This window comes from Crinia signifera, chromosome 4 (assembly GCF_055691185.1).
Source record: "Crinia signifera chromosome 4, ASM5569118v1, whole genome shotgun sequence".
NCBI lineage: Eukaryota > Metazoa > Chordata > Amphibia > Anura > Myobatrachidae > Crinia > Crinia signifera.
Window position 1 is genome coordinate 57,778,879 of NC_139220.1, and position 144,179 is coordinate 57,923,057.

The window sequence follows — 144,179 nt, forward strand, 5'->3', positions numbered from 1 at the left end:
ACCATGTATTTCATGTCCAAATAAGCATTGTTCCAGGTAAAACACACTTGGTTCATATGTGACTCCCCTCTGTTCATTTCAGGTGTCAAATCCGTGGTCCAAGATTCATCAACCCTTGCAAAAGTGAATGTTCTAAATAAGAAGTTGTAGGTTGAATAAAAAGCTAAAATCAGCCTCGTTATCTGCCTGGTACTATAGCACCGCCTGTCCTATGTGCTACTGTACTGGTGTGCACTGTGTGCAGCCTAGAAGTTCCCGGTGCCGGGTCACGCTGGTGTCAGCAGCAGACGCCGCGTCAGTACAGGAAGTGCCACGTGTACGGAGCACGCATGCGCAGGGCCGCCCCGGGGATGGGACTCTGCGCTTCCTGCTGCTGCCGCCTGAGATCCCGGGACTCCGTTTTCTCACTACTATCACTAGGATTCTCGGCCCTCGGTCAGGCGGACTCCGGCAGTCTCCGGCCAGAACAAGCCACGATGAGCGGCTGAATCCAGGGCATACAGCGGCCGCCCTAGCAGTATCTCTGGGTTCCCCGCTACTCCCTCTACCGTCTTACCACCATGTCCAGCGCCGGGTACAACTCCCAAAATGGGGGATCCGGGCCCCCGTATTCCAATGGTAAGTGTGTATGTGTGATCCTAGGCGTCTGGTGCGAGGTACACGTATTCTGTGTGTGTGGTGCTGGGGAAGGGGGTGGGTGCACCTGGTGACGGCTGTGTATAGACGTTATGTGCTAAGGAGGAATAGGGGGGGGGGGGGGGGGGGTCTGGGATCATATATACACTTGCTAGGGTCATATAGGGAGAAGGTCACAGGAGACCCCGAGGATCAGTGGGGGTAGATTAGGGGTTAGAACACAACCAGTCCTCCTGTTACACTGACCAAAGGTCACTGCTCCCTCTACTTGGTGCTGCTACTGTCACCTTTGAGCCTTCACTGGTGGAATCAGCTGTGACTGGAAATATAGTGACAGATTAATGAGTATTTATTTTCTCTTTCCGAGGTGTAAGGAAATAAACATCAGTGACATTTGGATTTTTCCTGGTTCCTTTTAGAACTCACTGATTTCATGGCATAAGCACCCATCTGATGTTGATACATTATACAGTTAAAAGTTGTGTAAAGTGTTCATTGTGAAATTTATTTATTTTTTATTTATTTATTAACAGTTTATCATATAGTGTATACATATTCCGCAGCGCTTTACAGAGCATGGGCTGTTTCCCGGGCGGCAAAACCCCTGCACGGCCAGGAAGCCCTGCCGCACACAGAAGTTTAGAATGGTGGGGATGGCCACAGCCTGGCAGCCGTCCCTTCCAGTGGTGACAGCTGGCTGCAACCGGGCGGCCAGGCCGTGGCCGTCCTGTGTGAATGGACACAATCATGTCCATTATTCACTTCTGTGTGCGGCACGGCTTCTTGGCTGTGCGGGGTATCGCCGCCCGGAACGTGTAAAACAGCCCTATAGTTGAACATTCACATCAGTCCCTGCCTCAGTGGAGCTTACAATCTATATTCCCTACCACATGTGTATACACACACACACACACACACACACACACACACACACACACACACACACACACACACACACACACACACACACACACACACACACACACACACATATATTCTAGGGATAATTTAGCTGGAAGCCAATTGACCTACCAGTATATTTTTGAATTGTGGGAGTAAACTCACGCTAACACAGGAAGAATATCCAAACTCTGCACATTTAGGGCCATGGTGGGTAGTGGGGTGTCAGATGTTGAGGCTTTACTGGAATGCCTTTGTTTAGTTGGTATATTCTATTGTGTTTTGGAGTTTATACACTTTTTAATATAACTTATTATGGTTATTTCATAACCTTATAATCACAATGTAGTGTTGACTAAACATATTAAATGTTTAGATACTTATTCCATGTAATGGCTGCTGCTAAACCTTGGGACATTGACAGTGGTGCTGTATCATTGGTCTATGGTTCAGGGATTTTCAGAAATCAATATATGGTCAAAAGGGTTAGTAGGATTGTGCCCTACATAATGACTAATTTGACTGCTATGTAAAACTTCACCATTTGTCTTGGGAAAGCATTAAGGTTTACTTGGGACTTCATTAACAAGAAGTTGCTAAACTATAAGGTCACAAATCTGATGTAAATGACAGAACTATTTATTAGTTTTAGTGTGACTAATGTGCTCCTGAATCCACGTGAACCAATAAATTATGTCTCTGACTACATTGTCTCTGTAACGTACCTGTTTTTTTCTTTTTCCCACCTACATTGATTTATTTTATCACTAAAACCAAATATATTCCCACTTTTTGCTTATACTTATGCTTATCATGGTACTTGTAAAAGGATGTGTTTTCTCTCATGGTGCTTTGTGTAGCATAGTCATTATGCGCTGCTGAGAAAGTCTAGTATTATAGATTAATGAATTGTCACCTGCTTTTATGTGATTTTAATATACAGGGTGATTTCAAAAGTCATAATATACCCTTTCGTTTTAAAACTGTGCAGAATGGGTTGGGATCATTTGGTCTACAGCATGATGGTCGACAATCATTAGGTCGACATGGGTCTAGGTCGACATGGTTATAGTTCGACAGGTCATTAGTTCGACAATGTCTAGGTCGATAGTTAAAAGGTCGACATGGGGGTTTTCACTGTTTTTTTTACCTGATTGTCAACACAGTCGACATATACACAGTTTAAATTGCACCGCATTGCTCACTATTTTATTCTCCCACCACTCCCTAGTGGATGGTAGGGCATGAAATTCCACCTGTTGGCACATGTCGGCTCAAAAATCAGTGAAAAACCCCATGTCGACCTTTTGACTGTCGAACTAATGAACTTTCGACCTAGAATCATGTTGACCTTTTCCCATGTCGACCTAATGACTGTCGACCATCATGCTGTAGACCAAATGACTGCATCCCATGCAGGATATGGGTAACTGAATACTCCACAAAGGTATGTTTGGTATATACCCCAAAAGATAGCCCACCTCACCCATACCTTACTGAAGTATTCAGATTTTTCTTTTTATGCACAGTTTGTGAAACCAAAAGATGTGCTACGACTTTTGAATCACCCTGTAGGTATTGGTCCTGGTATTTTAGTCTACGTGTTCTCTTTTTTTTTTTTTTTTTTTTTTTTTAAATAATACATTTTTTATTACGCATACATAAAAGTGTATGCTTTGCAAATCGTTACATGTTCTTTCAAAGTTTTAACATAGCGAAAGAGTACACAACAGTCATGGTACACAATATGAATCTGTGAAAACAGACCCCAAACCTGTATAAACTGGGATATATAGAAGATGAGGGCATAGACAACAGAAACAAAAAGATGGGGACACATCAGACCAACAAATATACCTCTAGAACAGACAAAGATTTTTAACCTGTATATACCACTAATGCAAAAAAGGACTATATATTTCAGGAGAAAATTGCTAATCAGTAAACAAACTAGGTGAGTTAAGTAACATGACGTTGAATAGTTTGTGAGTGAGAACCTTGTCTCTCTCGGTACTCGGTCCATTTAGCCTACCTTATATGGATGGAGGAGGCACAAGAAGAATATTTTACAATTAGTAGTTTCATGTAAGAAATGTTTGTGCACTTCATCAAGTATGGGATGAAGACACGGAATTGCGCCCGACTTCCACATTTGACCAATAGCAGCTTTGGTGGCATTTAGAATATGACCAAGAATGTATCTATCTCCATAATGGATACTTGTGGTATGATGAAATAACTCAACTAAAGGTTCAACACGGATCTAAACTCCCAACACCTCCCTAATAAGAGAGAATATCTCAGACCAAAGCGGCTGAAAAAGAGGGCACTCCCAGAATATATGGGAAATAGTGCCACACTTCCTCTAGCAAAATTGGTAAGCCAAAGGCTAAGTGCCTTGCTGCAGCTTGAGGGTGAAATATGCCCTCTGACACGATATATAGAACATCTTTGAATGGATTAGACCTGGGGTAGCCAACCCTAGTCCTCGAGAGCTACCCACAGTGCATGTTTTGCAGGTCTCCTTACAGAATCACGTGAGCTAATTAGCTCCATCTGTGGATCTTTTAAAATGTGTTCTGTGATTGAGTGCAGCAGCTAGGTTGTCTGGAAAATGTGAACTGTTGGTAGCTCTTGAGGGCTAGGGTTGGCTACCACTGGGTTAGACATTTTGAAGCTGGAGAGAGATTTGGAATCCCATACATCTTCAGAGAGTGTCACAGACCTATCACTTTCCCACTTAACATGGGCCGATAGTTTCCCTTTTTTAGATTTCCCTTTTTTAGATTTGGTAATGTCATACCGGTACCATTTAGAAATCCCACCTATGATACGGGGAAGATAGCCAGGAATATAATATTCTGGGGAAGGCCATAGTACTTTTTAAATATCCATGGAGCCAGTGACGTAATAGGAGGAATTTGTATAAATCCTACTTAGGGATACCATGTTTAGACTACAAAGCTGTAAAAGATGGTAAACTACCTAAAAAAAAAAAAGAAAAAGTCAGACCTCGGGAATGGCAGAAGTCCAATTTTAAGAGTGGTGTAAGGGAAGCGATGGAAGAAAGAGACAGATCTGGGCCAGGGAGTAATATGTCTGCATTATCCGAAATTTTCTGGCATATAGTCAATGTGGCCTTAATAGCATCTCCTGGGCCTGACCCTGTTGGCATTGCCTGATGAGGAAGCCAGAGCAAGTCGGTGAGGGGATAATCAACAATAAAGGAGCATTGAATGAGGAGCAAACCAGTCTCTGGCCTGACAAATCAAACATGCAGAATTGTACTTTTCATGGTCAGGGTAAGCCCCCCCCACATTGTTTAGGTAAGACAAGGGATTTTCTGGCATTTTGAGGTCTACCTCCTTTCCAGATATAATGAGAAAACTATTTTATTAACTTTAGCACTAAGTATTTTGGACAGGATTCTGGGAATAGCACGGAAGAGGTACATAAGTTTTGGTAGCAATATCATTTTGGAAGCTGCAATGTGCCCTAACCATGAAATCTCGTGTAGTAGCCAGTCATCTATTAGTTTATCAAAAGAACACAATAATGGTTTGAAATTACAGTCAAATACATCCGTCCCTAGATGCATGTACCTTGTAAGAGACTACTCATTAGTGAGAGTAGTCTAAATAGAGGATGACTAACTAAACAATTGAGAAATGGTGAAGCTTTTAACGACTTAAAATATTTCGGGAACCTGATGCAGTCTAGAAGGACTTCTTCGACGTCGACCTGTTCTGCTGAAGTTGACAGTCTAGAGATGACACAGAAGTGTCACTAGACAGGTTCCATTTAGTAAACCGCTTCAAACCGTCCTCAACGTTATTAATGGAAATAAACTTGTGAGGGTTAAAAGTGAAAGCGGTCGCTATCGCTAATAAATATCAGTTATATATCACTCATGTTGTCAGGGCCCCTCAGACAGGGAAGCACAAGAGCATATGCATCAAGGGCTAAGGTGGCCCCTCCACCTCCTAGCCCTTGGTGCATATGGTCTTGTGCTTTCCTGGAACCTTATGTTATAAACTGTTATCCTGTATCTTGGTAATCCACATTGGGAACATTACAGTTATGTGGTTTATAATCTGACACCTATATATATGTGTTTGTGTATATGTGTGTGTGTGTGTGTGTGTGTGTGTATATATATGTGCCTATACACACTAGGCTGCGGTTGCAAGGGAGTGCTTGTTGGTGCGGGTACCGTGGAGCAACAGCATAGTAAGGGCGGCAGAGAGGCCGAGCAAGCTAGGAATTAGTGCAGGCAGACAGCAATGTAGATGCAGGATAAGCTGAATCCAAAATGGTCGCTGCTGCTGGAGATGGAGGAGAGGACACTTGGAGCTCCCCTCTCAATCCTGGGCTCTGGGTCCACCTGGGCAGGAGCATTGAAAGAGGTAGATGCACACACCTCTTACTTCGGATTTCAAGTTATGAGCAATAGGCCGTCCTGGGGCTTCGCAATCTGCCGTGATCCGGTCTGCGGAGCTCGGCCGCTGGGTGCTAAGTAGAAAAGAAATTGAGGCCATGGATTTAGATGAGGTGAGGGCCGCAACTGACAAGGTGGGATTTCTCACCTAGACCCCCCGCCTCGCAGCACTGTCAACCTGTCAAAGTCCAGAGAGTGTCTATGGGGTTTTGAGCCATTGTGGAGGGAGTGATGGGGCCTATGAAGTTTGTTGAAATAATGGGATTGGTTGGGATGAAATCCCAACAAGGGGGGGACGTGGATCGCCCCCCCTTGTGGGCTGTCTGAGCTCGGCACACTAATTTATTCTCCCTCTATAGGTGTCATGGACACCCACGGAGGGATAAAGTGTCGGGATTTTGAACGCCGGAATTCTGACCACCGGGATTTCAACTGCATCCCAAAATAATGCGTCCTGCATTACGAGGAGAAGCGGGCACCTGTATCACCCTGATATATGATGCAGGGGGCAGCGAAAAGGAGAGTCCTTTATGTCCTGAGCCCATGGCTCTCCTTATCGGTGGCCTCCTCAGCACTGCGCATGCATTAAAAAAAAACAAAAAACCTTCTCCTCCTCTCCCCCCCCCCCCCCCCCATTCTGGTTTTCTGACTCCTAATTTAAGGTATAATACCATTTCTTTATTAAGGTTCCTATTGAACCCAGTGGCTTTACCAAATTCCTTGAATTTTTGCAATGGTACTTTCACCGAAGATTTACGATCTGATATGTATAACATTAAATTATCGGCAAAGGCACACACTCCTTGATGCCTTTAAAAACTTCCCAATCCTGTAGGTACTGAAGCGCTGGGTCACGTACCATGTTAAGTAAGAGAGGGGAGAGAGGACAACCCTGTCTAGCACCCCTTTTCATTACCATGCTATCACTCCTATCCCCATTAATTAAGTGATGTACAAGGGTTATCATACAGGAGGCGATCAAACCGAATGAATTGGTCACCAAAACCCCTCACCTCTAGTACCCTATACATACAGTCCCATGAAATTGAATCGACGCCTTGTTGGCGTCAAGGCTAAGGAGAATTCCTGGGTTAACACTGTCTCTCTGCAGAAGATTGCTGCTACAGCTATTCTTACCCCTTCAACCAAGTGTCGCCCTGTCATGAAGCTCACTGAACTCTAGTACCCCATAATTTTAGCCATTAATTTACAAGCTATGTTTCAAAGAGTAATTGGATGATAGGGAGACTCCTCCTGGGGGTCTTTTTCAGCTATCAAGATCAGAGTGGTATATGCCGAGTTACATTGAGGGTATGTTATATTATTCGTTTGTAGAAACTTAAACAATGTAGTTAATGGATCAGTAACTTCTTTTTGCAAGAATTTATAGTATTCTACCGAAAGCCATGTCGGGCCGTGGTGATTTTTTTTCACTTTTGAAGATGACATAACTATTTCCTCCTTTGATCTCTGATTCTAAAGGTGGCCATACATCAGAAATATATTGTACCTAATCATACAATCTCAATTGATTGTAAGATGGATTGTGTGCACATCTTGTGTACACAATCATACAATCAATCAGCAGATGGATTGTATGATGGATTGTATGTAGATTGTGTGCATATCTTGTGTACACAATCATGCAGAAAATGGATCGTATGACTGATTGTATGATGGATTGTGAGTAGATTGTGTGTCCAAAAACAACCGAGGACTGCCGGGGATTTCAAAGGAAATTGTACACAATCATGAGTGCATTCGATCTTAAAATCGATCTTTCTGATGTATGGCCGGTTTAAGTAGCCTTTGTGGGCTTGAGATATTCTGGGGAGATTAATTTGCTAGAGGAGGTGGTGTATCAAATTGGGCTCCTTTTCCTCAGCTGAATATAATCTAGAGAAAAAATGCTATCATATTCTCTTCCTGCACGTCCAGCAGCTGGACTGTATGACTGACTGACTGTATGACTGACTGACTGTATGACTGACTGTATGACTGACTGTATGACTGACTGTATGACTGACTGTACATTGTGTGTATTTGACCTCTAGCGTCTGACAAGGAGATCAACACTGCAGTATTTTACATAGTTACATAGTAGGTAAGGCTGAAAAAAGACTTGCGTCCATCTAGTTCAACCTTGTATAGATTATCCATTGCTGATTTGGTAGGTTCTGATATTTTACAGACAGATTATATTTCTTATTTGTACCCATGGATGTTTTTATCCAGTAAATGCTTGTCCAACTTTGCCTTGAACGCATTTAATGAGCCAGCCGTTACCACCTCTCTGGGAAGAGAGTTCCAGAGTTTGACTGTTCTGACCGTAAATAAATTCTTTGTACTAGCTGAATGAAATCTTTTTTTCTTCTAATCTATACTCATGCCCTCGTGCCCTAGATTCCTTTCTAGTAGAAAAGAGGGTGTGTGACAGTTCCTTATATTGGCCCTTGATATACTTGTACATGTTGAGCATGTCCCCCCTTAAATGTCTCTTTTCCAAAGTAAATAGTCCCAAATTGCTTAATCTCTCCCCTTAGCTTAAATTCTCCATTCCCCTAATAAGCTTTGTTGCTCGCCTTTTGGATTTTTTCCAATTCTATGATATCCTTTTTATAGTGTGGGGCCCAGAACTGCACTCCGTACTCGAGGTGATGTCTCACCAATGCTTTATACAGTGGCATAATTACCCTTGAGTCCCTAGTTTCCATTCCCCTCTTAATACATGCCAGAATTTTGTTGGCCTTTTTCTTAGCTACATTACAATGGGCACTACATCCCAGTTTGCTGTCTATTTGGACTCCTAGATCCTTTTCAAGAATGGAATTACCCAGTTCCTCTCCGTTAAGGTTGTAACTTGCACACTGGTTGTGTCTCCCAAGGTGCATAACCTTACATTTATCTACATTGAACCTCATCTTCCATTTTTTTGCCAACTCATCTAGAATTGCAAGATCATTTTGAAGCATGGTGACATCTTCTGATGATTTGATGACTTTGCTAAGTTTTGTATCGTCCGCAAAGATGGATACATTGCTGAGTAACCCTATCCCAATATCGTTAATAAAAATAATAAACAGAATGGGCCCCAAAACCGAACCCTGGGGCACTCCACTTAGTACCGGTATCGTATCTGATACGGCACCATTCACAACCACTCTTTGTTCTCTATTACATAGCCAATTCCCTACCCATCTGCAGATATTTTCACCCAATCCTAGGTTCTCCATTTTATTAATCAATCTCTTGTGTGGGACCGTATCAAATGCTTTAGCGAAATCTAGGAAAATCACATCTACAGCATTTCCATTATCGAGGTGTTTGCTAACCTCTTCATAGAACCCTAGTAGATTAGTTTGGCATGAACGATTTTTCACGAACCCATGTTGGTTAGTACTGAGTAGACGGTGATGGTCTAAATATTCCTGGATACCATCCCTTAAAAATCCTTCAAATACTTTACCCACAATTGATGTTAAACTAACGGGTCTGTAATTAGCGGGATCTTCCTTTTTTGAATATTGGCACTACCTCTGCTATTCTCCAATCTTTTGGTACTATACCTGATGATAGTGACTTGCTAAAGATATAATGTAGGGGGGTAGCTAGTTTATCCCTTAATTCCATTAATACCCTCGGATGAATCCCATCTGGTCCTGGTGATTTATTTGTTTTGAGTTTGCTTAGCCTCAGTACTATTTCCTTTGGCGTGAAATCCACAATGAGATCTGGCTTATTTGTCCCGTTTGTGGTAAATGTCCGTTCCACAGTCTGCACTCCCTTAGTAAATACTGATGAGAAGAACTCATTTAACAGTTTTGCTTTTCCCTTGTCCTCAGTAACACTTTTTCCACTAGTATCAGTTAGTGGGCCTACGTTTTTCTTAATTAAACGTTTACTATTTATGTATTTAAAAAACTTCTTTGGGTTGGTTTTGCTTTCAGTGGCTTCATATAATCTTTTAGCTGCTTTGATTACCCCTTTACAAGTTTTGTTTGATTCTTTGAATTTTGCGAACGCCTCCTCATTCAAGTTATTTTTATAGAATTGAAATGCTCTTGTTTTATTGTTGATACCTGACCTTACTTTTTGTCCAACCATGGTGGCTTTTTTTTATTGAATTTACCTTTATTTACTTTAGGAATGTATTCAATAGTTAGTGAATCGAGCACCTTTTTTAGAGTATCCCACATTTCCTCTGCATTTTTTCCTTCCATAACCGTTTCCCACCCAATTCCTGTTAGGGCTTCCCTGAATAATTCAAAGTTCGCTTTTCTGAAGTTTAGTATTTTTGCAGATCCTTTTTGATGTAATTTACTGAAGTTGATTTCCAGTGAAACCATATTGTGATCACTGTTCCCTATGTTCCGCAAGTACTGGGAGCTCATGGCGATGTGCTCCCAGTCAGACACTAGAGGTCAAATATGATCTCTAGCATCTGTCTCTAAGGTGGTGGAAGGCAACAGGTGGCAGACCCATTGGGCCGTATTCAATGAGCCTAATTCGCCATGTTTTCTGGCGAATCTGTGTTTTTTTTTTCGTGTGTAGGCGATTTTTGGAGGTCCAAAAGCGAATCACCCTATTCAATGAGCAATATTCGCCGATTGCGACCTGCGAATGACGGACAATTCGCCATCTGTTATTCGCAGGAAATCGCCGGGCTTTGTCAATAGGATTTTTCATTGAGAATCCCGGCGATTCTCAATGAGTATTCAGAGTATTCAATGAGAAGATGGCGAATCTTTTTCTTTGTTTTTATCGCCGTTCTTCACCGGGTTTCCCTTGTCATCTTTTTAAGGTGAACTTTTATCTGAACTTCGGAAATAATTGGTTTTAAATGTTTAATTTAACTCTGCAAGTGTAATCTAATATTATTTGCTGCCCCTGTGTGATCTTATGGTTGTAGAAGTGCCATATAAATATATATTTAATTTTTTCTGGTATTTCTTTTTCTCCGACAATGCATTGTTATTACCCATGATTCACCTCAACTATCCATGAATCTCCTCCCCACCTCACTCCTTCGTTTGGCCTTTGAGGAGATAACACAGCTTTTGCAGTCTGCTGTTTTGGAATCGTTTTTTCACTGCAATTTCTTAAACACTGACTACAGTAATGGAGCTGTTAAGGGATACGCCGGATTGGATGAGATTCGCCGTTAGGGGCGTCGAATCTCAGCCACCTTGAATAGGGTGACTCGTCGAGTCCCGGCGAATCACCATACATGGCAAATCGCCGCAAAAAAGCCGGCGAATTGAGGGCGAGTGTAAAAACGGAATCGCCGTGGCCGGCTATAAAAGTCATTGAATACGGCCCATTGAATGACTGATTGCATATGCATTCTGGTCCCAATCAGGACTGGTCAGACATGCAACATGTCTGATCAGAGGATCAACCATTCGACCTGCGGGACTGTGCATTGCAAGATGTGCACACAATCTGCATACAATCCATTTTACAGCCACTCGAGATTGTATGCTTGGGTACAATATCCTTCTGAGGTATGGAGGCCTTTCAATTGGGCTGTCATTTGTTCTGCACTGTATTTCAGATTGGAAGGCTATTACAAATCACGGTACTTGTGTAGTTTCACGGCGCCACTTACGTAGTCAGCGTAGTGTCCCTGCCAGCATCAGCGTTTTCCCGTAGCCAGCTTTTGTCTGCGACTGTGTGTGTGTTCGTTCACACCTAGCTGGAGCTTACGCAGTTAGCATAGTCAGTCAGCGTTGTGTCACCGCTTATTACTTTGTGTGGGAACCATTGATGATTTTTAACATGCCTGACACGACAGGTGTGGATGTGTTCCTGAAACACCCCCACTATCCACGTCAGCCCGAAGCATGGCGAGCAGACGCGGTACGCACCCTCCCGACCTAAGCGGCTCATTACATATGTGCATATGCACTGCGCTCTCATAGCTACTGCCTGAGTCCTATATACCGTTTAAGAGCCTTTCCCACTGGCAAAAAAACGTCTCTTTGTTAAAGGGGTAAAGCAACCTGGAGCTTTCCCACTGCAGCTCTACCCGTTTAAAAAGGCTAAAAAAACGGCAATTTACTGTTTAAGAGCTGCAGTTGGAAAGGGGTATTAGACGCACTTGTGTATGAGATGCTCATGTGTCCCATGCAAATGGAGCTCCTCTCTGCCGGCGCCTGCATGATCACTTCTCCGCAAGGGTCCGCCAGCACAAGGGATCTGGCGGTTACTGGAGATGTGTGACTTTAAAATGATCAGTCAGGTTTGTGAATTAACTTGTTTCACACGCACACTACTTTGCATACTATGAATGTGCCTAAAATGATAGAATCATACACAAAGCAAGTTCTCCCATGCCCTGTAATGGAACATAAAATGCAAATGCCATGTCTCAGCTTTATTTTCATACTTGCGTCTACTTTACAGCTCTCCTAAATACAGTACTGCAGTAGGAAGGTGCCCAGTAGTGGGCATGACTCTGTGGTAGGCCTATAGCACGTACACACTTATCAATTGACCCGCAATATGTTTCTGCAATCACCAAAGGATAGGTGGTTTTTAGGCCCCTATACCTGGACAGAACTTGATAGTTAGCATTGTATTTGTTCAAAACATACCATGATATGTTCTAAAGCAGGGATCCACAAATACCGGGGGCCAGGTCACCACGGCAACCAGATTCTGCTTCCTGGCGACCAGAAGTTTTGCAGGGAGGGAGGAAACACCTCATGGTGTGTGGTATGTGTAATGGGCATTTATGGCATGTGGAAAAATATGTAATGGGTGTGTGATGTATATAATAGGTATTATGGTGTAAATTTGTCACACTGCCCCTATTTTTGGTATGTCTGGCTCCTTCACTTTCATCCTGGCTCCTAGATTTAACAAAAAAAAATTGAGCCCTGCTCTAAAGTACATCTTATTCTATTAAGCTGAGAAGAGGCTTAACACATTGTCATTCAGTGAAAATACTAAACTATTTTTAAGTATTGTATGTAAAGGATTAATATTCCCAAGCAACACCAGATTTCTTTAAGTCAGGGGTCTTCAACCTTTAAGACAGTGTGGGCCACATTAAAAAATTCAACGAAGCCCGAGGACCACTAAGCTCTACTGTGGTATTTAGCACAGCTCTTAATAGATAGCCAGCACAGCCCCCACATAGATAGTTGGCACAGCTGCCCATGCACATAAAACCTGCCCCCAATATATAGTCTGCACCAGGGCTATTTCTAAACAATTAGGGCCCCAGTGCGGACAGAATAAAAATGCAGCCCTCCATACATATTTTGGTATTTAAGAAATTGTGCACGCCACAGGCACGCTCCCAAAAGGGGTGTGACCTAATATAAGGGGCGTGGTCTAATGATAAGAGTGTGAACTAGCAGGAAAAAAATTACCTGACATCTCACTTTTGCAACCTGCATGACCAGACATTGGTTACCGCAGGAATGGCTGTTGTCCTTCCACGCTTAAGTTGGCTGTCTAAAGGCCGCACAGTGACATATAAACATGAAGGCCCATTACACCATGATGCCCATTACACATTATGCCACACACCATGATACCCATTGCACATTATGCCACACACCGTGATGCCCATTGCACATTATGCCATACACCGGGATGCCCATTGCACATTATGCCACACACCGGGATGCCCATTGCACATTATGTCTCACACCATGATGCCCATTACACCTTGCACTATAAGGCCCCCAATACTCCTGCTTATGCATATGATGCCCCCAGCAGTGTCCCTCATAAAATGCCATCAATGGTGTCCCTCATAAAATGCCACCATTAGTGTCCCTCATAAAATGCCACCAGTAGTGTCCCTCACAAAATGCCCTAGTATTTCCCTCCATAGTCAGCACTGCATTGAGCAGCATGCCAGCCCTCCCTTAGTCAGCACCACATTGCACTGCCAGCCCCCCTCCCCCATAGTCAGCACTCTCCCCATACACAGGGCCACATTGCACTGCCAGACCCCCTCCCCCATAGTCAGCAACCTACCCATACACAGGGCCACATTGCACTGCCAGCCCCCCCCCCTCCCCCATAGTCAGCACCCTCCCTTTATACAGGGCCACATTGCACTGCCAGCCCCCCTCCCCCATGGTCAGCACCCTCCCCATACACAGGGCCACATTGCACTGCCAGCCCCCTCCCCCCTAGTCAGCACCACGGTAGCTAGCCGGCATCACCCTCTCCTGAGACACTTGCCTTAGTGTCCCTTACAGAGGTCTCTTACAGAGGGCTGCTGCTGGCGGCGTCGGCTGTCTTAACAGCCAAGGAGCAGGCAGGGACAGGTGCACGGCTGCCGGTGGTTGTCGCACTCACTCCAGTCTCCCGGCTGTCTGAAAGGACATGGGCGGGACGGGTGCGCGGCGTCAGGAAGTACACATTGCACATGTTCGCCCACAGTCCCACCCGCCCCAGCCAGCACAACCACCTCCGCCGCGTCCCACTGCTAATGGGACAGCGTGCGGAAGGATTTTAAAGGGACAGCGCTCGGAAGGATTTTTATTTTTTTTAATCAGCACGGCATTTAATTAAAAAAAAACGCAATTCACTGGCGGGCCACCTAAAACTATTCGGCGGGCCACGGGTTGAAGACCCCTGCTTTAAGTCATCTTTAGTTCTGAAATGCTCCTAAAACTCTTGCATGTATAGTAGCAAAAATTAAGAGAGGTGTAGAAGGCACTTTGTTTGTCATAGAATGCTAACCCTGTTTAATACAATTTTATAACTCTGTGTGTGATCATATGAAGTAGGTGGTTTGAAAGGGAATCTTTATTCCTTACTTGGCATAGCTTCCATCTGTTTCCATTATTGCCTGCCTTGTTGTATAGCCACTGAACTGGACATAGCTAGCAAGGAAAGCTCCATAGGGAGTCACATCTAGTGCCATGGCTAACGTGCTCACATTGCACCACATTGCGCCACATTGCGCCAGATGTATCAAGCTTCAAAAGTAATAAAGTGGAGAGTGATAACAACCACCCAATCATCTCCTACCTGCCATTTTTTTTAAAACCCAGCCTGTAACATGCCATTAGGAGCTGATTGGCTGGCTCTTTATCACTCTCCATTTTATCACTTTTTGGAGCTTGATGCATCTGGTCCATTAAGTGATCAAGAACACACAAACTAAGTAATTTAGCCCCCGCTATGGCCTGACGTTGGCTTTTGTGGCTATCGTTTTCACAGGTATACTGCAGGCTGCAATAAACAGACCTGAATCTGTCAAAAGCCCCCTTCCATGTCTGTAGGATAGGTTTACATGTGTCCTGCAACATCATCATATCCCATTAAAATGTAAATACTGATAATGATATACTCGTCATTGGATAAACATTCTCCTTAAAAATGTTCATAGGAGTAGATATTTTAAACATAACCATTAAAATGTAAGGGACAGTTTGTGTTTTCCAAAGAGACAGGTTGAAAGTAACAATACAATAGTAAAATTAAAAACCGCTTCATTCATTTGGTACCCTACGTATTGTTGTTTGCACGTGCAGTGCATTACATTGGTTTATGTGAATGAATTACTGTTCATATGTTTTTATAACAGAGTAGTCAAAATGGTTGCAAATGTGTGCAGGAAAGAACTATTCGTATTACTAGTTCTAGATTACTTAATGCATGCATTATACAGCCAACAAAAAATGCTTTGATCCTGATGAGGAAAATAAATTTATGGGGCCTACACACATAACCGTTTGTGCCAGTGTGATTCACACTGAGCATCTAGATCGCTCAGAAAGTGGCAGCGATGTGCACCAGCGATTCAGCTTAGTGACTTAGCGTGGGAGATTTAAGTTAAGCACATTAATGCTGATTGCTGTCGCCTGCTACACAAAACACGGACGATAAGCAGTGTCTTGCTAAGCGATCTGACTATATTTATGGTACATGCTCATTCTTCATATACCGGTGATAGAGACACGCGTGGCTGTTTATCGCTATTGCTATGGGCTCTATACACACAGCGAAATATGCTTTAATTTTTAAGCGATCTAGTGAAATTACATCAGATCGCTTAGAAAATGACTTACCGCTATGTGTGTGTTGGCCCCATAAAGCTAGATACACACCATAAGATTATTTTCAATCTGACTGGGGGGATGAAAATCTGATCATTTCTGGGAGAAAATGACAATGACTGTGTGCTCCCAAACATGGAAATCAGACAAATTGGTTAAATCAATTTATGCAAATGAAATTTTTTTTGGTTCGGATTCCAGCTTTTGGGAGCAAATGGTTGATTGTGATTTGTTCCCAGACATTACCAGATTATCGTTCCAACAAAACAGGTTTGAAAGATAATCTTGTAGTGTGTATCCAGTTCTACGTGACATTTTAGATACTGATAAGGCCCATACACACTGGGTGATTTTAACCCATGGGGGTCAAGGAACTGAGGAGTACTGATCGCTTAGCACACATCGCTGGTACATAACGTGTGTATCAGCGAGGTGTTTATGGGGCTAAAGTATTGCTTAACTGTTAAAATTGCACCTAAGGGTTCAAGGAAGGGGACTACAATTACAGTTTTAATTATCACAGTATTTTAATGATAATAAAAATTATATTTCCTCTCCCCATACTGTTGCACTGTCCTCTTGCACTGTATTCTGATCATGTAAAAGAAAACAGACAAATCCTTTCTTTGCATGCCTTGTTCATTAGGCTCGGTCTCAATTTATTGTGTACGGTATCTGTCCCTATCTAAGAGGAATGGTGGTACTCTTCTAGTTGAATCTGTTTTGTTGGAAATGGCCACGGATTGTTGAATTTTATGCTATGGTTCAACAATCTTTGGACTTTCCGACAGTCGGAACATTGAATTCCGACTGTCGAGTTTCTATTGAGAGAAACAAAATTGGCATGTGATTCCGACTGTTGGGATGTTCCGACAGTCGGAATCCAAGATTGAATACCCCACTAAGTGGGAAATCTTTTTCTTGGTAATTATTGCCCTAAAAAATGGCATGAGCTCAGAAAGGAAATTTTGCTTGATCAGAATGTCTACGGTATCTGGTTTGATAATTCTGCCTACAATTTGGAATGACGTGCTCGATTGTTTAAACAACTGTCCTTGTTGTTTAGTCTTTCTGGATTGCCTATAGGTCGATGACCCTCAGATGTGGACAAATGCAGAAAGCAAAACAGTTTTTTAACAAAGTTTGCACCTAATATTTCAATTAATAATAAGTTGAGCACCATTCCATAGTTTCGCCATTCCATAGTTTGTTTGATTTGTGACACAATGTCTACCTTTCTGTAGATCGATTTAGTATATGTAAGAGTAGCCTTTGTTTTGCTACATATTAAGTAGTATTTAAATAGAAATAACTATGTTGTTTTTTCTCTCCATAAGGTCCACTTCAGAACCCTTTGATGTATTCACCACAGTCGCAAGTGGGACATGGTTATAGCCAAGCTCCTCCTGGCTCACACCTGCAGCATGTTCCAGCTAAGACTCCTCCACAAGTAGGCCCTGGAGTATACAGCTATGGTGGGCCTCAAATTGCTCAGCAACCAGGCAATCATCAGGGATCTGGACAGGTTTTTAATAGACCACCTATGGGACCTTCACCAATGGCATCGCCTCAAGCCACAAACTCTGCATCCAGAATGCCACTTCCCCCTCAGAACTCAATTGGAGCACCAGCAACTCATGGTGGCCATCTTCCTCCTGGAATCCAGCCTCCCCAATCAAACTGGCAGTATTTTCCAACACCCTTAAATCATGGACAGCCCCAGCATATGTCAGATCATGTTTCGTCCACAGCAGGAATTGTCCCAGCAACAACATCAACCTTTGGGAACTCAAAGCCGCCAACTACTCAGCAGTATGAAGCTTCTTTTGGAGGTCCTCCTCTTCAGAACAGTTTTAGGAGTCCAGGTACAGCATGAACACTGCCAGATTTATTCAGCCTAAATGTATATTATTTGATGCAAACTAATTTTTAAGTGCACAGCCTCTAACTTTAATTCTACCGTTACATCCCTAACTACTTTATCTCTCTTATGATATGATTAGATAGTTGTGGGCTGAGCTGCAGTGCCAGATATCTTGTGACTGTTCACATATTTGCAGTATTTTGGTACTTCTGAATTGCATGAAGTAAAGTACCAATGGCAACAAATACTGATGTGATCAAGAGCTTCCTCATGATAGACAGGCCTCGGTTCTTGTACGATATTGCTGAATGGGCTATGCTATGAAAGATGTTAATTATAGGACTAGGTGCTGTTGTAGGGATTATGGAGTAGAAAATGGTTTAATAGAGGGAAAGCACATGAGCAGAGGGCCCTGCTCAGGACACAGATGGGGTAGAAATGAGGATTTAACAGGGGGTTAGGATGAGAGATCAGATAGAAGTGTGCATGTAACAGTGGGTAAGCATGATATATGGTTAGGTGTGATGGTGGGTCTTGAGAGCCCATTTAAAGTGCTGTGGAGAGTCTGACAGAAAGAGGTAGGGAATATCAGAGTGTACTGTGGATAAAATCAGTTGGTATTAGAGGTGGCATGTATAATAAATATACTAGGTCCAGGTTGACATTAGTGTAATATTAAATACTAGCTTAGTTATTGTTTGTATTGGATCTGCTATCCAGTGCTTTTTTCCAGGAATTGAGCTCTGCCGTGGACATATAAAAAAGATCCAATATCGGGACTCTGTGCACCGCTGGGAACTAATAACTTCTAGTAATTACCGAAGGGTACATGATTCCCTCAAAAATGTCACAGCAATAACACGTGGTAATAGCCAAGCGCTGCTTTCCTCCTTTAAATTCAGTAATTTATATTGTAATTTTATAAAGTACAAAAACAAAGATAAACAGAATATAAAAAGGCACACTAATAGGAAAAGTAAGACAAACTGAAAAGGCATCTGAAATTTCTATGTGGTTTGAAAAACTAGTATATACAATTGGTGATACAATTTAGCGCTCTACTTATGTTCTTCTGGGTGTGGTGTGGAAGTTGAGGAACAAATGAGAAGAAGAATTGCAAATGTGATAAAAGCAGATAGTTTTTATTCTAAATGAAAATCTTGTCCTGGATTTGTCACAGGAATAGGCCAGCGGGTGATCACTCGAACGCACCCCTCTAAAAGGGGCTTAAGGGTCTTTTAGGGATCCCTTTAAGCATAGGTCCCTAACCTGGGACCTATGTTGCAGTAGGTGTCTGCAGCGGTCCCAATTGGGCATGGTTTGGCGGTTGGGATGCGTGCCTGGTTTGAAAAACTAGTCTGGCCATTTCTTGAGGCCTTGAAAGGACAGAGGTGCAATAAATAGCTTGTTTCCAGACCGTTGTAGATGCTCTGAAATAAATCCAGGATATTCCTATAACAATGTCCAGAATTGTAAAGCAGCCGTCAGGAACAATATATAAATTTTTGGGTGGATCTCCTCAGCATCTGGACATAGGCCATCAAGGAGTACTCATCCAGAGAACAATCAATTGTAGGATCTGTATGGGCTGAAAGTCCACGGCCATGAAGAATAACTTTCCCATCACCCACACCATTTTTATCATGAATACAGGAGATAAAGAAACTTGCTGGAACGGCATAGTAAATACCCCCAAATTGGTATAAGGCCATCAGGGAGAACTCATCCACAGAATAGTCAATTACAGGATCTGTGTGGGCTGTAGGTCTACAGCTTTGAGTTCTAAGTTCCTTGTCACACGCTACATATTTAACGGGAATACATGAGGTAAAGAGGTCATCCCCCTGCACAGTAGCGAGCCTGGCAAGGAGCCTGTAAGCAGATGCATAGATAGCCTGCAGTATGTGTTTTAAAGAAGCCACCATACTAAATGATATATTAAATTAAGCTGTAATTCCAAGTGTGCAGGTTGGCTAGTGTAGAGAATCACAAAAGAAAACTCTGGTGGCTAGCACACCACCAGGCTTGCAGGGGCAGTCAGCTGCAACAATCTTGGCTGCAGGAACGTACGACCCGCTCACGAGCTGACAGCTGACGACCAGCACTGAAAAAGCCCCTGATGTGATTGCGATCCGACCGCAACCCGCACCCACTACAGTGGTCGGTTCGGAGATCCCAACTGCAGCAGGTAGGATCTCTGAAAAGACGAACGACCCGCGGGGCCGCGCATTGGATCAAGATCGCATCAAAAGGGCAGCGAAATGGCCCAAAGAATGGCCGACTTACATACAATCGGTCGAGATTGTATCTAAATTGGCTCGTTTTGGGCCCTATCATCCTGGTGTATACCCCACATAACGCTGCTAAAGAACAGGATAATAAGCAGGATTAAGGAGGGAAGGCTGGTGAAAACATCCTGCTACTAGTTACTCCAGGCCACGCCTCTGCTGTTTCCCTTGTTAATGACCCAGATAATAGGTAAAAAAAAAGCAAGTGAAGGATTTATAATAGTCCACAGACTACACTAACTGTACTTCAGCCACTGCTAAATGAACCTTTATGGGAACAGTAGAAATATGTTGGAATTCAATTAGCTGTGATAACTGATATAGCAGGGTTATTCAATTAGCCCCAAAGGCAGTCCACAGGCTTGCAGTTAATAAGGATTTTTTTTTTCAAGTCTGAGTAGGTTTAAAAAGAAATTTCCCTATAGATAACCTATTTCTGAATGCAGTGACCATGCTCACTCACAATACTTAACAATGACCAGTTGATTAACCAGGTGAGGAACAGGGGATCTAATTGAGTAGATTGAGTAGTTCTGGGCATTAAATCCCGAGGTTATCACTTATTTTTTTTTTTTTTTTTCACACCTGGTAAAATTACTGTGGCTAATTGAATTCTGCTCTTAATGCCAGTTCTATAGATTTGATTTGTTATGGCTGAACAGGTATTTATTACTACTTTATAGATGTGGTGAACACAGATATCTTAATGGACACATTTGTTTTTTCTCATAAGTCTCAATTGTCTGATTACCCCTTTGTTGCAAACTGTTGCAAATTGGCTACATACCCATATACGTAAGGTATATAGATATACCATAACATGGTGCAGTGTTGCAAGTAAGGGGGTACGACGTGGTACGGAGTACCTGTAAGAAATATGTTGCAGGTACGCAGTACCACTTACCCCCTGACCCACTGTCAATTCTATTTTTATTTTAAGTCTAAATATGATGCATCCGCAGCCCGCCCACCCAGCGTTATGATTGGTGCTGTATGCAGCTACCAGCAACTGCTGATTTAGCCTGTCACACTGACAGGCATCAGCGGCGCTGACAGCATGAAGAGCAGGCTCCACAATTGTAAGCACAATTTGCCCGGCTCTCACCCAAGCAAGAGCCAACCCACCCCCAATCATTCTCTGTTTCTCATTCCCTGTCTCCTGATGCCACGCCACTATTGTCATTTAGTCACTCCTCTAGCTTTGTGTAACCACGCCCCCTCATGACAAATGGCCACGCCCATTTTTGGTGGAGGCTATCAGTACCACCAAGAAAAAAATTCTACTTGCACCACTGATGGTGTATCACATTTGCTTCAGAGCGTTTTTTCAAACTCCTTATTTTTTTACTGATTTTTTTTCATTATTTTTCCTGGTCAGTACAATACACAAGAAGCATGAAAAGAATGAAAAATAAAATAAAACCATGCAACGCGCGCGCGCGTGTGTAATTGCCACTGGTTACCGAGTTATTTGGCCTCCGCTGTCTGAAAGCGGTATGAAAGAGGTTTTCACTTTTTGAATGTTGTGATTTTTTGCACGGGTTATTAGCCATTCTTCTGTACATTTTCCATAGGTCTGACATTTAAACGCACCAAAATGGAATACACAATGTGCAGCAATATGGGCTCTTTATTTACAGCCAAAAGCAGTCTCCACCCTACCCTAATCTCATTTGAAAGCACTTGAAATAAATGGACCATGCCTGCTTGGTAAGCGGGGAGTAGTGTGGTCAAGCTAGGCGAAAGGGAAAACTACATGGAACTAAACATCCATTTGAAATGGTAAATTTATTAACCGAAGGGTTGCAAAAGAACAATTGCTTTAAATATGCATCCAAAATAAAACCCTGCCGGCACCCTCCTGCAAGTGTGCAAAGTTTGAAGACAATAAGTTAGTGTTCGAGAGTTATCATGGAACATCCCCACACACACACACACACACACACACACACACACACGCACATGCACGCTTTCAATTAAACTTATGTAGATATTCCGGTACTTGTTTCCTATCTGGGCGCCCAGGTTTTCTACGTACGGCACCGTAATGAAATCGGATCGCATCGCATCGTACACATACACGATATTGAACGATGCGATCCGATTCGATTTCCCATAGGAAACAATGTGAAATGGCTCAATTTAGCCAAATTCTCATAGGAACAATAGTAAATGGCCCAAAAACACCCCTGAACATTGAAATGTCCCCCCAAAAGTAGTTTACGCCACCCCGCCATCAACGTGAACCCGAAGCGTGGCGAGGGGCGGCGGTACGCGTCCTCCGACCTTTTTTAATGCCCTACTATCCACGTCGGCGTGGAGTGAGAATAGAATAGTGTGGCGAGCGCAGCGAGCCACCGAGCCCGAAGCGTGGCGAGGGGACGCGGATACCTTCACAGTTATACGCGTCCCCTCGCGGGCGACGCGGACACCTGGGAAGCCCGCGAAGGGACGCGTTTACCTGTGAAGGTATCCGCGTCCCCTCGCGGGGCTCGCTGCGCTCGCCACGCTTCGGGCTCGGTGGCTCGCTGCGCTCGCCACACTATTCTATTCTCACTCCACGCCGACGTGGATAGTAGGGCATGAAAAGGTCGGAGGACGCGTACCGCCGCCCCTCGCGGGCTCGCTGCGCTCGCCACGCTTCGGGTTCACGTTGATGGCGGGGTGGCGTCAACTACTTTTGGGGGGACATTTCAATGTTCAGGGGTGTTTTTGGCCCATTTACTATTGTTCCTATGATAATTTGGCTAAATTGAGCCATTTAACATTGTTTCCTATGGGAAATCGGATCGCATCGCATATCGTGTATGTGTACGATGCGATGCGATCCGATTTCTCTACGGAGAATAGCATGGTGCGCAATTAACTTAGTGGGCGCCCAGATAGGAAACAAGTACCGATATTCCTTATTCTCATATTGGTGCAGTGAGGTAATAAGCTAATGTTATGGTCACTTACCCATATGTATAAATGAAATGAAGCCATTGGTGTGACTGCAAATATGTAAAACCTCACTAAAATACTTATATTGCTTTTATCAAACCTGACCATGCTATTTATGCAATTCACTATGAAAATATGGATTTGCATTCTATAAACCTAATTTGCATTGTAAATATTCTAAGCTTCTGATATTCTAAAACCTGCTTTTTGCAGGTCCTTCTCTGCCTCCTATGAGCCATTCTCAGCAAGGCCGACAGCCTTTGGGGCCTCCTCCCACTTCGATAGCAAGACCCCCAGCACCTCCTTCTGGTCCACCAGTCAACACTGAGCAGCATAGTGCACCACCCAGGCAAGATGGTAAGTATCCAGGTTTTAGCAAGACACAGTACTGGTCGGTTGTTTTCTCTGCTTTTTACCCATTTTTTTTTTTCAGTGCTGTGAATTTCAAGAATTGCCCGACGACCATATCCTATTAATAATTTGTCATCCACCTCCCAATGCTTAGAGTACTGCTGATTTTTTTTTTTTTGTATTATTATTTTGCAGTTCTAATGTTTTACTAATCTCACCACTATAGGAATTTAAGGATATAGATCAGGCATTCCCAACCACGGTCCTCAAGGCACACCAACAGTGCAGGTTTTAGTGATATCCAGGCTTCAGCACAGATGGATTAATCCGAATCACTCGAGTACTAATTAAGTCACCTGTGCTCAAGCCTGGATATCACTAAAACCTGTACGGTTGGTGTGCCTTGAGGACCATGGTTGGGAATGTCTGATATAGATTCTAACTGTAGGTATTCAATGTTCCCCCCCCCCCCCGTACTCAGTCACCAACAACATATGTACTGAACCAGCATCTAATGCTGGTGTTGGAAACACACAATAATTATCTAGGAGGCACATACCTTTAGTTTAACATGACAATTTGTTTGCACTTACTATTTAATAGAAGGGATGCAAACAGTTAAAGCGCTACAGACACATTCTGCTCCGTGGCCGTGCAGCAGCAGCAGTATGACGATAGGAGGGCTCGTGACCCGAGTGCACTGCAGTGCAGGGAGAATAGTAGAAAGTAAAGTAGGTAACCGTTTTTGACAACTTGTGTGGACGCTGGGTTCCGGAACTTCATGCTGTCAGGGAGGGAGCAGGGCAGGCATACTGCCTGTATGCTCTCCTCAGATGGAGGGAGGGCCGGTCAGGGACTATAGCTTCAGGCTGCAGTGCCGGTGCTGCTACCCAGAATGGGATAGGTACAGCGGCTGCCGAGCACACAGACGCAGCTGTGGGGATGGAGAAGCTAGAGAGCTCCTCCCTGCACTGAGGAGCGACGGCGAGCTGCCACTCTGTAAAAGAGTCAATGTCAGACTGACAAACTGGGTGACAGCAGGTGCCTTACGGTTGCCGCCCATAGTAGGTGCCACCCCTAGGCCCGTGCCTAGTGACAAATCTGGCCCTGCTGTTTTGTCAGAAATCCACGACTGTTTCTGACACATCAGATTCTCCTCCATCGGGAGGCGGATCTGTAGCAGGCGAGTCCTGGCCAGGGTGGCGAGTCCTGGCAAGGATTGAATACTAAACTGTCAATATTTACACTGTTGGAAATAACGACACGCCCCCCCCCCCCATAGTAGGATAAAATATGTGCTCTGTGCGAAGTTTGGTGTGATATATGGGGAAAAGTAAAGTGTAATAAAAAATATTGTAGTATGCCGATACACTAAATAAAAAATTTACAATTAATGTTCTAAAAAATGCTAATACCCCTTTCACACCAGAAATGCAGAAACCAACCCGGGAATTAAATTCCAGGGATGTGCAGGGACATTCCCAGGCTGGGCCCAGTTTACACATGCTTTTGAGTCAGGGACATCCCGGGTCGGCACCTTTCATATTGAATTCGGGATGACCCTGCATTTCTATGAGAATGTCATAGAGGGAGGACGGGCCTTTGCGGATATCGCAGGCTTTCAGGCTTGCATGGTTTAAATAGCACTGCTGGGGTCTGTTGTGCCACAGAGCTGGCACAGTGCCTTCCTGCACGCTGTGTGATTGCCAATGCAGACATTGCAGGCTTTCAGGGGTTAAATAGCACTGCTGGGGTCTGTTGTACCACAGAGCTTGCACAGTGTCATGCTGTGCACGCTGTTTGGTGCCTCTGCGTGTCTCTGCAAATCCACAACAACAAAAAGTTGCCCTGCATATCCCATCAGCAGAGGCAACATGGGGAAGGAGGGATATGTCCCTGCACATTTCATACTGGCCAGAACCCAAGAATGTCCCAGGAGCAACCCTAGTAGCTAGCAAGGTTGAAATCCTGGGGCATTGGTCCCGTGATTTTGGCCAGGGACCCTTTCACACCAGCACTGGTCCCCGGTTGTTCCCAGAGCCAACCAGGGAATTTTGGCTGCTGTGAAAGGGGTATTCAAGCACATAAGTGCTTAGAAACACAGAAATGTTTACAGCTCTTTTGTTAGAATAAAAGTGCATGCAGACTGGGTGTTTTTGCCCAACGTGTATGCACAGTGATGATGGCTATCATTGCTGGCCTGAAAATCGCTCAGTGTGTATGCATTTTTCGTGGGGGTGGATTACTTTCCATAGCAGGACGCTACGAAAAGTGTGCCTCCACTGCAGGAGAAATCATTCCATGGTCTCTGACTAACTTTTATTTGGGGAGGCCAGACAAAGACAGGGCAGGCGCCCCACCCGCGTACCCATGGAAATGGCCAGTGATTTAATGGGGAAAATTATTAAACGCTGGGTGTTCCCATGGCCCAGCGCTGCCATCATACCCGTCCCTCCCTCCCCACTACGAACAGCCCAGCAAGTGAGTAACTCGCAGCAGGTGTTCTCAGTCAGGGTTTGCACATGCGCAGAAATGCGCATACGCAAACCTGACCATCGGGGCACTACGAGTGATCCAGAATCGGCACCTTAGTCCCATCAAGGGGCTCCAAAATCTTTTTTTCACTAACAAAAGAATTCAGCTGAGGCCCTCCCTGGTTATTACATAAGTTGCATGCTTTCATTCTCAGGCATTTTTTTTTTTTAGTTTGTCCAAAACTTCTGCAATGTTGTTTTGTTATCCCCATTTTATGAACCATGTGTAGTTTACAGTTCAAGGTTTTGGTTAACAACTCCCTCCTACTCTGCTCTACTGCACACTGGGAACAGAGCACAGGACTGGGGTTGCCTAGGGAAGTGTGTTTTGGCTAAGAGCCTCTAAATAACACACCCTTCTAATGCAGTTACGAGAGACCTTGATTTACAATTTTAGAAAAGGTCAGAGTGTATATGTGGTAAAGAAGGTGTTCTAAGGCCACACCACACACACACCACACACACACCACACACACACACCACACACACACACACACACCACACACACACACCACACACACACCACACACACACACCACACACACACACACCACACACACACACCACACACACCCCACACACACACCCCACACACACACCCCACACACACACCACACACACACCACACCACACACACATGACCTGTTGATTCAAGCAGTTTCGTAGTTTGAAGCCGTAGTTCACAAACTCACAAGGATTCCCAAGAGTTCATGTTTTCCATGTCAACCAGCAGGTGCACAGGTGTACTCATTACCCACTGACACTTTTTACAATATCTACAGGTGAAGCTAATTCTTTTACTTGTGATTGTATGAGGAGACCAGTAAACCGTGCACTGTTGTGGGTCCTCCAGAACAGTGTTTGGCAACCACTGCTCTAAAGTTACCCACAAATTCATTTTTTGCACATTTCTCCCAGTGTGGCAAAAAGCAATCAAAATAACATTTGATGGGACATGTCTGTAAGTGAAGAAAATCTTGCCTATCAATGACTGTATCAGCCGGGGTCATAGGGCATGATTCAGACCTGATCACCCATTTGTCACCCAGACAGTTCACTCACCATCAAATGATTTTTCCAGTCTGTGTAAATGTGAGTCACACTATTCCACAACCCTGCAACAGATACAAGCTAATCAAGGCCAACGCTGATGTCACACACCCTCCCATAAAACACCTGGCATGCCTGCATTTTTTCTGGCACTACCTGAAAATGGACGGTTACCACCCTCAAACTCCTACTTCCGGTCTGTCAATTTGCAAGGGGATTGCAATTAGATATTTTCGCTATTTATGTTGCTATTTTGTGCTCCCTCATGCATGCTATAATCTGTTTGCACGCACAGTTATGTGATAATTGGACAAATTGCTATTTTGTATAACAGCAATGAACTCTGAATCAGGCCCATAGTCTGCAATGCTCATTCGGCCTCACCAGTGAAGGACTATTGTGTAATAAAACGGTTTCTACAAGTCACTTGTCTTAAGAGGCAAAATAGTGCTAGAATGTTTCTCTCTTGCATACTTTTTTTTTTTTTTTTTTTGTAAAACCCTTGAATATGAGTGTTCTTTTTCCACCACATACCATGTCGCAACATGGGCTCTGAAAAGAGCCAATCCTCGCAAAGGTTAAAGGGTAAAGATTGTGTTGGCTAACAGGACCAACTTCCCAATGCTGGCCATACATTTGGACTACTAGCATCAGATTCATTTCATAATTACCCCTGCTGCCCCCTGGCAGTTTCGGACCCACAATTTCATGCATTTTGATACCTGATGTCCTAACGATGTACTTTCAATTTGCACACACTCAACAGATCATCTGTGCAGCATGTAAAATCATAGGATCCATCTAACTCCCCGTGGCCATACGCATCCGATCATAATCCTACAAAAACACACACAATGCTTCGCATGAGCCGTACAAATCGTGCATTCGACCCTGAAATGACTCTTATGTATGGCGAGCATTAAAGCTAAGATTTTCTGTATGTATGTTTTTTAACTTTTTATGCTGGGCAACGATTCAAATTGCAATTAATCGCATGATTTTTCCATAAATGCCACTTACTTACACATTCTAGTTGCCAGGGGTTCCATGCTTGTTTCCAAGGGGGATTACATGCTCGTTGCCCGGGGGAGTTAAATGTTTTTATTGTGGTGGGATTGACGCAGACGAGTCTCTGATAGCATTAGAGACCCCGCAACCCTCCAAAGATGGCCAAATGAGACAGTTGCTAGAGGTGCAGGAGTACTTCTAGCATGTCTTCTCTGTAGTGTGGCCATTTTTGGAGGAGCGCAAGGTCTGTAATGTTCTCAGAGACTCTGTGCTTCCGATGCCCCTCTTCCCCCACCGCCTTGTTAAAAAAAAAAATATATATATATTTATTAATTGGCGTTATAGTGCTACGGCATTAATGTGATAACACGTGCCAAGCACTTTTATAATAAACTACTTTTTTTTTTTTTCTCTCATACAATTAATCACTGTGGGTGACATTCTATGCTCTGCGATTTTCTGTTTTTGGCGTTATTTAGACCACAAAATGGCGATATCGCATTTTTCAGTGAAATCGCCAATTTAACGTGATGCGTTAAGGGACAGAAATCGCATATTTTGTGCGTAAAGGTATGCGGAACAAAAGTGCGAGATTAATTCGCACTTTTATCGCATCCAGATGTTTTCCAATGCAAAACTATACAAACCGCTTATTTAATGCTATGCGCATTTGCAAATCGCACTTTTGCGGTGTCTATTTATCGCACTTTTTTCAGACCTGGTTCTGTTTGGCGCATTTGCACACACCTCATTTTGGTCAAGTGCGCACATTATTAATTTCAACACAGGTGCCTTCATTATCAATCCCAAACCCCCCTACCTTAACCCCAACATTAGTAAGGACACCTGTGAGGGTTTAATTCATGTAGATTTGCATGACTATTTTAAACTTGCTTATCTGTGATGTGTCCCAATTGGAGGGCCAACGCAGGAGGGAGGAAGGTGGGCAAAAGATGCTGGTTGCCCCCCCCACTACTGGGTACCCCACGTATGTATGGTGCTTACCTGTACCTGGACTACCTGTCGGACCAACAGGTTGTGGGGATGGTTACGCTGAACCCCATTACCCTGTCGGAGTTATATGAGCAGGTGAGAGATGCTTGGGCCCATTTTGTGGGTGCCAACTATGTAGTGTCTGGCCAGCACTAATTAATGTGTGCCCTCTACTATTTGTCCACAGCCTCCACTCAGTCTGTGACCTCATGGGCCTTGGTGCTATCACAGGCCACTTTGTCTAAGAATTTTACTGTACTGTTACTTGCTATAAAGAAGTTGTTGCAGACATACATCAGCAGGCGTAGCTTTTCTGGTAAGCACATGTGGCCTGTACTCCAAAATGTACCAGTGTTGGAAGTGTACTCATTACCAAATTGACCAGTACCATCGCTTTCCACCCATATTTAACCTAACACCAGTCCACAACAGATGCACATGGTGGTGCTGACCTATCCCTTGCTGATATCTACCTTCTAAGTACTCTTGGTACATGTAAGAATTAAGTTTGCTGTGAAACATGGCTCACTGGTGTTGTTGAACTACATGTTCCAGCATGCCCAGACACACTACAACCATTACAGTCCAAACCATGAGTGTCAGAGCCTGCTGGAAAATGTACATCCACAACCTTTGCCAGCCAAGGAGTTATACCACACTACTTTACTGCAATCCCATAGTCATATACCATTACAATATGTTATAAATCACACATTAATTTATATAGAGAAAAAGACACAAACACAATGGAATGCGGTTTGCAAATTTTACTTGTTTTGCTGTAAACCATTCTGCAATGTAACATGTGCAAAATACAAACTGTGGGGCCATGTAGACAGATATTTGGGCTTTTTGAATGTAGAAACACTGATGTAGCAGCTACCTTCGGCCAGCATCAGGCAGCCCTACACCACTTTTAGAGGCGGACCTAAGCCCACCACGGGTCCTCACACTACGACGGGGTGGGGAAGTGGGGGAGACACTTATTGGGGTGCTGGAGACACTGCTGAGGGTTGAGGTAGTGCCACCTCCCACATTGCCTTCCTGCTGCTGCTGTATTTGTGCCTGCATAGCTAGGAGGGCATTGGTCTGCGCTGTGCATGTGTGGGCTAGGGCTGTAAGAGTTTGGGCCAGGCTCCCAATATGGCTATTCTGCTCACGTATTGCAGCAGTTAGTTCTGCAAAACGGCTGTCAAGACTGTTGGCAATGCGCACTTGAGTGCCTACAGCTACCCTTACACTACGTGCCATTTTGCGCAACTGCAGGAAGGTGTCACGCATGTACCCCTGTATATTTCCGATTTGGAGGCTTTGGGAGGCCATGAATTCAAGCTGCTTGTCCTTGAAATTCACCAAGGAGTTAGCTACTTGGGAAGCAGTAGCTGGTGTATGGGGTTGCTGGGTGGTTGGGGGTGGGTTGGGAGGCACCCCACTTGGGGGAAGATCACTTTGGGACGAGCCCGGCATTTCTTCCTCTGCCGCAAAGGTGTCGACCGGATCAAGAATGATGTCCATTTCGTCTAGCACCAGTCTTGAAGAATCTGTTTGGTTTGACCCTAGTTGTATAGCACCTGTGGATACAGATGAAGAGGTAAGTATTGATGCATATATAGGCCTCACTGTCCTCTATACTGTTTAGACGGCCATACCTAGGGGTGTTATGCACTTACACATGTACCCCGATACTGCATGCAACAATGACATTATTAATATGTCACATGCCTAGCTCAGATTACACTCATTTCCGTTGCAATGTAGCAGCAGGAGCAGAATGTAGTGTGAGATATTGTTGATGTGACATGGGTGTGTGTACTGTATGTGTAATGGTGTGTTGTTTAGTCATTTACCTGCTTCCGCAAATTCTGCAGCAACGGGCCTTCTTCTCTTAGATGCTGCAGCACTTCGGGATGGACAATCTGTACAAGGAAAGATGGCCAGGCATTATGGACCTTGCAATGGATATGCATTTTCAGAAAACATGCAGTGAATTCACAATAATGGACAATACCCCATAGAAAAGGGCAGCATTATATCTGGACCACCCTTTGTTTAGTTTTCAGTCAAATCTTTCATTTCAGACTTAGTAGTAAACTAGTGTACACATGACAACTATAGGATATTCGGTGGTATGTAGGCATGCCAGCTAAACCTCCAGTACACCACAGGGTTTTTGTACAGATAGATGGTAGTCTGCTGCAAAGAATGGTACACTCATAATCAATCAGATTAGTTGTGGAACTACAAGGCCCAGCATTATCAGCAATTTCAAAGCAGGAGCAGCCTTTTTCTTCTGCATGACCTTGCTGGGCTATGTAGTTCCACAGCAGCACTTTACAAAGCATTACAATACAAGTGCACATTACACATATAATACATTGGCATGTATGTTAGTTTGCATGGGGTCACACTTACCAGCTCGCGGTGGCGTTTGTGGCCTATCGGAATCCGCCACATGCAGGCCAGGCAGGACCTCGGGGGATGATGCGCTTCAGCTTCACCTCATACGCATTGTAGCTGACAGTGGTGGGGCTTCCTCCTCCAGTCCTGGTGGCCTCCTCCATCTCCAGGGCCATTTTATGCTTCAACTGGCGTTTGATATCGTTGAAGCGCTTCTTCACATTGCGCACCAGGCGCTTGTGATTACTCACTGCGTTCACCGCATGGGTGATGTCCTTCCATATAGCGCGCTTGCGCTGGGCAGTGGTCTTGTAGTTGGTTTTGCCAAGCAGCCTCTCGTACACTGGCATGATAGCCCTCACAAGTGCCACATTTTCCTCATAGGAAAACCTGACCATGCGGCCACTTTTGGTGTGACCAGCTACCACCTCCTCCTCCTCATTTTCTGCACCAGCCATGTCACCCTCCTCCTCCTCCATGGCAGTGTCTTCCTCCTCCTCACCAGCATCTTCCTCCACCTCTGACATGTGGCCCTCCTGCAGCTGGTGTGGGGTATGGTCTAGGGCTTGGCTGTAGGATGGGGATGCCAGCGGATCCTCCACCTCCTCCTGCTGGGGCTGGACGGCCAGGGTCTGAGCTGAGGCTGGCCTTGCTGTGGCCATGCTGCCTGCCACACTGCTGCCTCTCCCACTTGTCTGGCTGCTGCCAGTGCTCCCTCTGCCAGTGCTCCCTCTGCCAGTGCTCCCTCTGCCAGTGCTCCCTCTGCCAGTGCTCCCTCTGCCACTGGTTCCTCTGCCACTCCTCACGCTGCCACCAACACCTCTTCCTGCACAAACGCCTCCACTGCTCCTCTCCATGCTCCTTACTTCCTATCAAAGAGTGAAATGGCGCCAATGGCCCTTTATATAGGGGGTGTGATGCATAATGGAGGGGACATAGGTGGGCCAATAGGTTTGGGGGTTCTTAGTCATGCGGAGACAGGTTTGTAAATCGCACTCCGGTTGGTCCAAAACTCGCACATGACCAGCGGAAGAAATGGCGCGTTTTTCTGGCTAAAAATCGCACTTTTTTAGGACTAAAATTCGCAATTTTTTGTGAGTAAAAATCGCCGCAAATCGCAACTCTTCGCACTTTTCAGCCTCAAATGCGCATCACATTAATCGAATTTGGACTGAAAAATGCGAGTTAGAAAAATGCGATTTGCGGCGATATAGTGTGCGAATTAAACATGCGCATTTAGCGCAGAGCATAGAATGTCACCCTGTGTATTTGTATCTTCCCTTTTCACCATAGGATGGCTCTGTCATCTTATATGCCTGGAATAACTATGCAAACTGGATATTAAATTAAGTTCTCCATTATACGCGTCTGGCAGATGATTTGCTACCAATCAGCCATACAATGCCTGACATGTCAAATCCCCAGGTCCCTTCCTTAGAAGTTCGCCTCTGTATGTTCCCTGAAGATTGCATAAGCCCCCAGAGATTGCAGCATACTGCTTTTATACCTCCTGCTTTCGGCTTTCTTTGCCATAGCGTATACGGCTGCTCGTATTGTGGACAAATGTGGGGATTCTGTATAGAGTAGATAAAGGTAGCATACTTCTGAAGTTCTGTGCTTCTGTAGGCATCCTACAGTAATAGGTAAGATCAGTTTTCCTTTTTTAAACTGCCAAATATATTATAGCCACATATAAAATCTGGGTGTAGTACAATGATGTTTATCTTTCTAATGTAGCAGTCCTCTGTGTGATAGCTAAAAACCTCGGATAATCCTCTATTGTTTACATTGCTTGTTGCATTGAAATTAACATTTTCATATTTGTAACTTTTCTTTATATAAGGGAATTCTTTTTCATTTGTTTAAAAAATCAGATATACATTAGCAATGTATCCCATCCTCTGTGCAGTACAGGTGCATTTTACCATTACACATTTGCACAGCCCCCCTCAATGCTAAATCTTTTGCAACCTATTTCTTTTTTGTTTGAATGATAACCATTTAATGTATAAATATATTATACTTGGCCTGAACTTCAATTCACATAACTCATTAATAAATACCATTGATTTATATTTGAACTACAGCTATACCTCTTTCATTTTAATATATTTCACAATTGTGAAAAGTGTATGCTTAAATAAGGAAAAATATGTATATATATTTATTTTTATTTATTTTTTTCCCCCTCATTAGGTTATGATTCATTGGGGGGATAATCTCATCACTTACATGTCTTAGAACCTGTCAGTGAATAGTTTATCATGTCATTTCTGTATATGGAAATTTGTGTTGTCCTTTAAGTAAATCTTGTTCTTAATCTTTGAAATCCTTGTGCTCTTGTCTCTCACCTTTATTTCCTGGGATACGGCAATTTTCCTTTAGCAATTAGGGCCTTATTCTAGTTCGCTCTTTCTGACAAATTCCTTCTTAGATGTACAGAACCATGTGCACTGCAGGCGGGCAGATTTTACTTGTGAAGAGAGAGTTATATTTGGGTGGGGTCTTACTTCAAAGTGAGATCTATATTGCAGTGTAAAAATAAAGCAGCCAGTATTTACCCTGCACAGAAACAAAATATCTCACCCAAATCTAATTCTCTCTGCATATTTTACATCTGCCCCCCCCTGCAGTGCACATGGTTTTGTCCATCTAAGAAGGATTTTGTCAGAAAGAGTGAACTAGTATAAGGCCCCTGGTGATAAAGGGTTTGAGTGTCAATCAGTGGAGTGCATATTTCATGCTGCGCTGTGCTTTGTGTTCCTGATTAATGTTTAGTACGCCTCTTTATGTAATGCATATGGGAATTGCTGTGCACAGAACATCAGTATTATTTGATAACTCTGTGCCTGTGCAAGATTAAATTGTTGTTGAGTAATGCATTTACACCGTGGCACAAGGGACACTCACAGAATAGCAGCTCTGAAACCAGAAGTTTCTAGAACTGCAGAGCTGATTTACAAATGATAAATATATGTAACCTATTAGTATCGCACTATCAGTGTGTGATCCTGCTGAGACATGATGGGACTCTTTGGAAAAAGATATTGTGGTACTTGTTTCCTAGCATCTTATACAATCGCATGCAATATAGCGGCATGCGATGCGATTCGATTTTTAATTGTACAAGCACCCTGATGGGTGCTTACAATGTTAAATGCACCCCCATTGTCAACGCCACCCCACTATCAACGCCAACCCGAAGCCTAGCAGTACGCGTCCTCCGACCTTTTCATACCCCCACTATCCACGTCGGCGTGGAGTTGATTTTAGATAGTGTGGCGAGGCCGAAGCGTGGCGAGCGGACACGGATAACTTTACATTTATTTTGTGTCCCCTCGCGGGGCTCGCTACGCTCGCCATGCTTCGGGCTCGTATTACGCGTCCCCTCGCGGGGCTCGCCATGCTTCTGGCTGGGTGGCTCGCTTCTCCACCATACTATCTGCAATCAACTCCACGTTGACGTGGATAGTGGGGGTATGAAAAGGTCTGAAGACGTGTACCGCCGCCCCGCGCGGGCTCGTTGTGCTTGCCACGCTTCGGGGTGGCATTGACAATGGGGATGCATTTAACATTGTAAGCACCCATCAGGGTGCTTGTACAATTACAAATTGCATGCCATTTGCTGGCATGCAATGCTATGCGATATTTCATTGTACAAGCACTCCTGTTAATTTAACGGGAATATCTAATCGCTTGGCACACCATGGCGATGGGCGCCGTGCTAGGAAATGAGTACCGCTATTGTTCGGGTATTTCTCAACCGGGGTCAAGTTCAGGACTGACCAGGGTAGACTACAGTAACCTGGTTTACTTTGCCTGGGTAACTTGAGCCTAGCTTGACCCTATTCACACATACACACAGCCCAGGTTGCCTAGGTAATATCAGATATAAGTTCCTGTCCTTCTCGTGGTGTGATAGCACCTGAAACTGCTTGAAATGGTGTTGGTGGTCCTGAATTTGACCTAAGAGTTAGATTTATTATTATTGGTTACTAGTATTCCCTTCAATTTAATACAGCCTATATAATATATGGCTAATGCCGCTCTTTACCGCTATGGGGTGAATTAAAGTGTTTTGCTAGCCAACGGCCACTAGATGGCCACTGACATTATGTTGATGATGTTTTGTCATTTTGACAGCTGGTAACCAGTCCAGCATATATTGGGTGAAAGGTTTTCTTCATTTAATTACTATATCGTTTGTGACCACACCAGGCTGTGCATTATTTGACCATGGTCAGTGAGAATCTTCCTGCTGCTGCTAATCCGAGGGCCATCACAACCCCGCTGCATTCTTGCACCCTCCCCCAATGTCTGCTGTACTGCTGATTGGTTAGTACAGCAGGACCCCCACCCTGCAGCTACAGACATTATCATGTAAATTAGTCCCCTATCTCGGCCTCCTAGTGTAGGAAAAAGTTGCAATATTTCCAGTGTTCCAATGTCTGAAAAACTGATAATTTACACATGTCAAAAAATATAAATTATTTTTTAATAAATGTACTTTACCTTTTCTGAGCATTTTCTAAAAACTTTTTCTTTGCCTGTGTGATGAGTTTTAATGCAACTTTACCACATTAGGAAGTGCTTAAGTTAATTGTTTAAACTTAATATTTTGATAAGATGCCAACTGTTCCACGTTATAATGACTGTGCATCATGTTTTATTTTTATTTTTTTTATAAAAAAAAATTGCTTTCCATGATTACAATCAGCAGGATTCTACTTGTAGGTTCTTAATAATATATATTTTTTTATAAGTCTTACCATCTCTGTTTTTAAATGTTTATATTGTGTAGGATTAATATGATAGCCGCACAATTTTTTTATTTTTTTTTGCAACTAACATGATATTTGAAAAATCAATAAACTCTTGGACGGTACCAAGGGACTGGCGCATAGCTAATATAGTACCAATATGGAAGAAAGGCAGCAAAACTAACCCTGAAAATTATAGATTGGTCAGCATTGCATCCATTGTGGGGAAAATATTAGAAGGAATAATAAGAGAGAGAATAGTATCCACATTTTTTTTAGAACAGACCAAGGGGATAAGTAAGGCTCAGCATGGGTTTGTCAAAAATAGATCATGTCAGACTAATTTAATTAGCTTCTATGAGGAAGTCAGTAGGGGGAAATATGATGATGTAACACTGCTTGATTTAGGTAAAGCTTTTGACACGATTTATCATAAAAGGTTATTAATGACACTAGGTATATTAGGGTAAGAAGATAAAATTTGTAATTATGCAACCAGTTTTTACTCCAATCGGGGACAGAGAGTGGTGGTAAATGGCTTACATTCCAGCTGTGGTAAGCTCCAAAGTGGAGTCCCGCAAGGTTCAATATTGGACCACCTTGTTAAATATGTTCATTAATGATATAGGAAGTGACATAGTGAGTAAAATTGCATTATTCGCAGATGATACTAAATTGAGTAAGGCAATTAGCTCAGGTCTCAGGATGTAGATACAAAGTGACTTAATTAAACTGGAAAGGTGGAAAATGCAATTTACCATTGATAAATTTAAAGTAATTCATATGGGAACAAAAATGAACAAGCTACTTATAGGCTAAATGGAGCTATTATAGGGAATTCTGCTGTAGATAAGGAATTGTGGGTCATCCTAGATGTAAAATTGGGTAATAGTGCACACTGTTCAAGTTCAGCTGCAAAAGCAAACTGGACACTGGCATGCATTAAAAGGGGAATGGATTCAAGGGATGCCAATGTGATAGTGCCTCTTTACAAGGCATTAGTGAGACCACACTTGGAATACTGTGTTCAGTAAGGGGCACCGCACCTTAAAAAGGACATCATTGAATTGGAACAGGTACAGAGAAGGGCGACTTATCTAGTAAAAGGTCTTAAATCACTAGAATACAAAGATAGGTTAACCAGGCTTAAAATGTTTTCACTAAAGAAACAGAGGTTAAGAGGTAATATGATTAGTATGTTCAAATACAGGATTGGGAATCATATGGAACTGGGAGATGATTTGTTCACTAACAGGCCTATACTTAGGACACGCGGGCATGTACTGAGGCTCAAGGAAAATAAATTCCTTACTGATTTAAGAAGATGATTCTTCACCATTACAGCAGTAAAATTCTGGAACTCATTTCCGGTGGGGGTGGTTACAGCAACTTCTGTTAATGAATTTAAATCCAAACTGGATACATTTTTGTCCACTAATGGAATCCTATAGATATGACTTACTCAAGTCAGTAGTTACAAGTCAAATAGGTTGAACTTGATGGACTAACGTTTTTTTTTACAGCCTTAATGACTGTTACTCTAGGCGTAGCCAATTTTTATTTAGCAAGGAGGGAGTCCGACGTTCCATATGTGGATTTCGTTGAGGGTTAATTTCACTTAAGCAGTATCTGCTCGAAGTCATTGGGTGGTATTCAATGCTCTTTGATGAGCTGTGATGGCGAGCAGTGCCGATAGCTCACCATCACAGATCGCCGGCCAGTATTTCAACTGGCCCTCCTGCACTCGCCAGTGGGCTCGCTGCTTGCCGTTCAGGGGAATCCAAGAAGTCTCCTGGAATGTTGAATAGGGCGAGCAGCCAGTTGGGAGGTTTAACAGCGAGGGTGGCTTGTTTTTGGCGATCCTCGCCGAAAACATACCACCCTTGCCGCAGATACCCATTGGATACCTCCAATTGTTCGATATGCCAGGCTAATCATACCAGGCAAGTCACCACTAGACCACCAGAGGCTTTTTGATGACATTCTAATCATGTTGACATTTCATCCATTTTGGCATGCTGCATGAGTATTTCAACTTAACCCTTTGAGTGCCAGTGAATTTGTTAAAATAGGTGCAAAATTTGGCAAGCAAACATCTGTATTCAAAATAATGACCTGTGATGTTTACCTTCCATAGGTAACATAATCTTTTTTTATACAACTTTTTTTAATTTTAATTCATATAACAAATGTGAGCATGAAGCTGACATTTTTAGAGGATATTTTGCACATCTCAGATATTTGCACTGAAAGGGTTAAGAGTAATTGGGGCAGATGTATTAAGCCTTAACAAGAGATAAATGCAAGGGTGATAAAGAGATAAACATTCAGCCAATCAGCTCCTTACTGACTTTTTTCATACACAGCCTGTAACATGGCAGTTAGAGAGATAAACGTCCAGCCAATCACATCCTATCACCCTTGTATTTATCTCTTGTTAAGGCTTAATACATCTGCCCCATTATGACTTGCTGTACGCGTTATTGTGAGGTATTGGAAAAAGTAAGCTAGGTCTTTCTATGTGAAGTAGGGGTCATATTTACGTAAATGGTTTATAGGAGTGGAGATTATGCCCATAGCAACCAGTTAGATTCTAGCCATTATGGTCTAGATCAGGCATGTCCAAATTGTGGCCCTCCAGCTGTTTTGAAACTACACATACCAGCATTTCTTGCCATAGTTTTAGCATTCCCTATTAGCAAAACTGTGGCAAGGCATGATGGGACTTGTAGTTTCACAACAGCCATAGTTTGGACAAGCTTGGTCTAGAACCTTGATGGCTAACCTTGACACTTCAGATGTTGTTGAACTACACATCCCAGCATGTTCTGCTACAGTTTTGCTATCTGGCCATGCTCCAAACTGATGCGAGGCATGCTGGGATGTGTAGTTCAACAACAGCCGGAGTGTCAAGGTTAGCCATCACTGGTCTAGAAGCTGCTAGATAAATAAGTAAAATCTGATTACTTGCTGTGGGCAACATTTCCACTTCTATAAAGCCTCACTGTAGTGAACATGCCCCTGCGCTGTTGTTGTGTTATTGTCTGTGAGAATGCACATTTGCAAATTGCTCACTCATTAATTTATTGTCAGAAGATTTTTATATTATGCACCAAAACCTAAACCACTGAGACATTCTACTATTACACCTTGATTTAGAATTAGATTGCATATTTCATAAATGTTAAAGCTCCTTATTTCTAAAATGTCAGATCTTTGTTTACTAGCAGAATGTTGCATTGAAAGAAGTAGTAGTGGGATTTATTTGCCAGATTCAAACCGAACCCTATGAAGTACAACAGTTATTGGGGGGGGAAAACAATCTTCTTATGTGACTTGTTTCAGAAATACTGTATTTTATTTACAAGCTTTTATATAAATAGGTTCAGTTTAAGCTGTTCTGATATTTACTCCTTACCCTTGACAATGGTATATCTCAGGAGAACTGAAATATATCTCTGAAACTCTATGCAGGAGCTATAATTAGACTCAAGCAGACTAGGTGCTTGTAATTATATGTATTCTTCCTGAGCACTTGAAAGTTTACCTTGCGCTGCTTACATTGGCTCTTATATGCGGTTGCTCCATTGCTTCCCCTTAAATCCGCTTGATGTTTGGTTCTTTGCTAATTTTTGAGGTTTATACATACCGTAGTAGGGACTGCGGGATGCCCCTATTTGGATGTTATTTTTTTGTTTTGTTTTATAGCTGTGTGTGTTTGTGGTGTTGTGTATATGTATGTTACCAAACTTGCAACACCTTTCAGGCTTTTGTGAATTTTCAATTAATCCGATACTCTAATACCCCTTTCACACTGCAGCTCTTAACCGGTATATTGCCTATTTTTTTAGCCTTTTAAAGCGGTTAGAGCTGTAAAGCACCAGTCTGCATTTACCGGTTACAGATAACCGGTATTTGTGCTACACAGTTCAGAGACGGTTTTCATGCAGTGTGAACGTCTCTGAACCGGTATATAGAACTCAGGCAGTAGCTATGAGAGTGCAGTGCATGTTTAATGAGCCACTCATTACATATGCGCATATGTAATTAGCTGCTCAGTACATAAGCACTACACTGTCTTATAGCTACTGTCTGTCCTACTTTCACACTGCAAACCTGCTTGAGACCCAGTATTCATGTGCAGTGTGTAAGGGGTTTAAAACTAATATACCGTTTTTAAATACCGTTTCAAAATACTGGGTCTCAAACGTTTAGGCAATGTGAAAGCAGCAAAGACATAACTATATCTAAATATGGTTTATGTGAGATTTTTGCAATGCACAGGTACAAATTACTTCTAATTACCATAATTTAATCTGCCTAAAATGTAGTGTTTATTCTAGCACCCGCCAATCTTTGAAAACCCATGCAGTTCCTGTTCCCTACCTGGGCTGTCGCTGTCTGCTGTGATGTTTATAGCACAGGTTTGGTTTACATATCAGTGCTGATATACAGACCATACTGTGCTAGAAGCACTACAGCAGGCAGCGACACCCCAGGCAGGGAAGAGGAAGTGCATGGATTTTCAAAAATAGTGGGTGCTAGAATGAACACTAAAATGTGTTGAACAGCTGTGAGCAATGAAACTTGGAGCATCACATTTCTGACTGAGTTTTTTTTTTTGTAATCACATTTGTCAACAATATGAATGAACTGATTGTATATTAGCCCCCATGTAACCCTTTTGTCATTGTGACCTGCCAAGGAATACTTATGCAAAGTTAACTTGACCACTACACCATGTTACAGTTTACCATACACCGGGCCAGATTCTCTAAGCTTCAAAAGTGATAAAATAGAGTGATAAACAGCCAGCCAATCAGCTCCTGCCTGACATTTTTTAAACAGTCTGTGACATGGCAGGTAGGAGCTGATTGGCTTGCTGTTTATCACCCTCCATTTTATAACTTTTGAAGCTTAGAGAATCTGGCCCTGTGTATGGTACTCAAAAAGGAATATGGCGACTTGCTACTAAAGTGTCAATGGTTTTATGACCTGTTAATCTGCTCCCCAAATGTGTAAATCTCCACATTATGTAAAATATATTATCAACCTATGGAGAATGTATAGCCTATGGAGCAACAGTTGAATGTTGCTTTTGATCTTTCATCATATCAAAGGCTCAAGAAACTATTCTATGTAACTATTCTGATCCTTCTTGAGTTATTTCATTTGTTAATCATTTGGGCAGATATAGAGGGAGTATTAATTTCTTACTGATTTTTCACACTTTTTTGCTTTTTAGAGCAAATTTGATTTCACCCAATTCTATTAAAGTGCTGATTTTTCACCTAGGCAAAAATGTCACTGGCGAAAAACATGCGGACCATTCAATTAGCTGCCGATCCATGTGTTTTCGGGTGAAATTGCAGGCGTTTTTGACAGTTTTTTTTGTTTGTTTACATTAATCACCCATGCCTTTAGCCCCCTGAAAATCATGGGTGAAAACGTTACTAAAAAACAGCTAAAAACACAGCAGTTGAATACAATAGGGTTGAAATTCATGGGGCTCTGGTACCAACTAAAATCCAAGCTGATTTTACTAATTCATGTAAGATAAAAACATTTGACCTATTATTGAGCAATCTTATTGATAGGTGATATCAGCTTTTGAGTAACCAAAGGATACTAACAGTATGGCCTGATTATGGTCAAATAACTGAAACGTGTGGAATCACTTTGGACTTCCAGCAGTGTAACTCAAGTAGCTGTGATTGCATTGTATGGCAAATTTTAGGTCTGAGTTTATTAGAAATACATTGTTATGAATACCTGCCATATTCATTACCCCCCTCCTCCTCCTTTTGTAAAACTAAATATAGACTTTTTATGTTCTGGATGGTAATAAACTTTTAAGGGCTTTATTTATGGTGAACAGGATAAATAAACAATAAAGCAAATGATCCCTATGTCGAGTGTTTTGCGCTCCTTTGTTACTAATAAGTTTTCTCACAAAGGCCTCCAATATAAATGTCAAATGGTAATAGCCTTTACAGATTAGAATATTGAAACAGGAACAGCTGCATGCATTCGCATCTTCCATGCATCAAGCTGTTAATAGGGTGTGGTAATAGGATGCATGTTGAATGGTTCATCAAAAGAAAAAAGGTCTGTATTGCAAATATTTGTTTAACATACAGTGGACCAGATTCTTTTAAGCTTCAAAAGTGATAAAATGGAGAGTGATAAAAAGCCAGTCAATCAGCTCCTACCTGACATGTCACAGACTGTGTTTGAAAAATGTCAGGCAGGAGCTGATTGGCTGGCTGTTTATCACTCTATTTATCTCTTTTGAAGCTTAGAGTATAGTATAGTAGAGTGGCCCAGTATCCTTATTGTATTCATGTTCTGTGAAGGAATACTATATGGAAAAACAAAATAACCTGCTAATATTATGGCACCAAAGAGACTCCTATAAATTAACTTTACTTATTCTACAACCTCTACAGAATAAAATGCATGGAATTTTTTTATTTATACCAATAATTTTAATGTTTTTGCCAGGTTTCCCTCAGCCCCCAACAAGTGACAATACTTCAGTTCAGAATAGCTTTGATACGATAGAAGGCGGTGGATTCATGGGTAAGTGTCCATTTATCATTTTTGTGCCCACATATTTATTCTGTTTTCTTTGTATAAAGATTATCTGACAACTTGGGAGGTTGTATTGGAGACAAAAATTAGGGGCCGTTAGAAAAATTGGTACTTGGTTCCTAGCACAGCGCCCATCGCATACTATACTTTGTGGTATGCGATATTCATGTTAAAATAACAGTAGTGCTTGTACAATAAAATCTTGCATAGCATTGCATGCCAGCAAATGGCATGCGATTTTTAGATTTTTAATTGTACTGATGGGTGCTTACAATGTTAAATGCACAGAGCACGGGCACTTTACACCAGGAGCAGGGAGAAGCAGCTATCACCCGGGAGATTCTGCAGATCATATGCTCTACTTGAACTGTGTTTGTATACCGGTTCACACCCCCTCTGGTAATTTCACTAGAAAGCCATTCTAACCACTGTCATATTTGATGTGATGAATTTTTTTATTTGTATCGATGTTTTTAATAGATGTTTTTAGATGTTGTGATTAAATACTTCACTATATATCTTCTTCTCCATTTTTCATTCCGGAGACACATATACCTCTGGATTGATGTATGCTTGAATCAGCGCAAGCTAAGTGATACCTTTGAAATTTCTTTTTTGAATGTTAAATGCACCCCCATTCTCAACGCCACCTCCACTATCAACGCGAACCCGAGGGGCGGCGGTACGCGTCCTCCGACCTTTTCATACTCCCACTATCCACGTCGGCATGGAGTTGATTTTACATAGTGTGGCGAGCCTGAAGTATGGCGTGCGTAGCGTGCCCCGCGAGGTGACGTGGAATAGGAGCCCGAAGCGTGGCAAGCCCCTCGAGGGGACGCGGAATACATGTAAAGTAATCCGTGTCCCGTCGCGGGGCTCGCTGCGCTCACCACACAATCTAAAATCAACTCCACGCCGACGTGGATAGTGGGGGTATGAAAAGGTTGGAAGACGCGTACCGCTGCGCTCGCCACGCTTCGGGTTGGCGTTGATAGTGGGAGTGGCGTTGCCAATGGGTGTGCATTTAACATTGAAAGCACCCATCAGGGTGCTTGTACAATAAAAAAAAATCGCATCGCATGCCACTATATGGCATTCGATGTGATTGTAGAAGATGTACTACGATCAAAATCGGGGGCGCCGTGCTAGGGAACAAGTACCGAAAAATTGTTTATAAAAATAAGAAGGTTTGTTTATGAAACCGGCCAAAATGATACAGTATGTTATAAAATAGAAAGGACATCATGATATTGTCTATTACAAAGTACCTCCCCCACTCCTCTCTTACGTACCTTTATCTCCTTTTACACTCAGCTAATGCACGCCACATACCCTCCCAAATGTTTACTTCCACATTTGCCTCCAAGATCTTCAGATACTGCTCTATATCTCTGTAATTCTCTACCTCTCCCTATAAACAGGCTCTCAAGATCCACTTATTTACTAAACCCAGCTAACACTCATCCTAAGCCACTGTTACATGCTCACCCCACCACTTGTGTCACTCATGTCTGTCTGGTGGATGATAGACCGACAGTTGGGATTCTGACGGTCATTTCTCTGACATCGGAATCCTGACTTACATGGGCAGTTTGCCCTTGTGGGGGTCCACGACCCCCATAGAGGGAGAATAGATCATCTGGCAAGCCTACAAGGGGCATATGAATGCACTCGTTCCACTGTCTGGCTCCTGACAGTCGGGATTCCGATGTCTGAGAAATGACTGTCAGAATCCCAACTGTTTGCCTTTGCCATTCGTGAGCAGGGCGCTCCTTCCTCATGTGCACTTCCTTCTTTTACTTAAACCATCTCCATACTTTCTTTAAAGGCAAATTTCTTATGCTTTTGTAGTTCTACTTCCTTTTAATTAATCACATTGTGCTAAAAATGGAGTGACATTCAAATGCGTTTATCAGTTTAATAATGCTGGTAGCAAATCCAGTCACTCAGGCTGTTGCGAGGAGAGCTTGGATAGGCTGTAAAGGTGCCCATACATGCACCGATCCCGGCGTGCGTTCTGGGCTAAAATAGCATTGCATGCCTTGTGCATGCGATGCAATGTGATGAAAAGCAAGTACAAAAAGTATGTGCAGCACATACTTTTTGTACTGTCCGATGAGGTGCCGTGGGAGCGCGCACCTCAAAGCACAGATCGCACCCCCTGGATTGGTGCGTGTATGGGCACCTTTTAAAAGGGATTCCTTCAGTGAGAGATTAGGTTGGGAGTGGGGGCAGCTGTTGGGATGCTATGCTGTATGTATCTGGCAAATTGGATAATATGGCCTAGTGCTTGAACCAAGGGTGCCAGATGAAATTACATAAGCCAACTGAAACCATTTGTGTTGTAAGTAGAGTATATTCATTAACGATTTAGGGATGTGGTAATTTTTTTTTAATCTTCTGTGCATTCATTTTCACAAACCCAATTGGCATGTGCGCCAACAAACTTTACTCTTTTTTCTTTTAAAGCGTTTTAAAATTTACACTACAATTCCATTTATTGGGACACTGCACTGGTTGAAGGTGTGCTTTTATCTGTATGTTGATATGTGAGTTGATACTTAATTGTAACATATTAAAGTGTTACCTTTGAATATAACATTCTATTTTTGCCATAGGGATGGTCCATCCTGCTCCGCCTCCACCACCCCCTCAGAATCCTAAAATACCCCGGAATGTTGGAAGTGCATACCCAACTTTACCTCCCGGTTATCAGAATGTTTTTCCAGCGGGTGGCCCAGGTTTAACACCAACAACCCAGCCATATCCCAACAGACCGCAACCCATGTCCCAGGTAGAACATTTGCTCTGTGGTTATTTTTCCAGCCTGGTTGCAGTTACTATTCTTTTGTAATACATGTAAAATAAGCCATTGATTTTTGCCAGGGTAAATGATGCACTGTTCATTATGGATGCATGCCATGGTTTTGAAAAGCATTTATTTCAAGGTGTATGTGTTTTGAAAATCAAAGTACAAAATTCCTTTGGGGCTAAATGGATGCAATTTCAATGAAATATGATCTTCATTTGTTACAGCTGCTGCTTTGGATTACTACATTAATCGTTAAAGTAAAAAAGAAATATGAATATTGATAGAGTACTTGCTGAATAACGTGGAAAAATTAGTTTAGTAAATATAGGGAATACACATAAAAACAGAAAATTTAAGATTCCAATTTAGTTGTGTGAAGGTGTTTTAACAACAAGAGTAACATCCACTGGTTATGCTCCTTACATTGCAATCGCAGGTAAAGGACATTCGATGTGACCCTTTTCATGAGATCCGTGGTAATAATTTGTCAGAATCCCATCAAAAGTGTCCATATCGCACTAGTGGATGGGGTCCTTAACGATTTCTTGATGTAAAAGAGTAGAAGAACTGTATGATATCTGTCCTGTTTAAGACCGAAGGAGAGAGCTATATAAAGTCTTGCTCTCCATTTTCCCATTGGGCAGCGCTCCTTTCACAAGTTCCACAGGGGTAGATGTATGAAGCAGTGATAAGGGAGGAGTAGTGATAAAGTGCCTGGCACTTTATCAACGGCCAATCGGCTCCTAAGGGCTATTTCACACGCTCCGGCTCCTGTACAGTGTTTACAGAATTTGACTATTTGCTATGAACACATTTTCCATGTTATATCAACAAGGACTCCGTATTTGTCACTGTTTATTACAGGTGTATTTTAAGGCTATTTTGCTTAGAGATATACAAAATTATGTGCAATTCTCTATACCTGATGAAATCAGGCCTTTAAGAAAAGGGGACAGAAGTTTTTGGGCATCACAACATTTTGGAAGGGGCCCTGCCTTAATGCTTCTACAGAGGCACCTCCACATAAGTTGTTTATGCAGAGAGATATACAAAATGTCCATGTAAACCGCAACAAAGCTCGCCACTTTTTTTTGCACTGCATATGTGCTAATGGTTATGTTTTCCAAAATTCTTTTCCCGTTCTGCATGTCCTTTGGTTATAACACTGTTTACAAGTGAAACATCCCTGGCTTAGTAAATAATACCTTGTCCCTTCTTGTTTTTGTTTACTTTTAGCCCACTATGGGAATGAACAATCTGATATCCTCTGTTGGAGGTTTGAGTCTCCAGCAATCACAACAGCTGGATGAACTACGAGCGGTGAATCTTCTCCAAGAGAGGAACATATTGCCACCAGCACCTTTGAAGGCACCTTCTCCCTGTCTGCAGGAAGATATTCAGAAACTGAATTGCAGTCCAGAGTATGAATACATTTTATAAATGATATAATTAATAAATATATATAAACCACTGTAATCTGGGTAGCGAGCCGGCAGGATTATACAAAGGTCACACTCCTCATGCAGTGCAGAAAGTGAAGAACTCGCACTCATAAATAGACAATAAATCATTTAATACAAAAGATGCAGCATATACACAAACAATGGCTGTTTTTATGTATTTATATGCATGAGAGGTAGCAAAGCAGAAAGCAGCATGCTTTCTGCTTTGCTGCCAACCTGTCTCTTGTACTGTCTTCAAAAAGGACTGATTTAGGGGGTTTTTCTGGTTGATCTGGTTCGCAGCCTTGCGATTTCACCAAACCCCACCCTGTGAATGTCCGCTCGCCCGCGCAGGCTGCGAATGGATGTTTACCATAAACATCCAATCGCATGCTGTGGTAACCTCTCACATCTTTCGATGGCCGCCGACCATCAAAAGATGTGGAGGGAACACGCATCTAAAAGAGACTTTCAAGTGCGTGTATGCTGGGACGGATATGGACAGGCAGCTGACACGGTTATGTCAGCTGTGTGCCCCCTGCACCCGCGTCACCACCTCATTACCATGAAAACGCTGGGCGTTCCCATATGGTAAAGGGGCTGCCTGGCAAACCCCCCCCCCCTTTCTCCGTCCCACTGCTGCGAATGCACAGAGGACCAAATGAATATGAATAGTCCGAAACGTCGATTTGGACTTTGTTTGGTGATGTATTAAAAAATCATCTTCAAGAAACTTGGAGAGTGCCCTTTATTCAGACCTCATTGATACTGGTCTGTACCTGGATGGAGAATGTAAATATCTATCTATCTGTGTGTGTGTGTATACATGTATATATTGTATAGTGCACCTGCAACCCCCCTCTGTTTTGCATATAGCTAAAAACCTTAGCAAAGGTAGCACATGTCATTACAGGGTGTGCAGTCTAGGGCCCCCCTCTGTCCATAGTGTGTGTGTGTGTGTATATATATATATATATATATATATATATATATATATATATAATGTGTGTATTTTAAAGAAAATAGCTAAGCTATGTTTCTTTTTTTATTTTAAATTATATATTTTCTTTTTGTCTGATTTTTACTTTTTTGTTGTTGCTGTTTCTCGCAGGTTGTTTCGCTGTACTTTGACCAACATCCCTCAGACTCAGGCTCTGTTGAATAAAGCCAAACTTCCTCTGGGACTCTTGCTACATCCATTCAAAGATTTGTCGGTATGAGAATATTGTTAAGTAGACTTCAGGTTAATTTTTTGTAAACACAATGTGTTACAGTGTGACCTAATGTTCATATACACTACCCTATGCTTTTATTTTAAATGATATTGTTCAGAATGGCTCTTTTGAGTGTTATTCTATTTTTAAATGGGTATAGTCCGGATCTTCAACAATGTCCACTCTGACACATCATTAACATCCAGCCCCCCCCCCCCCCCCCCCCATTGAGTTAATATCGTTCAGTGTGACTATATTGCCCAACTCTGGCACCGCCATCGTTAACGGTATTGACGGTGCAGCAAATAGTCTAGTGTCTATGGTGCTTTTGTTTTTTGATCACCATTCTCTTCTCATTAGTTTAGCCTTCCTCTGCAAATTTTATGTACTGTATATACTGCAGTATGAAAGTAATGTAATTACTGTTAGTACTTGTTAATGTTCTCCTCTATATATACTCACTATATACTGTTTTCGCTGGCCCTGAATGTGAAATATAACTGTCCATTAGATATAACAACCAATTATCTGATGTTGCTGTATACATCCAGATAATTGGTTTCTCTGAAATATTTAATGATCCTTACAGACCTTTGTATATACAGATGTAATGGCGGTATTAACAATATCAATTGAGCTATAAATTATTGATGTTGGGAATTTAGAGGTAGATGATGAAGCAGTGATAAGGCAGTTGAAGTGATAGTGCTTGGTACTTTATCACCAGCCAAGCAGCTCCTAACTTTCCCTTTTTTAAAACCAGCCTGTAACTTAACAGTCAAGAGCTGATTGGCTGGTGATAGTACCAGCCACTTTAAGGGTATATTGCACCATTTATAATATAAAGAACCAGAGAATAATTAATCATTCATGTTAGTCTGTGCCCAAATGGAGCTTACGTTCTCAACAAACACACACTTTATTTTTTGAACTGGATGGAAATCCCAGCACACACACAAACATCTTTTAACTCTACCCAGTTAGATCTAAGTTTGGGGTCAAGATGTATTGATAATTTTTAGAATATGTGCTGTACAAAATTGAGGAAAATTTGATCTCTTCAGTATTCAGTCCATGTCCATTGAGATTCTTTTTTTAGATTTTTATGTGTATGTTTTTTTTTTTTTTAATGTATCACCTTTTGATATTTTAGATACAAATAATCATTTTTATAGATGTGTTCAAGTGGGGCAGATGGGTGATTAGCACACCATTTCCTGAGGTTATCTGTTTAACTTTAGAATATTCATTTTTTTTTTTATTTAACTTTTTTTATTGTTCAAATGCCAGAATGTAGTTATTTCCTATTTTTCTAATCCTACTGCTTCCTCTGTTCTCCTTCCAGCGATGATTAGATTAATATTTACATAAGTAGCAGTGGTAGACAACTATTCTGATATCTGGTTGGTGCAGGCTTTTCTAAATACTTTTCTATACCTTCCAGCAACTACCTGTTGTAACATCCAGTACGATAGTCAGATGTCGCTCTTGTCGGACATACATCAATCCTTTTGTCACTTTCTTGGATCAGAGGCGATGGAAGTGCAATTTATGCTACAGAGTAAATGATGGTAAGTTTGTGGATAACAACCTTCCTACATTTCTATATGAGAGAGGTTCAAATGGCCCCTTTATGCACCCTGTCTTCTTGTTTAATAGGTCTTTATTTTATAGGAAAAGGTTTCCACTTTATTTCAATTCATTTAAATGTAAATATTTTGTTCTAGTGAATAACATTTTAACACACTAATAGTTGTACTAAATATATTAGACAGGGCAGCAATGACTATATAGTGCAATAGTACAGAGATAGCGAAGATTGCATAGCACTCAAATCTTAAGTCGAATACCAAAGGAATCTCACCATGTGTACACACTATAAGATATTAAATGGTTATGCAGATAAATAAATAACATAAATATGTATTAACCCGTTGAGTGCCAAGTTAATTTGTCAAAATAGGTCTAAATATTTCCAGGCAAGCTATTTTTTTATTCAACAGAATGACCTGTAGTTGTTAACTCAGATAGGAAATATAATCTTTGTTTATACAACAAATATTTTATTTGAATTTATATAACAAATAGGAGGGGCGCTGGCGGTTGTAGCGGATAATTTGAGCATCTCTTACAGACATTTAGTCTCAAATGGTTAAACTGATGTGTTTAGTTGCTGAGTAATGCCACATACACATTGGCATTTTTTTCTTAAGGTGCCCAAACACGTTACAATTATTGTATACAATATCGCATCTCGGTTTTGCGATGAGATCTAGTACAAAAAGTATGTGCTGCACATACTTTTTGTACTAGATCTCATCACAAAACCGAGATGCGATATTGTATACAATAATTGCAACGTGTATGGGCACCTTTTAGCCCTATAATGCTTCAAAAGGTATTTTATCCACATTGTTAAAATACTAGTGTTAAAAAATAAATAAATACAAATTGCAGATGTTCACATTTCTTATCCCTCATCGGGAAACAATGCCTTCCCAGTTTGGAGGTCAACCCGTTTAAAAATCAGTGGGCCTGATTCAAGCTCAATCCGTCAGGACCGAATTTGGCCCCATTTCTGACTGGGTCTACGCCTTACAGAATTTGCGCATGTGCAGTCCCCCTTTGTGAGCATCGTGCTCGCCGAGGCGTTCGAAGGGGAGGAAAGGAGACAGACAGTGGGCTGGCGCAATGAAACACACAGCGTGTAATGGGTGTGGCATGCTGCTGATGTCACATGACTTTAGAGCCCGCCCCCTTTTCGGACCATCTCTGTTGTTAATAAGTCAGTTCAGAATGACATCTTTCCGAAGGGGACAAAGATCATTTGATGACCGCATGTGCTTGGTGAGCGGCGCTGACCTGTTCACTAGTCTGCCAGTATACGCAGCCTTGAGAACAGGTCTGAATCAGGCCCAGTCTGTTATTGCAGTCATTAAGTGGAGAGGTTTATCCTCCTGCAATGCACACATCCCCTAAACAAATACTTTCTTTGATTTAATCAGTAATATAAATAAATAGTAAAATCTTTAGCTGTCACTGTACAGAATCACAAATGACCTGTCTATTGGTGTTAATAATTCTATAAACAGGTGGTGTGCAGTGAAGCTAATGGTAAGTGTTTGACCAAATGCACACAGCTGAAGACATAATAAATCTGAGTTATCTTCCTATGTCAGTGTCACAAAGTAATGCAATCATTAGATTTGCAATTCTGTAGACATCCCATGCATATCTACACCTGACATATAATTGTTGGACTTAATCCCTTGCCTTTAGTGCCACAGTGAATCCTAATACATTTATGAAGGCGAAACGTATGGCACAACAGACCAGCTGCTATGGAACTAAGCAACAAATCTGTGGCCAAGCAGGCTGGGATGTGTAGTCCCACAACAGTTTAGAAGCCACATGTTGCCTTCCCCTGAAATATAACGTATTATATTAACATACAGTTGGAGCCCCTCTCAACTTTGTTCCTTAGGTCATGGCTCAACATGGCTAGCCATGGCCAACCTATTGTTCTCTGCAGCAATACAATACATAGAACAATACAGTAGGGGATTAGCAGAGTAATCCTATTACTCAATCCTATTATAGGGCTAAATGAGGAAGGGTCCATCTGTATGTTTAAACATACTTTACATAGTACAGAGTTACATCGTAGTTGAATTTGTTAAAGAAACTTTAGTCTATCAAGTTCAACCTATATATTTCCTGCAGTGTAATGACCAGGATGAGGTTACTGTCTATCTTTTATAATCTAGAATCACAGACAACCCAAAATAGCAGTCTTAATTTATTACTGATTTGTGTGTGTGTGTGTGTGTGTGTGTGTGTGTACTGTATATACCTTGATGGCACTGCAGCCAGAACGTTTATTTTTTAAGCTTAATTTAATTACTCCTTTCACATTTCCTTACTTATAGTCCCTGAAGAATTCATGTACAACCCTGTAACAAGAGTCTATGGAGAGCCTCACAAAAGACCAGAGGTTCAGAATGCCACTATTGAATTTATGGCTCCATCAGAATACATGGTAAGTGGTGCTATGGATTCTGTACAGTTATTACTGTTAATAAGAGCATCCCTAAATAGCCGAGCTTACCCAATGTAGAGTGCAGTGCCAGTAGCAGAGGCAGAACTACCATTGGTGCAGCAGGGGCACCAGATGACTAAAGCTAGGTACACATATATACAATCGTCGGGCCGTTCTTCCAATCTGGGGGCAAACGGCCGTTCGATTGTATAGGTGTGTACGCTGTCCCAATTGCTGCTGTGCGATCGATAAACGGCCAAAAACGCTCTTGGCCGTCCACGGTCGGTCGGTCGAAGGTTCTTTGCTGCTTAATATTTCATCCGACAGGACGGCTCCATATCGGAACAAAAGTGAAGTGTGTACGCATGTTCGATCGATATGCTTGACAGTTTGACAAAGCACGGTGGTATGCTGCATTATGAGAGACCCTGTAACCCTTTGCCTGCTGTTTTAACTAATGTGTGTTTAATGCCTCACTGCCCAACACTTTAGAGGCATCACTTTAAGACATTAATCAATGTTGAAGTTTTAATAGAGTGTGCTGGAAGCTCTTTGCAGGGCACCATAACACACTATTAAAACTTCAACATTGATTAATATCTTAAAGTGATGCCTCTTAAGTGTTGGGCAGTGAGGCATTAAACACACATTAGTTAAAACAGCAGGCAAAGGGTTACAGGGTCTCTCATATACTTCTTCTTGCGATTGTTTGGACGGGAGTACATCGGACGTCGCAAGTAAAATTGTACATATGTGTACGCGCAGAACGGTCGTATGTTTTGGACGGTCGAACGTGTATTCGGTCGAACGAACGGTCGCAAGAAAAATGAAATTGTACATATGTGTACCCAGCTTAATGCAGCCCACACACGCACCGATCCCGGCGTGCGTTGTGGGCTTAACTAGGACACATAGCATCGCATCGTATGCCTTGTGCATACGATGTGCATGCGATGCGATGCTGTGCTAGAAAAAGCTAGTACAAAAAGTATGTGCAGCACATACTTTTTGTACTGTACGATGAGGTGCCGCGGGAGCGCGCACCCCATCGTACAGCATCGCACCACCCGCATCGGTGCGTGTGTGGCCTCCTTGAGAGGCCTATTGCTGCCCCTGTCACCCACTGTTTTCCTGGTCACACTCTGCCTCTGCCGGTCACACTCTGCCTCTCCCAGTCATCCACTGTCATGTTGCATATTGTGAACTTGGGTTTGTGTGCTTGAAGGGGGGGGGGGATTATATTTTGCACCTGGGTTCACCACCCACAAGTTCCGCCACTGGCCAGTAGGAAACCCATAAAAAATATCCATATGGATTACCACACCTTACCTTTTTATCTTCTTCTTTCAGTTGTATTTTTTTTTTTATCACATCATGTATTTACATGAAATGGATAATAATACCCATGACCAATGTTCCCACTAATTTTACAAGGCTGTGTGTGGCAAAAGATTTTGGCTGTGCAACTTTGGAAGGAAATTACATTTTTTGTGCATATATATATATAACTGGAAAATGACGTTCAGCATTTGTGTTAACTTTACTTCAAAATTATATTAAACATTTAAATATTCAAAACACAGCACACAATGTAGTTAATGGGTGAAACACACATTAATTGAGTCCACAACTGCAAAAAGGGACCACTGCTGCTTTGTGCGCTCTGTTGTAATGTCTGTGCGCACACTTGTCAAGTTGCGCGCACAGCTTAGAGGGAACACTGCCCATGACCTAATTATGTCCTTTAAAAAAACAGTGTTCCTGGTATTCTGAACTGGGCTTCCTGCTCGTTGTTACCACTCACCCTGTCCGTATTCAACACACCCCCCTCATACGCCAATTCCCCCTCGCTGCATTAGCCGCGGATCTCGCTGTTTGGGGGAATCCTCGCCGTCCTGTGACGGCGAGGATTTCCCCAGAACGTTGAATAGAGCGAGCGTTTTTCTGCAATCCTCGCTGTTAAACCCCCTCGCCGGACACATTGAATACCTGCCATACTGTATAGATGTTCTGGTCAAAAGCTTTTGAATTCTGAAAATGAGGCATTTGTTTTTATTGTATATAATTTTGTATAAAAGCGGACATGTCATCAACAGATCACATACTAATTTGGTTTTACTCTTTCACTGGGGTGACACTGGCTGTATCCTGTAAGAGCAGGCATGTCCAAACTATGGCCCTCCAGCTGTTGTGAAACTACAAGTCCCATCATGCATTGCCGCAGTTCTGCTATTACTATGTCAAAGCATGCTGGGATGTGTAGTTTCACAACAGCTGGAGGGCCACAGTTTGGACATGCATGTGTTAGAGCAGGGCTGGGCAACTGCGGCCCTCCAGATGTTGATGAACTACACATCCCAGCATGCCTTGCATCTGTTTCAGCATGGCCACATAGCAAAACTAATGCAAAGCATCCTGGGATGTGTAGTTCATCAACATCTGGAGGGCCGCAATTGCCCAGCCCTGTGTCAGTCTGGGCGTGAAATAGTAAAAAAAAAAAAAAGAAGTTTTGTACTGGCATAAGTGGGCACCAGTTTGAGCAAGCTGGTTTTAAGTGTCCCCCTATTTTATTTTTTGCAATTAATTTTACTTTAATAACTGAGTGGGCAGTGAAATGTGTCCTATAGGACATCATCATTGCTGTTTCAATGTTTCCAGCGATCTCCAGCTGATGTGCGCTTGTTGGCTGTGTAGTTAAGGGGGGAATATTCAGCAGTTATGCACAGTGTGGTGTAGTGTGCTGCTGCTGGAAGAATACTGGGTTGATGGTGTGATCTGTGCACAATCGGAAACAGTGTACGATAGCTCACTGAAGAAGCAAGAGATTTGAAGTTGTCCCCAGCAATCGTTAAGGGTAGGCAGGGGTGCAGGAGTCCTTAACGTTTTTCGTCAAAAGGAATGACTTTGTTTCTCGGTGCCCCCTATGGACTTTAAAGAAAAGGATTTAACCAGGTAAGAACATAAAACCTGCTATTGAATTTCTGTGCACACACTGGCAGATGAAGATAAAAAAGTTGCAATTAAAAAACTTGAAAATTACGGTTTATCCATGGCCACCTTTCACCACTGAAATCTATTCAGAAACTGAAATCCTGTAATATTGCATGACTGCCATTGTAAGTGGTGTCAGCATATGAAATCTAGGTACTTGTGTATTAGCAGGGCGCCCACTAAGCTATTTGCTTAGTGGGCTATTCTGTGTAGTGAAATCGCATCGCATACAATTTTTCTGTGCAATGCGATGCTATTTTTCATTGTATAAGCACCCATACAATGAGATGTGATGGTACTTCATTTTAAATGCACCCATGCACACCCTCACTATCCACGTTACCCCGAAGCGTGGCGAGCGGGCGTGATTACGCGTCCTCCCGACCTTTTCATCCCCCACTATCCACGTCGGCGTGGAGTTAATTTTACAAAGTATGGCGAGCGCACCGAGCCCGAAGAGTGGCGAGCGCAGCGAGCCCCGTGTAATATATGTAAAATAATCCGCGTCCCCTTGCGTGGGTGCTTTTAAAATGAAGTACCATCACATCTCATGGTATGCGTACTTATACAATGAAAAATTGCATCGCATTGCACAGAAAAATTGTATGCAATGCAATTTTCCTACGGTGCCCTGCAAATACACAAGTACCGAAATCTTTAAGGCTTTTGCATTATAATTTTGTTTTTAATATGTATATATATGTTTTTTTTGTTTTGCAGCTACGACCTCCTCAGCCTCCAGTGTATCTCTTCATGTTTGATGTGTCCCACAATGCAATAGAGACTGGCTATTTGAACACTGTATGCCAGACCTTGCTTGACAATCTAGAATGGTATGTTTACAAATTCTGCAAAACTGGTCAGTTTATATTATTGTTTTGTATGGCAGAGTGCTGTTCATGGTAATAGTTATGGGAGCACTATGGATATTTTAGTAATTACACTTTGCATAGTTTGTCAAACCACCAATTTTTCTGTAGGCTTTTTATATATTTATAATTTTGTTACATTATTTTTTTGATGATAAAATTAGTTTTTGTAGAAACTGTAAACCAGTCTACAAAATTTTATTGAAAGGAAACTTTGTTTTTGAATTGTTTCTTTATACCTTGACATTACAACCACTTTTAGGCTTCCTGGCAACACAAGAACGAAAATAGGCTTCATCACGTTCGACAGCACAATACACTTTTACAGTTTACAAGAAGGACTGTCACAACCTCAAATGTTAGTGGTCTCAGATATTGAAGGTAAGTTGCGCTTGAGCTGAAGAAACAGTGTTGCTTGTTTTTAGCAGTCATTCTTCTACTTTGTAGATTTCTCTCTCAAGTTCTGGTGTTTGTGTCCGGTTTCGCAGACAGATTACCGAATTCTTAGTAAAATGTGATCATGTCCTGTCCCAAATATCTACACTTGCAATCTACACTATTTCTCTGGCAGCAAGGCTGGACCATGGGATTGCAGGTTAAAGCTGGGGTTGGTATTTAAATGCAAATTGTAGCTTGTTTGGAGGTACTGCTATGCAGTTATCGTTGTAGCTTAGATTTATTTTAATTATTTTTGTAAGAATTTGTTTATTAATAGACAGGTGTCTCTGTGCTGTCTAGGCTAGTTATGCCATCTCGCTGGATTTGTTTTTACTGTGGGCATCTATTGTACAGGGAGTGTGCACCACAGAAGTGTTTTTTTTACTTGTGCCCAGTGTAGTTTTACATTACTGTGTGTACAGATGCTCTCTGGTGCATTGTGCATGGTGAAATTTAGTGTTGTGTAGACTGCTGAATCTGCCATTGCAGTAATTGGTGGGAGTACAGACTCTAGGTTGGTGCTCTCTGATTTATGGCCTAATTCTGACTTGATCGCAAAGCACCTTTTTTTCTCAAATGGACGAAACCATGTGCACTGCAGGTGGGGCTGTGCTGAGAGAGTTAGATTTGGGTGAGTTATTTTTTGTTTCTGTGCAGGTTAAATACTGGCTTATTTATTTTTACACTGCAATTTAGGTTTCAGTTTGAACACGTGTTACCCATATCCAAGACTGCACGTGTTACATCTGCCCCACCTGCAATGCAGGTTTTGTCCATTTGAGAAAAATGATATATAAATTGACTGAAAACTAGGCTCAGCCTATTTTCTGAACAGTTGAGCGTGCGCAGTAGAGTCTGAGCGCTCTAGTGCTCGGATTCCACATCACTGGCAGCAGCGATACAGAAATTGCCAACAAAACAGCACCACACTATTTTCTCTCAGATATGCACAGTAGGGTATGAGGGTCTAGTGCTGAGATTACAGCACTGTGCTAGGTCTGACAGAGAGGAGAGGTTTCGGGCACAGACGATTGCATGCGGGCTGCCTCTTAAAATGCTCCTGACTGGCATTCTGGGGTTGCAGAAGGTAGCATATGTTTTTAGTGCTATAGAGTGTAAGCTTGTGAGCAGGGACCTCCTACCTTTTTGACGATCTGTAAATTATTTATTTATTAACAGTTTCTTATATATATAAATATTGAGTATACTGTACCGCTATCTCCAATTGTAAATCTCAATTAAATATGCTGCACTAAATAAGACATTTAAAAAAAAAATCAACAGTCCCAGCTTCGGATTAACCTGCAATCCCATATTCCAGTGTCAGACTGCTTAAGACAAAAGGGTTCTACAGTAAATAAGCAAACATCCTTATTTACGTCTATGCACTGTTCTATCGTACAAAGCATTGCAGCATGGAGTGTGTGTCGTGTATCAATAGTGAGCTGTGAACCTTGCTTGATTGGTGCTACTGTCAGAAACAGTAGTTTAGAATATTTTTTTTTTCGAATGTGGAGAAAGAAAGCACTTCCCTTTCCTCACATTGGTACATAAAAAAAAAAAAGATGATCATGCATGGCGATGAGAAGGTTTTAAAATATTCTGGAATATCAGTAGCTAGTCAAATAGTGATTACTGACTGACTCACTATTTTCATTTCAATCAAATTACAGATGTCTTTATCCCAATGCCTGAAAACCTGTTGGTCAATTTAAATGAATGCAAAGAGGTACGTTCCAACACCTTTACTTTATGTGCTTCAGTTGTTCTGATTATGTGTATCAAAAAATATACAGACATTAAAGCGTATTGTTTCGGTGCAATGTGGTTGGTAAGTAGCCCTATTACCAAATGTGTCAAGCTTTCTTTTTATAGGTTTGTGGTCATTAGGGTGACCGTTTCTAGCTCCACAGATAAAAGATCGACCACTATTGGTCGCCATTCACAACGCTGAGATGCATTAGGTCGACCTAAGCAAAAGTTTTGGATAAAAAAGTTTGACATTCACTTTTATGCCCTTTTTTTAACCAGCAACTTTACCATATCATAGAGGGCGAATATAAAGACACAAAGCATGGGGGGCGCAGCAATACAGTTATACGGTGTCCATGTCGTCAGAGGACGATAAACCATGAAAAACTCATGATGACCGTTTCCATGTGTTGACCTAGACTCTGTCCACTAACGATCCATAACCCTTTTTATATACAAAATCAAATTCTTTTTTTCTTTGTTTTACTATTTTTCATACAATTTAACTGAAGACCTGTAAACCCCTGGTCTTCTGGCAGAAGTAGTAAGGTTGAAGTTAAGTCCAGGATACGGTCTATAGCAGGATGGTTGACATGCATGTAGGTCGACATAACTGTAGGTCAACATGGGTTAGGTAGGCAGGGTCATTAGGTCGACATGAGCAATAGGTCAACATGGGGAAGGTGAACAGTCAAAAGTTATTTGAGCCGACGTGCTGACAGGCGGTATTTCTTGCCCTTCCATCCACTAGGGCAGTAGTGGCTAACCTTGACACTCCAGCTGTTGTTGAACTACAAATTCCAGCATGCCCTATATCAGTTTGAGCATGGCCAAATAGTAAAACTGTAGCAGGGCATGCTGGGATGTGTAGTTCAACAACAGCTGGAGTGTCAAGGTTAGCCATCACTGCACTAGGGTGTGGTGGGAGAATAAAATAGTGTGCAGAGTGTAGTGAGGCATTGTGCCCTAAGCATGGCGAGAGCAGCGAGCCATGCGCGGGGAGGCGGTGCTATGGGTTAATGTCCATATCGTCCTAATCACCTGTCGACCTTCCTGCACGTTGACCTTATGCTTGTCAACCATCCTGCTGTCTAACCAATGATCCATGCCCCCAGAGTTACGGACTTAAAGTTTAACTAATTTCTTACTGCAATGATTTAGACCTATGAGAGGCAGCACCCTTTGTCTAGTATAATATCAACAACAGGGGATCCATGAAAGTTAGAACAAAGCAACACTTAAGGCCACCCCATACATTACTGCAACTTTTCTGTGTGGAGAAGTCGCAGCTTTTGCATGCAGCAGGATATCGCATGCAGACCTTTTGCATACAATCCCATTAAAGGCTCCAGGCCCTTAGTGCAGCACCAACCATCTGGGGGCTCCGATCAGATGTGCATAGGACCGGGGATCGGAGCTTAAACACAACCGATTTTCATTTGATTTATTGGGCCGATTCTTTGAAATCTTGACAAATATATGGCCAGCTTAAATTTTACATGGATGATTTGAAAAGTTAGTCTATCTTTAATAGGACAGCCTCATTTAGTAGTTTTAGGTTAGCAATGCACATAAAATAAATGCTGTAATTTTAACATGGTATGGTAACCCTTTGAGTGCCAAGTGAATTTGTCAAATTAGCTGTAAAAATTGCCAAAAAATGATGATGATCATCATAACGGCCTGTAATGTTTACCTTTTATAGGAAATATCTGTTTTTACACTTTTTTTTTTATTTGAATTTATATAACAAATGTGGGCTACACTCTGGCATTTTTAGTGACTATTTTTAAAATCTCTCACACAGATGTTGTCACTCAAAGTGTTAAAACGAAATGTTTTAACACCTATATGATGTAACTCTGGGGTAGCCAACCCTGGTCCTCGAGAGCTACCAACAGTGCATGTTTTGCAGGTCTCCTCACAGAATCACAAGTGAGCTAATTAGCTCCATCTGTGGATCTTTTAAAATGTGTCCGTGATTAATGAGTGCAGCTGTGCAGCAGCTAGGTTGTCTGGAAAATGTGAACTGTTGGTAGCTCTCGTAGGCTAGGGTTGGCTACCCCTGATGTAACTAGTTTGCCCGATCGAAACATAAGCTTCGAAAGCTAGTCTGCTACCTTGTGATTGCCTGTGTGTTTGTGAATGTGTGAGAAAGATATGTAGTTTCACTCGCTGCCAACAGATAGTGTTTTGGAGACACATAATGAGTCATTAGACCTTTATATAGATGATGCTTTATAAAGAATAGTTATTGACATCTGTCCCAGTCCCATCATATACAATCGACACAGTTGAGTTTGTGTCTAAGAGCTGGCTTAGATCTAGTATTACCTGTAGACTTAAAGAACCACCTAGTGGCCTTTCGTTGCAAAAATGGCAATATATTCTGAGTTTCTGGTCCATTATTGGGTTGACAGCCCATAAGTTGACCCTTATATGGTTGACGGGTACAAAGTTTGTCATGTCAATAGGTCGACATGTAAGAGGTCAACAGGTTCAAATAGTCAGCACAGGTGTTTTGAATGTGCTTTTTCAGCTTTTTTCATCCTTAACCATCCAGTAGTGCTATGATCAGGAATAGTAAACTGTAACCAGGACAGCATTAGCAGGTATTACAACTGAGTCCGCATAAATCTAGCCTCCTTGCACATTGAGCAGCCCTAGTAGTGACTCGGTAGCACTGAGTGTCTTTTGTGTGCAAGTTTTTTCTTATAATGCATCAAAACTGTGTGAATAGGATGCACAAACAGTGTCTGCTGATTATAATTCTGTTTGACTTCGAGTGTATCTGCATATGAAATAAGTGTTTTCCAGTAGAACACTGTAACGTAGTATTTTGCATGCAGATACACCCGCAGTCGTCCACAGTATATAGACTCACTTTAATCAACCAAGGCTGCTTGTGGTTCACACCATTTTGCGAATTAGACTCCTTGTAATGGAAACGGTCACACACTAAGACACTTTGGGCGAAATGTAATAGGGTGCGATTTTTGTGACATGTGCGATTTTTGGTCAAAAACGGCCGAAATCGCACATTTTCCGAAAATCGCACATTTAATAGGTTAAAAATCGCGGTAAAAAGCGCACTTTTTACCGCGAAATCGCACATTTTAAAGATGCGATTTTCAGTCACACTGAAAATCGCATCCAGATGTTTTCCCATTGTAAACTATAGAACTCGCATATGTAATAGGATGCGAGTTCTAAAGTCGCATATGGGACCTTACCAAAAAACGCAAAAAAAATAGACCAGCTTCTTGCTGGCGATTTTTACAGAACCATGCACAAATCTGTGTGATCTGTGCATGGTTCTGTCCAAAAAGAGGCTAAAAGTTAAAGTAAAAAAAAAAACGGCGTGGGGTCCCCCCTCCAGAGCATAACCAGCCCCGGGCTGAAAGAGCCGGTCCTGGTTTCATAAAATCACAGGAACAAACAAGTTGGGGTTCCGTGCATTTTATAAAACCAGCACCAGGCTCAAGGGCCGGTCCTGGTTCCCAAAATACGGGGGACAAAATGACTAGGGGTCCCCCGTATTTCAAGAACCAGCACCGGGCCCAACCAGCCAGCAGGGTAATGCCACAGCCGGGGGGAGACTTTGGTACTTATGTAATATCTGGGCTCCCGTTTTTCTTATGAGACCGTGTCCCCTCGCGGGGCTCGCTGCGCTCGCCACGCTTCGGGCACGGTGGCTCGCTGCGCTCGCCACACTATATAAAATCAACTCCATGCGTATTTGGATAGTAGGGGTATGAAAAAATGGGTTGCATTTAACATGGGAGCCCAGATAATACATAAGTACCGAGACTTTTTATACAAGTCCCCCCGGCCAAAGCATTCAGCCCTCTGACCGGTCAGCATGGGCAGGGGTCCTGGGGGAGTGGGGACCCCCCCAAAGAAGGGGTCCCCCCCCTCCAGAACTTACCAGCCCATGCTGAAGCCCGGGGCTGTCCTCGATGCCCCTGGGCTGTGGGCATCGAGCTGATTAATTGTGTAAAAAAATAGAGAAATTCCTATTGTGTATTGCTGTGGAACTATGAGTCCCAGCAAGCCTGCACCACATGCAGGGACTTGGAGAACCACAAGTCCCAGCATGTGGGGCAATAAAGGGCCCGCTGGGACTAGTAGTCCCACAGTACTACAAATAGTTAAAAAAGTACACAAACACACTGACAGTACAACTTTAATACACACCAAGCCCATTCATCCATACTCACCTATGTTGCCACGAAGCTTCGGTCCCCTTGTCCAGTAGAATCCAGAGGGGAGGCTGTGGAGAGAAATCATACTCACCACAGACGTCTTCAGCGCTTCCCCGGGTGCCCAGCAGCATTCTTCCCACGATCACCGTCCTCCGGTCTTCTGTTTACATCTGGGGCTCCGCCCCCCGACCGGGACTTAGGCCCGCCCATCAGCCAATCATGGTCCTTGAAAACCGGCATGCCGGGTCATGATTGGCTGATGGGCGGGCCTAAGTCCCGGTCGGGGGGCGGAGCCCCAGATGTAAACAGAAGACCGGAGGACGGTGATCGTGGGAAGAATGCTGCTGGGCACCCGGGGAAGCGCTGAAGACGTCTGTGGTGAGTATGATTTCTCTCCACAGCCTCCCCTCTGGATTCTACTGGACAAGGGGACCGAAGCTTCGTGGCAACATAGGTGAGTATGGATGAATGGGCTTGGTGTGTATTAAAGTTGTACTGTCAGTGTGTTTGTGTACTTTTTTAACTATTTGTAGTACTGTGGGACTACTAGTCCCAGCGGGCCCTTTATTGCCCCACATGCTGGGACTTGTGGTTCTCCAAGTCCCTGCATGTGGTGCAGGCTTGCTGGGACTCATAGTTCCACAGCAATACACAATAGGAATTTCTCTATTTTTTTACACAATTAATCAGCTCGATGCCCTCAGCCCAGGGGCATCGAGGACAGCCCCGGGCTTCAGCATGGGCTGGTAAGTTCTGGAGGGGGGGGACCCCTTCTTTGGGGGGGTCCCCACTCCCCCAGGACCCCTGCCCATGCTGACCGGTCAGAGGGCTGAATGCTTTGGCCGGGGGGACTTGTATAAAAAGTCTCCCCCCGGCTGTGGCATTACCCTGCTGGCTGGTTGGGCCCGGTGCTGGTTCTTGAAATACGGGGGACCCCTAGTCATTTTGTCCCCCGTATTTTGGGAACCAGGACCGGCCCTTGAGCCTGGTGCTGGTTTTATAAAATGCACGGAACCCCAACTTGTTTGTTCCTGTGATTTTATGAAACCAGGACCGGCTCTTTCAGCCCGGGGCTGGTTATGCTCTGGAGGGGGGACCCCACGCCGTTTTTTTTTTTATTTTATTTTTTTACCCTAAATCGCATATATGAAAATGCGCACATTTTCATGACTGAAAATGCGCACATTTTCATGACTGAAAAGCGCCCGAAATCGCGGCAAATCGCATTTTTTGCCGCTAATTCGCATCTCATTACATATGCGAATTCGCGGCAAAAAACGCGATTTTTAAAGGTGCGATTTCTGGCGAGTTTGGAACTCGTCCAAAAATCGCACCCTATTACATTTCGCCCCTTATGTGAATCGGTAGTACTGATGTTACACAACACGTGATCTGACTTGTAGCGCACAGTGGATAGATCTATGCTGACACAACTGTAGTAACTGCATTTATTTTATATTTCATTTGCAGCTAGTCCTGGATTTGCTGAAAAACCTACCACAAATGTTCACCAAGTCATCAGAAACACAAAGTGCTCTGGGGCCAGCACTGCAGGCAGCGTATAAGCTGACATCGCCCACTGGTGGCCGTATTACGGTTTTTCAAACACAGCTGCCACAGCTAGGAGCAGGAGCATTAAAGCCCCGGGAGGAACCCAACCAAAAATCCACTGCAAAGGTGCGGACAAAATCAGGCGGACAAAATCAGGCTAACAAAACAGAATGCTTCCACTTACCAGTTGTTTGTGCAAACTTCACATTTTTAATTGCATTTATTTACATGACATTGTAAATTGATATTTGCTGTAAAATAAGTATTGAAAATGTAAATTAAATGTTCCATAGTTATGTTTAACCCTTTTGAGTGCCAAGTGGATTTGTAAAAATAGGTGTGAAACTTGCAAAAGCAACAATTTTATTCATCATATTTACCTTGTATAGAAAATCTTTTTTTTACAAATTTTTTTTATTTGAATTTTTATAATAAATGTGAGCGGTGCTTACAATTTTAGCAGATGTTTTGCACATCTCTCACACATGTTGGCACTGAAAGGGTTAATGATGTGAGTGCAGATGTTTAAGTAGTTTGATTAAGATCTATAAATGTATTGGCACATGATAGGTCTTTTTGATTTGTCCAAGAACCATTCTGGTTTTCACCACTAATGGGTATAATTCAATTTGTGCATATTTTTGGTACAGTTGGAAAATCGAAAAAAATAAAATTTTGGGAAGTTTTTTTGGTCGACCGATTAAATTTAAGTGCCAATTTTTTAACTGTCGATGCAGTCAAATATTTAACAAAGTCGTACCTACGTTATTGGAAAAAATATCCGAAAGCGGCCTTGTTGAATAGGTATGTCCGGATTTTTCAGCTAGTTGAAAAATCCAAACAACATTGATATACCCCTCTAGAAGGTGGGGGTATATTCAATGCAGGGTAAAGACTGTCGGGCTGGCCTGCTGGCCACCGTGACCCTGTCCCGTTCCCGGCCGGCACAACACAGATTTGTCATGCAGGGTTTCGATATCCTGCCTGCCGAGCGTCGAGAAGGGGTCGTGGCCGCCAGAAGCTGACTGAAATTGTTGAGCTTCGGCCGGGAGTTCTTCAATTCCTGGACGTTCTTGGCAGAATATGCCTGACTGCTTGTGAAGTCGGGCACGTTCTGCGGAGATCCCTGTTCAATGCTTTTGGGGAAGACAGCATTGAATAGGGCCCCGCTGCTATTTCCCCCATTGGGAAGAGCGGCGGGAGATTGAATATCCCCCTAAAACATAAATTGCTATATTAGCATAATTTGCAGGAACAGGTTATTTTAGTCTTTATTAGTAATTTTATGTAGAATATAGGTATGAGTGTTTTTTTTTTTTTTTTAATCACTTCTACTGCAAGCAGTTTTGTATACTTTATTTATTTTTTACAAACTGTTTAAGTAGGCTAGGCTATAATAAGTATAATCAAACAATGTTTTTTGTTTTAAATACATGGCAATTGTTTTGTTAACAGGATATCCATAATTTGACACCAGCGACTGATTTTTATAAGAAATTGGCTTTGGATTGTTCAGGGCAGCAGATAGCAGTTGACCTGTTCCTTTTAAGTGGCCGCTACTCTGATTTGGCTTCTCTGGGTATGATATGTGGCTGTACTTTTTTTTATTTTGTTTTGCAGTGTCATGAAGTGTCCTCTTGTTATCATGTTACAGGCTAACTGCTTGGGTTACACATGTTGTTTCAGGTTGCATTTCCAGATACTCAGCTGGAAGTGTTTACTATTATCATGCTTACCATCATCAGCACAATCCAACGCAAGTGGAGAAGCTGCAGAAAGAATTAAAAAGATACCTGACCCGGAAGATTGGCTTTGAGGCTGTCATGAGGATAAGGTGTACTAAAGGTCTGTTTCACAGCCTTCTTTTTGACCATGTGCCTTAACACAATGGTTCTCAACATCAGTCCTCAAGTTCCCCCAACAGTTCACATATTGCAGGTCTCGTTACAGAATCACAGGTGAAATAATTAGCTCCACCCGTGATCTTATAAAATGTTTCAATGAATGAGTGCACCTGCCAGGTGACCTGGAAAATGTGCTCTGTTGGTGGGTACTTGAGGATCGAGGTTGAGAACCACTGTTTAAACAAAGGTCATACCATATATTTGGGATGGGTTTAGGCTGCCGCCTCTATATAGTGGCACATTACTGGGTTACTCCAAACACAATACCTTAAAATAATTAAGACAATACAATTGGTGGAACACTTTCTTGTTTTTATGCTTGTTTACATTAAGACTGGTTGGCTTAGTGTGTGCTTGGTATATTTAACATTGTTTTTTATCTTCTTTTGCTTGGGAAAGGTGTATTTTTTTTTAAAAGTAGCCGAAAATGTGTTTGAAGGAAGGTGAATCAAACCTGATGGTTTCCATTTTCTTTTGTAGGCCTTTCAATACATACTTTCCATGGAAACTTCTTTGTTCGCTCCACGGATCTCCTGTCTCTTCCAAATGTTAATCCTGATGCAGGCTACGCTGTACAGATGTCTGTGGAAGAAAATCTGACCGATACGTCTTTAGTGTCCTTTCAGTCTGCTCTTCTGTACACTTCCAGCAAAGGTTTCACTTTCTTTATTTTTATTTTTGGGCCAAATAATGGAATGAAGTACAGTGACAAATGTGTGGTTAAGTGAAATTCAGAAATAGGGTCATGTCATTACTTTGAAACTGATTCTTTATATAATATACTTTTTTTTTTTACTTGAAGCACTTGCATTGTCACAATTTATACAGTTAGCAAGTACAGAACAAAACTAACAACTAGGCAGAGTTAAAATTAAACTTTACAATACAGTTGAGCTCATTCACATAATTTGCCATGCTAGAAGAAACATAATCAGATTGTATGCAATGACAATTGGTTAAAGGTGCCCACAGACGCATCAATTATCGAATGCGTTTTGTACTTTTTAAGTACAAAACGCATCTTGTGTACAATTATCGGGTGGTGTTTATGGGCTTGTGCGATGCGATGCGCGTTCCCGGGAGCCCGATATTGTATGTCTAAAAAAGTACGTGCTGCACATACTTTTTAGACTGCATCTGTAAATTAACCTTACAAACATGGGTTAATCGCATCGCATGCATCCAAGTGCACATTGCATAGCAAGCTGGAAGAAAAATTGTATAGAACCATTGTACAGTCAAAAACGCATAGCACAGTAAAATTGATGCGTCTGTGGGCACCTTAAGTAAAGGATACAAAAGCTAACTAAATATTGTATGAATCTGCAGTATAATCAGATACTGTGCTTCAAACCACCTTCAATTTCCTAACTTTTCCAAACCAGGGGAAAAGGGCACTGGAGCTATGACCATAGCTCATGTCCTAGGAATAAACTTTTATATGTCACTTTTCTAAGCACGAAATGCAAAAACATAATAAAATTTGGATTAAATAGCCAAAAATGTTGTTGAAGTGTAAGAGGGGCCATGTGAGCAAGGTGACGTATCGTTATGATTATATACTCATCAGTGTAAAATGTCGCTACATATGAAAAGGGGCAGAGAAGACATAACTGCACACATAGGTGCCAATGCCTATATGGCTTTAAATTCAAAATGATGTGAAAACACATAGGCTAAGAGACATTATATGAGATAAGTGTTAAAGTCGAAAAGGCTATGAAACAGAAGTAGAGCTGGCATAGGGAATAAGCTGCGAGCAAGCACACTAGAACATTCAATTCTGTCGCATTTAGTAAATATAATGACGTTTGCAACATTTGCTGCCCCCTTAATTATTATATGAGCACTGTAATTTACAAACAATGCCCCAAGATATAATGTGCAGAAGAGTTTTTAAGAAACGACCCCAAAAAACTAAACAAGTTAACAATAAAAGTTATAGGCTAACTGGGGGAAAAAAGGGGCAAAAATGACATATCACAATCAAATACCTTCGTCATTAAGAGAAGAATTTAGAAGCATTAGAGTACGTGCTGTTATTATATTATAGAGTCGCAATACAGAATTGTATGCACTTCTATACACATGTGCCATTCAGGTAACAGCACCTGGGGGACCGTTAAGTGGAGATGGGATGGGTGGGATGGGCGGTGGGTGAAATAATAAACAAAGGTAAATTAAAAATATCCAGAGGGATGACACAGAAATGAAATTGGATAGTTTCAAGTCTGCAGATAACAGCCAGTGGTGCCTGAGCTGACCAATAGACATCTGCCTTTGAGATAGGCCACAAGCTGCTAAGCAGGGTCTGGTATAAGACCGGGGTACTTGTGTATTATGACGGCACCCATCGTATCGCATACCACTAATTAAGGTATGCGATGGACCCGATTTCAGCCTTTTCCCGGGCTGAGTATACAATTTTAAAATCGGTCACATCACATGCCATTACAATAGCATGCGATGCGATGTGATTTGCCATTGAGTCCCATGTTAAATGGCACCCTCAGACCCGATTTTTAATTGTATACCCACCCTGATGGGTAAAAAATCTAAAAATGCCCCCACATTGTAAACGGCCCCCCACTATCAACGCCAACCCGAAGCCTGGCGAGCGGCGGCGGTACGCGTCCTCCGACCTTTTCATACCCCCACTATCCACGTCGGAGTGGAGTCGATTTTATTAAGTGTGGCGACCGCAGCGAGCCACCAAGCCCAAAGCATGTCGAGCGCACGCGCATTACTTCACAGGTATTCAAAGGTCTTATAATAGCGGTTAGCACATCCAAGCCGTTTCATGCCCGAGCTATTTGCATGCCAACTCTTCACAGACAGAAACAGCTTTAAGTCGCTTTACGTGAGTCCCAATTACCAGCTAGAGTCAGCTACTCTGCAGATGATACTCACATCTTCCAGCAGGACTCCTGCTGTGGGTTTTGTGTCCTCGCACCACAGTGGCACAAGTGGCTGATAGTGAGCCTACTGGGGACTATTTGTTTCACAAAACACCATATTAAGGCAAGTGGTACACTATTTTACTAACTGAATTCCGGAACATTTATTTACAGTTTCTTATATAGCGCAGCAGATTCCGTTGCCCTTTACAATAGTAGACAGTGATAAAGCAAACTGGGTAAGAACAGACAGATTTGGAGGTAGGAGGGCCCTGCTGCAAGTTTACAATCTATAGGGATATAGGATGGAAACACAAGGACAGGCACCAGTAATAGCATAGCTTGTAGGTCCAGAAGGGAAGGTATATAATACATAAGTGCCTCAGAGGGTTATGCGTGTAGAACTTAAATATGATAGGCTTGCCTGAAGAGGTGAGTTTTCCGGGAACACTTGAAAGTTTGGAGGCTAGCGGAAAGTCTTATTGTGCGTGGAAGGGCATTCCATAGGATGGGAGCAGCCTGATGAAAGTCCTGTAATAGTGAATGGGAGCTAGTGATCCGTGCAGAAGAGAGAAGCAGATCTTGTGCAGAGCGAACATTATTTATACCGACTCCAGTATGCTTCTATTAATTCTGAGGATTACAAAATTCTATTTATATATCAGAGTGCTGGAGAATGGATATATATTAAATCAAGAGACTGAAAATTGACACAAAGTATATATGGAAATGAGGCTCATAGGTAAATAATTACATTTTGAGAATTTATGTATACATGTCATTGTTTGTATTGATTTATTTATAGGTGGCCACCTAAGCATTACGCTTTTAGTTCAATAAATATTTTCTTTTTTTATTCCATTATATTTATGTTGTGTTATTCAGTCCATGCTGCAAATTCACTTTTATCAGCACAGTGTTTCTATTTAGTATCAAGTGTCCTCTTGACTTGCTTGAGGAGAATGTATCATCTGATGTTTATTTGGCTGCAGGATAAATTCTGAAAAGAACAGTACTTTCAGTCAGTACAGCCAGCCTATAGTTTTGCTTGCAGCAGTTTAGTGTGTTTACGATTGCTTAAACTGCAACGTGATTGCAGTTCAGGATGAACATTGATCCTGATGTTTATCTACAGCTGTACACCTGAGTATTTCTGACCCTGCACAGGCTTGCAGTTTCAGAGAGAAACTGTGGTAATTGCATATGTGTCAATCTTTGGCCACAGCAGAGGCGTTTGTATTTCTGAGATGCGATTGCAGGACATATTCTGCACTTGCGCTTATGTGATCCAACCTGAATAACCTCCATATCCTCACAGAGCATTGTACTGATTAGCAGCACGGTGTTGCTGTTCTTTTATTTAAAGTGTGCAGTCAAACTGTAGTTACATTCATGCATGTGTCATTCTTTTTCTTCAGGAGAGCGGAGGATCCGTGTGCACACAATGTGCCTTCCTGTTGTTCCAGCGCTGTCCGACATCTATGCTGGGGCTGATGTGCAGGCAGTGATTGGACTTTTGGCCAATATGGGTAGGTGTGCAATGTTATCGTGGCTCACCAATGTATTGTGTGAGAGGTAAACTCTATCCTCATAACTACATATCTTAGCCTTTCACATAATAAAGTTGAAATCCATTGATATACTACACTTATCTTAATAGAAATTTAAGATGCATTGTTCTTTACTGCTAAGGGGTAATATAATACCCATAGCACCCTAACAAGGGGAATACCACTGCATAGAAGTTTCCCAAGTGCAAATTAATATGGAAATGTAAATCATTTCATAAATACAATGTACAATTCACAGGAGGAGATTGACCTAGATTAATTATTGCAACTGGGACAGCAAAGAAAATGTCAGGATTAATGGCATGGTCATATATGGAGATATAGGTAGGTTGTGGCAAGTGACAGTAATGGCGGTGTGGAGAAGGGTGGTCCTACAGAGGATGAGAAACCTGTTGGATCAAGGGAACCAAGTTTACAGTTAGCAAAGGCAAGTGATGTAGTAGGGTCTATAGTCCTCCTGAAGAAAAGGTTGTGATAGTATGAGAAAGGAGGGAGTTTTTGTAGTCTGAAATAAATAAATATATATAATCTATTGCCATTTTTGCGGCAATGGCCCCTTTGCGCCGATCGGCAGGTGGGGCATTGAATCTCACCTGTCATTCAGCTGTCAGGCTGACCGCAAACGGACCAGGATAACGGCTGTCGGCAGGGATCTACAGCCTAGATCAGTGGTCAGGGAACTCTGTCCTCATTACGCCACGCAGTGCATGTTTTGCAGGTCTCCTCACAGAATCACAAGTGAAATAATGAACTCCACCTGCGGACCTTATAAAATGTGTCTGTGAGTAATTCCTACACCTGGGTACCTGCTGGGTTACCAGCAAAACATGCACTGTGTGGAGTAATGAGGACCGAGTTCCCGGACCACTGCCCTAGATTGAATACCCCCCTAAGTCTCCAAATACATGAAAATTTACACAATTATATAGATAACACTCTGTAGTCTACAGCAGGGGTAGTCAAACCGGTCCTTGAGATCTACCAACAGTCCATGTATTCAGTCACCTAGCTGGTGCACAGCTGTAGTCATTACTGTCATATTTTCAAACATGCTCCATTCATTCCTGCTATAGAGCCACAGGTTGCCTGAAAAACATGAACTGTTGGTCGATTTTGACAGGTTTGGCCACCCATGGTCTACAGCAGTGGTAGCCAACTCCAGTCCTCGAGAGCTACCAACGGTTCACATTTTCCAGACAACCTAGCTGCTGCAAAGGTGCACTCATTACTCACTGGCACATTTTAAAAGATCCACAGGTGGATCTAATTACTTCACTTGATATTCTGTGAGGAGATCTGGAAAACATTAACTGTTGGTAGCTCTCGAGGACTGGAGTTGGCTACCCCAGGTCTACAGTGACTTAAACCCACAGTGAAATGTCTGGGCTCTGTGTTTACCGGTGGGTTCCATTTTACTGTCCAGCACAAGCGGTAGGCGCATTGTTGCTTGGAGCAGCATCAGGTGGGAGGAAAAGCTTTCTCTACTGTACTGTCGTCGTGCTGCCAAAAAAACGTATTGTGTTAAGCAGAGGCTTAAATAGAGTAAACAAACCTGTAGGGCTGGGGTAGCCAACTCCAGTCCTCGAGAGCTACCAACAGTTCATGTTTTTCAGACCACCTAGCAAGTGCACTCTTAACTCACTGACACATTACAAAAGATTTATAGGTAGAGATAATCACTCAACTGGTAATTCTGTGAGGAGACCTGGAAAATGTTAACTGTTGGTAGCTCTCGAAGACTGGAGTTGGCTACCCCTGATGTAGGGTTTGTAAAAGTTAAATATTTAAACTGGAGCATATATTATATCAAACCCTACTATATCTCTACTACTACTATCAGAGATCGCGTATGAAACACAAAAATCTATTTTGCTAAAAATAAATGTAAACAATGAAAATAACGCATAATCTTTTGCACCTTTTGCAGCTGTTGATCGATCCATTGCGTCAAGCTTGAGTGATGCTCGGGATGCTCTAGTAAATGCCGCTATTGACTCTCTGTCTGCTTACCGCACTTCGGTGCTAACTGTGCAGCAGCCAGGTCTCCTGGTGCCAAACTCCTTGCGTCTCTTCCCTTTGTTCGTGTTGGCCCTCTTAAAGCAGGTTAGTTCTTTTCCCATACTTCTCAAATCTCTCCATGTACATACAGATATTACATATAATTACTTAGTCTTTGACTTTAAGTCCCAACTCCCCTTCCCCATGTTTGCTTGCTTTTATTTATGCATATGTGCTTAATGACAAATTATTGAAATAAATGAACTTGGGTGGAATCTCATTGTACACCATAATAAGACATGGGATCCTCTGCACTAGCCTGAAACTTGGTTTTTGCTATGTAAATTATATTGTATATTAGGCATTCCCCACCTTAGTCCTCAAGGCTCATTAACATAGTGATATCCATGCTTCAGTACAGGTGACTTAATTATTACCCAAGTTATTTTGATTTAACAGTAGTGGTTATGCCTGGATATCACTAAAACCTACACTGTTAGACTCAGTACACAGTACTTCTATCAGTTGATCTGCAGATATTTCTGGACTGATCTAGCAGCATGTTCTCCATACATACTGCCCGTTGTGACTGCTGTATCCACCCAGTTGAGCTGTTAATCACCGTCTCTTCTGGCACGCGCGGATGGCCCATACATACCACATGATGCGCTGATATATGTTTGCATATATTAGTTGTGTTGCACAGCTGACACAATGAGTGGGATGCTCTAACCCAGAAATGCGTTAAAAACCCAGTTATCTGGTTTTTACCGCATTTCTATATTTTGTAACCCCCCAGTGTCAGCGCTGCTTTTGCTGGCGATTTACCTGCAGAAGCCTATGGGCTTCTTTCCGCAGCGCTGTGTGAGGGGTCGGTCATGGATCCCTCTCAGTATGCCCTTTGGCCGGATCTGGCGCTCTGCGCATGCGCAGATGGATTCCTGGGTCTCAGACCCGGAAGTCCAGCGCCAGGACTTATCGCAAGAGCTGTCCCTTGCTTTATTGATCGCATATGTAAGAGCAAACGCGATCATTAACTATGCGAAGCCCGGCAGAGGGGTCTGCAGATGTTAGAACATCCCGCCCCATATGTCTGAGTGATAATGTTGATCATCCAATGTATCTGGTAGTGTGTACCCACCATTAATGTTGCTTGAGGACTGAGGTTGAGATAGCCTTATATCGAAAAGGCTATATTCTGTATTAGAAACTGGGTATGTTTGTTTCATGTAAGATGACAGTTTGCCACTTATGGCCAGACCTACACCAAATAAAAATAGAAATGTGTATGTTCATGTATTAAGCACTACTAAACTATGTTTCCGTTGGTTGTCATGATAATGTGCTTTCTGCAAAAGTTACATTTTTCTACTATAATCATGGACATTTTTGGCACGGTTCTATGCCACGGGTGTAGTGTGTTATGCAGACATTCCAGATTTGGACATGGTCATAATGTAGATGTCTCATTTTTGTAGTGCTGGAGGCCTAATCTTATATTCTGAATGTCTGCATAATGACTACACATACTGCGTAAACAAGCACATTTGTTTGCAGTGTTTTACTAGGATTCACATGGAAATGTGGTTAGGACTCTGCCAGTCAGGATGCCTGTCTGAATACTGGCATCATTGGAGATGTCAATAGCCAGCATCCCAACTGGGGTTGTAAGCATGCCGATGTCTTGTGGAGGTTAAGGATACGCTGTGTGGGGAGGGTTAGGGTTATGCTGGGGGGGTGTTTAGGGTTATGCTGTTTGGGTTTTCGTCAATGGAATGTATTTTAATTGCCCTCATTACCAGTCACTTTGGAATGTTTTTGATGAGAAAAGTAAGCGCACAATAGATTGCATCAATGTATGGTGCTTCCCTTGTCATAAGCAATGCGTGATCACACTTTTCTTATTGCCGATTTACAGAAAGCTTTCCAGACTGGAACAAATGCAAGTTTGGATGAAAGAACAAATGCAATGTGTCAGATTAAGAGCCAGCCACTGGTGTATCTTATGTTGATGACCCACCCTAACCTGTATAGAGTGGACAATCTATCGCTTGAGGTGTGTTTTTGATCAGTTTGCTTTATTTAACAGAACCACTGCATATGTAACTTCTTAATAATCTGTATAAACTTTTTGTTGCTTATCAATATTATGTAAACCTGTGCGCTGTCTTTCACTTGTCTTCTAAGCCACTTTTTTTTTCAGATCTACAGTTTGTAGTAAGGCACCCAGGTCACCTGTGGCAGTTTGTAGTAAGGCACCCAGGTCACCTGTGACAGTTTGTAGTAAGGCACCCAGGTCACCTGTGACAGTTTGTGTCTTGATGTCTACTGCTTTTTGCATGTTTCTATGCAGGAAGGGAAAGTGACCTGTGCCTGCTACAAATGTAGTATTATGCCGAAGTCTCTTGCTATATAAACAGTGTTAAAAATGTAGTAAATGATGCCTAGATGTCTGGGATAGATCATTCACCACAGGCTTAGACCATGAAGCATTGTGAAAATGATATTAAAATTGGAGCTACATTGAGTGACTAATACTTTTGAAACTAATCCAGGGAGCCCTTAGCATCAATGACAAGACCATACCTCAACCGCCCATTCTGCAGCTATCGGTAGAGAAGTTGAATAGAGATGGAGCCTACCTGATGGATGCTGGCACCGTAAGTACAATAGAATACTGTGTTAATTCTAATTCTAACCACTATACATGGTCCTCCCTGATGCAATGGATGTGTTTTGGCATGCACAATTTCAGTATTTACTCCTTTTTATATATATATATATATATATATATATATATATATATATATATATATATATATATATATATATATATATATATATATATATATATATATATATTGCGGATGCCATTTTGGCTGCTTACCTGAAAATGTATCATTGTACTGTCCTTCAAAGACTGATTCTATTTCTTAACCCTTTGAGTGTCAATGATTCTGTGAGTGATCCTCAAAATTTCCACTAAAAAAGCCAGCATCACTACCAGTGACTGTTCTTTTAGTATAAATAAATACAAATAGAGCCAAGTCAATTCATTGAAGTTCAGTAAAATATTGCACCCAAAAAAACACATGGATTTGTAGCCTTGGAGTGTATTTTTGCAACAAATATGTGCTTTTTTTCCTATTAATAATGAGTTATTTAAAAAAAAAAAAAATAGCTGCTGAATTTTTTATATTTAATTGGTGAACCTATACACAAGCAAGCAAACTAATAACCATCAATAGAAAATACTATTTTTAAAAAGTAATTAATGTGAAAAAAAGTTTGTCAAAAAACAAACAAAAACACCAAACAAAACCCATCATTTTTGATTAATTCAATATTTTAATATCCTACCAATATACCATCCTGCATGGATTATTTATGTGCATATTAACAAGTCATTATATTTGCTATATATTATTTGTATGACTATACCAATTTGTTCTTCTGTTATGAATATTTATTGCGTATTACATTCTATCTGACCAGATAATGCTCCTGTGGGTGGGACGCAGCTGTGGGCAGAACTTCTTATCTCAAGTTCTCGGAGTTGCAAACTACTCTGCAGTATCCCAAGACTTGGTTTGTATTCTGTACACTATTTTTTCTCATAATTTGTTCCCATTTAATTAACCAAAAACATTTATGTTTGGATGTTGTTAGAACTGGGTACTGTGCAGACTCTTGCCTTTTAACTTTGCGATCTCCTAGCCAAGGACATTTCTCATCTTTTGTTGTTGTATGGCATTTAAAAAGTGTTCCCTTTGTGTACATGCACTAGCTGTGTAAGAGTTCTGTCTCTCTTCTGCATGTGACCTTAGTGACCGTTTACTGTATTGCAGTACTTGTAATCAGTGCAAGGACTCTGGCTAGAGTACAGTAATTAAGAAGTGACACTTTGTCTGTGCTAGTTGGTTGTGTTAGCAGAGTTTGAGGCAAATGTAGACAAGACCTAGGAAACCTGTCGGCACAACTCAACAGTTAGGTAGCATGATTTGGTTGTAGTTTATATACTACACATATGGGTAGTCAAATTAGTGATACAATTGGTATGAGTATGGATACTACTTGCTAGCTACAAGTAGTACCCATACTCTTATACCAATTGTATCACCAGAAATACTGGTTTAACCCCTTGGGTGGTATGGCTGGACATTTTCCGGGCTCCGCTGCGCTGCTGGCGGGCTGTCCAGGAACATTTCTGGGCTTACCACTAATATGCAATAGGTGTGCACCAGTGGTGTCCAGGTGTGCACCACTGGCGTACCACTTCTAGAGCCCCTCCCCTGCTTGGGCAGGGGAGCTCCGGCGTACAAACGCGGGCGTGAAAGTGAGGGGAGGAGGGCTCCTACATTCTGTGGTGGGTTTTGCTGTTGCAGGACAAACCTGCCCTGGTAGGTTTGTCCTGCCCCAGCAAAGCCCACCACTCAAGGGGTTCATTTACCACCTGGATTTATGAACAAGTCTGAAATTTACTTGATTGAAATTGAATATATGGATTTTTATTTTGTCACGTAGGTCGTTGTTGAGTAGATTTTCAGTGAAAAGGCAATTTATGTAAAATTGGAAGATTCTTCATACCTTTTACTTTTTATCATTTTCTTTCCAACACAACAGACTCAGCTGCCTGATCTGAATACAGCTGAATCCTCTAGATTGATGGCTTTTATCTCTTGGCTCAGAGAGCAGAGACCTTTCTTCCCCACATTACATATAATTCGGTAAGTGAGGACCACATTGCCGTGTAGTAATTATTACAATGTATTTAGTTTCTAACATATATTTGGATGTATAGCTTAATAGTGTTCATTCTAGTAGCCAATATCTTTGAAAACCCATGCAGTTCCTCTTACCTGCCTGGGGTGCCGCTGTCTGCTGTAGTGCTTCTAGTAGTCTGGTCTGTATATTAGGAAAAAGGGACGGGGAGAGTCGGTCGCACAGGATTTATCCGGGTAACCATATGTGTGCTTATCTGTACCCTGAATTTGATTGTATCTTGGTCAAATTGACCCTAGACTGGACACAAAAGTTTGGTAATTTGACAGGGGAAAGGGAGGTATGTCTCTGCCTGGTGCACAGATTATCAAGGAAATTTTAAAATGTAACCTTTATTCAATTTTTTTAAAAGTTGCGAAATATAGACAAACAGTGAAACATGTAAACACAAGACAGTGTATTTTAAAAAAGGAAATAAATCCTTCACTCAGTGTGGTCCAACTCAATATCCTCCTTTTTATTGTATGTATTTAGCAATGGATGTGTTTATTGTGTACACACTCTTATTATTCATTAACTTTCACAATAAAGACTGTCCCAAGAGGTCGCCTAATAGCATCAGCCGGTATCAGGAAATGGTCTGATCCACTAGTAGTAGGTATCAGAGCCCACGTCCTTTATCTATTATTGCTGATCACTGTTACAACTAGCAGTGCCCCGCGGATCGACCCTTACTTGGTGTGTGCCTGGTGAGATCTGCCACCTCTACACCAGCACTAACCACCTTGTATGCGAGGGAGAGCCGCCTTGCTGCACTGCCGTATGTCGGGCCCGGAGGCTCCGGCGTGTATCTCACACCGTCGGAGACCTCCGCCTGCTGGGAGTCAGAGATTAGGCGCTGCGGACGTCACGCACGTCGCGCCTCTGACTGAGCGGTCCAGTGAGAACTGGCGAGCCGCTCCGACTTAGGTAAATTATGCTAATACAGATCAAAATACATTTGTAATAGGGAAGGGGAGAGGAGGATAGCACACACTGAGTGTTTAGGTCAGCGTACGCTTCGCATAGGAGCTTCGTCAGCACTGATATGCAAACCAGACCTGTGCTAGAAACACCACAGCAGACAGCGACACCCCAGACAGGGAACATGAACTGCATGAAGTTGTTGTATCTGACGTCCATTTAAAATAGGGGTCAGCAATAAAGGCGTATGGTATAAAAGGTCAACAGTGTCTAATTCGAGCCCAAAAGGTCGACTAGCACAAGGTCAACATACTGTAGACAAAAGGTAAACATGGAAATGGTTGACATGCATTTTGTGTTTGAGGGTTTTTTTTTTTTTTTTTACTGGTGTCAATTTGTACATTTCATCACATGGACCCTAGATGAGTAAATGTGTCCTCTTGCATAGCCGCTTCGCTCTCCATGCTTTAGGCATTGCTCTGCACACATAACCGTCGCAGTTGGAGTCCACATGGATGGTAAAGCATGACTTTTTTTTTTTTTTTATCTCTCACATTGGGCATGTAGGTCTATGCTGTACAACAGCAGCTGGAGGGCATTTTATTGCCAAACCCTATTTTAAAATCTCCTCCTTTCACCATCATCTGAGTTGTTCCCAAACCTGGGGTGCCTTGGGGGATTTGCATGGGTGCCCTTGATTGGTGGTCCATGACCCATTTATATATGGCTGATGTAATTGTGGACAAACAGAAGTGAATCCATTACCACATAATTGACCCTAAGGATGAAATCTGAACACAGTATATTTAATTTCATATTATTTTTAGATTTTCTTATTGACAAACATTTGGCCCTAGGGGTTTTGTGAAAAAATTCTGTGACTCAAGGGCACTGTGACTCATAAAAGTTTGGGAACCACTGATCTAAACCCTTAATGCACTTTCCTCCACCGCTAAGGTTTGACTAAGGGTATTGACGTAAGGGAGATAAATGTTTTAAGATAAAGGATACTCAATACAAGTGAATAATAACAAAACAGACCTGTTCTTAAATGCTTCTAGGGACAAGAGTTCATGCTGCAGATGTATTAAGCCTGATTAAGTGATAAAGTGGAAGGTGATAACGCACCGGCCGATCTGCTCCTAACTGTGTTGTTGCAGGCTGAGTTTGCAAAATGACATTTAGTGGGTGACTGGCTGCTGCATTATCCTCTTTCAATTTATCCCTTCTCCAGGCTTAATACTTCTGCCCCCATGGTCTTTCAACTATTTTTAGACGGTTGAGTATACGTTATGTTCTGTCATCACATCCCAACGGGTTTTTCTCTACCGTCCAATGGGATACTGGGCTTCACTACTATGGGGATTGAGACCTCCGCAGGAGAGACAGGCACATAAAAGAACTTTCAGTGTGGGTGCACTGGCTCCTCCCCTCAATCTCCCTCCACTAGTCAGTTTTGAAAAATGTGCCTCAGGAGAGGCAGTGCTTCTGGATGCTCCAGAGTTTTTCTACATTTATTTTCAAAGTTTGTTATTTTGGGGCGCTGTGGTGACCACACAGCTGTCCTGCTTCGTGGGTGTCAGGGGAAGGGTCAGTCCCCGACCTCTTCAGGTGCAGAGCTGACCCTGCTACAGGACAATTCGGTCCTGCGTGGGGCTTGTCACCGCACAGCATTGCGCTGTAGCGAGCAAGTCCCCTAGCCGCCGCACACCCCTGACAGGTCTGAAGACTTCAGTGGTGAGTACAGGCTGGGGGTCCCACAAGGGGTCCCCGCAGCCATTTCTGGTGCGGCAAGACGACGGCTAGTAATGGCGGCTCTCCAGCAGGGACTGCGTGAACACAGCGTCTGGTAACTGGCATAGGGGTGCTGCCGCTGGACCACCAGGGACACCCCTCAGGTTATAATGTATTATATATATATTTTACACCTTTATTAATGTCAGTATAAATATATAGAAGCGCCAGCTCCGTGTACAGGGGGCGGGGCTTCACTCAGAGCGGGACCAAGCTCTGCTGGGCGCGCGCTGTCACTTCCTGCTTCTTCACACGCTGCCAGACTCCATTACAGAGGGCTCCTCACTGGCGTGGTGGATCCGAGTACTTGCAGCACGGCAGAGACAGCAGGTTTTTTATAGCGATTTAGCGCTGCTGCGCTATCTGGCTTAGTCAGACACTGTGTTGTTCAGATCACTGTGTTTAGCGTTACCAGCTCACCCAGATCTGTGAGTTCAGGTTAAGGGTGCACTTGGCTCCCCAATTGCTCTGTTTTTTCTCCACTGCTTAGTCACAGAATACAGCATAAAACTAGCACATAGTCTGTTTTTCACATACAGCGGTGCGGTGTGTGCACGTGTGTGACTGCGTGGGGGTTGTGTTGTACTGTTGTACTCTGCAGTACTGTCTCAGCATGGTGAAAAAGTTCACTTGTATGGTGTGTAGCACCAAGTTTGTGCCTAAGTCACAGTCCCAGGTTACTTGTGAGGCTTGTATGTCACCACAGCCCAGTAGTGCTGACACCCAGATCAGTGGGGTACCCCCACAGCTTGTGGGGCCGTCGCAGGCAGATGAGCAGGAGCCTGCTTGGGCTTCCAACATAAAGACCTTGTTGGACTCTGTGGCTTCACAGCTTTCCACTAACACTCAGCAAACGCAGAGGGTTCAGAGGGAATTGTCCATGTTAGCTGCCAGGGTGGATATTCTTCATACCCTTAATGTACCTCCTCCTCCCGCACAGCCTCAAAAAAGGCAGGCTACTGCAATGGATCCTGACACAGATGATGACGATAAGGACATATTGGAGGAGGGTGAGGAGCAGGTTCTGCAGGAACCAGCTCCTGAGGCGGCAGTGCATGGTCCCGAGCCGCTTATCAGGGCCATTAGGGATGTTTTAGATCTCCCAGTGGAGGCATCCGCAGAAGGAGATCCTTTCTTCATGACTCAGAGGAAACAACCAGTATACTTCCCTGAGCAGGCGGAGTTAGGGCTGTTTCACACAGTACGGTTCCTGCCGCACGGTGAAATCCCGTACGGTCAGGGAGCCGCGCCGCACTCAGAATTTTATAATGGCAGGGATGGCCACAGCCCGGCAGCCGTCCCTTCCAGTGGGGGGATCCGGCTGCAGCCGTGCGGCCGGGCCGTGGCCGTCCCGTGTGAATGGACACAATAGTGTCCATTCACAACTGCTGAGTGCGGCACGGCTCCCTGGCCGTACGGGATTTCACCGTGCGGCAGGAACCGTACTGTGTGAAACAGCCCTTAGAAACTGTTTTCAGGGCTGCATGGCAGAACCCTGATAAGAGGTTTACTCTTTCAAAACGGTTCACAAATGCTTATCCCTTTGAACCTTTGGGCAGAAAGAAGTGGGAGGAGCCACCGGTAGTGGACTCCTCTGTCTCCCGCCTTTCTAAAAAGGTGTTGCTACCAGTCCCAGGGGTATCCACCCTTAAGGACGGGGCGGACAGGAGGCTGGAAGCTACCCTCAAGTCCATATATACGGCTAGTGGGGCATCCCAGCGCCCAGTTTTAGCCAGCTGCTGGATGGCTAAGGCAATTCATACATGGTCAACCCAGATTCAGGAAGGGTTGTTGGGTGACATGACTGTGGCCCAGATAGGTGACAGCCTGCGTCACATTCAGGATACCGCTAAGATCCTGTGCGAGGCGCAAAAGGAATTGGGCGCAATAAATGCGCGCAATTCAGCCATGGCGGTTTCAGCCAGACGGGCTTTGTGGCTGCGTCAGTGGTCTGCAGATGTAGATTCAAAGAAGAGTGTGGAGGGTATTCCCTTCACAGGAGAATGGCTGTTTGGGAGTGAATTAGACGGTTGGATTTCCAAAGCCACGGCAGGAAAGTCTACCTTCCTTCCATCAGCTCCCACGGCTGCAAAGCGTACCTTCACGGGTGCTTCCCAGCAGTCCTTTCGTGGGAACAGGTTTCGCCCCAAGGCTAGGGGTGCCTCCAATGCCAGCAGGGGCACGAGAGGCAAGTTTAGGAAGCCTAACACCTCCAACACCCAGGACCGTCCAAATGCCGCGGCTTCCTCTAAGCCTGCAGCATGACGGGGTTTTCCCGCCACGAGACTCTCTCGCGGTGGGAGCGCGATTGTTGCATTTCAGCCATGTGTGGGACGCCTCGGGTCTGGATTCCTGGGCCAGGGGTCTCATTTCTCTAGGTTACAGGCTGGAATTCGACAAACCCCCTCCCAGACGATACTTCAGGTCGGCACTTCCAGCATCCCAGGAAGATCAGGTGCTCCTTCAGGGGGCCATTACCAGGCTGCTTCAGTCTCAGGTAATTGTACCGGTGCCAGACACGGAGCAGGGCCAGGGATATTATTCCAACTTATTCCTGGTACCGAAGCCAGACGGCTCAGTAAGACCCATCCTGAATCTAAAGTCACTGAACCCCTTCCTGCGTGTGTTCAAGTTCAGGATGGAGTCCTTGCGCTCTGTGATCGCCAGTTTAGAAAGAGGGGAGTTCTTGGCCTCTATAGACGTCAAAGACGCCTATCTACACATTCCTATCTGGCCCCCACACCAGATCTATCTCAGGTTTGCCTTGGGGAACGACCATTACCAATTCCGGGCGTTGCCTTTCGGCCTGTCGACGGCCCCGCAGGCTTTCACAAAGGTAATGGCGGAGATGATGTCACTACTCAGGCTCCGAAGGGTGAATGTAGTGCCATACCTGGACGACCTGCTAATAAAGGCAGGGTCGGCGGAGGCTTTAAGCAGTGCTCTCAATCTGTCCATACAGGTTCTAAGAGACCACGGGTGGATCCTGAACATGCCCAAATCATCGCTGGTTCCGACCCAGAGGATGGTTTTCTTAGGCATGATCCTGGATACATCGGAACAAAAAGTCTTTCTACCAATGGAAAAGGTCACTGCAATACAACAGCTGGTCAGGGAGGTCCTACTTTCACCTCTGGTACAGATCCATCTTTGCCTCCGGCTTCTAGGCAAGATGGTGGCTTCATTCGAAGCAATTCAATTTGGCCGCTTCCATTCCAGGACTTTTCAACTGGATATTCTGACAAAACGGTCCGGCTCCCCCCTGCAGATGCGCAGAAGGATTGGCCTTGCAACAAAAACCAGAATCTCGCTACAGTGGTGGCTAGATTCATCCAATCTGTTGGCAGGCAGACGGTTCCAGATCCAGGACTGGATTCTGGTAACCACGGACGCCAGCCTGAGGGGCTGGGGAGCTGTGACACAGGGAGTCCGCCTACAGGGTCGATGGTCTCCACTGGAGTCGGGACTTCATATCAACAAGCTGGAGTTGAGGGCGGTCTACTATGCCCTGTTACAGGCAGCTCCATTGTTACAGGGCAAGGCGATCCAGGTCCAGTCGGACAACGCCACCACTGTGGCCTACATAAATCGGCAGGGTGGTACCAGGAGCATGCCTTGCATGAGAGAAGCGTCAAAGATTCTGTCCTGGGCGGAACAGAATGTCCAGGCCCTTTCTGCCATTTTTATCCCGGGAGTCAACAACTGGGAGGCGGACTTCCTGAGTCGTCACGATCTTCATCCGGGAGAGTGGGGCCTTCACACTCAAGTGTTCGATGCCATAGTGGATCTGTGGGGGCTCCCTCAGATCGACCTGATGGCTTCACGACTGAACCACAAGGTAGCAATGTACTGTGCACGGACCAGAGACCCAGGGGCGATAGCAGTGGACGCTCTCACCTGGACCTGGGAATTCCAATTGGTGTACCTGTTCCCACCTCTCCCATTGTTGGCTCGGGTGCTAAAGCGGCTCCGGCATCAGGGGACGGAGGCCATACTGGTGGCGCCAGATTGGCCAAGAAGGGCCTGGTACGGGGACATTCAGGCCATGCTAGTGGAAGACCCGTGGCGTCTGCCCCTAAGAAAAGACCTGCTCCTCCAGGGCCCGTTCGTCTTCCAGGACTTACAGCGGCTACGTTTAACGGCCTGGAGGTTGAGCGGCAGATCTTAGTCCACAAGGGTCTCCATCCCTCTGTCGTCACTACAATGATAAAAGCCAGGAAGCCGGTGACGGCTGCTCATTATCATGTAATATGGCGCAGATATATTGCCTGGTGTGAGAAGAATGACTTGCCTTCGGCCAGTTTTCGATTAAACAACCTGCTACGTTTCCTTCAGGCTGGTTTGGATAAGGGTCTCAGATTGGGTTCCTTAAAGGTCCAAATCTCCGCGCTGTCTGTGTTTTTCCAGAAAAAGATTGCGGCCTTGCCGGAAGTGCAAACCTTCTTACAGGGGGTTCTGAGGATTCAGCCCCCCTTTGTGCCTCCCACTGCACATGGGATTTGGAAGTGGTTCTTACTTTCTTAAAATCAGCCCGGTTTGTTCCACTGGAGGAGTCTGAGCTACGACACCTCACTTGGAAGACTGTTGTTCTGCTGGCCCTAGCTTCGGCCAGGAGGGTGTCCGAGCTTGGAGCCTTATCCTGTCGGAGCCCTTACCTTGTGTTCCACAACGATAGGGCGGAACTCAGGACTAGACCACAATTCCTTCCAAAGGTGGTGTCAGGGTTCCACCTAAACCAACCTATTGTGGTTCCTTCTAGTGCAACACACCCGGATATACCAGATACCTTGGATGTGGTCCTCACCCTTAAGGGGTATGTCAAGCGCACAGCTAGGATCCGTAAGACGGACAGCTTGTTTGTGCTTTATGATGTGCAGAAGAAGGGTTTACCGGCTTCAACGCGTACCATTGCCAGGTGGATAAGATGTACTATCCAACAGGCTTACGCATCAGCTGGTTTATCGCTTCCTTTTTCAGTAAAGGCTCATTCAACCAGGTCTGTAGGTACCTCTTGGGCGGCTGCTCGAGGGGTGTCGGCAATGCAGCTCTGCAGGGCCGCAACTTGGTCAGGGCAACACACATTTGTGAAGTTCTACAAGTTTGACACCCTGGCCAGGGAGGATTCCCAGTTCGGGAATGCGGTTCTACAGCAGAGTCCGCACGTTCCCACCCGTTCTGGTAGCTTTGGGACCTCCCCATAGTAGTGAAGCCCAGTATCCCATTGGACGGTAGAGAAAATAGGATTTTGGGTACCTACCGGTAAATCCTTTTCTCGTAGTCCATATGGGATACTGGGAGCCCGCCTCAGTGCGGCTGTTCTGCTGTCAGATCCTACTTCATTGTTAGGCTTATTGCCTTGTTTTCTATAGGATAATTAGGACTATAGACTTGTTCTGGTTTACAGGTGTCCTCTTAAGTTGTTAGGTTTTACCTCTTTTATATGTTTTTTGTTCGTTTGGGTGTGCTGGATGAATCTCACCACAATACATTATCACATACTCCTCACATGCTCTCCTTCGGCACAGTTTTTGCATTAACTGACTAGTGGAGGGAGATTGAGGGGAGGAGCCAGTGCACCCACACTGAAAGTTCTTTTATGTGCCTGTCTCTCCTGCGGAGGTCTCAATCCCCATAGTAGTGAAGCCCAGTATCCCATATGGACTACGAGAAAAGGATTTACCGGTAGGTACCCAAAATCCTATTTTTTTTTTTTTTTTATTACCAATCACTCAAATTCAATCAAGTGTCCTCAAACCCCTAGCCTCAATAAGCCATGAAGCATGAGTGAGCAGTGTAGTCTTTCATGTGTTTATCACACATGGGGTGAAATTTACTAAGATGGGAGTTCTATTTCAAATGGGATGTTGCTATGGGCAATTAATCAGAATCGACAGTATATCTTGTTTATTAAAGATCTTCTAGAAGATAATAGATTGTATCTGTTTGGTTGTCCATAGCAACATCCCATCTAAAATTGACCTTCCATCTTAGTAAATTTACCCCATAGAGTCGGAATCTACAGCTGTAGCCATTTTGGTGCGTTGTATTGCGCTTAAGGTGCAGATTCAGGTGAAAAATCTTCTAGGTGTAAACTGAGTAGCAGCAATCGTGTATGAATACACATCTGTAGCGGTATTTGGGCCAGGGTGAGAAAATAGGTCAATTACAGCTTTAAAAAATGACTGTGGGTGCAGTCCCCTTTTTAGATCATTTAATTTCTTGTACAACTTGCAACTGTGACTAACTGATCTCTTTCCTTCTAAGGGATGAGAGTCCTCTAAAGTCCATTTTCCTTCAAAACATGATTGAAGACAGAACAGAATCGGCCTTATCATACTACGAGTTTCTCCTCCATCTCCAGCAGCAAGTGAACAAGTAAACATTTGCCTTGAGCAAGTGTGCAATAGGAAAATTCCTTTCCAACAGTGCCCGAATGCTGCCACTCCGCATTGGGGAGCCCCTAGGCCTCATGAATTAGGATGTGCATACACTGTGATCTCAACAAAATAACCACCCCCGGGAACCCGTATGTGCAAGCACACATGCTGTCATTTTTAAATGCTATGATAAGGATAAATATGCGTCCAATCAAGGCACTTTGATTTTGGTGCCTATCAGAACTGCTAATGGGTTTTTCACTAGCATCAGATGGGCTGAAAAAGCGCTACAGAGGCCACCTTTGGCACCACATGATTCCTGCAATATTCAGGAGGTGAAACGACATTTGATAAATAAAGCCAGATCTTACTTTGGAATACAGAGTTTTTTTCCCCCTGTGGTCTTTTTTTTTGCTTTCTTTTATTATTTGCTGCTAGTTTTGAACTTAAATGAACTGAAATACAAGTTGCTGATCTAAGAGAAACTGCTTTATACTCACATGTATATGTGTAAATGTTTTCATACATTAACAGAATATTATAAGCGGAAATCTAATGTATTTACAGCAGGCCATATAGGTGATTTTCTTTACAATAATGATTCCTGTGGTGTCTTTCAGCATCACCCTGGCTTTATATTATACAGGAATTGAAGTGTACTTAAATCGCTCTCCCAAGCAAAGCATGCTTACTGATCCATCAGATTTAACTATTGGCAAGAAATTGGAACATACTGTATGTGTGAATATTTCAAGAAGTTCTTCAACAGAAGCCATTTGTATTTTAGCAATAGTTTTTTGCTAATTTGTTGGAAGTAGGCAGTGATTACAAAGAAGAAAATAATAATTATTAAATGTGTCCCACAGTTAGTGCTAACAATCAGATATAAAGTGCTCATTACTAGACTATATCAGTTCCTTCTATAGGACCAAAGTGAGGCAGTTATTATGGTCTTGTAAAAACATTGGTTGTGTCACGTTAGATTTTCTGAAGTTTTGCAGATACTAGAACGAATATAAATGTTTTTTCTTGGAACCACCACTGTTAAAAAGAAAATTTTGTTTTTGTTCACATCGCTGAAAACACAAGCAAAAAAAACATCACATTCAAACCAGCTTGTGGTTCTCTTCTCACATGCCACAAGATATAGACACACAGCCACTTTGGTTCTATGTAGGAATTTACCTTTACCTGCAATTCGTTTTTCTGCCATCCTTTTTTTTTTTTTTTTTTTAATCTGGCACAATCTTCTATATTATTGACTAACTTATTGTAAAGTGGAAAAGAAAGAACAAAAATGTGTGTAATAAAGTTATATTGATTATCCTTGTTTTAATAAAATGCACCTTTTATTCTGGGATTTCATGTTAATAAAATTTTAAAAAATTCTTACTTTTTTTCCACTTCTGCATATTTGGCCATCTTAGTTTTTAATAATAATAAAGATAATAAAAACTCAAAAACAACTTCTAATGTTATAATGAAATACAATTACAAACTGTCTACATAAACCAAGTCATTGCAACACTGTACTGTATGTATCTGGAAAGACCATAGTACAGAGCAAGAAAAACATTTATTTATGAATGGTAACGACTAGGTCAGGATACAAAATTTACTTTTTACTATTAATTATTTGAGTTGATTAAATAGATTTTAATGGTATTTTATTTTCTCAACTATAGCATGGACTTGAGTGTGTGTGTGTGTGTGTGTGTGTGTGTGTGTGTGTGTGTGTGTGTGTGTGTGTGTGTGTGTGTTTTTATATATGTATGTGTTTAAAAACCCCATTTCAAAAAATTGTACCAGATTGAGAGTTGCACTCAAATCTGTTGTGCGGATAGATATTTTGCATACACCTGTAGCCAACCTTGAGCAACCACAGGATACTCGGACCCATATAAATTGTATTCTCCTCTCTCTGCGTGTAGTTGTTTGCATGTAGGGTAAGTCTTCCAATATTGAGTACGTGAATTTACAAGTTGAATCTACTCTGATTTTAGACAAATCACTCCAGCCAAAAACTGGGCAAAACCATGTTGCAGTGCAGGTGGAGCTTACATGTGAACATGTGAACAGGGATTTAGATTTGGGTTGTATTTTTTTCTGTGCAGGCTAATTACTGACTGCATGTACTTTAGCCCAAAAATACTGTACAGCTTTATTTTCACACTAAATTTAAAGTGAATATGCTGATTCAGTTAACATACATTAAATCACATTACTACTATGTCAGCATTGTCCTGTACATTTAGTACTGGCCCATTGTCACTTATAATGGATTTTTGTTTTACATAACATTGGTCTAACCCTCCAATCGAGATCTCCTCACAAGATATAGGTGTATGGCTTGATATCATTGTGTGAACTCTCAAAAAGGAATTTTCAGAAGGTAATATCAGTCTCTGCCGACTTATCACCATGAGATGGGTTGTTAGTGCCGGCCTTGTTGGCTTTAAAAAAAGTTTTGCCACTTAATATTAGGATGCTGACCTTAACCTTTAAGATGTTTTTATTTGTTTTGCGACTATTGAAGGTATGTGCTTTGATATATAAGCATCACAGATTTGGGCTATGTGACATCTGTTATTGCTGAAGACTAGTTTCGGTTGCCCTCATCTTTGCACAGTGATGGATTGGAGAGGTATTCTCCAGCATCTACTTTGTGACACTGAGGGGTAGATGTATAAAGCAGTGATAAGGGAGTAGGTTTTTTATATATGAAGTGCCTGGTACTTTATCGCTGGCCAATCCGCTTCTAACTGTCCATTTTTAAACCCAGCCTGTAACTTGACAGTAGCTGAATGACTTTGTAATCAAGTACCAGGTACTTTATAACTTCTCCTCTCTTATCACTGCTTCATACAGCTACCCCCTTCAGATTCCAAGTACAGTGTTAGCAGGTTGCCTGTGAAAAGTTTGATAAAGACTACTGTACTTTCCAGATGGAAATTTAGTGGTGTTCTTGTGAAGCCTTAAACTGAAAAACTCTAATGAGTGGATATGAATGGTAAATATGTACAGTAAATTGGTCCTATCACTGGAATTTGTAACTGATAACTCTTTTTTTATTTTAAATATCATTTAATGTGGTTAAACTGGCTGAGAACCATTTTTATCAAAAATATCAAAGTAAAACAAGTAAACCTCCAACAGAAGCTTTCATTTCACATTGCTGGTACATTGTGTTTGTGACCAGGTTAATTTCAGATAGGGTCAATACATTTTTAATTGTGATACAATTTTATTTGATTAGATAATTCACTGTGAATAACACAAATTATCCTGCATGCAGCTATGCATAGAAAAGGTTTCCTACGTGATCACGGCCTTAATATGTTATCATGTGATCATACTCTTTCACGTATACAATCCTAGGTGAATAGTGGTTTTTTTTTTTTTTTTTGAAGAGCATTTTTTGATTACCAATGCTAAGGTTTGGTGTCATGAGAATGAATACATTCGCCGTATTATGTTCTGATTTTGATGTTTTTGGGACTCTCCTAGACAGGTATGGTCGAGGTTCACTAAAAATGCAAGGTTTTTGTTATAAAATTATTAGTATTCAACAAATAGTCCTCTCAGTTTTCCTGAAAAATATTTGTTAAATCTAAATGGTCCAAAACCAAACTTCTATTGACATATAACATATCAAATTAAACTGGTTAGTAAATTTCCTATTTGCATTTTGTATTGGCGAACAAAATGTGATAATTTAATAATACAGTAAAGTATTATTAATGCGCTTATTTCACATTTATGGTCACTGAAGTGCAGAATGCTGGCCTATAGTATTAAAAATATGAAATACTTAGTCATTTTATTTGATCAATGGAAGATTCGCTACATCAAAGGAAAACCTTTGTACACCGTTTTACATTTGTGTATAGGACAACTGTTGCTCATTTCAAGAAAGTTTTACATTTTGTAAAGTAGTGTAATATTTGTAATAATGGAATCCTGTCTATATGAGTCTTTGCAGACATGTTCATAACTGAAGAGAGAATGACTTGCCCACTCATCTGAAACTGTTGGGACAAGCTAGCTTGTCTGTCTTTTTACAGTTTGTACTGTCATTTTCTGTTTCTGTAAAAAGTAATTTGTAACACATGAAAATGCTTATTTTATCTGTAATGATCAAATTTGGCAACTTAATAAAGTTAATTAAAATATCACCTTGCTGATCATTTAATGGTATTTTGTTCATTGAACACTACCCCCCACTGGGTATTTTTGTATGTGGTTTGCCTTTTAGCCAGAGCAGCCATGTTTTTAACAGTTGATTTGTCTACCAATCATCAATTTTTCTTAAATCTAGAAAACCTTCCTTTATTATTGGATGCGTTTTAGCAATACTTTTTTCAATGTTGACCTTATCCATGTTGACCTAATGACCCTGTCAACCTAAATTCATGTCCACCTTAACTCATGTTGACCTAAATGCATGTTGACCATAATGCTGGTGATCTAATGATCCATACCCGAATGAACACCTTTCTGAAGCAAAATTCCAGGTACAGCAGAACTCTGTGGAGAAGATTAAGTTTTGATGAGACATGCATCTAAATCAATCAGGGGGACAGAATGATCTGGATTTGCACTATATAAAAGTATATTTGCAAATGTTTTTAGTTTGGCATCTTGCTATCCTAATGCTATCCATTTTAAGCAATCTCTGCAGATGCTTGAAAGCTAACTTATTATTTATTAGAAGTTTCTTACATAGTGCATACATATTTTGCAGCGCTTTACAGAGAATATTTGAATATTCACATCCGTCCCTGCCCCAGTGGAGTTTACAATCTATATTTCCCTCCACATGTACATGCACACAGACATAGTATACTTGTCTACCATCCCGGAATGTCCGGGAGGGTCCCGCAAATCTGATTCCCCTCCCGGGTCCCCGGGAAGGTGGGCAAGTCTCCCACATTTTAGCCACAGCCCCTGCTCCCCCTTCCATGGTATAAATTTCTGAATTCCGCAGGAAGGGGGCGGGGCTAAATGACACAAATTGCATCATTTAGCCCATCCCCCCATCCACTGACCCGCAAATGAATGCAGCTGCTGGTTGTGGGGGTGGGGCTTAGTGACATCAACCACGCCCCCAAAACTGAGCATCATCCAGTCCCCCTTTCACTCCTCTCCGGGCTTCTCCCGGAGAGGAGTTTTCAAAAGTAGGCAGGTATGCATACCAGGCAAATTTTGTTGTGAGCCAATTATCCTACCAGTATATTTTTGGATTGTGGGCCGAAACCGGAGTACCCAGAGGAAACCCACGCAAGTACGCGGAGAATATACAAACCCCGCACAGTTACAGCCATGGCGTGAATCGAACCCATAACCTCAGTGCTGTGAGGTAGTAATGCTAACCACTACACCATCTGTACTGCCCCAACCTAAACCTTTCCATGAAAATTTTTCATACTTACCAGGGCTGACCAGTAATGAAATGAATAAATTATAATAAAAATTAGGGTACTTATATGTTAGTTGGGCGCTCACTATAGTTAGTACGCTCATACCCCAATCCATGTCAGCATGGAGTTGATTTTATATAGTGTGGCGAGCGTACGTGTAATACTGGGCACCCAACTAACATATAAGTACCAAAATTAGCATATCTGGTTAATTTTATTTATTAACAGTTTCGGTACTTGTGTAGTTTCACGGCGCCACTAGATAGGATACAATTTAGTATGCGATTTGACAAAAGATATCGCATAAGATATAGGATAAGATTTACTATCCATTTCATTACCCCACTAGCCACCGAGCCCGAAGCGTGGCGAGCGGACACGGATGTTGTTTCAAAGCAAGTCACCAATATCGCATGCAATTCCATAAAATACATTCCGTGTGCGCTCGCCACACTATATAAAATCAACTCCACACGCTAGTGGATAGTGGGGTAATGAAATGGATAGTAAATCTTATCCTATATCTTATGTCAAATCGCATACTAAATCGTATTCTATCTAGTGGCGCCGTGAAACTACACAAGTACCACAGTTTCTTATATAGCACATACATATTACGCAGCGCTTTACAGAGAATATTTGAACATTCACATCAGTCTCTGCCCCAGTGGAGCTTACAATGTATATTCCCTACAACATGTACACGCACAGACATTCTAGGGTTAAATTTGTTAGAAGCTAATTAACCTATCTGTATATTTTTTGGATTGTGGGAGCTAACCGAAGTAAACCTACGCAAGCAAACCTATACAAACTCCGCACAGTTAAGCTGGCCATACATCAGAAAGATATTGTACCCAATCATACAATCTCAATTGATTGTAAGATGGATTGTATGCAGATTGTGTGCACATCTTGTGTACAAAATCATGCAGCAGATGGATTGTATGACTGATTGTATGATGGATTGTGTGTCCAAAAACCACCAAGGACTGCTGGGGATTTCAAGGGAAATTGTACACAATCATGAGCGCAATCGATCTTAAGATCAATTATACTGATGTATGGCCAGCTTTAGAGCCATGGTGGGGATAGAACCAATGACCTCAGTGCTGTGAGCCAGTAATGCTAACCATTACACCGTCCGTGCTGCAGGTTAATGAAGACAATATTACACTACCTTGTCTTGGAAACAAATTAAGCCATATTAAATGCTTTATGAGCTAGGATAGCACCACCCAGTCTGGGTAGGATGTGCTTGCTGGACTTAATGCAGGTGGTGAATAAAATTTCTAAGAATCCACCTTCACACTTTCACTTGGGGGGCAGGAGAATGGTTATTGGGGGGGATGAACAACATCTATACATATAACATTCAATTGCCACATATTTTCCTTATTGTACATAGGGCGAAGCAATTCAATGCTTATGCACACCCATAAATGATAAGTCTGTCAGGGGAGAAAACTTTAGTGATATGCCCTGTCTTCTGAACAATATAACAAATAACATCAATATGCTGGCAGACCCACTACCCCACCAACGTACCATCCCAAACGGTAATTTGGGTGAGCATAAGCATTTAATCGCCTCTCCCCATCTACAATAAGGAAAATATGGAACAATTGTATGGTGTATGTTGTTCATGTCTTGTGTGTGTCACTTCATAGATATAGTTTTGTACTATTTTTATATTATTTAATAAATATTGATTATTCTATCCGACACGGTTGTTAATATACTCTTGTTCTAACTCCTGGAAGCACAGGAATTTCCACTCCTTTTCTAGCTATCTATAATGGGCTATGGGCCTTATTCTAGTTCACTCTTTCTGACAAAATCCTTCTTAAATGGACAAAACCATGTGCACTGCAGGTGGGGCAGATGTAACATGTGCAGAGAGAATTAGATTTGGGTGGGGTTTAACTTCAAAGCGAGATCTATATTGCAGTGTAAAAATAAAGCAGTCAGTATTTACCCTGCACAGAAACAAAATAACTCACCCAAATCTAATTCTCTCTGCACATTTTACATCTGCCCCCCTGCAGTGCACATGGTTTTGTCCATCTAAGAAGGATTTTGTCAGAAAGAGTGAACGAGAATAAGGCCCTATATTTCATTGGCTATATTCCATCTTGGGGGTCCATAGCAAGTGCAGAGAGCCTGCAAGGGGATTGAATGCACTCCTCGCGCCCCCCCCCCCCCCCCCCCCCCCCCGTCAGGCTTCTGACAGTTAGGATTCAGGGATACTGTAGCTGCAGCTCGTTTTTCTGGAAAAATCTTCTTATGGGTTACTAGCAAAACCCATCTGTGAGCATTAGATATCCTGGTACCAAGTACAGCAGTTGTTACACTATGACCCAGGAGGGGTGAGTGGTACAATTTATATTTCTTTACTTGATTGTGGGGCACATTTTTCAATGAATGCCTATTCAATGTGATCTAGGTGCAATATTAGTGCATTGCAATAGGCGATCCTATCCAGACATAGCGCAACCCACTCAGCAGAGGATGCAAAGCAGGAAGGTACTGGGCTCAAAAGGCGCTCTCCCTGCTCTGCAGCCCTACTCTGTCGGCACATGTCGGCTTCGCGGGCTTCACAGGTATCCGCGTGCGCTCGCCACGCTTCGGGCTCGGTGGCTCGCTGTGCTTGCCACACTATTCTATTCTCAACTCCACGCCGACGTGGATAGTGGGGGTATGAAAAGGTCGGAGGACGCGTACCGCTGCGCTCGCCACGCTTCGGGTTCACGTTGATCGCGGGGTGGCGTAAACTACTTTTGGGGGGACATTTCAATGTTCAGGGGTGTTTTTGGCCCATTTACCATTGTTCCTATGATAATTTGGGTAAATTGAGCCATTTCACATTATTTCCTATGGGAAATCGTGGTCATCGCGGGTAAATTGAGGCATTTAACATTGTTCCCTATGGGGAAATCGTGCATGCGATGGCCGCGATGGCCGCGATGCCACCGATTTTACACCCGATGACCACGATCATGATCGTTGTGGCCGTGCTAGGAAACAAGTACCGTTTTTTTGGTACTTATGTAATATCTGGGCTCCCGTTTTTCTTATGAGACCGCGTCCCCTCGCAGGGCTCGCTGCGCTCGCCACGCTTCGGGCACGGTGGCTCGCTGCGCTCGCCACACTATATAAAATCAACTCCATGCGTATTTGGATAGATGGGGTATGAAAAAATGGGGTGTATTTAACATGGGAGCCCAGATAATACATAAGTACCGTTTTTTTTTTACCTAAAGCTGTTCAACACTTTGTAGGCTCAATTCCAAATGCCTTTGACAGCTACACAGTGTTGTGCATGGTTATTAGCTTTATTTGCGGCAACCTGCTAATACCAGGTCCTGTAGGTCTTTCTACATTACCAACACATGATTTTTAAACCAGCAATACAGTTTGGATCTTTTTCATTAGATTACTTGTAGCTAGAAGTGGAAGAGGGCAATCAAAGTAGATGTAACTCACCTACAGCCATACCACACTGGAAAGGCCCACTCTTGGCAGCTAAGAAGTGTTGGGCCTGGTTAGTACTTGGGTGGCAGTCCTCATGGAAACACCAGGTGCTGTAGGTTTTTCGACATTACTGACAATTGCTTTTTTTTTCTACAGCTATTCAAAGCGGAAACTTTTTCTTTGGATTTCTAGCAGAGAGAAGTAGAAGAGGTCAGACAGACACTATAGCCCTGACCTAAAGCCGTTCCACACTGTGTAGGCCAAATTCCAACTGCTTTTGGTAGCTACACAGTGTTGTGCTTAGTTATTAGTTTTATTTGCGATGACCTGCTAATACCAGGTCCTGTAGGTCTTTCTACATTACTAAAACATGATTTTTGTCTCTAGCAATACAGTTTGGAAACCTTTTCATTAGATTACTTGTAGATAGAAATGAAAGAGGGCAAACAAAGCAGATGTAACTCACCTACAGCCATACCACACTGCATAGGCACGATCTTGGCAGCTACGCAGTGTTGGGCCTGATTAGTACTTGTGTGAGAGACCACATGGGAACACCAGGTGCCGTGGGTCTTTTGAAATTACTGGCAAATGATTTGTTTCTACAGCTATTCAAATTGGAAACTTTTTCTTTGAATTACTAGTAGAGATAATTGGAAGCGGTCAAACAGACACTATAGCCCTCACCTAAGCCTTACCATACTGTTTAGGCCCAATTCCAACTGTTTGTGGCAGCTAAACAGTGTTGTGCCTGGTTAGAAGTTTTATTTGAGACCACCTGCTAACATCAGTTTCTGCAGGTCTTTTTATTTTCTCTCCAACAATAGAGTTTGGAAACTTTTTCATCAGATTACTTATAAATAGAAGTAGTAGAGGGCAAACAATGTGACCGGTTTTCACTTACAGCCATACCACACTGGATAAGCCCAATCTCATCCTATCTTGGCAGCAAAGCAGTGTTGGGCCTGGTCAGTACTTGGGTGGGAGACCACATGGGAACACCAGGTGCTGTAGGTTTTAGACATTACTGGCAAATGCTTTAATTTCCCAAGCTATTCAAGTAGAAACTTTTTTTGGGGATTACTATTAGAGAGAATTGGAAGAGGTCAAACAGACTCTATAGACTTCATCTAATTCTTTACTACACTGTTTAGGCCCAATTGCAACTGTTTTTGGGAGCTAAACAGTGTTGTGCCTGGTTAGTATTTATTTTAGACCACCTGCTAATACTAGGTCCTGTAGGTCTTTTTACATTACCGACACATGATTTTTTTCTCCATCACAATACAGTTTGGAAACTTATTCATTAGATTACTTGTAGATAGAAGTAGAAGATGGCAAACAATGTAATCAGTTTTCATCTACAGCCATACCACACTTTATAAGGCCAATCTCAATCTGATTTTGGCATCTAAGCAGTGTTGGGCCAGGTTAGTACTTGCGTGGGAGACCACGTGGGAACACCAGGTGCTGTAGGCATTTGGACATTACTGGCAAATACTTTTTTCTCCAGCTTTTCAAATTGAAACTTTTTTTAAGGATTACCAGTAAAGAGAATTCAAAGAGGTCAAACAGACTCTATAGCCCACACCTAAGCCTTACCACACTGTTTAGGCCCAACTCCAACTGTTTTTGGCAGCTAACTAGTGTTGTGTCTGGTTAGAAGTTTTATTTAAGACCACCTGCTCATATCAGTTCCTGCAGGTCTTTATACATTACCAACACATGCTTTCCTTCTCTCCAGCAATACGATTTGGAATTTTTTAAATTAGATTACATGTAGGTAGAATTAGAAGAGGGCAAACAAAGTGATTGTTTCTCACCTACAGCCATACCAAATTGGATAGGCCTGATCTTGGCAGCTAAGCAGTGTTGGGCCTGGTTAGTACTTGGGTGGGAGACCATATGGGAACATCAGGTGCTGTAGGTTTTTTGACATTACTAGCAAATGCTTTTATTTCCCCAGCTATTCAAATTGAAAACTTTTTTTAGATTACTAGTAGAGAGAATTGGAAGAGGTCAACAGACTCTATAGCCCTCATTTAATTCTTACCACACTGTTTAGGCCCAATTCCAACTGTTTTTGGCAGCTAAACAGTGTTGTGCCTGGTTAGAAGTTTTATATGAGACCACCTGCTGATTTCATTTCCTGCCGGTCTTTAAACAGTACATTACCAACACATGCTTTTCTTCTCTCCAGCAATACAGTTTGAAAACTTTTTCATTAGATTATGTGTAGAACGAATTAGAAGACGGCAAACAGATTGGTTGTAGTTCATCTACAGCCATACCACAGTGGATAGGCCAAATCTTGTTGTTTTTTTTTAAATTCAATAATTTTTATTGAAATATAAAATTTTTGTTTTGCAGACAGAACAAGAAAACAAAAGACAACAATAAAAACACATCAACAAGTACATACATTAGCAAGCCTGTGCGGACTCGCCAATTAACAAGCAGTCAACATTCCTGCTATATTGCTGTTGCTGTAGCTGGTATAATAGTATTATTACATATTTAACATGCATTGTAATATAATAAAACTTGGTTACAATTCACATAATCTAATGGTGTCGTATTAGTCATGCTAGCCACATTTTACACTGTCCCGCTAGATTTATTTATCCACTGTCCCGATGAGCCCTAGGGCCCGAGCGGGTTTATCTTTGGGTCCTTAAAGAATCTATACATTGTGTGTGACCCACCACGAACTTGTGTTATTTTGTGTTACTACGTCTCCCATTCTCTCTCGTGTGCTCAACCAGTGAGATGTGAACAGGTTCCGGTCTTTCTATGATCTGACATATCTAGGGGAGGATAGCCACCTGTCCCAGAGTCTCATGTATTTGGGCTCGGAGTTCCTGGCCATGTAAACAAATCTCTCATGGCTCGCTGTTTCATTGGTGAGTGTCACCCAGGACTTGAAGAGAGGCCCAGTGGGCGCCAGCCACGCTCTCGCTATGCAGACCTTGGCTAGCGTACATAGGATATTTTTGTCAAGTACATCATCCCCAGTTGCGGCCAGGAGGCATGTCATGGGCGTGAGTACATCCATGGGTAGCCCAGTGGATGCCATTGCGCAACGGACCCGGCGCCAGAATGACTCTACCATCGGACAGGTCCAGATCAGGTGCCAATAATTAGCTTCCAAATACCCACACTTAGGGCATCTCGCGTCTGTCCTCCCTCCCATCCTAAGGAGGCGAGTTGGTGTAAGGTACACTCTGTGTAGGATATACAGTTGTATTTGTTGGTACCGTGCGCAGGTGGTCGCAGCTCGTGGACTGGCCAGTGCCAGCTCCCAAGCCACAGTAGGCAAAGGACCCAGGTCCTCCTCCCATCGTGCCCGCAGATTAGGGAGTGCAGTATTGTGGTGTGAGGTGAGCAGTGCGGTGTATATATTAGATATTTGGCTTGAGTCTCCCAGGGTTTGTAGTAGGGTCTTAATAGGGGCCGAGCGTATAATGGGGTGGCCTTGGGGGAACTGCGCGGAGCAGGCATGTCTCAACTGCAGATAGCGAAAAAAGTATGTGCTGGGTATTCCATGAGTTATCTGCAACTGTTGGAAGGAGTTAAATACCTCGTCCGTGTATAGTTGCCCTATGGATGTTATTTCATAGCGCCCCCAGACCTTTCTAAATTGTTTCCCATTGAGTTCCTTAAAGCTTGTCGTATCATCTAGTGGGGTTTCAGGGTCCCATCCCGTTGCTCCCATAGTGTGGTTCGCCCTCTTCCAGACCAGAATGGCTTGTTTAATCAGGGGTAGCTTGACCAGTGCGCTGTTACTTGAGAGAAGGAGTTGCAACGGGGTAAGTCCCGGAGCTATGGTGGCTATTATTTGTGTGGGCAGGGATTCCGCCGCCGCTCCTATCCAGGAGTGTATGTGCGAGAGCTGAGACGCCAAGTAGTAAAGACGAAAGTTTGGCACCGCCATACCCCCTGTGTCCCTAGTACGAGTGAGTGTGCTGAGGCTTATCCTGACCCTCTTTGAGGACCATATTATGGATGATAGGATTCCGTCTATTTTTTTAAAGATGTATTGTGGGATGTAAATCGGGGAGTGCTGCAGGGCATATAGCATTTTGGGCTGTGCGATCATTTTGATGAGCCCGACCCTACCCGTAACCGTAAGTGGTAGTTTACCCCATACGGCTATTCTAGATTGTAAGTATTCCAATTGGGGCTGGATATTCTGCGGTATGTAGTTGGAGGGGACGTTGGAGATCCAGATCCCCAAATATTTGAATTTGTCTACCCATTTAAGCGGGAGAGGGATGAGTGTGTTCGCCGGGCATGGGCCAGTATGTGGCATTATGCATGATTTGTCCCAGATTATCAGTAGGCCTGAGTATTTACCGAAAGTGTTCACGATATCCAGTATTATGGGCATAGTGATTGTGTAGTCCGAGACGAATAGAAGTATATCATCTGCGTATAATGCTATTTTATCTGTCCGGGACCCATTTTCGAATCCCTTTACAGCCTGGTTAAACCTCAGAAGACACACCAGTGGCTCCACCGCTAGTGCGAACAGGGCAGGAGATAAGGGGCATCCCTGCCTAGTGCCTCTGTATAGCGGGAATGGGGAGGAAATGTATCCGTTGGCCGACACCCTAGCGCTTGGTGAGGAGTATAGTAGTTGCACCCACTTGATGAATCCCGGTCCGATGCCAAGCCTAGACATAGTTCCCCACAGGAACGCCCACTCCACCGAATCAAATGCTTTTGCAGCATCAAAAGATACCACAATGGATGATGGGGCGTCCCCGCGAGGAAGTTGCAGGAGAGTGAACAGTCTACGCAGATTTATGAGTGTAGATTTATCCGGCATGAAACCGGTTTGATTATCATGCACTAGCTGTCCAATGACCGCATTGAGCCTCATGGCAAGGACTTTGGCCAGTATTTTGATGTCCGTGGTAAGCAGGGATATGGGCCTGTAAGATTCAACTTTTCGTGGGTCTTTATCAGGTTTTAAAAGTACTATAATGAGAGCCTCCGACATGGAGCATGGGAGGGAGCCCGATTCAAATATCCCGTTGAAGGTGTCAAGTAGCTTGGGTGTATAAAAGGTGGCGTATTTTTTATATAGCTCTAAGGGGATGCCGTCCAGGCCCGGGGCTTTATTACTCGGGAATGACTTTATCGCCGCCTCTATCTCGTCTGCCCGGAGGGGGGAGTCAAGAGCGACCCTCGCCTCAGGTGTCAATGTGGGCATGGGGATGCGGGCCAGGTATTCCTCTATCTGTGTTTTGTAGTTTGGTGTCATATAGTTGCTTATAATAGGTCTGAAATTGTTGTGCTATGTCTGGTGTGTTGTCGTATTTGTTTCCATTGTTGTCTATCAGCTCGGGAATGGTATTATTGAGGTTGTCAGCCCTAGCCAGCCTCGCCATGAAGCCTCCAGGCCTGTTTCCCGTGAGGTACTGATTATGTTTATTGAACAGCATTTTAGTACAGGTTTTATCTTTTAGGCACGTGGTCCACTCCCTCTGGGCCCCCAACCAACTTTCCCTGGACGTGGCTAGGCCATCATCCAAGTATGCCAGTTCTAATGAATGACAGGAGGCTTCCAGAGCCAGCTCTTGCTGTTTGTATGATTTCTTAAGGGTGGATATGGATTGTATCATGGTACCCCTCAGGAAAGACTTAAATGCATCCCACACCACAGAGGGCGGTGCTGATCCTATATTAGTGTCGAAGAATTCTTTCCAGATGAGCACCAGATCCCGTCCCACCCCCAATCTGGTAAGCCAAAAGGTGTTGAGCTTCCAGTGTACCTGTCCCCTCAAACCTCCCACATCCAGCGTGAGGGACAGAGGGGAGTGGTCTGAGATTCCTCTGGTTTCATATTTTATCAGCTAAGTTCTAGGCAGAAGCTCAGGCTTGACCAGGGCCAGGTCTATCCTAGAAAAAGCATTATGTGCCACCGAGAAGCACGAAAACTGTATCAGGTCCGGGTGTTTACGCCTCCAGACGTCATCCAGTCCCATGCCCTCTACTAGTGCTCGGAATTGTCCATTGCCCCTTCTATGTACGTCCCTAGATGTCGTGCGTCTGTCCAGTGTGCAGTTCATTACGTTATTGAAATCTCCCATGATGACAGTGGGGGTATCGGGGTAAACAGCCATTAGTTCCGCTGCTTTTTTAAGCACATCATGTGAGTACGGGGGTGGGATGTATACTGCCATCAGTAGCATTGACATAGAATGGATTTTACATTTCAGGAATACCGATCTACCCCATGGGTCAATTTGTACCTGTTCTAGTTGGAATGGGATAGTTTTGCGTATGAGTATGGACACTCCCCTCGATGCGGAGGTGTGTGTGGAATGATAGGACCACCCCACCCATGGCTTTTTAAGGGCCAATATTTTGGCACCCTCCAGGTGGGTTTCCTGTAGACAAACTATGTCTGGGTCATAAGCTTTAAGTTGTCTTAAGACCAGGTTCCTTTTTATTTTATCATTTAAACCCCTAACATTCCACGAGAGGAACTTAATCTTGTTTGAGGCCATTATCTATTATGTAGTGGGATGTGTGCGTAGGACCACAAGGGTGAGAACGAGATAGCAGGACAGTATCGATATAGCACAGAACATGCATGTACAACATTTTCAGCAATTTTAGAACACGTGGCTGTTGATAGCCGTATAACTAACTCTAGACGTTTCAAAAAACCCATACCCCCCTCCCTGTATACTTTCTTAACTAAGTGCACCTCTTCCCTAGAACCAAAAACTAAGTTAAACCAGACTAAAAGAGAAAAATAGGAAAAATTAACCCTAGTGGTTAATGGCTATGTGAGGCAAAAGATTGAATGGCTTCTGTGCATGTGCACCAGACCAAGCCATCCGTCCCGTCTTTGCACATACTTAGAGTCTAGTGTATGCCTTATCTAATATTGTAGACCCTTACTGCACCCAAAATATTGGTTGAATACTAAGTGGGATTACTGCTGTTATGGGTATTAGAGCGCATGATAGCTGTGATCAAGCTTAAAGCCATATGGGGGATAATATAAGCGTTTAAGCCACGGATAGACGCAAGCCATATAAGCTTAGTGCTCATTACCACCACCCATTAGGGCTCCCATGTATATATTTGGAAAGTTCGTAGAATCCGGGTGGGTATGCTATCAAGGAGGTACATTAATACAAATGTGAACGCTCTCATCAGCTATAACTGTATACATTACATATTACGGGTCAGCATCTAGTGGTCTTCGTGCAGGCCTATTAGTGTCCAGCCATCGGGCCGCTTCTTTAGGAGTAGAGAAGAACTTAGTGTCCCCATCCACTATGATCTTCAGGCGAGATGGAAAGAGCATGGCGTAGGTGATGTTCAGCTCGCGGAGTCTTCTCTTCACCGGAAGGAATTCTGCCCGTTGCTTTTGGACCTCCACGGCGAAGTCAGGGAATAAAGACAATCTATTGCCGTTCCATGTCAGTGGACCCTGAGTGCGGTTTAGTCGAAGGATGGCGTCTCTGTCTCTGTAATTGAGGATCTTTGCAATGAAGGTGCGTGGTGGAGCACCAGGGGGCAGGGGCCTGGTTGGTACACGGTGGGCACGCTCCACAGCAAAGAATGGGGAGAAAGATTTAGCTCCATAAGTGTCCAGCAAAAGTTTTTCCAGAAATTTCTCAGGGTTTGGCCCCTCCTCCTTCTCAGGCAGGCCCACTAGACGTATATTGCATCGCCTCAGGCGCCCCTCCATGTCGAGCATCTTGTCTTGAACAGCGGAAAGCTGAGTGGCCATATTCTGCACTTTGTTACTGAGGGGTTCCATTTTATCCTCCAGGGTGGAGGTGCGAGTCTCCACTTCGCCCACCCTTTCCCTGACTTTCTGTAGGTCTTGGTGTATAATGGATAGGTCAGATTGGACATGCCCTATCCTTTCTGTCAGTCTGGTCTCGCATAGGATAAATGGAGGTAGGGGGGTATCCGTGCGCACTATTTTTCCTACGGAGTTATATGCAGCCCTCTGTTGCCAAGAAAGAGTAACACCAACTCTTGGATATACAGGTTCAAATGGAAAGATAGGTCAACAGGTTAGGCGCAAATAGTCCGGAGTGGATATGTGAATAATCTGGACCCACAGTGGGGAGTATTTTACCAGAATGAAGATTTATTTGACATACAAATTCACAAATTAAAAGTGCAAATGCAAATGGATACACTTTGAATTTTGAGAAATTGTACTGCTGCTGCACTTGCACTTTTGTGTATCCATTTGCACTTTTAATTTGTGAATTTGTATGTCAAATAAATCTTCATTCTGGTAAAATACTCCCCACTGTGGGTCCAGATTATTCACATATCCACTCCGGACTATTTGCGCCTAACCTGTTGACCTATCTTTCCATTTGAGTCTGGTCTCGCATGCAACAACTGCCTCCAGCACCTTCTGTAAGGCATCGTCAGTTCGGTTGTCAGCGGGGGGAGACTCCAGCGATGATGAGGCATTAGAGTCTGAGTCACGCTCAGGTGACCGGCCCCTAGGGGTAACTGATCTGGCATAACGCTCCAATTTTGCAGCTGCATTGGCATTCTGTGTTTTACCCATGTTAGATGGATGAAGTGGCAGTCCAATAGGGATATGACCACAGGTTTTATGCAGGGGGAGTTGAGCTGCAATGGTGTGTAGCAGCAGGCAGACGTCTGCCCTCAGAAACATACTCAGCCGCTCCAAATATTATGGGTAGGGGGGTCTGCAGGTCAGGTGTGTTATCAGCGGCACCCCACTCTTCTGCTGTAGTATCTGGGCGAGGATAGATGGGTGCACTACTTGAACAGTTCACTTAGGGATGGGATGCTGCAGAGTGTGCCTGCAGAGTGTGCCAGGGGTCAGTGTCACAGCCCCTAAGATGTGGTGCTGTGATGCAGCCTCCCGGGCAGTTCCACCAGCAGCTCTGTATGCTGTCCCCCTTATGCTTGGGTATTTGTTTATTACTTTTTTTTTTTTGGAGGGGGTTGTGGAGGGCGTCCACACTTACTAGGTGGGGGGTCCAGGGGGTGCCCCACAGAGTCAGCAGCGCTGCGGTGAGGGAGAGAGCGCCGCTGTGGGATATTGCTGCTGCGGCGGCCTCCGGTCGGTGTGGGGGGGGCAGTGGGCTGCGGGAGCAACGCTGTACCGCGATGCGCGTCACCGGCCACGACGCGGCTCCGATCCAGCCAGGACCACCGGGCAGTGCCGGCGAGGCGAGGGGGATGCTCAGCACCTGCCTCCCCTCCGCAGATCGCCTCCCTCCAGGTATTTCACGCGGCCTTCTCACCCCAGGCACGCTGCACTCGCTGCTCAAGATGGCGCCGGCAGCACCTTCTGTATGCCTCCCCGGCGTCCCAGGACATATGGGCCGTGCAGGCAGTCAGGTCACAGTTGTTCTCCTCTCCCTCAGGATTTGTGCTTATTCCCACTGATATTGGTGGGTCCCAGAATCTTTTCTGTGCCGTCAGGATTTATTTACAGGAGTTTGGAGACGGAGAACTCAGCACGATGCTCCTACTCCATGCCCGGTGAAGCCACGCCCCCTCAGGCCAAATCTTGTTTGATCTTGGCAAGTAAGCAGTGTTGGGCCTGATTAGTACTTGGGTGGGAGACCACATGGAAACACCAGGTGCTGTAAGTATTTTGACATTACTGGCAAATGCTTTTTTTACTCTCGCAATTCACATTGGAAACTTTTTCTTAGGCTTACTAGTCACTAGTCAACAGATACTATAACCCTCACCTAAGCCTTACCACACTGTTTAGGACCAATTCCAACTGTTATTTGCAGTTATAAAGTTGTGCCTGGTTAGAAGTTTTATTTGAGATCACCTGCTAATATCATTTCCTGCAGGTCTTTATACATTCCCAACACATGATTTTTTTGTCTCCAGCACCACAGATTGGAAACTTTTTCTTTAGATTACGTGTAGATAAAATTAGAAGAGGGCAAACAAAGTGGCTATACATCACCTACAGCCATACAACACTGGATAGGCCCAATCTTGTTTGGTCTTGGCAGCTGACCAGTGTTGGTCCTTTTTAGTACTTGGGTGGGAGACCACATGGGAACATCAGGTGCTGTAGGTATTTTGAAATTACTGGAAGATGTTCTTTTTTGTCCAGCTATTCATATTGGAAACTTTTTCTAAGGATTACTATTAGAGAGAATTGGAAGAGGTCAAACAGACACTTTAGCCCACACCTAAGTCTTACCACACTGTTTAGGCCCAATTCCAACTGTTTTTGGCAGCTAAACAGTGTTGTGCCTGGTTAGAAGTTTTATTTGAGATCATCTGCTAATATCAGTTCCTGGAGATCTTTATACATTAAACACATGCTTTTCTTCTCTCCAGCAATACAGATTGGCAACTTATTCATTATATTGGGCGGGATGTTGTAACATCCGCGGCCCCCTTCGCCGGCTACCGCATTATTAATAACGGCATATGCTATAACATATGCCGTTATTCATGCAAGGGACAGCTCTTGCGATAAGCGCTGTCCCTTGCGATGCGGTGCCGGCGCTGGACTTCCGGGTCTGTGACCCGGGAGTCCATCTGCGCATGCGCAGACCCCGGCGCCGGCCGCAGGGCACGCTGGGAGGGATCCGTGACGGATCCCTCAAACAGCGCTGCGGTAAGAAGCCCATAGGCTTCTGCAGGGATTCGCCAGCTTTAGCTGGCGATTCCCTCCGCAGCGCTGACACTGCGGAGGGGGCATATAGCATATAGAAATGCGGTAGAAACCCCGAAAACGGGGTTTTTACCGCATTTCTGCTATATAGCATCCCGCCCATTATGTGTAGGGCAGGGCAAACAAAGTGGTTGTACCTCACCTACAGCCATACCACAGTGGATAGGCTCAATCTCATTCGAGCTAGGCAATTAAGCAGTTTAAGCAGCCTGGTTAGTACTTGGGTGGGAGACCACATGGGAACACTAGGTGCTGTTAGGGCCGGTGCAAGGCACCGGAGCACCCCAGGCAGGGGGGCCCTGCCTGGGGTGCTCACCCGCCACCCAGGGGGCCCTGCAATTCAGCCGCTGTACGTGGGGGAACAGGGGGGGTGCCGGGTATTGTGGCGGGGGGGTTGACAGTGGCGGGAGGTGCTGGTGATGCGGCTAGTGCCACTAAGTAACTCCAGAGGTGGTAGGTGGAATGGGTGATGCTGCGGCGGCCGCCTAGTCACTCAGGAGAGGGGGGGACACCTGCCGGCGCCACTCACCTCCATCCAGGGGGGGACCTGCTCCAATCTGCCTCCCTCCAGTGGCCGGCGCCCCAGGCAAATGCCTAGAGCTGCCTAGTGGTGGGGCCGGCCCTGGGTGCTGTGTATACTTTGAAATTACTGGCAAAAGCTTTATTTTCCCCAGCTATTATAATTGGAAACTTTTTTTTAGGATCACTAGTAGAGAAATTGGAAGAGGTCAAACAGACTCTATAGCCCTCATCTAATTCTTTACTACACTGTTTAGGCCCAATTCCAACTGCTTGTGGCAGCTAAACAGTGTTGTGCCTGGATAGAAGTTTTATTTGAGACCACCTGCTAAGATCAGTTCCTGCATGTCTTTCAACATTACCAACACATGCTTTTCTTCTCTCCAGCAATCCAGTTTGAAATGTTTTTCATTACATTACGAGTAGATAGAATAAGAAGAGGGCAAACAAAGTGGTTGTACCTTATCTATAGCCATACCACGCTGGATAGGGCCGATCTCTGCTGATCTTGGCAGCTATTACCCCTTTCACACCAGAAATGCAGAGACAAACCCGGGAATTAAATTCTAGGGACAAGCAGGGACATTCCCGGGTTGGGACCCATTCACACAGGCTTTTGAAGCAGAGACAACCCGGGTCGGCACCTTTCACACTGAACCCGGGTTGACCCTGCATTTCTATGAGAATAGCATTGAAAATGGTCCTTTTTAGGCTCACATTAGATTATTGATTATTAATAACTAGGTGATTCATCGCGCCCTACGGGCGCTCTTCACACCGTCGTAAGGGGCTGCGCCCCCTTAATTTGTGAACGTTTGTATATGAGAAATATGGTTAGAATTATATGAAAGATGCCCTGTATTGCAACTTAGGTGTCCGCGAATCGCGGGAGGGGGGGTCGGGGAGGGTGCCGCGAATTGCAGGAGGGGGGGTCGCGGGGGGTGCCGCGAATTGCAGGAGGGGGGGGTTGTGGGGGGTGGATGCTGCGAATCGCGGGAGGGGAGGGATTGCAGAGAATCGCGGGAGGGGGGTCGCGGGGTGGGTTGCCGCAAATCGCGGGAGGGGGGTTACGGGGGCGGGGGTTGCGGCAAATCATGGTAGGGTGGGTCGCGGGGGGTGTGCCGTGAATCACGGGAGGGGGGGTCACGGGGTGGGGTGCCGAGAATCGCGGGGGTGTGTGTGTGTGCCGTGAATCGCGGGAGTGGGGGTTGCGGGGGGGGGGTGGGGGGGTGGCGCGAATCGCCACAAGAAAAAATCAAGACAGAAAGGTCAACACATGTAAATGTTGACATAAGTGTGGCACTTCATTGGTGTCCATGTCGACACATGAGAATGAATATGAAAACATTCAAAAAATGAAAAAACAAACTTCAAAAACTCATGTCAACCTTTTTCATTGTCGACCATAGCCATGTCAGTGTTTTCCATGTGCAATTTAATTCTGGAGCTGCCACGAATCGCGGGGGGGTGCCGCGAATTGCGGGAGGGGGGGTCGCGGGGTGGGTGCCGCGAATCGCGGGAGGGGGGGTTACGGGGCGGGGATTGCGTCGAATCATGGGAGGGGGGGTCGCGGGGGTGTGCCGTGAATCACGGGAGGGGGGGTCACGGGGTGGGGTGCCGAGAATCGCGGGGGAGGTGTGTGTGTGTGCCGTGAATCGCGGGAGTGGGGGTTGTGGGAGGGGTGTGACGCAAATCGCCACAAGAAAAAATCAACACAGAAAGGTCAACACATGTAAATGTTGACATAAGTGTGGCACTTCATTGGTGTCCATGTCGACACATGAGAATGAATATGAAAATATTCAAAAAATGAAAAAAAAAAACCTTCAAAAACTCATGTCAACCTTTTTCATTGTCGACCATAGCCATGTCAGTGTTTTCCATGTGTATTTTAATTCTGGAGCTGCCGCGAATCACGGGGGGTGCCACGAATTGCGGGAGGGGGGGTCGCGGGGTTGGGTGCCGCGAATCGCGGGAGGGCGGGGTTCACAGGGGTTCCGGTGGGGGGTTGCCGCGAATTGCGGGAGGTGGGGGGTCACGGGGGGTGCCGCGAATCGCGGGAGGGGGGGTTGCGGGGGGGGTGTGATTCAAATCGCCACAAGAAAAAATCAACACAGAAAGGTCAACACATGTAAATGTTGACATAAGTGTGCCACTTCATTGGTGTCCATGTCGACACATGAGAATGAATTTGAAAATATGCAAAAAATGAAATAAATCTTCAAAAACTCATGTCAACCTTTTTCATTGTCGACCATAGCCGTGCCAGTGTTTTGCATGTGCCATTTAATCCTGGGGCTGCCGCGAATTGCGGGGGGTGCCGCGATTTGCGGGAGGGGAAGGGGGTTGCGGGGGGTGGGTGCCGCGAATCGCGGGAGAGCGGGGTTCATGGGGGTTCCGGTGGGGGGTTGCCGCGAATTGCGGGAGGGGGGGGGTTGCGGGGGGGTGCCGGGGTGCCGCGAATCGCTGGAGGGGGGGTTGCGGGGGGTGTGACGCGAATCGCCACAAGAAAGGTCAACACATGTAAATGTTGACATAAGTGTGCCACTTCATTGGTGTCCATGTCGACACATGACAATGAATATCAAAAAATTAAAAAAATTAAAAATAAATCTTCAAAAACTCATGTCAACCTTTTTCATTGTCGACCATAGCCATGTCAGTGTTTTGCATGTGCCATTTAATCCTGGGGCTGCTGCGAATTGCGGGGGGGGGGGTGCCGCGAATCGCGGGAGGGGGGTCGCAGGGGGGGTGCCGCCAATCGTGCAAGGGGGGTCGCGAGGGGGTTCTTTTTGCCGCGAATCGCGGGAGGGAGGTCGCGGGGGGGGGGGGTGTTTTTTCCGCGAATCGGGGGGGGGGGGGGGGTGTCACGGGGGAGGGTTTGCCGCGATTCGCGGGAGGGGGGGGGTCGCGGGGTGGTGGTTATGCCGCGAATTGCGGGAGGGGTCGTGGGGGGGTTCTTTTTGCAGCGAATCGTGGGAGGGGGGGTCGCGGGGGTGTTTTTGCTGCAAATCGCGGTAGGGGGGGTCGCGGGGGAGCGGGTGTTTTTGCCGCGAATCGCGGGAGCGGGGGGCGCGCGCGGGGGGGAGGTTTTGCCGCAAATCGCGGGAGGGGGGCGCTCACCTGGTGGCTGTGGAGTAGCAGTGCTGGGCAACATGGGAAGGAAGTGGGTGTCTGGCACTGTCTGTGGGCTCACTTGGCTGGTTCTCTGTCACATACCTCCCAACATGACCCTCTCCAGGAGGGACACAATGAACTGTTTCTAGACTTCCCCTTAATGAATGATTGCCATCACCTGTTTTAAACAGGTTAATTTCTCAGAAAGGTGTTCAGCACAGATGAAGGCAATCACACATTAAGAGGAAAGTCCAGGAACAGAGCGTTATAGACACAGACACCCACTTTGAGTGACAGATGTAGCCAAATATATAGGAGATGGTATGGTATATAACAGGGATGGGGAACCTTTGGCCCTCCAGCTGTTGCTGAACTACACATCCCAGAATGCACTGCTACAGTTTTGCTATTTGGCCCTGCTAAAACTGTAGCAAAGAATATTGGGATGTGTAGTTCAACAACAGCTGGAGGGCCGAAGGTTCCCCATCCCTGGTATATAAGCTTTTTGAGAACAATAAACTTGGAGCTCCACCTTGTGGATCAAACAAAAAACTGCAGCACCAGATTTCCTCTGTATTGCCAGAAACTACTCAACAAATATCTGGAAGGTTACACACTCTCAGTGCTATCCCCCTGTCATTCAAAGCTATTTGCTCACTGCCCAGTTACGCCATTGAATATAGTCATCTCCCTTAATATGGGATCCGAGTTCCACAGAGATGGGTCACCATGTGCTCTAATGGTATCCTAAGGCCTCTCTGGGGGGATTCGGTGGCCGCCCTCAACATCTTGCATTGTCCTTTACTGGATGTATACATCAATGGATACTTCGGTACTTATGTAGTATCTGGGCGCCCGATTTAGAAATCGGGTCGGATCGGGCACATCGCATCGCATCGCATGCGACCAAATCGGATGCGATGCGATGGACACGATTTTTCCATAGGATTCAATGTTAAAATGGTCTGAGTCCATTTTAACATAGAATTCAATGGGAAAAAGGGGTCCTGTTCCTTGCCCCACTATCCAAGTGGGCATGGAGTTGGATATAAACCAGTGGCGAGCGTAGCGAGCCACCGAGCCCGAAGCGTGGCAAGCGTAGCGAGCCCCGCGAGGGGACACAGAATACTTTTTTAAAAATCTGTGTCCCCTTGCGGGGCTCGCTTCGCTCGCCACGCTTCGGGCTCGGTGGCTCGCTACGCTCGCCACAGGTTTATATCCAACTCCATGCCCACTTGGATAGTGGGGCAAGGAACAGGACCCCTTTTTCCCATTGAATTCTATGTTAAAATGGACTCAGACCATTTTAACATTGAATCCAATGGAAAAATCGGGTCCATCGCATCGCATCGCATGGTCGCATGCGATGCAATGCGATTATCACGTTGCATCGCGTTGATTGTATGCCTTAAGTTAAGGCATACAATCAAAAAATCGGGCGCCCAGATAGTACATAAGTACCGCAACTTCTTCTGTTAACCTAGATGTCGATTTTGCTAATAGCTCCTTCTCCGCAACATTTAGGAGACTTGATAACATTGTCTGACACAGAGAGTTCCGTCCTGCTGAGGTGTACTCATTAAACCATAGTCTACCTATCTCTCATTAGACATACATGAGTCACACGAAAAATAGCGGCAGAAAGGGTGCAGCAAGCACTATAAAGAATTTTGTGGGCTCTGATCTTCGTAAATACCTGGGTTCCCAAAACAACCCTGACATGGCTACAGACCCTATCTATGCCTCCCCGACTCATTCCTCTTTTTCAGAAGATTCTTCAGAGTTGAGAGAACCCCCTTCAATCTCCGAGCAGCCAAATAAGAACGATATCCAACAGATATACAAATTATTACAGACTCTCCCTACCAAGTCAGATATCCTCACCAAGGCCGATTTAGCTTCTTTGGAAAATAAACTACGAGATGTGGTACACACTGAAATCGCGGGGATAAAAGACCAGATGACACAGTTGGGCTCATGCGTTGAGATATTGGAGAGCTCAGGTGAGGAGATTAATACTTTTTACAAAGCTCTAACGGACACTATTAAACTACAAGCTGAGGAGATTCAATCCCTTAGAGACCATCTTGATGATTTCGACAACAGGGGGCAAAGAAATAACCTCAGGATTAGAGGGATTCCGTAAGATATCCCCCAACAGAATTTACATGATGTCCTGACAAAAATCTTCAATGAAATATTGGAAAATGACCCTAGTGAATCAATCTTGATAGAGCCCATAGGGCCCTTTGGTCCAGAGGTCTACAATCAGAGCACCCAAGAGATATAATCTGCAGACTTCACTATTTTACCCAGAAGGACAAAATTCTAAGGAAAATATGGAACTCAGAGGGTCTTGAGTTCAATGGTCACCCTATCCAGATATTTCAAGACCTCTCCTGGCTTATGCTCCAATCTTGTCGCCAAGTTAAACCCCTAACAGATGCTTTACATAAATCAAACATCAAGTATAGATGGGGCCATCCTTTCAGCATTACAGCAATATGTGGAGGAAAAACGGCCACTCTCCACCATCCAGAAGATGTCACATCCTTAGGAATTCCAGCTGTGGAGAAACCAGATTGGCTTTCCTCCGTTCCCAGATTCTTCCTCCGCAAGCCCCTCCATCCAGCTCTCCATTTCGACCTGTGGAAAAGTCTCCCAAGCCCTGCTCCCGAATTCATGCTTCAACATCTTCACCCTCTGCTGCATCTTCACAAGCCTAGACATGAAAAAGGACTTTCTTTTCATATACAGAATTCCTTTATATGGAGAAGATGGATGGAAACCCGTGGGCCCACGAATATTGGAGCCTCACATATGTACAGTTCTTGATTATTTACTCTTTATAATAATAATTATATTTATATAGCACTTTTCTCCCAATAGGACTCAAAGTGCTTTACCATTGTCTTCACAGCTCAAAATACAAAACAAGCTTAATAGCAGATATCAGTAAAATGCTTGAGTAAATAGTTAGGTTTTTAGTCTATTTTTAAAGGATTCTACAGTGGGGGCATCTCGCACTGTGCGAGGAAGAGAGTTCCATAGAGTTGGAGCAACAAAGTTGAAAGCTCGACCCCCAGATGAATTCCGGGAAATTCTGGATACTGTTAGTAGTCCTTCAATGGATCGTAGTAATCGAGTAGGACAGAAAGGAATCAGCAGCTGCTGCAGGTACCTTGGGCCTTGGTCATGTAGGGCCTTGAAAGTGAGTAAGCCAATCTTGAAAACAATTCTCCATTTTACAGGTAGCCAGTGAAGGGAGTACAGAATGGGAGTTATGTGGCAGGAGTGGGGCTGGTTAGTTAATAGTCTGTCGGCTGCATTTTATGAACTTTATGGTTTCCTGGCCTCTCCAAGGTCAATTATTGCCTTTCTCTGAACTCTTTTTGGGTTAACACATCTCTTCTTACTTAGATGGTATAGTTTTATACTTTTTGTTAGATATCTTTGTCACTACCCTGATCTTAGCATTTTTTGACAAATTTGTCATCTTTTTTTTATGGTCTATTCATAGTAGTTGTTGAGATTAAGATTCCCAAGCATACCACCTTTTTACTATACTTCCTCCTAGATCATGCTATTTTTGCATTCTAGGCTAGAAATTTTTATATCCAGTACATTTTTGTTATTATTATAATGTTCAATACAGCCATTCTAACTGTCGTTTCGGGGTTCAGTCCTGTTTGATCCCCCTGTTGCCCCCTGTGCACTGCACAACATGTCCCTAGGCCCGGTGGTGGTCTTAGTTCTATTTCCACCCAGTGGACTAGGAGCAGTGTATGTGTTTTTGTTCTTTCAATTCTCAACATTGCCCGTTATTTCCTTGATTCTACAATGTGAGCGTTTCCTCTTTTCCTTTTTCTATTCTTTTCTTTCTTACTCTTTCCTTTGCTGTGGTCCCCTATTCTTTTTGAGTAAGCTACTCTTCCTGCTCCCTGATGGCTAATATTAAAGTTGTGTCCATAAATGTCAAAGGCCTAAATATTCCCAAGAGGAGTTCTCGTGCACTTAGAGAGCTATACCTAGAAAAAGCAGATATTGCGTTTTTACAGGAGACACACTTCCGGGAGGGGGTGGCTCCTCCTCTCGGAAATAAAAATTTCCCAACTAATTTCTTATCCAATAACCCACTCCCATTAGGAGTGGCGATTCTGGTTTCACGCCATGTTGCTATCTCAGATGCTATATGTCGCCCAATAGTCCCAGGGAGAGCCTTACTGTTAAATTGCAAGATATCTAACTGTGACTTCTCCCTACTGAATATTTATATGCCCTGAACAAACACTAACCAGCCTTTATTGAAACATTTTTTAACTTAGCTCAACCTTACTTGGTGGGTACAGTGATATGTGGGGGTGATTTAAACTGGACAATTGACCCTAGACTAGATTCCTCCCACAACACAGACCACTGCCCAGACAAATTGCACCGTAAGGTTAGAACATTTTTACATGAATACCAATTTATTGACCCCTGGCATATTCAACACCCCTCTACTTAGGACTACACTTCTTTTTTCTCTCATCCACACAAAGTATATTCAAGAATAGACTACATTTATATCTCACATAGATTTCTACACTCAGTCACCAAATCTGATATTGGACAAATCTTCTGCTCAGACCACGCATCTATTTCTCTAACCCTCAATCTCCCCTTGTCACATTCTAAAAAGTATTCATTGAGATTGAATGTCTCACTCTAATACCCCTTTTACACCAAGGAATAACCCAGGTTGGACCCAGGTCAGCATTGGTGTAAAAGGGGTCAACTCAGGTCCAGTAACACTGGTCTCCTACCCAGGTCCTGACCAGGGTTGAACACTGGTTGGACCTGGATCATGGGTGGTGTAAATGGTTGGGACATCTGGGTATTGCTGAAAGGATACCAGAAGTGCTGGATGCCTTTCCACAGTGCACTGCAGTGGCAAAAGACAGCAACCACACAGGCAGTGCACACAGAAATCATAATTGGATAATTGGATGAAGTATCATTTATATTATTATTATTATATTTTTTTTTGGGGGGGGGGGGAGCACATGGGAGATTCGGTCTGCGGCTGCAGGGAAAGGGACTGGGGAGAGCTCATGGATGATGCTGCACTTTTATACCGCTATGTATGCTTGAGCAGTGAATAAAACTTTTTGAAAAATATTTTACTAAATAAACAAACCAACATTTTTCAAAGCTAACTTGTGATGTCTTTTAATTTTTATTTTAAATCATTGAGGGAAAGTTGGATGGCTGCTTATCCTAAAATGGACATTTTTAATGTCATCCATAGGGAAAAGCGGGGCTGACCCAGGTTCAGTGTAAACAGCGCAGACCTGGGTCCGACCTGGGTCACAGTGCTGTGTACTTACGAAGTCCCCACAGTAGTATATGATTACCGGTGCTTGCGTTCCTTAGCTACACAAGCTGGCAGTATTTCTGTGTCCCCTGGCTTGGGATACCAGCTCACACATCGCCCGTCGCCATGAATTGTCCGCACTGACGGCACCGCAATGCCTAGTCCGCTTTTGTACGTCAGAAGTCCAACTCCTCTCTCTGCACCTCCTGTGCCGATCTCTCCCCCAGTAGAGCTCACCCCCCTTGTTATACCCAGCCCTGTCTATTCATAACCCAGGCAATTCAATCAGGATGTTAGAGAGTTTGATGAGATGCAGAGACGAACTGTCTGGGTTCCTGCATGCAATGGGGTGTACATGATCAGATTACCTGGAGCTCCAAACATACACTGGTTACTACTTATGTTAATCACATCTGATAGTCAGGGGACTTAGAACAATGGGCAACTTAACCTATAGTAAATAACCCTCTGGCATAGACTTAACCATATTAACAATTACATTAAGCACAGTATAACCAATTAAAGTACATATTCCAAATATAACAGGTAAAATGTAGCTATACAATATACTATTATACAGAATATAACTAATAACATATTATAATTAAGTGGAGTCCATGAGCAGGACCAGGGCTATGAAAGTAACCGCAGTCGTCTAACACTGTGCGACACAAGGCGTCGGCTGTGTCGTCACAACGATGATAGTATATTGTAAACAACTTATACTGCATCAGTCAGATCATAGGTGCCAAACAGTATTATTTCCTAACCCCATCCCCAGAAAGTCCTTGGATACTGGACAATTTCCACTGTCAAATGAATTACCAAGAATTCTTATATGCCGTTCAATTCTATGGTATCATTTAATCCCATTGGGCTCAAGGTTTCAATGCCTACAGGACTACGGCTGCTTGCGCACACAATGCCTACAGGACTACGGCTGCTTGCGCACACAATGCCTACAGGACTACGGCTACTTGCGCACACAATGCTTACAGGACTACGGCTGCTTGCGCACACAATGCCTACAGGACTACGGCTGCTTGCGCACACAATGCCTACAGGACTACGGCTGCTTGCGCACACAATGCCTACAGGACTACGGCTGCTTGCGCACACAATGCCTACAGGACTACGGCTGCTTGCGCACACAATGCTTACAGGACTACGGCTACTTGCGCACACAATGCTTACAGGACTACGGCTGCTTGCGCACACAATGCCTACAGGACTACGGCTGCTTGCGCACACAATGCCTACAGGACTATGGCTGCTTACGCATACAAAAACCACTTGAATGGCACCTCTCACGCCCACATGGATAGCGCCATTTACATGCACAATGCCCACAGGTCTAGTGACGCTACGCATAATGCCCACATACAATAGTGTTACCTATTGCAACAAATAAATATTACTGCACCTTGAACACATAATTCACACATTAGGAGAAAGGCACAAGGACTGGAGAAGGGGGAAATAAGAAAAATAAGCTTTTAATAAGGATGGTAAACTTTCTTTAACTTACCAATTCTGTGCTCTGGGGACCGAGGGCTGCTAGAGGGACGGAGCCTGCGGGAGGGGAGGGGCCGTGTCTTCTGCTGTAGCAGAAGAACTTTAACATCACTGGGAAGTGGGAACCTCCGTGGTCTGTCACACTGCTGCTTTCTAATGCCTGTCAGTGTGATAGAGGGTGCAGCAGCAGACACTGAAGCTGCAGAACGGGAGTCTGCTCCCTCTGTGCTGTGCAGAGCTGCTCAGTACATTGAGCAGGCTCTGTCTGGTTGCCTCTCCCTGCACTCTCCTGCTGCTTTCCCACTGCCTACACGGGTAATGACCTGTTTTTTTTAAACGGGTCTTTAAACGGGTAAGAGCCATAAAGACCCTTTCCCACTGCAGCTTTAAAACGTTAAATTACCGTTTAAAAGCTGTTTTTGTCACATTCACACTTACCCGTTTAAAAACCCGTTTAAGCAGTATAAAGATGGGGGGGGGGGATTTAAAAAAAAAAAAAGGGCGTGGGGTCCCCCCCACTGCCGTAACCAGCACCAGGCTGAAAGAGCCGGGGCTGGTATTAAAAAATCAGGAAACCCGACAAATAGGGCTTCGCTGATTTTTTACAACCAGCCCCAGGCTCCAGGTCCGGGGCTGGTTCCCAAAATACGGGGGACAAAATGAGTAAGGGTCCCCCGTATTTAAAGAACCAGCCCCAGGCCAAACCAGCCAGCAGGGTAATGCCATAGTGGGGGACACTTATGATATAAGGTCCCGCGGCCAAAACATTAACCCCCTGACCGGTCAGCCTGGCCAGGGGCCCAGGGGGAGTGGGGACCCCCCCAATGAAGGGGTCCCCCCCCTCCAGGACTTACCTGACCAGGCTGAAGCCTGGTGCTGTCCCCGGTGACCCTGGGCTGTGGTCACTGGGCTGATTAAAGTGCAAAAAAAAGAATAAAACTATTGTCTAATACTGGGAAACTATGAGTCCCAGCAAGCCTCCCCTGCAAGCTGGGACTTGGAGAACCACAAGTCCCAGCCTGCGGGGCATTAAAGGGCCCGCTAGCACTTGTAGTTCCACAGTATTAAAAATAGTAAAATAAAACACACTGACACACACTTAAAATAAAACTTTAATACATCCAAAGCCCATACATACTGATACTCTTCATCCCGTAGGTAGCCCTGGTCCTGATGTCCTGGTCTTCTGGTCCTGTGTCGTCTTCTGGCTCCATGTCGACCGCCGCTGTCGCCGTTGCCGTCCGGGTCCGACGAAATCCATGGAGGAAGCTGTGGAAGGAAACCATACTCACCTGTCCCAGGGCGACGTAGTCCAGGGGGTCTTGGCAAAAAAACAAACCGAGAAGCCGAACCAGACGAACAGCTGAGCCGCACGGTACTGTGTGTACATTGTGCGGCTCCGCCCCCGAATGCCGCTATTGGCCGCCTTGCGGCCTAGCGGCCAATCAGGAGCCGCTAGGCCGCAAGGCGGCCAATAGCGGCATTCGGGAGGCGGAGCCGCACAATGTAAATAAACACCGTGCGGCTCTCTGCTGTTCGCTTGGTTTCGCGTGTCGGTTTGTTATTTTGCAAAGACCCCTTCCCTGGACTACGTTGCCCTGGGACAGGTGAGTATGGTTTCCTTCCATAGGTTCCCACATGGATTTCGTCGGACTCTGGACGCCATCGCCGACAGGGATGCCGACATGGATACAGACGCCGACACAGACCAGTACATCAGGACCAGGGCTACCTACGGGCGCAAGATAGGTAAGTATGAGTATGTGTGGGCTGTGGATGTATTAAACTTTTATTTTTCACGTATGTCAGTGTGTTTATTGTACTATTTCTTTTACTGTGGAACTACAAGTTCCAGCGGGCCCTTTAATGCCCCGCAGGCTGGGACTTGTGGTTCTCCAAGTCCCAGCTTTCGGGGGAGTCTTGCTGGGACTCATAGTTCCACAGTAAAAGACAATAGTTTTTATTCTATTTTTTTACACCATTCCATCAGCCCGATGCCCACCGCACAGGGGCATCGGGGACAGCACCAGGCTTCAGCCTGGTCAGGTAAGTCCTGGAGGGGGGGGGACCCCTTCATTGGGGGGTCCCCCACTCCCCCAGGGCCCCTAGCCAGGCTGACTGGTCGGTAGGGTTAATGCTTTGGCTGCGGGAACTTATATAATAAGTGTCCCCCAGCTGTGGCATTACCCTGCTGGCTGGTTTGGTCTGGGGCTGGTTCTTAAAATACGGGGGACCCCTACTCATTTTGTCCTCCGTATTTTGGGAACCAGCCCCGTACCTGGAGCCTGGGGCTGGTTGTAAAAAATCAGGGAACCCCCTATTTGTCGGGTTTCCTGATTTTTTTAATACCAGTCCCGGCTCCTTCAGTCTGGTGCTGGTTACGGCAGTGGGGGGGGGGACCCCATGCCGTTTTTTTTTTAACGGGTAAAGGGCTACCCCTTTCCCACTGCCGAAAAAACAGCTTTTAAGCGGGTAAAACACTGCTTTTTACCTGTATAAAAAAACACGGTATTTTTAAACGGGTACAGCAACCTGGAGCTTTCCCACTGCAGCTGCACCCATTTAAAAAGGCTAAAAAAACCGGCATTTTACCGTGTAAAGCCTGCAGTGGGAAAGGAGCATGAGTGTCCTGAACTGCAGCAGAACGGGCGGCCAGCTGGCCACTGCAGGCAGCTCATTTCATAACCCTGCGGTAGCCGGATTTTTGAAGTAACACAACCTTGCGTCATGACGCGTCCCCTATAGGCCCCGCCCATCCAATTTCCGGACTCGCGCATTGCGCAGTCCGGAATTTCGTTTATCGGCCAACAAAAAAATGGGAGGGTAAGCTGGTTTAGCGGGGCAGCGGGATGCTCAGGTAAAAACCGGGAGCCTCCCGCTAAATGCGGGAAGGTAGGCAACTATGATTATACCCCCCCATAGCAATGTCATCAGCCCACCTACCCCTATCGCAGTGCTATTAGCACCCCCCCCACCATAGCAGTGTCATCAGCCCACCTTCCCCTATTGACATGCCATTAGCCCCCCATAGCAGTGTCATCAGCCCACCTCCCTCTATTGACATGCCATTACCCCCCCCATAGCAGTCATCAGCCCACCTCCCCATATTGCAGTCAGTGTCATTAGCCTCCCTCCCTCCATATCAGTGCCATCATCCCCCCTCCCCTTATTGCAATCAGTGTTATTAGCCTTTCTCCCACCATATCAGCATCATCAGCCCCCTTCCTCTCAGCCCCACAGCATTGTCACAAGCCCCATTCTTCACTCCCCATAGGTCTCCCCCTCCCCCATAGTATTGTCATGAAGCCCCCTTCCCCATAGGTCTCCCACCCCATGGCAGTGTCATTAGCCTCCATCCATATCTTACCTTTGTATTCTTTGTGTCCAGTGGGTTCTGCAGGCTTCCTCCTCTTATCTCCAGTCCTCAGTGCTCAGCCCCGTCAGGCAGAAATTGAAAGTAAACTCACTTCCTGCCTCGGCTCTTTGAAGCTGAGCACTGGCTGTGTTTTGCTGCCTCCTGAGGTCAGGTCTCCCTCCTAGCTTCCAGCGTGTGCTGCCGTGCTGCGCTGGCCTGACTGGGATGAGAGGAAGGAGGACTGATGGAGCCATGAGCACTGCCACTCATGAGCTCCGCAAAGGACCTTGGAGGAGCTGCGCACTGCTGCACATGCGCAGTGGCCATTCCACTGCCATTTTGTATTGGGAAAAACACTGCGGTCCGAGAGCCGCAGCCCAGCCGGGGGGAGGGGAGGTAGAGCGGCCGGCCCGGTTCTAATGTGTTATGGGCCGGCCGACCGGGAAATCTCCGGCTTTCCCGCCCAGGCAGGCCACCTCCTTAAAGACCCGGTATAACACAGCTAAGTGTGCCATCTATCGGACTCCATCCTGTCCCAGGAATTAACACGAACCCCCCCAGTACTGGTGGATCAAAAGGGTGACTATTTGCTTAATCAATCATAATTCGCAATCATGGATCTATATGAAGTACTTACCTGCTAATAATTGTTAACATTTGTATTATAATTTTGTGCATATTTATGTATGCCGTATTAATTATATTAAATATATTAAATGTATCATTGATTTTAATTGACACATGCCTTACATATTTTAGTGCAGTTTTCTAGAGATGTGCAGGTTCGGATTTACTCTGATTTACCCAGATCTCAGAACGGGATCTTATTGGCTATCAACTGTCACATGTTTAGCTAACCAATAACGGGATCCGGGTAAATCCGAGTAAATCAGGGGCAGATTGGCCCTGGCGGGAAACCTGGCTTTTTCCCCGGTGGGCCGGCCCATTTTTACACAGGTTGCGGCCGCTCAACCTACTGGCAGGGCCGCAGACCACCTGACCGCCATCTCTGTAAATCAAAGATGGCCGCGGCCAGTCTCGACTATTGGAGCAGTAAAATTGGCAGCAGGAGCGCTGGTGTGCATGCGCGATCGCACGCAGCTGCTCCCGCGGTCCTCTGTATGTGTGTGCGGCTAGTGCTACTCAAGTGATCCCAGAAGGCAGCGCAGGAGGTTGTTGCGCGCTGGGGATCAAAAACAGGGGCTAGTAGTCTACAGTGCCGCCCACCCTTCTGCTATCCTCCTCCCTCATAGCAGCAGCCCGGCAGCCACCCACAGCCACAGGCATACACTGGAAGAGCCAGCCATAGGGATGGCCATCGACCATCGATGATTCGAAATCATTCATGGTTCGAATACTTTTGCCATCGATGGGGGAGAACCAGATGGTTTCCCTCCATCGATGGAATAGCAAAACGATGCTTTTTTTTTTCAAAGTGCCGGGACACGGAGCATAGCCCCGCCCCCGACACCCATGAAGCCCCGCCCCTGTGTTTTGATTGGCCCACAGGCCGATCAATCAAATACAATGGATGACCATCGATATGTACAAATATTGATGGTCATCCATTGCATAGTTAAGCACTATCCATGGCCAGTTGCAGAATTGCCATCGATGGCAATGGCAACGATGGCCATCCCTAGCCAGCCAGGCATAGCAGAGCCTGCAGCAGCTCTACAGCCAGCCAGCCAGCAGCCAGGTATGTAATGTGTGCTCTGGAGATGGGCATAATATGTTAATGTTTGCTGGGGAGGGGTGTGTGTGTGACATGTTAATATGTGCAGGGGAGGGGCAGTGACATGTAAATGTGGACTGGGGAAGGGGAGATGACATGTGAATTTGTGCTCCTATTGGCTGGCAGCCCATCGTGAGAGTTCAAACAACTGGGGCCCACTCTAAAGACAGCCGGGCAGACCACCGCTTCTGCCCGGCTGTCAGACTCCTTCCCCTGGCCAGGAGCATGTAAACCCCCTTGACAACAAGCATTAAACCTCCTTGGAATGAGCATGTCGGTAAGCGGCACTTATGTGCCATAATATGTAATGGGCATCACATTGTGCGGCATATGTATAATGGGCATCCCGGTATGTGGCATATGTATAATGGGCATCACGGTGTGTGTGCATATGCATAATGGCATCACGGTGTGCGGCCTATGTATAATGGGCATCACGGTGTGTGACATGTATATATACACACTAGGTGATTCATCGCGCCTCCGGGCGCTCTTCACACCGTTGTGAGGGGCTTCGCCCCATTAGAAGTAGAAATATATGTGAGTGTGAGATATAGTGTAATTTGCCGAATAATGTTCTTAAAGTGCATTTGAGTGAGAGCATGGATGGGTGTGTGTGTATTTGTGAGTATTGGAGGATGGATGGGTGTGTGTGTGTGTGTGTAGTTGTCAGTATTGGAGGCATGGATGGGTGTGTGTAGTTGTGAGTATAGGAGGCATGGATGAGTGTGTGTGTAGTTGTGAGTATTGGAGGGATGTGTGTGTGTCTTGTGTAGTTGTGAGTATTGGAGGGATGGATGTGTGTGTGTGTGTAGTAGTGAGTATTGTAGGCATGGATGGATGTGTGCGTGTAGTTGTGAGTATTGAGGGCTGGATGGGTGGGTGTGTGTGTGTGTAGTTGTGAGTTATGGAGGAAAGATGGCTGTGTGAGTTAGTGGAGTTATGGATGGGTGTGTATGTGTGTAGTTGTGAGTATGTATGCATGGATGGGTGTGTGTGGGTGTATATTGGAGGGATGGATGGGTTTGTGGGTGGGTGTAGTTGTGAGTATTGGAGGCATGGATGGGTGTGTGTAGTTGTGAGTAATGGAGGGATGTGTGTGTGTGTAAAAATCATGTTGGTGCGTTAGTGGGAAAGCTACTAAAGAGTACTGTGTAATACAGAGTTTTGAAGGCACCTTGAAGTAAATGTCAAATCCTAAGACATACTGTACATAGAACTGTTTTAAAGGATTTGTGAGTATTGGAGGTATGGATGGGTGTGTTTGTGTGTGTGTGTGTGTGTGTGTGTGTGTTTGTGTGTGTGCATTTAGGAATTTTTGAGGCATGGATGGATGGGTGTGTGTGTGTGTGTGTATTGTGTATTTTTGAGGCATGGATGGGTGTGTGTGTGTTTGTGTATTTGCAAGTGTTGTAGACATGCAGGGGTGTGTGTAGTTGTGAGGGTGGTAGGCATGGGTGGGTGTGTGTGTACTTGTTAGTATTGCAGGCACAGATGTGAGTGTGTGGTTGACGCTGTAGTTGGTGCGTCAGTGGGCCGACGTTGTAAAGTGTGAGTTTGTAAGGGTCATGTAAGCAAATGGAAATATTTGAACACATAAATGGAAGTGTGCAAAAGTATTGGAGTTATGAAATGTTTAAGGGAGTACAGTTTTGTTAGAAGAGATGTTGTTAGTGCAGTGGTATGGGCTCGTTGTGATTATGGTAGGCATGGATGGGTGTTTGTGTGTGTACTTGTGAGTATTGTAGGCATGGATGTGTGTGTGTGGAGGCATAGATGTGAGTGTGTTTTTGACAATCACGTTGGTGTATTAGTGGGCAAACGTAGCAAAGTGTGCTGTCTTACACTGTGTGTTTTGAAGGGACCTTTAATGCAAAAGTAGTTGTGAGTATTGGCGGCATGGATGGGTGGGTGTGTGTGTACTTGCTAGTATGGAGGCATGGATGGGTGTATGTGTGTGTGTAGTTGTGAGTATTGGAGGCATAGATGGGTGTGTGTAAGTTTAAGTCTAGCAAGCATAGGTGTGTGTGTAGCTGTGATTATTGGAGGCATACGTTGGTGCATGAGTGGGCAGATATAGGTCAGTGTACTGTGTTAGACCATGATGGGTGAAAGGGGCTGAAGTGTGGTACAGTTGTAAACCCTGCAGGGCCGTGCCTGATATGGGAGGTGTGTGATGAGAGGTGTGTTTTAAGTGGTGTACTGGTGTGCTGGGGTGAACTGGAAGGGAGCTGGGTTTGGAGTTGGTGTATTGTATGGGGTGGTGGGTAGTACTTACAGATGGGTGTGGTAGAGATGTTGTTGTGGCACAGGTGGTCGGGGAAATTAGAGTTGTGCGGGATCAGGTCCTGGAGGGTGTTGCTTGTTTGCATCAGATCCTGGTGGGTGTTGTTCGGTTGCTGCAAGTTTGAGAGAATGCAAAAAAAGGTGGGAAGGGGTTGTGGGGGTGGGGGGTTTGGTGGGGGGTGGGGATGTGGTTATTTTGCTGAGGTGCACAGTGGAGTTCTAGATGGGTGTGGTATCGATGTGGTGTGGCACAGGTGATCTTGTAAAGTCGAGTTCTGTGGCATCAGGTCCAGTAGGGTGTCGCTTGTTGGCATCAGATCCTGGTGGGTGGTGTTTGGCTGCTGCAGGTTTGAGAAAATGGAAATAAACATGGGAAGGGGGTTGTGGGGGGTGTAGGGTAATCAGTGTTAGGTGGGAGCGTTAGGCAGCGTGTCCCCGGGAGCCCTTGCTGTAAGGGTCAGATGTGTTGTGTGTGTGTCTCAGCTAGGAGCGGACAGCTTTTGCTGGGAGCGTGAGGCAGCGGGTACCCTGGAGGCTTGCTGAGAGTGGCAGGCAGCGGTGTGTGGCTGGGAGCCAGCGTGTGTGTCTCAGCTAGGAGCGGACAGCTTTTGCTGGGAGTGTTAGGCAGCGGGTCCCCGGGGATGCCTTGCTGAGAGTGGCAGGCAGCGGTTGGTGGCTGGGAGCCAGCGTGTGTTGTGGGGGGGGCTGGCCTTGCGTTGTGTAGACGTGGGGCTGACTGGGTCGGGCAGCTGGTGGGAGGGGGTTTGCGCGGTGCGTTTCCGTGGAGATGCGCGAGGCAGCGGGTCCCCTGGGAGGCCTTGCTGAGAGCGTTAGGCAGCGGCTGGGAGCTAGCGTTTGTGTGTGACCTGGGAGCGGGAGGCAGCGGGTCCCCTGGGAGGCCTTGTTAAGAGTGGCAGGCAGCGGTGGGTGGCTGGGAGGCAGCGTGTGTGTTGAGGGGGGGGTTGGCCTTGCGTTGTGTAGACGTGGGGCTGGCTGGGTCGGCCAAGTGTTGGGGAGGGGGGTTGCGCGGTGCGTTTGCTTGGAGATGCGTGAGGCCGCGGGTCCCTGGGAAGCCTTGCTGAGAGCGTTAGGCAGCGGGTGGGAACCAGCGTTTGTGTCTGACCTGGGAGCGGATAGCGTTAGCTGGGAGCGTCAGGCAGCGGGTCCCCTGGGCGGCAGGTAGCGGTGGGGGGTGGGGGTGGGTGGGTGTGCGTTGTGTAGACGTGGGGCTGGCTGGGTTGGGCAGCTGGTGGGGAGGGTGTTTGCGTGAGGCGGCGGGTCCCCTGGGAGGCCTTGGTGAGAGCGGCAGGCAGCGGGTGGGAGGCAGCGTTTGTGTTCTCACCTGGGAGCGGACAGCGTTATCTGGGAGCGTCAGGCAGCGGGTCCCGTGGCCAGCAGTTAGCGGTGTCTGGCTGGGAGGCAGCTGGGAGCGTCAGGCAGCGGGTCCCTGGGCGGCAGGTAGCGGTGTCTGGGTGGGAGCCAGCTGGCAGCGTCAGGCAGCGGGTCCCCTGGACGGCAGGTAGCGATGTCTGGGTGGGAGGCAGCTGAGAGCGTCAGGCAACGGGTCCCATGGGCGGCAGGTAGCGGTGTCTGGGTGGGAGGCAGCTGGGAGCGTCAGCCAGCGGGTCCCCTGTGCGGCAGGTAGCAGTGTCTGGCTGGGAGGCTGCGTCTGCGTTTCAGCTGGGCGACAGCCAGCGTTTGTTAGGCAGGCAGCGTGGCTGGTGATCCGTGCGGGTGTGTGAAGGGCAGTGGTGTAGCTAGGTGCCACGGCGGCCGGAGCAAGGGCATGTTTCGCGCCCCCCAATTTGTAGTAGGTGAGGCTCCTGCGCAGTGAAAAGTGGGCATGGCCCAACATTATACCACACACCGTAATGCTCATTGCACATTTTAGCAAACTTTGTAATACCAATTACACATAAAGCCACAGCCATAACGCCAATTACACATAAGACCACACATGATGCCCATGGCATACTATAGAACACACCGTAATGCCCATCGATACTAACACACTGCAATTCCCATCGCATACTAACACACCGCAATGCCCATCGCATACTAACACACTGCAATGCCCATTGCATACTATTTAACAAACCGTAATGCCCATTTACAAATTTAACACATAAGTGCCACTTACCTACATGCTCGATGCCAAGGGCTTCATGCTCAATGCCAAGGGGGGACTGAAATTGCTCGTTGCCAAGGGGGACAGAAATTGCTCGCAGGGATGTAGGTGTGAGTAATTGATAGTGGAGGGGAGGGTGGGAGTGATAGTGCAGAGCGGTGGGTGTGATAGTGCAGAGCAGGGTGGGTGGGATAGTGCAGAGAAGGGTGGTTGGGTGGGATAGTGCAGAGCAGCGTGGGTGGGTGGGATAGTGCAGAGCAGGGTGGGTGGGTGGGATAGTGCAGAGCAGGGTGGGTGGGTGGGATAGTGCAGAGCAGGGTGAGTGGGTGAGATAGTGCAGAGCAGGGTGAGTGGGTTGGATAGTGCAGAGGTGGGTGGGTGGGATAGTGCAGAGCAGGGTGGGTTGGTGGATGGGATAGTGCAGAGCAGTGTGGGTGGGATAGTGCAGAGCAGGGGTGTGTGTGTGTGTCATAGTGCAGAGCAGGGTGGGTGGGTGACATAGTGCAGAGCAGGGTGGGTGGGTGACATAGTGCAGAGCAGGGAGTAGTATGGAGTCCCCCCAGCTGTCAGGGTACAGTGTGCGCCCCCACAGCCGGCAAAGCAGCGGTGCAATCAGCCTGCCCGCTCCCGAGTCCCGGGCTCCCCGCTGTGTTTGGCGAGATGTGCAAGTGCTGCTATTTAAAAGTCCACATCTCCCGCTGGACCGCGCTAGCCAATAGGCGCTCGCGGTCCAGCAGCCACCAGTTGTTTGGCTGCTGGACCGCAAGCGCCTATTGGCTAGCGCGGTCCAGCGGGAGATGTGACTTTTAAATAGCAGCGCCACCGTGCACATCTCGCCGAACACGGCGGGGGAGCTTGCGGGAGAGCCGGCGGGGGGGGGGGGGGGGAGCCAGAGGGGAGTGGAGATATGAGCGGGTGGGATAGAAGAGGGCAGCAGGCGGGAGAGATGACGCCTCTGGTGAAGGGGGCTGGGGACGGGGGGTTGTAGTCGTGTGTCTCTGCTGGGCGACAGCCAGCGTCTGTTAGGCAGGCAGCTGACTGGTGATCCGTGCGGCGTTGTGAAGGGCGCTGGAAGGCTGCGTCTGCGTGTCAGCTGTGAGCGGCAGGCAGCGTGGCTGGTGTCCGGACCTGAGAGGCATAATGTTCGGAAGGGGAGGTGACGTTGGGGGTGGGGCCGGGGGCGGGGGGTTGTAGTCGGGATGCTGCGCGTGTATGAGCGGGGCGGGTGGGGGGGGTGGCTGACGTGGAGACGTGGAGATACCTTATGGGCGGGCAGGGGCTGAGTGTGGGGGGGGGGGGTGTTTGTGGGCGGTGAGCAGCCGTGGGGTGGAGTTTGTGCATGTGTGGGCGGGCATGGGGAGTGGTGGGCGAGGGCTGGTGTGGAGAACTGTAGAACGGAAGTGCCTTGCTTTTGCAGTGTGGCTGACGGTGGATGGGCCTGTCAATCAACCGTGAAACCCCGCCCACCGTTTGCCACACTGCTTAGACTGACGGATCTGGCTAAATATATAAGAGATACAGTAGAAATGGTTCACAGGTTGGCACTGCAGTCTGGGTTTGTTCAGGCAAGCTGGTGCCTGGCACGTAATAAATGAAAATAGGGTACTCTTTACCTAACACGGCGCCTATCGCGGGCATCGCGGGTACATTTATGTGTGCCCGCGACGCGACCGACGCGATGCTCACGATTTCCCATTGAAACCCATGTTAAACATGGACATCGTGTCGGTCGCGTCGCGGCCGGCTATAAATGTGCACACGATGGCCCCGACGCGATGCCCACGATTTGCCATAGGAATTAATGTTAAAAGACCCGATGGACACGATTTTAATGTTAAATGGCTCAATGGACCCGATTTTAGCATAGGAAACAATGTTAAATGGGCCTTAGAGCCCAAATACTTACCCTGAACTCAGAAATGGCCCCCCCAATTTTTTACGCCACCCCACGATCAACGTGAACCCGAAGCGTGGCGAGCGCAGCGAGCCCGCGAGGGGCGGCGGTACGCGTCCTCCGACCTTTTCATACCCCCACTATCCACGTCGGCGTGGAGTTGAGAATAGAATAGTGTGGCGAGCGTAGCGAGCCACCGAGCCCGAAGCGTGGCGAGCGCAGCGAGCCCCGCTAGAGGACGCGGATACCTTCACAGCTAGACGCGTCCCCTCGCGGGCTTCACAGGTGTCCGTGGCGACGCGGACACCTGTGAAGCCCGCGAGGGGACGCGTTTACCTGTGAAGGTATCCGCGTCCCCTCGCGGGGCTCGCTGCGCTCGCCACGCTTCGGGCTCGGTAGCTCGCTGCTCTCGCCACACTATTCTATTCTCAACTCCACACCGACGTGGATAGTGGGGGTAAGAAAAGGTCGGAGGACGCGTACCGCCGCCCCTCGCGGGCTCGCTGCGCTCGCCACGCTTCGGGTTCACGTTGATCGTGGGGTGGCGTACAAAATTGGGGGGGCCATTTCAGAGTTCAGGGTAATTATTTGGGCTCTAAGGCCCATTTAACATTGTTTCCTATGCTAAAATCGGGTCCATTGAGCCATTTAACATTAAAATCGTGTCCATCGGGTCTTTTAACATTAATTCCTATGGCAAATCGTGGGCATCGCGTCGGGGCCATCGTGTGCACATTTATAGCCGGCCGCGACGCGACCGACACGATGTCCATGTTTAACATGGGTTTTAATGGGAAATCGTGAGCATCGCGTCGCGTGCGGGCATGTTTAGCCCGCATACGACGCGACCGACATGATTTTTTACCTCACGATGCCCACGATCAAGATCGTGGGCGCCGTGCTAGGTAAAGAGTACCGAAAATAGAAAGCAATTACCCTTCTTCAAGTGGGGGGGAAGTGCTATATATATATATATATATATATATATATATATATATATATATATATATATATATATATATATATATATATATATATATATATATATATATATATATATATATATATACCTGATGCCACAGTCTGTCGATTATATATGTGTGAGACGGTTTGCTACACATATGCAACCTGCATGGTGATAAAGATATATATATATATATATATTAGACAGATATAGTAAGATTCCAGGAAAACACTTGAGAAGGGAGCATTCTTCCCTCTCAGCAGACTCCGCCTCTCAGCAGACCCCGCCCCCATTACGGCTGCTTCCAAAAATTTCCCAGGCTGATTTTCTAACCCAATCCGCCCATGGAGTAAATCCAAACCTATCAGCACCTGGGTTGCTCTCCTTTAAGGAAAATATTATTCAGATAAGACCAGCCGATTTGTGTCATCCTGATCTGATTTAATCCAGGTTATCAACAACCCCCCCACCCTTTTTTTTAAACCAGGTTTATGCTGTAACACTACAAGTGACTCAATGGCCCTTATTCAGATCTGATCGCAGTACAAATTTGTTGTCAAAATTGGCAAAACCATGCTGCACTGCAGGCGGGATAGATGTAACATACAATATGCCACACACCGTGATGCCATTATACATATGCCACACACCGTGATGCCATTATACATATACCACACACCGTGATGCCCAGTATACATATGCCACACACCGTGATGCCCATTACACGTATGCTGCACACCGTGATGCCCATTACACGTATGCTGCACACCGTGATGCCCATTACACGTATGCTGCACACCGTGATGCCCTCCCCATTTATGTGCCTACTTGGACAACCTACTGGGCACATTTACACAATCACCACCTCCTGCCCTTATGCCTACTTAGCACAATTACCACCCACAGTGCAAGTAACTACTGGAAAGTTACCCCAAGCCCCCAATGTGGATGTTTTTCAAGGGTACACTTAAGTGCCATCACATGCATGTGTACCAGGCACACTTACTCCCCCACAGATGTGCATACTGGGCAACCAGTCACCACTGTGCAGCTGCACTCACCACATATCCCAGATCCGCAGTGCCCCAGCCTGCTGGCAATTAGCGCTCGTAACCCGCTGTCACACTCACACAGCCGGGGAGACTTGTGATGTGGTCCGGGTCTAGCTCTCAGCAGGAATGGCGGCAGCAGTCCAGGTCCCCAGGGGCGGTGGTCACGGTCCCCCTCATTGGTGGCAGCGTTGGTCCAGGTCCTTCTCATCCATGAATGAATTGCTGCCGCTACAGCGGGGTAGCGGGGCAGGGGGAAGGGGGGGGGGGGGGTGTCGGCGGGGGTATGCACCCCACACACACATACTGTAGATGCACCCCACACATACTGTATATGCACCCCACACAACACTATATATGCATAACCCACACACATACTGTATATGCACCCCCCACACACATACTGTATATGCACCCCCCACACACATACTGTATATGCACAACCCACACACACACTGTATATGCACAGCCCACACACATACTGTATATGCACAGCCCACACACACACTGTATATGCACCCCCCGCACACATACTGTATATGCACCCCCCCACACACACTGTATATGCACAGCCCACACACACACTGTATATGCACAGCCCACACATACTGTATATGCACAGCCCACACACACACTGTATATGCACCCCACACACACATACTGTATATGCACCCCCCCACACATACTGTATATGCACCCCCCACACACATACTGTATATGCACCCCACACACACACTGTATATGCACAACCCATACACATACTGTATATGCACAACCCACACACATACTGTATATGCACAGCCCACACACATACTGTATATGCACAACCCACACACTGTATATGCACAACCCACACACACATACTGTATATGCAGACCCCACACACATACTGTATATGCACCCCACACACACATACTGTATATGCAGACCCCACACACATACTGTATATGCACCCCCCACACAAATACTGTATATGCACCCCACACACACATACTGTATATGCACCCCACACACACACTGTATATGCACCCCACACACATACTGTATATGCACCCCCCACACACATACTGTATATGCACCCCCCACACACATACTGTATATGCACAACCCACACACATACTGTATATGCACCCCACACATACTGTATATGCACCCCACACATACTGTATATGAACCCCCCCACACACACACTATATATGCACACATTCCCCCCCCCCCCCCCCCCCCCCCACCACATACTGAATATACACTGCCCAGCTTTTCCCATGGACATATAAACATATCACATCCCCCCTCCCCACCCACATACTGTATATACACTGCCCAGCATGTCCCCTTGGACATTAACATGTCACCTCCTCCCTCCCCAGCATAAGTCACATACCTTAGAACTATGCTGGTGTGGCTGGCTGTAGTGGTACAAGTTGCTCCCCTGTCCTTGCCTGGCTGCAGGGCAGGCTCCACCAGTCACAGACACATAGCCATGTGTTCAGCTGCAGCATGCTCAGAGTCAGCAGAGCCTCAGCATACGAAGAGCTGCGTGGCCTGCATCCTGCTTCTAAGAGGAAGGGGAGGGAGGTGGGCTGCACTGAAGACGAGTGCTGTGTTTTCGTTGTTACAATACAGAAGGTTCGGAGGGAGGGTGATGCTACCTGTCATTTACCCTGACAGGAGGAGCGGGGAGTATAGGGAAGTGCTGCTGCCAGCAGGAGAAGGACGGCAGTCACGGCACTGAGAGGAGCTGAACCGCGGGAGGAGCTCTGTGTGTGTGTGTGTCCACGCATGCACAGCAGCCCTCCCGCGGCCATGTTAAATGCTGGCAAATCAGCCCGGCCGCTGCTGAGGAGATATGAGTGATCGCGCGGCCCAGCCAGGGGGGGGAGCGGCCGGGTCTAGTGTTTAATAGACCGGCCCACCAGGATATGACCCGGTTTCCCGGTGGGCCAATCCGCCCCTGGTGATAAGGAGAGATAAACGTCCAGCCAATCACCTGCTAACTGTCATGTTACAGGCTGTGTTTGAAAAAAGTTAGTAAGGAGCTGATTGGCTGGACATTTATCTCTCTTTATCCCCCTTGCATTTATCTCTTGTTAAGGCTTAATACATCTGCCCCAATTATGTCTAGTTATCGCCATATATAGGGGACGTGAGGAAGTTGCATTTTCTCTATAAAATATTTGTGTGCAATAGGATATGGTCCATTGTGCTGGCTTGGCAGTGTTGGATCATGGGATAAGGAGCCACTTATTAGTGATTATATGACTGCCAGCTTATGGGGGGGGGGGATTCAGCAATGTATGATTGTGGCCGGAGGCTCCGGCCCACGGGCAATGGACAATGGCTGCCGCAGGACTGAAAGGGTTAACCCCTTCAGCCCCGGCCGCCAGACAAACAAAGGGCACTTGGTGCCAAAATTCAAACAGGACTCACTGTTTGATTGTATTGGGCGTCGCGGGCCCGGTCCCCCACCGGTAGACGTGGATACCCTCCGGGCACCCCCTCCTCATCAAGCCGGCGCTGGGACTCTGGCCTCCTCGACTCCCGGCGTGTGACGGCCACCAGGGGAGCCGGGACTCGCCCACGCTGCAGCCGCCGTGTCAGCTCCGGCAGCTGCGGCGAAGCACCGCCATTAACCCCTGGTGCGCTGGGGGTAGGGAGCGGTGACTGTGCCGCGCTGCCCCGGGCACCAGGGGAGAAGCAGGGGGGCATGGGAGTGCTGCAGCCCCGGAACAGCTCCGGAGGCTGCAGCGAGGCACTGAGGTTAACCCCTGGCGTGCCGTGGGCAGAGCGCGGTAACTGTGTCACGCTGCCCCGGGCTCCAGGGGAACGGAGAAGGCCACCAGAATATAACTAACTACTCCTCACCTATATGAAGTACCACCACTGAAAACTAGAAACCACTCTGCAGACCAAATTGCTCCTTAACAGAAAGTGAAAGCATTTTTTACAGGGACACTGATCAGTTTCAAACTTGCCGGATATGGAGAGAGGGATCTGTGCATACAGAGATGGAGGGTAGGAGCAGATAGGGACTGGGGGTGGGGTGGAGAGTTTGTGGGCTAAAAACTGTCACAGCTCAAAGTGAAAGTACAATGCAGAAGCCATTATTTTGACGGGCTTTTAACTAGTCAATGATAAAACACGTTGAGCATGGTAAATGGTGCTCTAGCCAATCACCTCCCAATGCTTATGTATGCAGCTTGAAAAATGACAGTTATCATACGCAATTAGTATTAATCACAACAGTTTTTCTTTCGTTGATAAATGGGCCCCTAGGGATGGCATTAGTGATCTGAGCTCTTCTCCTGTCACATACAGAACATGTCACAGTAACATGGAGTTAGCTATGTTTATGCGAGATCCCTTATGCTGCAGTTACAGCGACGCATCAGGAAGATTTTACCAGCGATGCTTTTAGGTCTCTCTGGAAAGTTGGAACGTTTTATCTGTCAGAGATGTGGATGTAGCTAATGAGAGTCCTGCGCGGCTCAATTCAGAGATGTACGCTAATACATTCCTGGCAGACTTGATAAACTATGGTAATGACTCATCCGCTGCCTTGTGTCCAGAGATGGAGACTGCCAGAATCTCAACCATTTATGTGCAGGCTATGTGTGCCAACGAACGCGATGACATGCATAATCGCCGGCCTGTTTGCACAGAGCAGTGCAGGGGGAGGGGGGGGCGCACCCATGGGACCCCCAGCATTTCATGGGCGTTCCTCTGCGGTGAAGGGTCCTGAACTTTGGATACTATTAATATATTACATTGTTAGATTTATTTAAGAGTGTTCCTGGATAGAAATGATTTGGGCAGAAGCAGCCGTATATAATTTAAAAAAAGAAAAAGAAAATATAAGAGAAAAGAAAAATAAAAGAAAGAAAAAAAATAAAAGCTGTTTTAAATTGAGAGGGAGGGGGATCCAAAAATTCCATTGTTGTGATTCAGTTGATATTTCTGTGGTAAGATGGTAGGTAAGTCACATAGTTTTTCCATATATTTTGGGAGTTTGCAGCGATTGATAAGTCATTTAATTTAGGCAGGCTTCAGGATTTTTGGCTAGGCCGCACATGCCCCAAATGGGGTCCCAGCAAAGCGCACGGACCGGAATTCGGCCACCATCACTGGTGGAGATCAGCACCACGGACACATCTAACACACACCACATCTTTGTCGTTACAGTCTCAAAGATACCTGCCTTTTCGACAGATGAATAGGACTTCAATTACTGGACAGGTACAGGAGGACAAGCAGGCATCCAACTGACTCTGTGATTATGTCGTCGGCGTCTTCTGGGTAGCAGGAGGCCGAATTTACATGCGCTCCGCCCCATCTGTTGACGTCGCATCAACAGACACACACCCACTAGGCAGACGACTAACATGCAACCAGCAGCAGCCAGCTGTCTCCTCGCTCTTTGCTGCATGCCTGTGTCCCTGACGAACTGCTGCTGACTAAATCAATCAGCTGCTGCAAAGGAGGAGGAGGAATCTTGCCCAATCAGGTGCAATGACGGCTTACCTGTTGAGCCCATTCAGCAGCAGTAGACAGTCAGATGGACAAGCATTGAAGTGGCAGGCCCCTGTGTGACATCACAATCTGCCCTCTATGACATCACAAACTGCACACTTGCATTCTAGAACCTGACAGCCAGACAATCAGTTGGAACAGACAGGCAGACAGGACAGTCATGTGTAGGTGAGCTGTGCTGACCAATGTTTTCTTTTATTGGCAGTTACCACCAAAATCATGGTCCGAAGAAGGTAAGTGGGTACTTGTTTCCTTGCACGGCCACACCGATTCTAATCTGGGGCATCGCAGGTAAAAAAATCGGATCGGTCGCATCGCATGCGTGCTAAAAAATCGCATGCGATGGTCCCGACGCGATGCCCCCGATTTCCCATAGGGAACAATGTTAAATGCCTCAATTGACCCAAATCAACAGGGAACAATGTTAAATGGTCCAGAAACCCCCCAAAACACCCCTGAACAGTGAAATGGCCCCCAAAAGTAGTTAACGCCACCCCACGATCAACGTGAACCCGAAGCGTAGCGAGCCCGCGAGGGGCGGCGATACGCGTCCTACGATCTTTTCATACCCCCACTATCCACATCGGCATGGAGTTGAGAATAGAATAGTGTGGCGAGCGCAGCGAGCCACCGAGCCCGAAGCGTGGCGAGCGGACGCGGATACCTTCACAGTTATACGCGTCCCCTCGCGGGCTTCACAGGTGTCCGTGGCGACGCGGACACCTGTGAAGCCCGCAAAGGGACGCGTTTACCTGTGAAGGTAAACGCGGCCCCTCGCGGGGCTCGCTGCGCTCGCCACGCTTCGGGCTCGCCACACTATTCTATTCTCAACTCCACGCCGACGTGGATAGTGGGGGTATGAAAAGGTCGTAGGACGCGTACCGCCGCCCCTCGCGGGCACGCTGCGCTCGCCACGCTTCGGGTTCACGTTGATCGTGGGGTGGCGTTAACTAATTTTGGGGGGCCATTTCACTGTTCAGGGTGATTTGGGGGCTTTCTGGACCATTTTACATTGTTCCCTGTTGATTTGGGTAAATTGAGGCATTTAACATTGTTCCCTATGGGAAATCGGGGGCATCGTGTCGGGACCATTTAATGCTTATTTAGCCGCATGCGACGCGACCGACCCGATTTTTTAACTTTTCAATGCATTTCAATGGGAAATCGGGTCCATCGCGTCGGGGGCCATCGCATACCACTATTAAGGGCACAAGATCAATGCGATTGTGGCCGTGCTAGGAAACAAGTACCGGTAAGTGATACTTTTTCTAAATCCCCCTCTCAAGGATCAGCACTTTTTTGGCTTAAAAAAAAAAAAAAAAAAGAACAAATTTAACAAAAAATAAGTGAAAAGAGACAAAAAAGAAATGAAAAAAAGATATACATAATTTAAAAAAAGAAAATATAAGAGAAAAGAAAATAAAAAGAAAATAAAAGAACGAAAAAAAATAAAAGCCGTTTTAAATTGAGAGGGAGGGGGATCCAAAAATTGGGTTGGGATCATTTGGTCTATTGCATTATGGTCGAAAGTCATTAGGTCGAATCCATTAGGTCGACATGCTAAAAGGTCGACATGACTCTAGGTCGACATGGGAAAAGATCGACACGATTCTAAGTCGAAAGGTCATTAGTTCGACAGGTCATTAGTTCGACAAGGTCATTAGTTCGACATTGTCTATGTCGACATTCACAAGGTCGACATGGGGTTTTTCACTGTTTTTTTACCTGAATGTCAACACAGTCGACATGGACACAGTTTAAAGTGCACTGCATCCCCTCGCATCGCTCGCTGCGCTCGCGATGCGTCGGGCACGGTGCCTCGCTACGCTCGGCACACTATTTTATTCTCCCACCACGCCCTAGTGGATGGTAGGGCATGAAATACCGCCTGTCGGCACATGTTGGCTCAAAAAACAGTGAAAAACTCCATGTCGACCTTGTGAATGTCGACATAGACAATGTCGAACTAATGACCTTGTCGAACTAATGACCTGTCGAACTAATGACCTTTCGAACTAGAATCATGTCGACCTTTTCCCATGTCGACCTAGAGTCATGTCGACCTTTTAGCATGTCGACCTAATGGATTCGACCTAATGACTGTCGACCATAATGCAGTAGACCAAATGACCGCATCCCCAAAAATTCCATTGTTGTGATTCAGTTGATATTTCGGTACTTATGTATTATCTGGGCTCCCATGTTAAATGCACCCCATGTTTTCATACCTCTATTATCCAACTACGCCTGGAGTTGATTTTATATAGTGTGGCGAGCGCAGCGAGCCACCGTGCCCGAAGCGTGGCGAGCGCAGCGAGCCCCGCGAGGGGAAGCGGTCTCATAAGAAAAACGGGAGCCCAGATATTACATAAGTACCGATATTTCTGTGGTAAGATGGTAGGTAAGTCACATAGTTTTTCCATTTATTTTGGGAGTTTGCAGCGATTGATAATTCATTTAATTTAGGCAGGCTTCAGGTCTTTTGGCTAGGCCGCACATGCCCCGAATGGGGTCCCTGCAAAACGCACGGACCGGAATTCGGCCACCAACACTGGTGGAGATCAGCACCACGGACACATCTAACACACATCACATCTTTGTCGTTACAGTCTCAAAGATACCTGCCTGATTGTCATCTGTCCTGGGATTTGTCCGGGTGCAGCTGTGGCTCCGAATCCCGCCTCTCTATACGCCACCACAGTCCTCCGCCCAGTTCTGCCATCAGAAATTGTTGGGCCCGAGACTGGCATAATTGTTTGGGCCCCTATTCAACAGTGCCCCTTAATTCATAATACCAAACACGCACGCACGCACGCACGCACAAATATATAGAATAATCTTAAAATATAGAGAAGAACATAATGAAAAGTGATAAAGGTGAACAATGAACCAAAAATCTGTGTAGCCTTGTACATCTTCTATTAAGATCAAATTAATTTTAAATTATATACACTGCCTGTTACATAAATGGGATATATAAAGCCTAATACATTAGGTATTCAAATAAACTGTATCTGAATAATATATATATATATATATATATATATATATATATATATATGCACCACTTTGGAGTAGCACTCCCTTGTCTCGGGGTATAGTTGAAGGGTGCCCGCCCAGATCACTTCCAATGACCAATATAGTAACTCCGCGTGGTGGCACTCCAAACAAAAACGTCTTAACACCGCAGGTAACATCGTTACCTGCGGTGTTAAGATGTTTTTGTTTGGAGTGCCACCACGCGGAGTTACTATATATATATATATATATATATAGACAAACGAAGAATCCGGCACTCCACTGCTTTAAGTAAACAATACTTGCTCCGGTGCCTTCCCAGGTCAGCGACCATAAGTATGATGAATGGCAATAAGGCGTCACTCGGAGACTGGATACAACTTCAAAGATTTATTGTGTGGTGACCGACACCAGTGTTTCGAGACAACAGCTCGTCCTCAGGGTTCAACTCACAAACATCAAATGACAGAGTTAAATACCCTACAAAGATTCCCGCGCCCACCAATGCTTGATTAAACTTACCTGGATCAGGTGTGCCCTCTGCGTCCGTTGCGTGTAGTCAGATCACTCCTAAGCCACTACGTGCTTCCTGGTGATGTCATCACCCCGCGTCCCCGCCTCTGGAACGCACGCCGGCGGTCGGAGCTCTCCTGACTTCCGCATAACTGACACGCAGGAGCTAACCCGTCCAGGATTGATCTATGAGCACAATGCAGAGATGTGCAATAAAGTGTCAAATACTTACACAACATTAAATGTGATCAACAATATTGATACAATATTAATATAAAAAGGTGACAAAAAAGAGTACAAAAAATATACATAAAAATATACATAAATTTGACGGACAATGTTAAAAAGTGTAGTAACCCTTCGTTGGTCAGAGTCAGCATATTACTAGAATCGTATATACAAAAGTCCCCTTAAAGGAGAAGTAATACTTTTATTTTTATCAATATTAATATTATTAATGGAATAGTCCAATAATCTGACCTATACTGGGCAGGTGGCCCACACAATCTGGAAGCAATCCGGATGCAGAATAAAATGGTGACATTTAATCAATGGAAAAACACTATAACAAAATATGTATGCGCTGGTATACAGACCAGCATGTGCTATAATGCAAAAAAACTTTTTTGCAAAGAAAATTGCAAAAAAATTGCAAAAAGGATTTGCAAACAAAATGAAGACAGACACAGGTTAACACACCAAGGTACTAGCAATACCTATTATGGGATTTATAAGAAGCTTTGTAAGCCATGCTGTTCATTCAGCCCCCTAGGCGCAATGGTGTCCAACAAATGGATCCATCGCGCCTCAGCTTGAAGAAGCTTTCTACCTCTGTTACCACCCCTATAATGTATTGGTATATGATCAATGATTTTTGACCTCACACTGGCAACACTGTGACTCTTCTGCACGCAGTGTCGTGCAAAAGGCTGATCACTATTGCCGCTGGCCAGGGCTTGTCTGATGGCGTGACGATGATTCGCCATCCTGGTTTTGAACTGACATTCTGTCTTGCCCACGTAATAAAGACCACATGGACAAGACAGAACATAAACCACGAATTTAGTAGAACACGTGACCGCAAATTTGATAGGAATACTGCGGCCCGTGTGAGGATGATTGATGAACTTCCCTGCCAGTAAAGAACCGCAGGTCGTGCAACCCACACATTTATAGCAGCCCGCCGGTCGGGTCAAAAAATGTGTGGGTGCAGCTTTTTTGGTAAGCTCACTAATATCTAATTTCACTACCAAATCGCTTAAGTTTCTCCCCCGTTTATAAGATGGCATAATCTGCATTTTATTCAGACCAGGTAATTCCTTATCCGTGGTGATAAGGGACCATTGCTGTTTCACCTTTCTAGTGACCACCTGGCTGTCGGTTGCAAATTCATTAACCCAGGGAATTTTAGATTTAATTTGCTCAGCCCTGTCGGGGGGATTTAATGCTACCTCTCTTGGGGTTTGTAAAACCCTCTCTTTAGCTTTCATGAGAGAGCCCCTCCTATAGCCTCGGGCCTCAAATTTTTCTTGCATTAAATCCAATTGCTTACAGGTTTCTACAGGATCACTTGTGATCCTGCGCACCCGTAACATCTGGGAAAAAGGGAGACCTTCCCGTAAGGGAAGGGGATGGCAGCTTTCGTGGCGTAAAAGAGTGTTTCTATCTGTTTCTTTAACAAAAATAGAAGTAGAGAGCCTCCCACTGTTGAGCATGATTTTCACGTCCAGAAAATTAACATAGTTATCACTGATAGTAAAGGTAAACTTAACTGGACTTTCTGAACAATTATGAGACTCAAACATCTCTGTCAAGGAATCGGCGGACCCCTGCCAAAAAATCAACAAATCGTCGATGTATCGAAGATAAAGCAATATCTTATCACTGTTAGGGCCCTGAAAGAATAATTCGTTGTCTATCAGGCACATGAAAGCATTGGCATACGATGGGGCCACCGGGGACCCCATCGCACAGCCAAGTTTCTGCCTGTACATCTCCCCATTAAAGGTGAAATAATTTCTATGTAGGACCAAAAATAACATTTTCATAAATGTCTGTACATTAGGACCACAATAGGCGTCATTATTCTCAATCAATAAACTCACTGCATCCATCCCCTGTGTGTGGGGGATGCATGTATAAAGACTGGTAACATCAGCACTACAGAGTAACATATTATCTGGCCAACTATCCACCTCCTGCAGGCGTTTAATCAACATATTTGTATCTTTTAAATACGCCTTAGTTTGTTGTATGCAGGGATTAAGATAGGCATCCAGGTAAGTAGACACAGTATGATACAAAGATCCCCTGGCAGAGATAATTGGTCTGCCAGGGGGATCTACCAAACCTTTGTGCACCTTAGGCAAGGTGTAAAAAAGGGGCACAATAGGGAAATCTGTTTTCAAAGCTGCACAAACTTTATCTACAATCGAACCTTCATTGAGAGCTGTAGCAAGGATACCGTCCAATTCCCTTTTATATTCATCAGAGGGATCACAACTCAAATGTTCATAAACCTCACCATCAGATAGCTGACGCTGGCATTCCTGTACATATTTATCAAGATCTTGTACCACCACTGAGCCCCCTTTATCAGCCTTACGGATGATTATATCAGTCCTTTTTTGTAACGACTGAAGGGCCTTACGTTCTTGAATGGACAAATTGTTGGCAATAAGTAAGGAGGGCTCAACGGGGTGGATAGAGTTCTCCATCATTCTCGTGAAGGAGCGTATGGACGGGTTGTGGGATTGGGGGTCAAATTGAGATCTCGCTTGTAGTTTTCTTAACTGTGGTGGTATGGGGGGAGTTATTGGGGGTTCAGGCTCACAACCTATGCTAGAACTGGGGATGGCAGTGTTTTTATCAAAATGTTCTCGTAGTCTTAAGGATCGACCAAATCTATAAGTGTCCACTTTCCATTGGAAGCTATCTCTCTTAGAGGTCGGCACAAAAGATAACCCCTTGGAAAGTAAAAGTGTTTCAGTTGCATCTAGAGGGGTACTTGACAGATTAAACACCAAGTCCTTACCTAGCGTACGACCTTCCGACCTTTTCTGGCGCTCGTTCTGCTTGGAGCGCCGCGTCCTGCGCCTCGACCTGCTGGTGGCTTGTGGGAGGCTTGCAAAGGTACGCCTAAAGGGCCGACACCTGATGCTGAGGAGGAAGGTGTTTGTAAATCCGTATCGCTAGCCGAGGTGCTAGTACCTTCATAATCTAGATGATGTCGACTCCTATATCTTCTCACATAAGGTTTCTTATTCCCCTTGGGACCATCTGTACTGAGCCATAAATAAACATGATTCTGCTCATAATCTAATTGCACCTTACGCTTTTTTTCACGTTTAAAGCGTATGAGCTCGCGTCGGTAAGTCTCAATCTGTTGGTTGAGTTTGGTTACCCAATCCATCTGGAGATCTTGCGTAAGTGCAGGTTTATGTGTGGACTCAAAGGTGGCCAATTTGCTTCTTACCAAGGCGAGTTCCTTAGTGGATTCATCCACCACCAGGAGTACGAGGTCCATGGAACACTTATTAAGAATGCTCACCCAGCGTTTGCAAAACGGGATGCTCTGTCTGCCAATTGTGGGCATATTAGTTACTCTAAAGCCCCGCGGTATTTGCTTGTCTTTATAATATTCAGACAAAGTTGAAGCATGCATCATATAGTCGATTTCCCGTTTTTTTAGGGCAAACCAATCCTTATACAGGTCCTCATTTTCAATAGCCGCTGTATGTGCTGTGGAGGCACCTGCTTTGATGATTTTATCCGCTTCAACATCGGAGTAACTAAAAAAGTCCCCAGTGTCTATTTGGGAAAGTATGATCCCCTGGTCTGTATCCATATTGAGCCAATCTGCAATCAGGCTAGAATGCTTCACCAGCGTGCTAGGACCACCATGCACAAGTAACTGGGGTTACTCACTGAGAATCTCCTGTAGGATACACTTACTAAGAAGAGGGTGTGGGTGCCTTGACAGAGATGCGGGCGGTCCCAGCCACGGAACCGTCCAACTCGATACAGACAAACGAAGAATCCGGCACTCCACTGCTTTAAGTAAACAATACTTGCTCCGGTGCCTTCCCAGGTCAGCGACCATAAGTATGATGAATGGCAATAAGGCGTCACTCGGAGACTGGATACAACTTCAAAGATTTATTGTGTGGTGACCGACACCAGTGTTTCGAGACAACAGCTCGTCCTCAGGGTTCAACTCACAAACATCAAATGACAGAGTTAAATACCCTACAAAGATTCCCGCGCCCACCAATGCTTGATTAAACTTACCTGGATCAGGTGTGCCCTCTGCGTCCGTTGCGTGTAGTCAGATCACTCCTAAGCCACTACGTGCTTCCTGGTGATGTCATCACCCCGCGTCCCCGCCTCTGGAACGCACGCCGGCGGTCGGAGCTCTCCTGACTTCCGCATAACTGACACGCAGGAGCTAACCCGTCCAGGATTGATCTATGAGCACAATGCAGAGATGTGCAATAAAGTGTCAAATACTTACACAACATTAAATGTGATCAACAATATTGATACAATATTAATATAAAAAGGTGACAAAAAAGAGTACAAAAAATATACATAAAAATATACATAAATTTGACGGACAATGTTAAAAAGTGTAGTAACCCTTCGTTGGTCAGAGTCAGCATATTACTAGAATCGTATATACAAAAGTCCCCTTAAAGGAGAAGTAATACTTTTATTTTTATCAATATTAATATTATTAATGGAATAGTCCAATAATCTGACCTATACTGGGCAGGTGGCCCACACAATCTGGAAGCAATCCGGATGCAGAATAAAATGGTGACATTTAATCAATGGAAAAACACTATAACAAAATATGTATGCGCTGGTATACAGACCAGCATGTGCTATAATGCAAAAAAACTTTTTTGCAAAGAAAATTGCAAAAAAATTGCAAAAAGTTGTATCCAGTCTCCGAGTGACGCCTTATTGCCATTCATCATATATATATATATATATATATATATATATATATATATATATATATATAATTTTTGCGTATAATACCTCCATCAATCCCTACTCTCTATACACTTAACCTGTAGTCCTACAAAACTCCTTACACACACCCACACAGTGGTCCATAGGAGCCCTAATCTGATGCAGCCACTATACTGGGGTCTCCACCACGGCTTGCCATGACCCCCAGCCCTTGTGTGCTGATGCAGCCAGGCCACACAGCAGACACACCCTTCTCCCACTGACCTGCTACTGTGGCCCAGCTTTGTTTATTGGGGGGTGAGAATACCAGAACCAGCTGACATACTATTGGGCCCCCATCTCTCCTTTTTCTATGCACAGTCCCATGCTCTCCTTGATAACAAAACAGAAGTGGACCTCAGTATCAGCATCAAGTGTGCCATCCTCTGCTGTCTTGCTTTGTGCCTTTGTGCCTCTTTGTCCCCACCGCAGCATGGTGTCCTCAGGCGCTTTACCCATATAAGTCCACTACGCGGGTACAGACCCTGATATTTGCACAGCTGAGATCAGTGGGTGGCGTCTGGGTGACTCGCAAGGCTGCGAAATTCACAGCCTTGTGAGTCAACCAGAATAAGATCCAAAGTGTATGCACTGCGCTAAAGAATATGAATGCAGCTCAATTGATGGGCACTGCATCAATGATATGAGCACTGCAATGTGGAGATGTAAAACGTGTTAAATATGTGTAAAGTAAGACAAAAAAATGTAATGTAAAGAAAAAAATAATAAAATAAAAATAAATTATATAAAAAAATAAAAATAATAAAGAAAAAACAACATCTAAGGGCACTTGTAAAGGAATTCTTAAAAACAATATTTTTAGCTCTTTTTTGCTGAGATAAAGCTGGACTTGCCACTTTTCCTACCTCTAAAGATTGTGATTGCTGTCAACGGATGGCTCCTGAAGATCCCTGCAGTGTGTGCAGCCAGGTACATGGGTCATGCTTTCAGAGCTCTTCTCACTTCACTGAGCGGATCGGGTCTTAGGCGGGCAGCAGTCTCTGGCAGGAGAGTAGCACAGAGACTGTGGAGGGGTTGGTAGGATTGTGGGATGGTGGCAACTTGCAGGTGTCGGAGAGATCTGAGTCATTCCTGCTAAATTTTTTGCAGTTACCCCCCAGAAATGGACGTTTTCGGGGGATAAGCCTCGCACATTGTTTGATAAATGGGCCCCTTAGTGACCAGTATGCTGAGAACTTACCTGTCAGGCTATAGCCACCATATTCCTTATAAGGGTAATGTAATTGGTTGCCATGGGTTACCACAGTGATCACTCA

The 144,179-nt window shown here is 44.7% G+C and overlaps 1 protein-coding gene and 3 pseudogenes across 1 annotated transcript; all 4 read left to right on the forward strand.

Annotated features, from left to right (window-relative positions):
• The first annotated feature begins 261 nt into the window (after positions 1-261).
• SEC24A (SEC24 homolog A, COPII component) lies at positions 262-90,498 on the forward strand. Its single transcript, XM_083181802.1, has 23 exons — positions 262-618; positions 17,343-17,870; positions 23,314-23,457; positions 42,698-42,775; positions 45,406-45,581; positions 46,836-47,020; positions 48,153-48,255; positions 49,700-49,826; positions 52,185-52,294; positions 56,006-56,118; positions 56,417-56,535; positions 58,266-58,321; positions 64,020-64,226; positions 65,556-65,679; positions 65,787-65,945; positions 66,485-66,658; positions 70,320-70,430; positions 72,400-72,575; positions 74,389-74,526; positions 75,026-75,130; positions 75,966-76,058; positions 77,094-77,197; positions 86,214-90,498. Exons 1-23 carry the CDS (start codon positions 561-563, stop codon positions 86,326-86,328), a joined length of 3,303 nt encoding a protein of 1,100 aa, XP_083037928.1. The 5' UTR covers positions 262-560; the 3' UTR covers positions 86,329-90,498.
• Positions 90,499-96,118: 5,620 nt separating this feature from the next.
• On the forward strand, positions 96,119-96,237 carry LOC146077133 (5S ribosomal RNA; annotated as a pseudogene).
• Positions 96,238-96,579: 342 nt separating this feature from the next.
• Positions 96,580-96,699, forward strand: LOC146077270 (5S ribosomal RNA; annotated as a pseudogene).
• Positions 96,700-97,041: 342 nt separating this feature from the next.
• On the forward strand, positions 97,042-97,150 carry LOC146076162 (5S ribosomal RNA; annotated as a pseudogene).
• Positions 97,151-144,179: the final 47,029 nt, after the last annotated feature.

What these genes read in the sequence shown, in the direction of transcription:
- SEC24A (XM_083181802.1), top strand. Translation starts at nt 561, where the DNA reads ATGTCCAGCGCCGGGTACAACTCCCAAAATGGGGGATCCGGGCCCCCG. An exon ending in TGGCTCCATCAGAATACATG is followed by an intron (nt 52,295 to 56,005) that starts GTAAGTGGTGCT and finishes TTTGTTTTGCAG; the next exon opens with CTACGACCTCCTCAGCCTCC. An exon ending in ACCAAAAATCCACTGCAAAG is followed by an intron (nt 64,227 to 65,555) that starts GTGCGGACAAAA and finishes TTTTGTTAACAG; the next exon opens with GATATCCATAATTTGACACC.